This window comes from Mesocricetus auratus, unplaced genomic scaffold, assembly GCF_017639785.1.
Source record: "Mesocricetus auratus isolate SY011 unplaced genomic scaffold, BCM_Maur_2.0 Super-Scaffold_100037, whole genome shotgun sequence".
Lineage (NCBI taxonomy): Eukaryota > Metazoa > Chordata > Mammalia > Rodentia > Cricetidae > Mesocricetus > Mesocricetus auratus.
Window position 1 is genome coordinate 8,642,304 of NW_024429215.1, and position 144,179 is coordinate 8,786,482.

The following is a 144,179-nucleotide window of genomic DNA, read 5'->3' on the forward strand; positions in this document are numbered from 1 at the left end:
AGAGTGTCCCATAAGTTTGGGTATGTTGTGTCTTCGTTCTCATTGAATTCCAGGAAGTCTTTAATTTCTTTTTTCATTTCTTCCTTTACCCAGGGATGGTGCAATTGTGCATTGTTCAATCTCCATGAGTTTGTAGGGTTTTTGTGATTTGTGTTATTGTTGAATTCTAATTTTAATGCATGGTGGTCTGATAAGATACAGGGGATTTTCCATGTTTCCTGTTATGTGGAGAATTTTAGAGAAGGTTTCATGTGGCACTGAGAAGAAGGAATATCTCTTCGTGTTTGGGTGCTATATTCTTTTTTTTTAAATCATGAAGCTGTTGGCCTTGCTTGTTTCTTACTGGCTAGCTCTGACTTAAGTATTTATCCCATAACTGCTAATCTAAGTATTTCTCTTACCAGAGAGGTTTCCAGCCTTCCTACATCTTGACTCCCTGTGTTTCTCCTACCCAGAGTCCTCCTCGACTCCTAGTACCACTTATCTTGGTTCGCTTATGGCCAACCGTGCTTTATTGACATATATACAGGACTTCCCCCATCATCTCCTCTTTTCTGTTTAAACAAAAAGAAAGGTCTTAACTTTAACATAATCAAATTATATACAACAAAACAGCTATCAAGCAAGAATACAGTTAACATTTTGTCTATCAACATTTAGCAAGATTAAAAGAAAATATCATCCATCCCATCCTTGTGAGTCCAAAGTTCTATATGTAGCTTATCTCTTACCATACTAAGGAAAACTATAATTATAACTATCTGCCTCCAACTCTATCAAAGACCACAGAAGGGTAATATATAAACACTAGGATTGACAGAGACATCTTGCTACCTGGACAGTTACCCAAAGTTCCTCTGTAATGTTGGGGCATCCATCTTCAGCCCATAGGCCACAGTGTGTTTGGAAGACTTCTCAGCAAAGCAGGAAATTTTAAAATGTCCATCTGCATCAGCAATCTCTCAGTCATTTCTTTGTGTCCTGCAGAAAGTCTCATAGACTCTTCCAATGAAGCAGGAACCCTTAAGACTGAGTTAAGCAGTCACTTTCCTGTGGGTCCTGCATGTCCAGATTATACAACAACAGTCAAGCAGTCTAGGAAAGAGCAGTTTCTTGCCCAAATGTCTAATCTTGCCATGTTGAAAGCAAACTCCATAACGAGTTTTTCTATGCCTACTTCCTCTCAGACGTAATTGGTGCTGCCAGGAGCAGACATTTTTCATTGTCAAGAAAAACCCTAAACCATTTTAAATGCCATTTTCTGAAAGTCTTTGAAAGGTTTGAAGACTATCTATCTGTCTCAAATACATCTCTATATATCTAGAAAACCTAACTTACCTAATTATAAGTTCTGACTATTATAAGTAACTATCTATAATCTGTATTTAATTACACATTACATTTTAAAAGATCAGTATAAGCACAATACTTAATCAAGAGGAGAAATATACATATCACAAAATTGATCTTGAATTTGTATCAATAAATGAAAAACCATACCCATAACATAATTTCCCTTTTTACCATTAACAAGAGATCGGCTGTGATCATTAACCAATTATAAACAATCCCATGTAAATGAAAACAAAGGTTTATGAACAAGATGGGAATTAGGACATCACTCATTCCAAACTGCTTCATGCTGGAAGTGGGCGCTGTTCATACCGTGGGGATCATGACAAAACTCAGAAACCTGTATAAGTCCTTATTTTCAGGGTCTGTGAAGCTCCATCATCTTAGCTGTCTCAATTGTTGGAACACCTGGCCCACTGCTTCCGGGGTTCTTGGTTCATCAAACCACAGAAGCCTGGAAGGAATCCTCAGCTTTCTCATTTTCTGTAGAAACATAAATAAAAACTCCTTTCCAAAGTAACATATCCTTATACTTAAATTTTGAAGTCAAGGCATTTTCAAAAGATATAAGTTGAATTAATTCAGCAGCTTTTATAATCAAGTGTATTTATCAGTTGTTTCTTCCTGAGCATTCAAAAAACTGAAACACAATAGCATACAGTATCCAGACTCTCTGTTTATTTTCCATCTTTGTGTGGCTTATTTATTTATCTATCATTAGTCTATTTCTTTTACTTTTATTTATTTTTCTCTGAGACAGGGTTTCTCTTTGGAAATCCGCCTGCCTCTGCCTCTGCAGCAATTCCTACCGGTGTGGGCCACCACAGCCGGCTTTTCTATTTATTTACCACTTTGCCGTTTCTTTTTGTCTCTCAATCTTGTGCATATTTTTACACACACTGTAATCCTTTAGAGGCTTTTCTTCATCCAAGTCTGACTTTACTGTAAATCTTTATGTTTTTCTGGCCACCTGTCTTATCTGTGAAAACCGCGGCTGTTTAAACTGCAGTATTTCCAAGATGGCGGGCTTAAGCGTGATTCCAGCTCATCGCCTCAGTCCATGCTGACATCCAGCAAAAGCTGCCGGCTTGGAGATGTGGTCACTGCCACTTCCAGCTGTACGTATAACTTTTCAATTGTTAGCACTGTGTCTCTTAAAAGAACCTTGCTTTTTTTTTGCTTATGCTGAGTCAGGAAGACGCCCTTAAGCAAAACAGAGTCTACCTGAAAAAGTGCTGCTACCAAAAAACCATACTTCTCTCTGTTCTTTTGTTTCTGAAATTCCTTTAAAGATTTTGTCATTCTGCATGGAAATTCAATCCCGCTTCTGATACCATTATGTAAAGGGAAGCCTTCCCGCCAACCTAGTTCCAGAGCCACATCAGTACCAAATAAACACACAGGAGGCTATATTAATTATGAAGCTGTTGGCCTTGCTTGTTTCTTACTGGCTAGTTCTGACATAAATATTTATCCCATAATTGCTAATCTAAGTATTTCTCTTACCGGAGAGGTTTCCGGGCTTCCTACCCCATGGTGTTACATCTTGACTCCTGGGTGCTATATTCTATAGATGTCTGTTAAACCCAGTTGGGTCATAACTTCTATTAGTTCTTTTGTTTCTTTGTTAAGTTTCTGTCTGGAGGTCCTGTGTAGTGGTGAGAACAGAGTGTTGAAGTCTCCATCTATTAGTGTGTGAGATTTTCTGTGTGATTTGAGCTTTAGTAATATTTCTTTCACAAATGTAGGTGCCTTTGAATTTGGGGCATAGATATTTAAAATTAAGACTTCATCTTGATGTTCTTTTCCTTTGATGAATATGAAATGTCCTTCTTCATCTCTTTTGATTGATTTTAATTTGAAGTCTCATTTGTTAGATATTAGGATTGCTACACCCGCTTGTTTCTTAGGTCTGTTTGATTGGAAAATCTTTTCCCAACCCTTTATTCTGAGATAATGTCTGTCTTTGATGTTGAGATGTGTTTCTTGTATGCAGCAGAAGGATGGGTTCTGTCTTCGTATCCATTCTGCTAGTCTGTGTCTTTTTATAGGCAAGTTGAGACTGTTGACATTGAGGGATATTAATGACCATTGATTGATTGTTTTTGCTTGATTTATTGGTAGTGGAGTTATTTTGTGTAGGTTCTCCTCCCATTTTCTTTTGGTGTTCAGTAAAGTGGGATTATCTATTGCCTGTGTCTTTGTGAGTGTAGTTATCTTCGTTGGGACTAGGTTTTCCTTCTAGCACTTTCTGTAGATGTGGATTCATGGATACATAGTGTTTAAATCTGGCTTTGTCATGGAATGTTTTGTTTTCTCCATCTATGGTAATTGAAAGCTTTGCTGGATATAGTAGTCTAGGCTGGCATCCTTGTTCCCTTAGCATTTGTAGGACATCTGTCCAGGATCTTCTGGTTTTCATGGTTTCCATTGAGATGTCAGGTGTATTTCGGGATAGGTCTGCCTTTATATGTTACTTGGCCTTTTTCTTTAGCTGCTCTTAATATTTTCTCTTTATTGTGTAGGTTTGATGTTTTGATTAGTATATGGTGATGTGACTTCTTTTTCTGGTCCAGCGTATTTGGTGTTCTGTAAGATCCTTGTATTTTCATAGGCATATCCTTCTTTAGGTTAGGGAAGTTTTCTTCTATGATTTTGTTGAATATGTTTTCTGTGCCTTTGAGCTGTATTTCTTTGCCTTTTTCTATACCTATTATTCTCAGGTTTGGCTTCTTCATGTTATCCCATATTTCCTGGATATTTTGTGTCAGGGATTTGTTGGTTTTGAGATTTTCTTTGGTTAACGACTGTATATCCTCTAATGAGTCTTCAACACCTGAGATCCTCTCTTCTATCTCTTGTATTCTATTGGTGATACTTGCATCTGTAGTTCCTGATTGTTTACCCAACTTTTCTATTTCAAGCATCCCCTCTTACTGTGTTTTCTTTATTGTTTCTATTTCAGCTTTCAATCCTTCAACTGTTTGAGTTGTTTTCTTCTTTTGTTTGGTTGTTTTTTCTTGGTACTCTTTAGATTCTTTGAGAGATTTGCTTCTTTCTTGAATTTTTCCCCCATTTCATGGATTTTTTTGTTTTTTTTAATGAGACAGAGTTTCTCTGTATTATTTTGGAGGCTGTCAGTCCAGCCTAGCCTGGAACTCACAGAGATCTGCCTGCCTCTGCTTCCTGTGTGCTGGGATAATAGGTGTGCGCGAGTTTCCTCTTTTATGGTCTCTATCATCATCATAAAATAACTTTTATCATCTGTCTCCTCTGCTTTGTCTATGTAGTGGTTTTCAGGTCTTGCTGGTGTTGGGCCTCTACATTCTGGTGGAGTCATGTTGGTCTTTCTATTGCTGAGTGAGCTCTTACTCTCTTCTTCCCATCTCTTTTTCCAGTGGGTGCAGGTGGGGTCTTTCTGTGTCCACTGGTCTCCTTCCTTCCTGAAGCTGAAGCTGGGGATGCTGACACTGAAGCTGAAGCTGGGGTTGCCGCAGGTTGGGGCCTGGAAGGGCTGATGTCTTTTTTTATTTTTATTTTTTTATTTTTTTTGGTTTTTACGAGACAGGGTTTCTCTGTATTGTTTTGGAGGCTGTCAGTCCAGCCTGGCCTCGAACTCACAGAGATCCACCTGCCTCTGCCTCTCGAGTGATGGGGGCTGATGTCTTTGCTGAAGCTGGGATCGCCAGATGTTGGGGCCTGGAAGGGCTGATACTTTTCCTGAAGGTGGGATCGCCGGAGGTTGGAGCCTGGAAAGGCTGATGTGTTCCCTGAAGCTGGGATTGCCAGAGGTTTGGGCCTGGAAGGGCTGAAGTCTTTCCCATGTGGGCGGGTCTTCTGGATGCCAGGAGCAGCCCCCAGAAGATCAAGGGAATGGGTGTTGGGCAGGGGATGTAGAGTGTCACCCAGAGACTCAAACTCACCTGAAGCTGGTATCACTGGACTGTGGTCCACTCTATTTGGGGTTCTGTAAACTTCTTGTACCTTCATTGGCATGTCTTTCTTTAAGTTGGGAAAGTTTTCTTCTATGATTTTGTTAAATATGTTTTCTGCCCCTTGGAGGTGGGTTTCTTCAACCTTCTTCTATACCTATTATCTTAGGTTGGTCTTCTCACGGTGTCCAAAATTTCCTGGATATTTTGTGTTAGGGATTTCTTGAACTTAAGATTTTCTTTGATGGATGAATCTATTTCTCCTAGTGTGTCTTCAGCACCTGAGATTCTTTCTTACATCTCTTGTATTCTGTTGCTTATGCTTGCATCTGCAGTTTTCTCAGGTTTTGTATTTCCAGCATTACTTCAGACTGTGTTTTTTTATTGTCTCCATGTCATCTTTCAACCCTTGCACTGTTTGAATTGTTTCTTGTAATTTTTTTTGGTTTTTTGAGACAGGGTTTCTCTGTATTGTCTTGGAAGCTGTCCTGGAACTCGCTTTGTAGACCAGGCTGGCCTGGAACTCACAGAGATCCACCTTCCTCTGCTTCCCGAGTGCTGGGATTAAAGGCGTGCACCACCAATGCCCGGCTGTTTCTTGTAATTTTTGCTTCATGTTTTCCTTCCTTTCTTGCATTTGTTGGATTTTTTGGTTTGCTTTTTCTTCTATTTCTTGCATTTTTTGGTGTGTTTTTTCTTTTATTTCTTTAAGGGATTTTATCACATCCTCTTTGAGGGCCTCTATCATTTTCATGAAGGTGTTTTAAAAATCATTCCCTAATGCTTCTTCTGCATTGGGGTGTTCAGGTCTTATTGGTGTAGAATCTCTAGACTTTGGTGGTGCCATATTTGTTTTTCTGTTGCTTAGTGTGCTCCTTTTTTAACATTTATTTATTATTCATTATGAATACAACATCCTACCTCCATGTCTGGCTGCAAGTTAGAGAGGACACCAGATCTTATTATAGAAGGCTGTGAGTCACCACGTTGTTGGTGGAAATTGAACTCAGGACCGAGAGAACAGCAGTCAGTGCTCTTAACCTCTGAGACATCTCTCCAGCACCGAGTGTGTTCTTATATCGCCTCTTCCCCATTACTTCATCCAGTGGGTGTAGAAAGAGTCTCTTTCTCTCCTGCTGTGTAGGCAAACAGGGTTCCCTTTCGGTGGGTGTAAGCTAATCCAATATTCTCTGGCCTCTCCACTCTGTCCTCTGCCCTCTGCCCTGAGTGTGAGTGGAAGTGGACAGCTCTCTCTCTCAGGCTCCTGGTCACTTGGTCGTCCTTCTGGGGGCAGGTCAACCTGGCTGCAGTCCCCAAGCCAGGGGGCCCTAGAGAAGGCAAGCAGGAGGAATTTGGGCCTAAGATGGGGACCCGGTGCTCATCTCTGACCTCTGCCCTGAGTGTGAGTGGAAGTGGACCAGCACTCTCTCCCTGCTGGGAAACCATCCTCAGTGAGGTAAACCAGTCACAAAAAGACAAACATTGTATGTACTCACTCATATATGGAGTTTAGACATGGATCAGGGGGAGTACCAGCCTACAATCCCACTGCCAGAGAGTCCGAGAAACAGGAGGGACCCTACGAGAGATATGCATGGTGCCCCAGAGAATGGGAATGAGGCAAGACCTTCTTATTGGAGGGAAAGGGACACAGTATAAGGAGCAGGGGAGAAAAGGAAGGGAGAGGAGGACATGAAGCAGCAGGAAGGTTGAGTTGTTGGAAGAATAGAGGAGAGGAGGATGAGAGATACCATAAAAGAGGGAGTCATTATAGGTTTGAGGAGAGATCTGGCACTCGTGAGATTTCAAGAGATCTACAATAATGATACAAATGGCAATCTAAACAGTAGTGGAGAGGCTACCTTAAATGCCCCTCCATGATAATGAGTTTGATGTCTACTTTATATGCTATCCTAGAACCTTCATCCAGTGACTGATGGAAGCAAAGGCAGACACACACAGTTAAACAAACACTGAACTGAACTCCAGGAATCCAGTGACAGAGAGGGAGGAGTGATGAACAATGGGGTCAAAACTGGGCTGGAGAAACCCACAGAGACAGCTGATCAAGGGGGAACTCCTGGACCCCAGACTGATGGCTGAGAGGCCATCATGGGACTGATCCATGGGACTGCGTGTGGGAGTTAGTGAGGAGGCCTAGGCAATCTATGGGGCCTTGGGTAGTAAATCAGTATTTATCCCTGGCATGCTAATGGATTTCAAGTGCCCATCCCACACTCCCACACTGAGGGATGTTTTCTCTGCCTGGACACATGGGGGAGGGACTAGGCCCTGTCCTGGATGAAATGACAGACTCTGGAGATCCTGCATGGAGGGCCTCACCCTCCCTGGGGAACAGAGTAGGTATTGGGTCGGGAGCAGAGGGCTGGCAAGAGGTAGGGGAGGAGGGGGTATGACCTAGGAGTGACATGTGAAGGAAGCTTGTTTCTAATTTAAACAAAATGGTTTAAAATTTTTAAAAATTATTTAAAAAATGAAAAAAGAAAAAAGTCCACATGTCTAAATATCTTTTTGTGAGACTAATATACCATGCATAATTGTCAATTGGCAACATAAATTTTACAAGTGAGAACACGGATGTGTACTTGTCCTAGACTAGCATAAGTTACCCGAGCAATACATGATATATTATTCATCATTTAGTCTCTTGTTTCCACATATTCATCAAAAACAATGGAATGTTCACCAGGAAAATTTTGCACAATGAATGCTTGCTTCTCACAGAACCAAGTAAATGTTCTTTGTCTAAGACAATCTTCCTGGAGGTCCAAATATTAGTAAATGTTTAGAAGATTCAATTATTGGATTTATCATATGAGTTTTTACTATTGGTCATTAAAGATGTCAAAACTAAGTCTGTTTTCTATTAAACCTAGTGAACTAAAGAATGTGATTAGGGCTGTTTAACTCATAGTCATGGCCTGTATGTTCAGGATTGCTGCCTTACACAACAGATTCGCTAGATACTAGTGCCCATCTATCAGGTCTGTGATAAGGATGAGTGTTTCAGAAAAGAAGTCAGAAGTGAAGTAACCCCCAGGACGCAGGAGAAGAACACTGGCTTCAGTTAATGTATTTGTCAGACTTAAATGTCCTGGGACACACATAGGAACAAATGGAATGAAACAACTTCCTGGAGAATAACAGACTCTGAATAACACGTTATTAGATTTCCAGAAGGACTTGATGTCTGCATGATCATGCAAAAGTGAACAGTGTGGAGAAAAGCACTCTCTGGAAAGACATAACGAATCCCTGGATCTGCCCTTGGGTGCACCAAACCACACCTGACTGCAAGATCAATTCAGAACTTAGATTCTCCCAAAGGAAACATGCAAAACTTTTTCCTAACTTCTGCTCAGCTACTCATTAAGATCTAACAAACTCCTAGACACCGTCGTTAATTGCCAGAAGCTAAAAATGGAGATTTTCCTCTGGGGATAAATGGTTTTATTCTTTATTGTAAGTATCCCAAAGTTTCCATTTACACAATCTGACTGATACCACAGATGACATCATACTGAGCTCTCTGAGGTACATTGTTATTTTATGGGCACTGGAAACCTGGACTCTTCTAGGTCACCTTCACAGCATTACATGGAAAATGAGTAACAGTTAAGTTCCTTGCATTCTTCCTCAGGCCAAGAGCTAAACAGAGAAGGTCTTCAGTGGGCGAGGCACTGTGAGAGACGCTTCAACAGGAACTGTGCTCAGGAGCTGTCTTTCATCCTGTGAGCATCCTCATCCGTGTGAGCCTCAGAGGTGGGATTCTCTACCACAGACTTCTTAAAATTCCCTTCTCCCTTCTTGACTTTACAGTCTCTTGCAAGCCAACACACATCATTGCTCTAGAATTCTGCAGTTGAATCCAAATGGGTAATTTTTTTTGTTTTAATCTCAAAGAAATGTCTCTTTCACAGATTGGTCTTCAACTGAAAATGGCGTTCAGTGTGACATTTGTATGTGGGATGGTAGATTTGAGCTGATGCATGGAGGCTGAGTGTTTCTAGGGAAAACATGTAACCAAGTAAGATGCAGACACAGCATCAGCTTGCAAAGGGTATAGTTGTGATTGTGTTAATGATTTTAAATGTGTCTGAGGAAAGCTGGAGATGGTACAGGTAAGTCTCTGGAACCTGAATGCTTAGAACAACAAATAAGATAGGCAAAATTGTGAATAAATTGGACTCAGTTGGAAATAGGGATTGTTTTCATATGGAGGATGCTTATGAAAACCCAAGTTCACCAGTGTGAAAAGAACACTAGTGGCTTCATCAGAAAGAATTGGTGTTTTGCTATGTAGGTGATCAGTATAAAATTTTCTCAAAAGCCAACAAGTTGATTTCCCACTATTTAATTCAGTTGCACAACTTTGGTGGTAGCATACAAACATTTCTTTTTAACGCAATGCTAATATATAATAAATGTATTAATAGTGATGATGGAGATGCGGTCTCATGCGTCACTTTCCTGCTTTCTTGTGCAAAGTCCATAGTGTATCAAAATGTGTGTCATCCTGTTTCTGACTGATTAAGTTAGAACTGCAACATCCATACAACTTTTATCTGGAGGCAGGAGGAATTCAACAGGCACAAATTTTTATCCCGACCTAACATCCATGTGTTATTTTCCTGGCAAAGCTCCTGTAGTATGAGACAGTAGTGTCTCCCCTCTCAGAAGAAGAAACCGCTCCAAAATTAATTGGTAAGTGAGGAGAGGAGGACAAAGAATTGAGGACAGCACTGTCCCACACGATTGTCACTCCAGTGTCCAAAGAATCCCCCTCCATGTCTGCTGAAACTAAATCACTAAAAACCATTGAGGAAGTGGCTCTTCACATCTCCTTGCTTTTCCTGGTTTGGGTTGGGACTGTGGCCAACATCTTTCTGTTTTTCCACAACTTCTCTCCAGTCTTGACTGGCATCCAGATGAAACCCACACAGGTGATTCTCAACCACATGGCTGTGGCCAATGCCTTGATTCTCCTCATTACTGGGTTTCCAAAACACATGGTGGTTTCTGCCCCACGCAATATTAAGACCGATCTCAGATGCAAACTTGAGTACTTCATGCACCTGGTGGCTCGAAGCACAAACCTGTGCACCACCTCGGTCCTAGGCACCTATCAGTTTGTCACTCTTGTTCCTGGCAACTGGGGTAGAGTCATGCTCAGAGGAAGGGTCCCAAATCTGGTGAGTTATTCTTGTTACAGTTGTTGGGTGTTCAGTGTCGTGAATAATGTCTACATTCCAATGAAAGTCGCCGGTCCACAGGAAACAGACAATGACACTGTTTCTAGAAGCAAGTTGGTCTGTTCCACCTCTGCCTTTGGTGTAGGCATTGTGCTCTTGCGTTTTGCCCACGATGCCACATTCATCAGCATCATGGCCTCCGCCAGCCTCTGCATGGTGCTCCTCCTACATAGACATCACCAGCGGACAAAGCACATCCTCACTCACATCCAGGACCACAGAGTTCACGCTGAGACCAGAGCAGCCCACACCATCCTGATGCTGGTTGTCACGTTTGTTAGCTTTTACCTCCTAAATGTTATTTGTATCATCTTACATACTTTGTTAATGGACTTTCGTCTCTGGATAAGACATGTATGTGAAGTTTTGGCCGTAAGCTTCCCCACTGTCTCTCCCTTTCTGTTGATCCTGAGAGATCCTAAGGATCCTTGTTCTGTGCTCTTCTCCCATTGGAAAAGAAACAGTCATTAAAAATAGCAAAGCATGCTTGTCTTTTGATAGCTGAGAGGCCAGCATGGGACTGATCCAGACCACCTGAATGTGGTTGTCAGTAAGGAAGCCTCAGCCTTCTTTGGGGCTTGGGGCAATAGATCAGCATTTATCCCTGGCATCCAGATGTACTTTGGGAGCCCACTGCACTTGGAGGGATGCTGTCTCTGACTGGACACATGGAGGAAGGCCTAGGACCTGCCCAGGGTGATATGACAGACTCTTGAGATCCCTCATGAAGGGCCTCACCCTCCTTAGTGAGTGGAGCGTTGATTTGGGGAGGATTTGGGGAAGGGTTGAACGGTGGCATGAGAGGAGGGGAGGGAGAGGGAGCTGGGATTGACATATGAAGCAAACTTTAAAAAAATAGCAAACCCATGGATGTGGTGTGCAAGTAATCTGTCTCCCTTACCAGCTGCAGCACTCAGGATAAGTGAGCCCTGTTTCTAAGCTGTGAAGTACGGTAGAGCTTGACCCTATTGACAGGGGTGCTGGTGAACCAGCTCTGAGTGTGTGAACTTGGGAAATCTGGCCCTGCCCATCATCTGCTTTATGTCAGGGGAGAGATGTCCTTTCCCTAACCCCACTCCACCTGAGGCAGGTGGGAACCCTGATCTGGAGATCCAGGAACAGGAGAATTTTCACTGCCTCTCACTTGTGAGAACGACCTCTGAACCTCTCCTGGGCAACACAGTAGTGCTGGCCCTGATTGTGTAGCTGTGGGAGAGCTTATCCTGAGGTCATGAAAGTAGAAGGAAAATCCCCACTCCTAGCTCACTGCTTCAAGGCGGGCACTGGCTGGGCAATGCTGCAGAGCTCACCCTGGTCATGGCAACTAGGGAGACCTTCCAGGCCAATGGACCTTGTTAAATAAATATCCGGGCCTAGAGCCAGGATTAGGAGTAGGTCTACCCTAACACCCACCCCACCTGTAACCTGCTGGAGCATGTGAAGATGCTGCAGGACTTCCATAACCCAGGACAACACCAAGATATCCAATAGGAGTTCCAGTGGGACCCCGTATTGATAGTGTAGCAGAAACCAGAGACCTCAAAGCAGACCAATGACTCTTTGCAATGAACACTTGCAAGTAATGATGTATGCACTAAAGCTAAAACTGGGTGACTCACTGTGTCAAACTACAGCTTCCATGGCGAGATTTTTCATTCTCTTTTCCTCTTAAATTTTATTTTATTTTGTGGGCGAGGTTGCAAGGGCAGAGGGCAAATATGTAGGGACAGAGAGATGAATGGTATCTACATACATGATGTGAAAGTCAAAAATAATAAATGAAAGTTAAAAAAACTAAGGCAGCTTTACAGATGCCACTAAATATTCTATTCCAAAAATATGAGGTGAACAACTTTTTTGAGCCCCACATGGTGCTCACTACTTTTAATTTTTCAAAGTAAGTTGATAATCATTTTGATGATGAGCAATGATTTCTGGTCATGATCTGTTTAACTCAGTGGCTGAGTCATCTATTACCCTCCATTCTCTTGTATATAACTGTGCTCTGCTGCAGGCTGGTCAAAAACCAGACTAAACCCATGTGCCTTAAACGTCAACTTAATGGGCTATAAGGTCTGGTTATTCTAACTCAACACATCATTCTTTGGATAAGCAAAGAGTCCCTCTGTGTTTACCTCCTGAACACAATGGGATCTATTGTCATCACTAAATGATTTTTTTCTTTTCAGTTTTTTCTTTTTAGTTTTCGCATTATGCGTTCCCATGCACATACCTCCCCATCTCCTTGCATTCCCCCTGTGCCCTTGCAATATACCCCCAAGACAAAACCAAGTTAAACAAAACAAAAGAAAGAGACAAAACAAAACAAAGCAGAACCCAAAAAAGTAGAATCTTGTTGTGGACACTCTACTGTGGCCTGTTGTATCACACAATTTACACGTTAGTCTGTTTATCATTACTTGAAAGTTTTCATTGCCATGAGTCTTACGTCTGACTTGATGCCTCTGGTTTCTCCCTACACCCCTGATAATGGTCTATCACTGGGGATCCTTTGGATATGCAGTTGTTGTGTTTGTCATGGAGATCCTGGATTGTATATCACTTTCCAGCACCTGTTAACTGTGGATCCTATGACCATCACTGCACATAAAGAGAACCCACTGTATAATGCTTTCCTAACTGCTCCCATATTCCAGTTGTAACCATACTAGCAAGCCCAAGCAGCGTGATCCCTGGATGTAGGAATCTGTTCTTCGTCTCCCCCAATTTGACAACTAGTCATATTAAATAAATTGAGCTACCCTGTGTAACTATTCCATGTTGGTTTGACTGACAAAGTGTGGAGCCTTTGAAATCCAACCAGGTTGCTGTGAGTCATTCGTCTGCAGTCTTTCTCAGGATGGATTTCTGTCACAGCATCTGTGACATGAGAAACCCCATGAATACCAGTGGTCTTAAGCTGACTGAGTTATCTCTTTATTCCCCAACTGTCCAAGATGAAAACTCCCGGTGCTGACACCATTTACCAACAAATTTCAAAGTACCAGGAAAGGGCAATATGGAGAGACAAAGTATCTTTGATATCAGTATCTTTGATATCGTGTCTACTGGCCTCGAACACAAATCTTTTTGGATGTTCTGTAGTCGATGGCTATGTGAGAGTCCTAAGGATACATAAAACTTTTCATCATCTCTGCTTTAAAACACTGAAAATACAACTGATTCATAGATACACACTTGACACTCCACAGGTTTTCTCAGCAATGTGTGTTTGTGTGTGTGCGTGTGTGTGTGTGTGTGAATGTGTCATTAATATGATCTCTATTCCTGTAGTTCTTGAATGGTCTGCCCTCCTTCATGACTGGGAACTGTTTTTCAAATAGAATCAATGTAGCCTCCTTGGTTCCCTTCAAGAGTTTCATCTGTATTGGCTCCCACTGATAAGCAGGGAAGCCATTTGGGTGTTTTTTCATTGCTGGTTTTTCAGTTATTGATACTGGGAAAGGCCCAGGAGAGGGCATAACAACTGTAGGAAGGTCTTCTTGGCCTCTCAGAGGTGTGAACAACCTTCTTTCCTGACCTGTTGGTATCATCTCTGATTCTGATGTATCAGAGTGAAGGTCATCTAAGTCCTGCAACCTATTCACCATTGTTTCTCTGAGTTCTTGAACTTCTTGGGCCAAAAATATTGTATTAATGCTTCTGTAACAGAAACTGAAGCTACCACTTGGGCAATGTCAGAGAAATTAATGCTTTATATTTATTGTTGGAAGGGGAGGTTGGGATAAACAAAACATGAGCCCCTGAAACTTGGTCAACTTTAGACCCGTGAAGTATTCTCTTTATGCAGCCTGACCAAGCTTCAAGTACCCCCAACTTCTAGGATTGAAAAATACCAAGGGGTGGGCAGAATGATCCCTAATGATCCCACCCATGGTAACAGAGATGTAGCCCTCATATCATCCTCAAAGACCTCTATACCTAGTTTTCAAACCTGCATTGTTAGCAAGGTGTTTATTTTATTTTTCATTTTTTAATTTAAATTAGAAACAAGCTTGCTTCACGTGTCACTCCCAGCTCTCTCTCCCTCCCTTCCTCCTCCACTCCTCCACCATGCCCCCCAGGCCCATTTCCAATCCCCATTCTGATCCCCAGGGAGGGTGAGGCCCTCCATGTTGGATCTCCAGAGTCTGTCATTTCATCCAGGGCAGCGCCTAGTCCCTCCCCCTAGAGTCCAGGCTGAGACAGCATCCCTCATTTTTGGATGGGCACCCAAAGTCCATTTGTTTTTTTCCTTTTTTATTATTTATTTTTAAGTTTAAATTTAGATTAGAAACAAGGTTGCTTCACAAGTCAGTTCCAGGTCCCTCTCCCTTTCCCTCCCCTCCTCCCATGTCCTCCCCCCAACCTTACTCATTATACCCTCATTTCCCCAGGGAGGGTGAGGCCCTCCATAGGGGTGTCCATAGTCTGTCATTTCATCCAGGGCAGGGCCTAGACCCTCCCCCAAGGGTTCAGGGTGAGAGTGCATCTCACATTGTTGTATGGGAGTCCAAAGTCCGTGTGTATACTTGCGATGAGTATTGATCTACTGCCCAAGGCTCAATAGATTACCTAGGCCTCTTCACTGACACCCACATTCAGGGGGTCTTGATCAGTCCCATGCTGGATTCCCAGGCTTATGCCTGGGATTCAAGAGTTAACCTTTGTCAGGTCAGCTGTTTCTGGGGGTTAAACCAGCCCAGTCTTAATCCCTTTGGTCATCAGTCCTCCCTCTCTGTCACTGGATTCCTTGAGTTCAGCTCAGTATTTAACCTAGGGAGTCTGCCTCTTCTTTCATCAGTCACTGAATGAAGTTTCTGTTTCCCAGACTCTCTGGCCATGGGATTGTAGACTGGCACTCCCCAGATCTATGTCTAAAATCCATATATGAGAGAGTACATGCCATGTTTCTCTTTTTGTGACTGTGTTACCTCACTCAGGATGGTTTCTTCTAGTGTCATCCATTTGCCTGCAAATCTCATGATTCCATTATCATCTGCAAACAGTGAACGTTTGACCTCTTCCTTCCCAATTTGTATCCCCTTGCTCCCCATTTGTTGTCGTATGGCAATAGCTAGAACTTCAAGTACCATGTTGAAAAGGTATGGAGAGAGTGGACAGCCTTGTTTTGTTCCTGATTTTAGGGGAATTGCGTTGAGTTTCTGTCCATTTAGTTTGATGTTGGCTGTTGGTTTACTGTATATAGCTTTTATTATGTTTAAGTATGTCCCTGTTATCCCAGCTCTCTCCAAGACCTTTATCTTGAAGGGGTGTTGGATTTTGTCAAAGGCTTTTTCAGCATCTAGTGAGATGATCATGTGATTTTTGTTTTTCAGCTTGTTTATATGGTGGATTACGTTGATGGATTTTCATATGTTGAACCATCCCTGCATCCCTGGGATGAAACCTACTTGATCGTGGTGAATGATTGTTTTGGTGTGTTCTTGGATCCGATTTGCCAGTATTTTATTGAGTATTTTTGCATCAATGTTCATGAGGGATATTGGTCTGAAGTTCTCTTTCTAAGTTGTGTCTTTGTGTGGCTTGGGGATCAAGGTTATTGAAGCCTCATAGAAAGAGTTTGGCAAAGACCCTTCTGCTTCTATTGTGTGGAATACTTTGAGAAGAATTGGTATAAGCTGTTCTTTGAATTTCTGGTAGAATTCTGCACTGAGGCCATCTGGACCTGGACTTTTTTTGGTTGGGAGACTTTTGATGACTGCTTCTATTTCCATAGGGGTTATGGTCTATTTAAATTGCTTATCTGTTCTTGATTTAGTTTTAGCAAGTGATAGCTATCCAGGAAGTCATCCATTTCCTTTAAATTTTCGAATTTTGTGGAGTACAGGTTTTCAAATTATGACCTGATGATTCTCTGGATTTCCTCAGAGTCCCTTGTTATGTCCCCCTTTTCATTTCTGATTTTGTTAATTTGCATGTTCACTCTCTGCTGTTTGGTAAGTTTGGACAAAGGTTTGTCTATCTTGTTGATTTTCTCAAAGAACCAACTCTTCGTTGGTTGATTCTTTGTATTGTTTTCCTAGTTTCTACTTTATTGATTTCAGCCCCCAATTTGATTATTTCCTGGCGTCTACTCCTCCTGGGGGAGTTTGCTTCTTTGTGTTCTAGAGCTTTCAGCTGTCCTGTTAATTCTCTAGTATAACTGTTCTCCGTTTTCTTCATGTGGGCACTTAGTGCTATGAACTTCCCCCGTAGCACTGCTTTCAAAGTTTGCCATAGGTTTGGGTATGTTGTGTCTTCATTCTCATTGAATTTGAGGAAGTCTTTAGTTTCTTTTTTTATCCTCTTTGACCCAGGGATGGTGCAGTTGAGCATTATTCAATATCCAGGAGTTTGTAGGTTTTCTGCAATTTGTGTTGTTGTTGTATTCTAATTTTAAAGCACGGTGGTCTGATAAGATGCATGGAGTTATTCCAATTGTTTTGTAGCCGCTGAGGTTTGATATGTTGCCAAGTATGTGGTCGATTTTTGAGGAGGTTCCATGTGGTGCTGAGAAGAAGGTATATTGTTTTTTATGTGGATGAAATGTTCTATAGATGTCTGTTAATCCCAGTTGGGTCATTACTTCTATTAGACCCTTTGCTTCTTTGTTGAGCAGGATGTTTTTTTCTAGTTCCATCCAAGATAGCTAAAACTGCCTTGTACAATAAAGTAACTTCTGGAGACATCACCATCCTTGTCTTCCATTTCTTTAAGGGAGTTTCTTGTTTCTTCTTTAAGGGCCTCTATCATCTTCATAAAGTTATTTTTAAGATCATTTTCTTCTGCTTCATTTGCACTGGAAAGTTCAGGTCTTGCTAATGTAGAACCCATAGTCTCTGGTAGTATTATAGTACTCTTTATGTTGTTGAATGTGTTTTTTTCCTCAATATCTGTTTTTATTTAAATTAGAAACATGAATGCTTCGCATGTCATTCCCAGCTCCCTCTCCCACTCCTTCTCCCTTGTCCACTCACCAACCCCCCTCCAGTCCCCCACCCAATCCCCATATCATTCCCCATGGAGGCTGAGGCCCTCCTTGGGGGAATCTCCAGAGTCTGTCATTTCATCCAGGGCAGGACCTAGGCCTTTCCCATGTGTCCAGGCTGAGAGAGCATCCCTCTATGTGGAATGGGCCTCCCAAGTTTATTCATACACCATGGTAGACACTGATCTACTACCCAAGGTCCTAGAGATTTATGAGGCCTCCTCACTGACACTACATTCATGGAGTCTGGATCAGTCCCCTGTTGGCCTCTCAGCCATCAGTCTGGGGTTCAAGAGCTCCCCTAATCTGGTCAGCTGTTCTTAAACTGTTGTCTGCACATCTTTCCTCCAGTGGGTGCAGGTGAGCCTTGTGATTCAGGGCATTTCTTTGCCTCCAATTTGTGTAGATGGGACCTGTGGCTTAGGTGACTGATCTTCCTTTCCCAGTGGGGTCAAGGCCAAGTCTCCAGTGGTGGGAGATACAGTGCTGGATGGGTTGGGGTGTGAGGAGGGTGTCCCAGGACTGTGGTTATTCACTCCCAGTGGGGGCGGGGCCAAGCCTCCAATGAGTTCAGATGCAGTGCTGGATGGGTTGGGGCTGCCCCTAGGTCTCTGGGGATTCAGTGGGCATGATGGGGCTAAGTGCCATGGCTAAGTGCTTCCAGCAGTGGGGGGAGGCAAGAGGAGAGGGCATAGGAGAAGGCAAGACACTCATCTCTTCCAGTGTGGGTGGGGCCAAGGATTCCAATGGTGCAAGATGCTGTGCTGGGTGGGTTGGGACTGCCCCCAGGTCTCTGTGAATTGAGAAATGTACCACTTGCTGGTTTTTTATTTGCTCTTTTAAGTTTCTAAATCTAGGGCTGTTCCCAAGAAACATACAGCTTCTCCTTTCCAAAAGCTGGGGATGGGAAATGTCAAAAGTGGGCAGGAGATGAGGTTGACTCAGGGCTCACTGATTGTCAGACACTGACATGGGCAAGGTTTGATTGAGCACTGCTTGATTTCCAATTGGCTCTGCCATTTCTAGGTGTGTGAATTTGAGCACACTCTGTCATCCCTGTGTCAAACAGAGAGTTCTGAAGATCATGGAATTCAATCAAGTTTTTGTGAATAGAAAAATTAATAATATAGAGGGTAAAATGAAATTAATGTGGTTTATGCTATCACAGGGCAGAATCAGAGAGTGAGTCGGGGGGACAACTGATCTCTTTTCATGCAGTCATCTAAGATACAAGATGTCCCATATCCTTTTATGAAGGATGTTAAAAGCATAATATTCAGTCACATAACAAGGAAGTAACCATCTTGATGAGAACCCAAGGGCTCTGTCAGCCTCAGTGCTTCTGTCTAGTTTCCTGATCACTCCTATTTCTCCCGTAGAACCTCAGAGGCAGCATACAAAAAGTGTGTCAATTTTTGGGCACACATCCGAGTCCAGAAACTTGATTCTGTTGTCCAAAACTTTTCCTTTTCAGTCAAGAAGGATAATAGAATGTCCAACAGTGTGATGTTAAGAAATCTGGAGATGACTCCATCTCCAATATACCATTTCTGAGAAAGGGTGAGACAAGATAGAGAATCCATGCTGTATTATAGCAATGGGTAGGTTCTCAATCTTTGCATAAAGTATGAGGCATGAAAATGGATGTGTTTGGAAGTTAGGAACATGTTCTATCATGTTCTTTCAGAAGAGTCTGCCTAAAAGTCCATTATTGAGATCCTTAGAGGAGGAATGAGAAGTACCTGTCCTATGGCTCTGCCTGGGCAATGGATATGTCCTGTCTATACACTAGACCATTCAGTCTCAGTGACATGGTACAAGTCTGTAAGACACCAGAGATATAGTCACAATAACAGGTCTTTACAATTCAGAGGGCTTTGTGGGATTACAACAGACGACACATGTAAACATCCATGTGTCTATATGATGGATAGAATTTGTCAGTGTTGCATTCTATTACATTTGTCAGTAATAGAATATATTGACACATGTAGCAGCTTGGATGGATTCCAGTGACTTTAGGATGACTGACAAAAGACAACGTAAATCTATACAAAGAATATGTAACATTCACAAAATAAAAAAATATCTGTAGATGCAGAGAATATGTTGCTAATGTTCAGGGATGCCGGGTGGTGGGATTTGGTGGTTCATATCAACAAAGTATGGGTAGTATTAGGAAGTGTTTGCGGCAGAGGACTATCTATGTATTTCAGTGGAAATGACTTACAAAAAATGCCACATGGAGAAAAGTGAAGTAGAATGCATTCATTTCTCTAGAGGAGATTTTTTCCTGATCATAGTATTGTGTAAAAATTCCTTTAACTTTAATATAAACTTTCACAGAAAAATAGTTTAAAGACATACTTTTGGTGCCAATTCTATAAACTGATAATCTATCATGTGGTTGACATTTGTTTCTAACTGTGAGTGGTTGAATGGACGTTCAGTTTTGAGAACTTCCTCAGTGTTCCATCAAATTTTCAAGGCTAAGATTTTCCATGTGACATTTCTGGCACTTACTGTGCCAAACAAAATCATCTCAAGTCGCGTCCCTTTGTGCTAGTGTGGCTTTGACAGTTGACAGTCAGCATGGAGTAAAAAGCTGTAGGATGTCTCTGACAGTTGACAGTCAGCATGGGGTAAAAAGCTGTAGGATGACTCTGACAGTTGACAGTCGGTATGGGGTAAAAAGCTGTAGGATGACTCTGACAGTTGACAGTCAGCATGGGGTAAAATCTGTAGGATGACTCATTTTGTTCTTGATTAAATACCAACTTGATTGATGAGGTGAGAGTGAGAAAGGCTTGGATGCAACATGTGGGGTGTTTGGTCATTTTCCTGGTGCTTTTCCTTCTGTGTTAGGCAGACATTTGTGGGAACTGGAAGAATCACTTCACTGTGGCTCAAAGTGAAACCTTTGGCAAAGTCTATCAGGAGAAGATGCCACGCCTGGGTCCTGGTCTCTTTCCCTGGTCAGAAGACTGTTGATTCTCCTTTATCCCGATAGGGTTTTTCACTGTAGCCCTGACTGTCCTGGAACACACTCTGTAGACCAGGCTGGCCTTGAACTCTGAGATCTTCCTGCTACTACCTCCTGAGTGCTGGGACTAAAGGCTCCACCATTGCCCTTCTGTTTGGAAGGTTGTAAGCATTTTAACAACTCTTAGTGTTAGGCAAAGGACACAGTCAAAAAGACAAAAAGGCAGGCCACAGAATGGGAAAAGATATTCACCAACCCTACATCTGACAGAGGGCTAATCTCCAAAATTTACAAAGAACTCAAGAAACAAGTCTCCAAAACACCAAAGGATCCAATTAAAAGGTGGGGTACAGAAATAAATAGAGAATTCTCAATAGAGGAGTCTAAAATGGCCAAGAGACACTTAAGAAAGTGCTCAACATCCTTAGCCATCAGGGAAATGCAAATCAAAACAACTCTGAGATACCATTTTACTCCTGTCAGAATGGCTAAAATCAAAAACACCGAAGACAATTTATTCTGGAGAGGATGTGGAGAGAGGGGAACATTCCTCCACTGCTGGTGGGAATGCCGACTCATACAGCCTCTTTGGAAATCAGTATGGAGATTCCTCAGGAAAATGGGAATTAATCTACCACTAGACCCAGCAATTCCACTCTTAGGCATTTATCCAAATGAGGCAGGTTCATACAACAAGGGCATCTGCTCCACTATGTTCATAGCAGCATTATTTGTAATAGCCAGAACCTGGAAGCAACCTAGATGCCCCTCAACTGAAGAGTGGATAGAGAAAATGTGGTACATTTACACAATGGAGTATTACTCAGCAGAAAAAAAACAATGGAATCTTGAAATTCGTAGGCAAATGGATAGCACTAGAAGAAACCATCCTGAGTGAGGCAACCCAGTCGCAAAAAGACAAACATGGTATGTACTCACTCATATATGGATGTTAGACATGGATCAGGATAGTGCTAGTCTGCACTTCCACTGATAGTCTGGGAAACAGGAAAGAACCTAAAAGATATGCATATATGCATAGTACCCAAGAGAAGAGGATTGAGACAAGATCCTCTGAATGGATGGGGAACACGGTGAGGGGTGGGGGGAGTGGGAACTGGGAAGAAGAGAGGGGGTGAAGAGGATGAGAGTTGGTCATGGGGGAACAGGGGGTAGAATAGGGGGAAGAGGGAATCATAGAAGACACATCAGGCACCAGAGTGACCTTGAGTGATCTAAAGGGATAACACCAATTGGCAAGCTAAGCAATAGTGGAGAGACCACCTCAAATGCCCATTCCTGATAATGAACTTGATGTCTATAACCATCCGGGAGCCTTCATCCTGTGACTGATGGAAGCAGAGGCAAACACACAATTAATCACTGAACTGAACCCAAGGAACCCAGTGACAGAGAGGAGTGATGAGCAAATTGGCAAAGAATGGGCTGGCAAAACCAGCAGAGACAGCTGATCTGAACAGGGGAGAGCTCTTGGACCCCAGAGCGACAGTGGGGAGGCCAGCATGGGACTGATCTGGACCCCCCAAATGTGAGTGTCAGTGAGAAGGCCTGGGCAACCTATGGGTCCCTGAGCTGTGGATCAGTGTCTATCCCTGGAATACAAACAGTCTTCGTGTGCCCATAGCACAAAGAGGGATGCTGTCTCAGCCTGGACTCTTAGGGGAGTGCCTGGACCCTACCCAGAGTGAAATGACAGACTCTAGATATCCCCTATGTGGAAGGATTTGGCAATAGGGTGGGAGGGTGGGGGGGGGAAGGGGAGAGCGGGAGGAGGGGAGGGAGAGGGAACTGGGATTGACATGTAAAACAAGCTATTTAAAATTAAAATAAAAAATGATAAAAAGCAACAGGTCAATAAGTCATAGACTGAAATTTCCAAAACTGTGAACTAAAGAACTTAAAAAAAAGAACTCTTAGTGTTTACTACTCAGTTACTCATACTTCAAAAAAATCTATCTGTGCTTGTTTTTTTTGTTGTTTTTGTCATCTGTATGCAAATTAGTCATCTGGGATCAGGGAATTTCAATTAAGAATATGCCCCCTTCAGATTGGAGTATAGGAGGACCCTGCCTACTCAATGTGGTGTCATGCTTAGGGAAGCATCTCTGGGATGTACAAAGAAAAGAAATATGAACGAGCCATAGGGAGAAGGCCATAGGGAGCAAGCCAGTAAGCATCTATCCTATATTGTCTCCACTTCAGATTTCCCTGATGAATAAACCCTTCCTCTCCCTCACAGCACTGGAATAAAAATGTGAATACTAGCCCTTTAAGTTGCCCTATATCACAAAAGTCATAGCAAAATACTATTTTAAAAACTAGATAGAGTCTGGAGTAGACAACTGTACCTAGCTTCCAAACCTGAATTAAAAACAAGATATTTTTAAAAACGTCAATATATTGTTACTTTTAACCTATTACAATGATGAATTTATTGATATTAAAGGTGGTCAGCACAGAAAAGTGTATGCTTGCCTGAGCTTTAACTCTATAGCTAGAAGAAACACACTCTGAAAATACGTGGGGTTATAGCAGCAGGTGAGCAGTAGAGAGCATCATGGCACGTGCAGAAGATGGGAGCCAGCCTGTACCCACACCCGGTCCTCACAGCTACCTTTAACTCCAACTCCAAGGGACCTAGTGCCCTCTGATGGCCTCCACAGGCAACATTGCTCATGTGCACACACAAAAACTATTTTAAAGAATATTAAAGAGTAGGGATTCCATTAGGATTAGGAAGAAATCTGCACTGCATTACTTGTACTAATTAAGTTGAAGATGAATTATTAGGGTGGGGAAAAGTCGGTCTACTAGGAAGGCTCAACTGAACTAGGAAGAATTTTATTTCTAGTTCTCGAAAAAATATAAGGACAGGAGAAATAGCTCAGAAGTTAAGAGTATTCATCGCTCTTGCAGGGGGCCCGTGTCCAATTCCTAGCACCCACATGGTGGCTCTTAATCACATGTAACTACAGCTCCATAGGATCTGATGCCCTTTGACCTCCAAGTACTTCTGTGTACACACAGACACATACACACACCTGGTACAATCATATCCATGATGCAAATATTTTAATAACAGGAAAAATAATCTAATTACTCAGTGATTCATGACATCCCTAATCTGCAACTCTTTAATGTAGTTCATATTTTTGTGAGCACCCAACAATTAAATTATTACATTGCTAGTTTTAAACTAAGATTGCTACCACTGTGAGTTGTTTTATAAATATCTGATAAGCAGGTTATATGGCATATAATCCCTTTTGGGTCTTGACCCACAAGTACTCTCAGTGTCCTGACCCTTTCCATCTTCATACTTCTCCTTACCACTTTGCAATATTTAGATAACAAACACATTCAATAAACTCTAAGCATTTTTGAAAACATGAATGTTTAATGGCTGTCTCACAACTTGAGAACTTATGATTTAGATCATTAAACTTTAAAATATTGTCTAAAAGGACTCACTTTTTTGTGACTTATAGGAAATGGAATAGTGATTAACAGTTAATGTGTAAAGCCTTAAATTTTAGATATTTATTATGTATGCTTGCATGTACATGTGTATCTGTGTGTGCTTTTGAAGCCTAGAGAGCATGTCAGATGCCATAGAGCTGGAGTCACAGGTAGATTTGAGCCACACAGTGTATGTGCTTTGGTTTGAACTCTGCACTTCTCAAGAGCAGGTAGAATTTTTAACTCTTTTTGAGGGGATAAAGTTGGAATCTTAGGTCTGATTCCTGGAACTTAGAAATAGAATTTTCAGATCACATTTTCGAAAGTATGGATTCCTGATTTTAACTTTGGAGGTTCTAGGTATTATCTTCATGCTCCCAACTATCTGCACTCTGATGATTGTGTTTTTCAGGGTCACAGCATGAACTACAGTTCAGGTGCATGTTGGTTGCACTGAGAATGACACCAAGCGTGGACATGTCACAAACAGCACTCCCAACCAGAACTAAAAGAGTATCAGGATCTCTTCAGTTTCAATCTATAACACTCTGAGACAGCCATTAAAGAATCATTCATATTTTAAACACGCTAGCGTTTCTTAAATGTGTGTGTTATCTAAATTCTTCAAAGTGGTGAGGAGAAGTATGAAGATGGGAGTAGCCAGGACACTGTGAGAGAACAACCCTGGAGTCAACTTCCAGTGTCAGTCATGCAACAGCGAGTGGAGCAGAAATATGATGAAGGAAAAGCCATTGTTTCCAGATCAATTCTTGCTGTTCCACACCAGACGAACACCCCTCTTCTTGTTTTCCTCTTTGATCCAGGGATAATGCAAAATAATCAGGTTATTTTTCTTTTCCACGTCTTGCAGTAGTATCTGTGATTCCTCACAAAATGCAGATTTGTCCAATCTGGAGTGAAAAAAGTTCTGTTTATTTTTATCACATTGATTAATTTGTGTTTATACAGGCACAGGCTACAGTGCACATGTGAGGGTCAGAGGACAGTGCATAGGAGTCCATCCTCCATGCTCTACTGTGTGGGCCCCAGGTTGTCAGGCTCGGGAACAAGTGCCTTCAACCACTGAACTATTTTACCATCCCAGATTTTAGTGGCAATCGTTTGCCTCTATTTACCCCTATAACTACCTCTCTTGGCCCCTTTTCATAGGAATGAATGAGAGGAATGTGTGAAGAGAAGGCCTTAGTCTCCTTTCTGGAGAGCAGGGACATATATAAATATATATATATATATATATATTATATAATGAATATGTCAATACTGCTTCAACCATACCTTCCTCACCACAATTTAAACTATGTCCACACACCCTAGCACTCAACATCTCATTCCTGTTTGTACATTACTCTTTATAGATCCAGTAGAGAATACAAGTCAACAGGGCACAGGTGTGAACCATTTTTTTCTCACAGAATGTTCCTTCAAATCATCTAACCAACCTTCACATATGGAGTAAGTTATCTAGACTGGACCTGAATATTAGTGTGTAAGTGTATGTGGGAAGCAGTATTTGTAAGTAGAGTTGTAGTGCTTGGTTGGGTGATTGTGTTTCCCAGGATATATGAAAATGCCTGATCAAGTTGTCCCCAGTGGAATAAATACTGGTATGGTAGTTGTAAGAGTAGCCAATCACTTTTTGATTGAATTATGATGCCTGTACCACAGTGGAGATCTAAGGTCTGCTTCTGTAAACTCTGTAAAAAATTATCATGAAGAAGGGGCAGATAAACCTTAAGAGCTGGGGGTGGGTGGGAACAAGCACTATGAAGTGCTGTCTTTTGGACATGATGATTTTATACACCAACTCAGTGATGCTGAGGTCGCCAGCACAAGACCTGCATTAAAAATTCCAACATGGATGTTGGAGGGACTCTGAGACCCAACCCCAACTGAAGAACTATTAGTAGTTGATGGCTGATGGGTGAGAATAACTTTTAAGATTTGGCTGCCTCTGCCGGTGTGTGGGAGCTCTGCCCTCTGCTCTCTGCCCAGTGTGGGGGTGGGGGAAGTCTGGCTCTCTCATCAGGCTCCTGGTTTATTGGTCCTCTGGGGCAAGTCGACTTGGCTGCAGTCCCTAGGCCAGGAGATCCCAGAGAGGGCGAGTGGAAGGAAGTGCTTCAGACCCGACTGCACCCATGGTGAGACCCATCAGAGTATTGGACCTGCTTGCACCCATCAGAAGAGAACCTTGAACCCGTAAACCAGAAGGAAAGGAAGAGGCCCCACCTGTATGCACTGAAAGAAGGGATGGGAAGACGACAATATAAAAACACATTCATCAACAGAAAAACCAATTTGATGTTACCAGAGTCTAGGGACTCTATACCAGCAAGATCTGAACATCACAATACAGATAAAGCAGAAGAGATAAACCTTAAAAACAACTTCATGAAGATGATAGAGACCCTAAAAGAAGAAATGAGAAAATGCTTTAAAGAAATGGAAGAATAGACAAACAAAAATTACAAAAAACAATTCACACAGTGCAAGATTTGAAAGCTGAAATAGAAACAATGAAAACACAGTCTGAATGAATGCTAGAATTAGAAAAGTTGAGTAAGTGATCAGGAACTACAGATGCAAGCATAACCAACAGAATACAGGGGTTAGAAGAGAGAATCTCAGGCGCTGAATATTTGCTAGGAGAAATAGATTCATTGGCCAAAGAAAATCTAAAGTCCAAAAAATCTCTAATACAAAATATCCAGGAAATATGGGACACCGTGAAAAGGCCAAATCTAAGAATAATAGGTGTAGAAGAAGGTAAAGAAACCCAACTCAAAGGGACAGAAAACATATTCAACAAAATCATAGAAGAAAACATTCCTAGCCTAAAGAAAGACAAGGCAATGAAAGTACAAGAAGCCTACAGAACACAAAATAGAGTGGACCACAAAAAAGTCCCTTCGACACATAATAATAAAAATCCCAAACATACAGAATAAAAAAGAATATTAAGAGCAGCAAAGAAAAAAGGCCAAGTAACATATAAAAGCAAACCTATCAGAATTACACCTGACTTCTCCATGGAAACTCTGAAAGCCAGAAGGTCCTGGATAGATATTCTACCAACACTAAGAGACCATGGATGCCAGCCCAGACTACTATACCTGGCAAAGCTCTCAATCACTATAGATGGAGAAAACAAGATATTCTGTAACAAAACCAGATTTAAACAATACATATCCACTAACCCAGCCCTACAGAAAATACTGGAAGGAAGACTTCAACCTAAGGAACGTAACTCCCCTCACAAAAACATAGTCGAGCCAGGCATTGGTGGCACATGCCTTTAATCCCAGTACTAGGGAGGCAGAGACAGGCGGATCTCTGTGAGTTTAAGGTCAGCCTGGTATACAAAGCATGTTCTAGGACAACCTCCAAAGCAATACAGAGAAAGCCTAACAAACAAACAAAAAACCCATAGTCAATCGATAATCCAACTTAATCAAAAGCCAAAAGAAAAAGTGGGGTAAATCTATGAACAATAATACCACCACCACCAAATAAAAAAGAAACAAGAAGTAACACTCAATGGTTCTTAATCTCCCTGAATATTAATAGTCTTAATTTGCCTATAAAAAGAAACAGGCTAATAGAATGGATATTAAGGCAGAGCCCATCCTTCTGCTGCATACAAGAAATATACCTCAACTTCAAAGACAGACATTACCTCAGAGTATAGGGTTGGGATCAGATTTTCCAATCAAATGGACCCAAGAAATAAGCTTGTATAGTTATCCTAGTATCAATCAAATTAGACTTCAAGATAAAATCAATTAACAGAGATGAAGAAGGTCATTTCATATATATCACAGGAAAAATCCATTAAGATGAAGTCTCAATTCTGAACATCTATGCTCCAAATACAAAGGCACCACATATGTAAAATAAACATTACTAAAACTCAAATCACATATACCACCTCACACAGAGTGGGAGACTTCAATACCCCACTCTCACCACTAGATAGGACCACCAGACAGAAACTTAAGAAGCAAAGGGTCTAATAGAAGTAATGACCCAATTGGGGTTTAACAGACATCTATAGAACATTTCGTCCAAATACAAAAGAATATACCTTCTTCTCAGCACCACATGGGCCCTTCTCTGAAACTGACCACATACTTGACAACATAGCAAACCTCAACAGGTGCAAAAAACTGGAAAAAAACCCTGCATCTTATCAGACCACCATACTTCAAAGTTAGAATTCAACAACAACTCAAATTGTAGAAACCCTACAAACTCATGGAAATTGAACACGCGTTGGTACCATTCCTGGGTCAAGGAAGAAAGAAGTTAAAGACTTCCTAGAATTCAATGAAAATGAAGACACAACATATCCAAACTTATGGGACACTTTGAAAGCAGTACTAAGAAGAAAGTATACAGCACTAAGTGCTAATATGAAGAAACTGGAGAATAGTTACACTAGAGAATTAACAGCACAACTGAAAGCTCTAGACCAAAAGGAGGCAAACTCACCCTGGAGGAGTAGATGCCAGGAAATAATCAAATTGAGGGTTGAAATCAATAAAGTTGAAACAAAGAAAGCAATACAAAGTATCAATGTAACAAAGAGTTGTTTTTCAAGAAAATCAACAAGGTAGACAAACCTTTATCCAAACTTACCAAAAGGCAGAGAGAGAACATGCTAATTAACAAAACCAGGAATGAAAAGGGGGACATAGCAATAGACACAGTGGAAATCCAGACAATCTTTTGGTCATACTTTGAAAACCTGTATTCCACAAAATTGGAAAATTTAAAGGAAATGGACAATTTCCTCTATAGATATCCCTGACCAAAATTAAATCCATTTTAATTTAAATAAGTAAGATAGATAAGCAACCTAAACAGATCCATAACCTCTAATGAAATTGAAGCAGTCATCAAAAGTGTCCCAACCAAAAAAGCCCTGGCTCAGATGGCTTCAGTGCAGAATTCTACCAGAGATTCAAGGAAGAGCTAATTCCAATACTCCTCAAATTGTTTCACACAATAGATGCAGGAGGTTCAATGACAAACTCTTTTTGGGTTTGGGCTACAATTACCTTAGTACCCACGCCACACAAAAACACAACTGAGAAAGAACTACAGACCAATATCCCTCATGAACATCGATGCAAAAATACTCAATAAAATACTGGCTAATCGGATCCAAGAACACATCAAAACAATCATTCACCACGATCAAGTAGGTTTCATCCCAGGGATGCAGGGATGATTCAACATATGAAAATCCATCAATGTAATCCACCATATAAACAAGCTGAGAAACAAAAATCACATGGTCATCTCACTAGATGCTGAAAAAGCCTTTGACAATGTCCAACACCCATTCATGATAAAGGTCTTGTAGAGATCTGTGATAACAGGGACATACCTAAACATAATAAAAGGTATATACAGCAAACCAACAGCCAACATCAAACTGAATGGAGAAAAACTCAAGGCAATTCCTCTAAAATCAGAAACAAGATAAGACTGTCCCCTCTCCCCATACCTCTTCAGTATTGTACTTGAAGTTCTAGCTAGAGCAATAAGACAACAAAAGGGGATCAAGGGGATACAAGTCTGAAAGGAAGAGGCCAAACTTTCACTATTTGCAGATGATATGATAGTTTACATAAGTGACCCAAAAACCTCTACCAGGGAACCCTTACAGCTGATAAACACCTTCAGCAAAGTGGCAGGATATAAGATCAACTCAAGAAAATCAGTAGCCCTACTATATACAGATGATAAATGGGCTGAGAAAGAAATCAGAGAAGCATCACCCTTTACAATTGCCACAAACAACATAAAATACCTTGGGGTAATGCTAACCAAACAAGTGAAAGACCTGTATGACAAGAACTTTGAGTCTTTAAAGAAAGAAATTAGACACCAGAAAATGGAAAGATCTCCTATGCTCTTGGATAGGTAGGATCAATATAGTGAAAATGGCAATCCTGCCAAAAGCAATCTACAGACTCAATGCAATCCCCATTAAAATCCCAGCACATTTCTTCACAGACCTTGAAAGAACAATTCTCAATTTTATACAGTAAAACAAAAAACCCAGGATAGCCAAGAAAACCCTGCTCAACAAAGCAACGTCTGGAGGCATCACCATTCCTGACTTCAAGCTCTATTATAGAGTTTCAGTCCTGAAAACAGCTTGGTATTGGCACAAAAATAGACAGGTAGACCAATGGAATTGAATTGAACACCCTGAGATTAATCCACAAACCTATGAACACCTGATTTTTGACAAAGAAGCTAAAATTATACAATGGGAAAAAGCATCTTTAATAAATGGTGCTGGCATAACTGGATATGGGCATGCAGAAGACTGCAGATGGACCCATGTCTATTGCTATTCACAAAACTTAAGTCGGATCAAAGACCTCAGCATAAATCCAGCCACATTGAACCGCTTAGAAGAGAAAGTGGGAGGTACTCTTCAGTGAATTGGTATAGGAGACAGCTTCCTGAACATAACACCAGTAGTACAGACATTGAAATTGACAATTGAAGAAATGGGACCTCCTGAAACTGAGAAGCTTCTGTAAGGCAATGTACACAATCAATATTACAGAAAGGCATCACACAGAATGTGAAAAGGCATTCACTAATCCCACATCTGACAGAGGACTGATATCCAATATTAAAAAGAACTCAAGGAGCAAGTCTCCAAATACCAAAGGATCCAGTTAAAAAATGGTGTACAGAACTAAATAGAGCATTCTCAATAGGGGAGTCTAAAATGGCTAAGAGACACATGAGAAAGTGCTCAACATCCTTATCCATCAGGGAAATGCAAATCAAAACATCTCTGAGATACCACCTCACTCCTGTCAGAATGGTTAAAATACAAAAAAACCCACCACTGATAGTTTATGCTGGAGAGGATGTGGAGAGAGGGGAACACTCCTCCACTGCTGGTGGGAGTGCCAACTTGTACAGCCACTTTGGAAATCAGTATGGAGATTCCTCAGGAAAATGGGAATCAGTCTACCACAAGATCCAGCAATTCCACTCAAAAGATACACATTCATACAACAAGGATATCTATTCCACTATGTTCATAGTAGCATTATTTGTAATAGCCAGAACCTGGAAGCAACCTAGATACCCCTCAACTCAAGAATGAATAGAGAAAATGAGGTACATTTACACAATGGAGTACTACTCAGAGGAAAAAACCCACAATGGAATCTTGAAATTTGCAGGCAAATGGATGGCACTGGAAGAAACCATTCTGAGTTAGGCAACCCATTCACAAAAAGACAAACATGGTATGTACTCACTCATAAATGGATTTTAGACATGGATCATGGGAGTGCCAGCATACAACCCTACTGCCAGAGAATCTGGAAAACAGGGAGGACCCTAAGAGAGATATGCATGGTACCCCAGAGAAGGAGAATAGGACAGGATCTCTTGAGGGGATTGGGGGCATTGGGGGAGGGGAGAGGGAGCTGAGAGAAAGAGGGGTAGAAAAGGTGGGGAGAGGAGGACATGTGGGATTAGGAAGGTTGAGCTGGGGAAAGAATAGAGGAGAGCAGGATGAGAGATACCATAATAGAGGGAGCTATTATAGGTTTAAAGAGAGATCTGGCACTAGTACTATTTCCAGAGATTTTTGACGATGACACCAACTGGCAATCTAACCAATACTGGAGAGGTTTAAATGCCCTTCCCCGATAATGAGATTGACGACTGCCTTTTATGCCATCTTAGAGCCTTCATCCAGTGACTGACGGAACCAGAGGCAGACACCCACAGCTAAACACTGAACTGAACTCTTGGAAACCAGTTGCAGAGAGGGAGGATTGATGAGCAAAGGGGTGAAGACTGGACCGGTGAAACCCACAGAAACAGCTGACCTGAACAAGGGGGAGCTCATGGACCCCAGACTGATAGCTGAGAGGCCAGCATGAGACTGATCCAGAACCCCTGAAGGTGGTTGTCAGTGAGGTGACCTTGGCTTTCTTTGGAGCCTTGGCCAATAGATCAGTATTTATCCCTGGCATCCAAACGGACTTTGAGAGCCCATTCCACATGGGGTTGGGCCTAGGCCCTGACCTGGATGATATGACATACGTTAGAGACCCCCATGAAGACCTCACCCTCCCTGGAGAGTGGAGGGGAGACTGGGTGGAGCGTTGGGGGGTTTGGTGGGGGCAGGGGAAGATGGGAGTGAGAGGTAGCTGGGATTGACATATGAAGCAAGCTTGTTTCTAATTTAAATAAAAAATAAAAGAAAAGATTTGGCTGTTGGTAGGTTGCCCATGCCCCAATGGATGACCCCATACCCATAGGTATATCGTCAATAGGAGTTAGAGTCAGGGTGTTAGTAATTGTGATTTGAGGGTATTGGGGGTTATTGTTTGTTAGTGGAGGTTGGAATATAATCAAAACATTATATATATATGAACATTTCAAACAATAAATAAAAAATATTATTAAAATTAACTTCTGGGCTAGAGAGGTGGCTCAGTGGTCAAGAGCACTGGGAGCTTATTTAGATGTCTAGCATTCAGTTATAAAAACTCACATGCTGGCACAGAGCCATTGTAACTCCATCACAAGGGATCTGATGCACTCTTCTGGTCTTTGCAGGCAATGGGCAGCCGTGTCATGCATAAAATTACGTTTTTTTTTCAGAAAACAATATGCAAAAACTAAGATTAGTTTGGTATTGAAAATGTGTTTTTCCTTGAGAGGCCATTTAAATGACTTACACAAAGTATGCTGTGTATGTGAACTGATACTTAAACAATTTTTAACTTTTTATTGCCTTCTCTTGTTTTTTCTAAATGTCATATGATACCCATATATTACATTTGTGTGTGTGTGTGTGTGTGTGTGTGTGTGTGTGTGTGTTATAGACTAGGATCAGTGTATTTGTGTGAACATGTGCTTTTTTCCCATTGTGAGATTAGGTGACTCTTTTTGCTATGCTTCTGAAAATATTATGATTTTATTTTCTTCAGAGCTGAATAATATTTTTAAAAAGCCAAGTGTTTTTAAAAGTTGTCTGATGATGTTTGGATAATCACCATCAGCAGGTGGCACTCAAGAGTGGATATAAATCCATGGATGGTCTTCAATGTCCTACAGCACAAAGGTGGTCCTTTCACAACAGAACTCTCCCACTCAGGGTTAATGGGACTGAGCTTGAGAAAACCATCACATAAGAGCTTGCTCTGAAGTCACTCCCAATCCTGGGAGACAATGAGTACTCACCCCAGCACCTTCAAGTTACAGGCTCTGTGATTCAAAGCCTCACACAGGAGCTCCAGACCATTGTGGCCCAAGGTCATCCAGTCCAGGCTCAGGACGGTCAGTGTTTTGCATGTGGTGAGAGCCAAGGCTAGGTCTGCACAAGAGTCAGTGGTAAATTCACACATGTCCAACCTGTGGCAGGGGAAATACCAGAAAAGAGGTGTAGTAATTGGTCACAGTTCCAGCCTTCAGAGCAAAGAGATCCGTAGCTCCAAATGTCAACAGTAAGCAGAAACACTAAACAAGTCCAGGTCCCATGGAAAAGTATTTATGGTTATTTGAGAATTTCATGAATGTGTACAATGTATCTTAATTATGCCTGTCTACTACGAACACTTCCTCCCAGGGCTCCTTATTCATACCCCAAGCAACTTCATAATCTTTGAAACCCACTAAGTTAGTGATGCTCAACCTGTAGGTTACCATCCCCTTTGGGGTCAACTGACCCTTTCACAGGGGTCCTATGTCAGACATCTGCACATCAGATATGTACATTGTGATTCATAACAGTGGCAAATTTATAGTTCTGAAGGAGCAACCAAAATTGTCTTATGGATAGAGGTCACTGTACTAAGTTCAAATATCATTGCCTTAGGTACTTGAGTTTAGGACAGTCCACTGAGGCACAGGTAACCAGGCCAACCGCTCTGAATAAAACTGACTCTCATTTCCCCAGCAGCCATGAACTGCAGATAGCTGCTCAGTTAGGGCTAGGGTTTCTGCAGAGCCTCTGTCTTCCATTCTCTGATTTTCCCTGGCTTGCCTCATGCCAGGCACTGTAAATTGCTGAACATCCTGTGACTGGGCAAGTCATAGGACCTAAGGGAGAACTCATTACTACTGCTTTGCTTAGTGGACATAACGAATCTACCTTCTAAATCAGTGGTTCTTAACTTTCTTACTACTGTGACCATTTAATATAGGTCCTCATATTGTGGTGACCCCTCAATCACAAAATTATTTTTATTGCTATTTTATAACTGTAGTTTTTCTGATTGTAAGAATCATGATAGAAATATCTGTGTTTTCTGATGGTCTTAGGCGACCCCTGTGAAAGGGTCATTTGACCCCCAAAGAGGTCATGACCCTCAGCCTGAGAACCATTGTTCTAAATGAGTAGCATTAACCCTATGTTATCTCAGTCCTCAACCCTCATTAGAGAAGCATCCTTTTGCAATGGACTGGTCAATATTCCGATAGTGACTACAAACGTCTCAGCCTCAAACGGAACATCTATATCACCCCTTCACCCAAGACCCAGAAACATCACAGAAAGACTAGAAGAACCAGATAATGTGGTGGAAAGAAACATGAAAGAGCCATTATTCTCAAACCCACAGCAACTGTTGTCTGTTCAAGACCTGCGCATTAATATTTTTCTATTAATGAGGAAATAATGTGGCTAGGTGGAGTTCTCCTTAATCCCATTGTCTTATTGGGGTTTCTATTGCCGTGAAGAGACACCATGGCACAGTAATTCTTATGACAGAAAAACATCCAGTTGTGTGGCTTTCGTTCAGCTCAGAGGTTCAGTCTGTCACTGTCACAGCGAGGCATGGTGGCATGCAGGCAGGCAGAAGCAGCTGGAGAAGCAGCTGAGGGCTTTTACATCTTGACCCACAGGCCAAAGGAAGTGGTCTGAACACACTAGATGTGGCTTGAACATACGAGACCTCAAAACCCACCTCCCCAGTGACACTTCCTCCAACAGTACCACACCTACTACAATAAGACCACCCATCCTAATGGTGCCACTCCCTTTGGGGACCGTTTTTTTAGAAACCACGACACCTATTAACCCCCCATGTTTTCCTCATTGATTCGTGAACCTTTCCCGCTGTGAAAGTAGTAACTCACCCAAGACACTGCAATTTACATCCAGGGTTCCTCAGAGCTTCACATAACTGTTTGATGCCTGTGTCTTGTATGTTATTGCTGCCCAGTTTCAGTGTCTTTAGATTTTGATTGCACGAAAGGACAGCAGAAATCGCCTTACAGCAGTCTGAAGTCAGATAGCAACCAGACAACCTGGGAAAACATGCATGCAAACATACTGATTTATTATGAGACCCAATCCTTTTGTTTTGAATTATTATTAATCTGTTAGAAGTTCATATGAGCCTTCAATTCCAGTTCCTCCCAATTTCCCAGAATTGCTTTATATATATACATATATATGCATGCATATATACGTGCATGTGGACACATGCATACATACTTCTGCATGAATATGTAACCTAAGTTCATTTAGATTTGCTTGTATGTGCCATATGTCCAGTGGTTGTATAACCCTCTACAGCTTCTCTGTGTAGGAGATCCATTTTCCCTCTCAGCAGCCATTCCTTGACCATCTTCCATTTTTGATACAGGGTCTCATGTCCTAGTCTGGCACGAGAATCCTTGCATAGCTGAGGATGACCTTGAGCTTCTGACCCTCCTACATCTACCTCCAAGTGCAGAGATCATAGGTTATTAGTTGTCACACCCTTTTTAAAAGCCCTGCGGAGACTCAGTCTCAGGGCTCTGCATATGCTAAGTCAGCATTCTACCAACTGACCTTCATCCCTAGGCCACACGATTCCATCTTAATGGCTTGGTGTATTTCCACTTATTTGTATGAACCAGAAATGCCCAAGACTTCTGAAATATTGAGGATGCTTCTCCATCTGCTGTACTCTGCTCCATGCTGGCTCACTGTAATCTTACCTCGATCGCTGCATCTACTGTTTCTATTTTCACTCCCCCACTGGTGAAATTACAGATGTCCTGATAAGTGGCGCTACCTTATCCCTGATTTCAGATTTTTGTGCAGATGTTATCATGTGGCGAACTTCTGCCAGTATTTTACATAACATGTCCTCAACTCCTCCCTAAGCCACAAGTTCATGGTTCCCCATGCCACTTACAATAATGGTTAAGAGATAGGTTGGGGCAGAGCAGGAAGATAGGTGAGGGAGAATGTGAAGTTGATGCATGCATAGATGTTAAATATTGACATTAGTCAGGTACATGTTAGATGTATAGTGAACATACAATAATGAATATAATATGTTTACACTGATAATGGATAGGTGATATGCAGATTATTATAGGAGGAGATGTATAATATGTAAGTAAAGACAATAAAACTTTAGATGGGAGAAAATGGAAAGATGTTAAATTCATAGATGACAGATAATAGGTGGGAGGTTATAGGATAGGCAGATAGATATGTTAATGAATACGTAAGCATATATGCATAGGTTCATGATTGATGGATTTATATATATGTATGATTTATGCAGGTATAATATGCATGTGTATTAGTGTTTCTCAAGCATGGGTGAATTTTACTCTCCAAGGATGCCTGTAGCCTCTGGGACTCCCTTCATCAGGGTAGTAATTCCACTCCTGGGAAGTCACCTTCATGACCCAATCACCAAGGGCTCCATGTCTTAAGATATTCATCATGGGTGATAAGCGTCAACACACTCTCAGGGGACACTGACATTCAGATAATTCTACCCTCCTTCCTACTGATCACCAACATCAGTAACCACATCTCCAGCAATGGATGAGAACATAGCCCTACCATAACTCCCGCAGGTTACATCGTGGGTCTTTCAAAGCTTCACAGAGAATGTTCACTCCAGTATCTTCCAGGAAATTTGAGCTCAAGTCAAGCAGAGAGAGGTATTTGTTGTGTAAAAGGGCTTCATAGAGATGGCCACAGGCAATGAAGGTGAAACAGCAGTATGACAACCTGCAAAAGAGGAGTCCACACCAGCAGCTCACTTATTCTCACATTACATGCCTCTGCAAAATAATGTTCTCCCTATACTGAATTTCCACTTTGCATGAAAACATTGAATGGGTTTCTGGGAAGGCTTCACAGGCAAAAGCCCTGGGCATCAAGTCTGAGTACCCTAGTTCAATTCCTCATGATGGAAGTAAATAAGCAACCCCATATGTTGTTTTCTGTCCTCCATATGTGTGTGATTACATATACACACACACATGATGGAAACATTTTCAAAGGAAAGTTTTGAAAACCTGAGGTTATACATCAACAGAGATGCTATTAAAACTGATTTGTCAACTTATTTGCAAAACAATTAACAAGTTCTTCCACTTATATGAGAAACTCAACATCTTGCAGACTCCTGCCCTCATGGAATATCTTCCATTAATTTCTTTTTGTTCTCTGTGTGAGTGTGTATATATCTCAGTACAGGTGCCCATGCAGGTGATGTCAGAGGAAAAGCTCAGATGTCACCCGATGGATCACCACCCACATACTTTGAGACAGGGTTTCTCAGTTGCCTCTAACTTATTTGTTAGTCTTGGCTGTAGTCTAGTGAGCCCTGGGGATCCTACTGTCTCCAGATCTTCAGTGTGTTACCATACCTGGCTTTTTCACATGGGCTCTGGGAATGAAACTCAGGTCATCATACAAGATTGACAAGTTTTTACTCACTTATCTCTTACTCCACCCCATTTCCATTATTTTATTTGAAATATAGTTCATAATCCTGTCATCTGTATGCTTGAAAGACTTGAAAGACTAGATGATATTTGAAATAACTCATGCCTAATGTAGTTCTGTATAATTACTAGTCACCAAGTGTAATTTAATTCTATCTATTCTGTAACTAGTACTTAAATAACCAAATTACTTTGCCTTCTAATGTTATTTTTTCCTATCTCTTCTGAAACATCCTTCTTTTTCTATATTGTATTTTTCTGTTTCTTTTACAAGTTTCATTTAAGGATGGGAGAGATGGTGCTGCGTTTAAGATCACTGCTGTTCATTCAGAGAAACCGGGGTTCAGGGCTAAGTACTCACATTAACACCTACATGGTGCACACAAAACTCCTGTAACTAGAATCCCATGCTCTTGGATAGAACTCTCATCCAGTGGCTGATGGAGACGGAGGTAGACACCCACAGCTGTGAACCGAATTGAACTCCATTTGCAAAGAGAAATGATGACCAAGGGAATCGGGATCGGGCTGGTGAGGCCCACAGGGGCAGCTGACGTAAACAAGGGGCATCACATGGACCCCAGACTGATGATTGGGGGGCCAGCATGGGACTGATCCAGACATCCTCCCACCGAACCTGGGTGACAGAGTGGAGGCCTTGACAATCTGTGGGACCTTGGAGAGTGGAGTAGTATTTATTCCTGTCATACAGAGGGACTATGGGAGCCCACGCCACGTGGAGGGATGCTCTCTCAACCTGGACACATGGGGAAGAACCTGGGCCATTCCCGGGATGATGTGATGGACTCTGGAAATCCCTTATGGAGGCCTTTGCCCTCCCTGGGGAGTGGAGGGAGGATGAAGTGGGGGTAAGGGGTTGGGAGGATTGGGGGTGGGGGAGGAGGGGAGGGAGAGGGAACTGAAAGTGACATGTATAAAAAGTTAAAAATATGGAAAAAAGAGGAAAAATATAGGGTCATTTAAAATAACTGGAAGGAAAATATTTGATAAATATCCAACCTTAATGAATGAGGTAAAAAATCTTTCAATGTCAGGAAAAAAATAATATTAATTTAATAAAAATACTGAAAACAAAAAATTCCATGGAACTATTGACTTTTTCTGGCCTCTGCAGGTTTATGCACTCATGTGGTACACAGAAAATTACTCAGGTAATATCCAGCCCAGGTCAAAACACAAAGGCACTGAAAATATTATAAAAAACCACACCCAAGCTGTGTGCACAAATTTTATATACCATGCTAATAAGTTTCATGTTTGGACTTAGCGAACATCTCCAAGACTCATGACCTGCAAATATTCCAAAATATAAGTGCAATATAAAACATTTCTGGTCTAGTCATAAGCAGTTTATGAACAGTACTCAATTTGCAGGTTTTCTTCTTCTGTAAACAGATGTCTCCATAAAGGTCAGTATTCAAAGCTCTTATATTTTATATGTATGTTCATGTCTGTAAGCTGCACATGTATGTATTGCTGTATGAATACATAATCACAGAGGACACAATTAATTTTGTGTCTGGATACTCTTTCTCTTCAACGAACCCAGGTGTCTTTGATCACATTCCCCATTTAAGGTCTTTGGTTGATGGGACGATAAGTTATCTGGTATGGCTTCCTTGAGACAATAGACTGGCAGTCTGCTACTATGAGCAATCAACCTCAACTTCAGGGCAGGAGACAGCACATCGTGTCTTAGGTAATATGTAGGAAGGCCTGCCTAGGAAAGGAATATTTTTTTCTTATTTATATTCTCCTCTGGCCTAGTGGCCAGTCTCTTTCCAGGGGCATCATCTCTTCCCATAATAATCATATCCATCAAGATAAATTTTATATAAGTGATTTCTGAGCTACCCTTGCCTTTTTTGAAGTTGATCTGATGGTATTCTCTGTTTGCATCTGCTCCACTTACTTATATTGCAACTGAGACAGAGTCAAGTGACTGAGTTTAGTGACACATCTAATTTTCTCCTGTATTCCTTACTGGGAATTTGACCCCCCTTTATGATGATTGCACCCATATTCAGTGTTCTGAAATATTTCCATGGCATGCTACCCCAGACCAACTCACATGAGTGTCTCCAGGACACAGCTTGGATGCTTCAGGATTTCACACACTAACATTACTCCTTTGTTCTTCAAGGGATTTTCAACCAATGAGAGATGTTTCACCTTGCATTTGGTTAGGGAAGTAGCAATTACACCACAAGCCTCACTGGAGATGTCACATTTCCCCAATCTGTACGTGAGATATATGTCACAGGTTAGGAGTAGCATCTTTAGGTGATCTATGTACAAACAAATGCCACAGATTATAATACTGTACATACCAGTCCACATCTACATCAAGGCTTATCTTATGCATAAGCACAATTATATAAGTATAATTGTGAATTATAGTGATCTGCTGGTTGAGAAAAAGTCCAACCTAGTGGTTTTCAGCTATGGGTGACTTTTACTTTCAAAGATCCATTTAGAAATGTCTGGTGAGGTTATTGTTGGTCACAAAAACCAACAGAGAGATAGGGTTGGAATGTACTGGGTAGAAACCATGGCCTTTAATGCACAGATAGACTCCATCACTAAAATATGGTCCTTACACATATCAGCGAAACACACACACACACACACACACACACACACACACACCCCACAGAGGCTCATTTTTCACAAGGAGAAACATAACTATCATAATGAAACTCAAAGCTTTCAGAATGAAGTGCAAAGCTTTCAAAGTTATGTCTAAAAAGTAATTTTTAAAATAATCTCAGAAAAGCTACTGGATTTAGGCAATGCCCTGACTTACAGCAGCTCCTCCACTCTGCATGATGGGGATTTCAGCACACAGCACATATTCTCAACCACATCATTGGAGAGATTAGTGCCATAGAGGTTCAAGGATTTCAGGTGAGGTAGTTGGAGAAGTGTGTGAAATAACAAACCACATCCAAAGTTAGTCAGGTAGGAGCACCTGTAGAATAAGGTCAAATGGTACATTACACCAGACGGTGTGGGTACACAGCAAAGCAACTTGTACACACTGCACTTCACCTCAAACACCATGTTTTTTTGGGCACTCTGTTTACCCCACAAGTTCTCAGTGGTTATCTCTAGGTACCAGACAAACACAGAGATACTCACATCTCTCCCCTTCTATTCCCCCCCCCACTTCTGTGTAACATGTAGAATGTTTCGAGGAGACTCACACACACACCCTCATGTTAAACTCTAAACATTGTCTGTAATGGCTAATCAAGGTTTTTCCAATTCAACATTATCTGGGTAAAGGAACCTGAATTCTGGAATTGCCTCCTCCAGATTGGTATGCCTGTGGGCATTTTCTTAACAGGTAATTGGCCTAGAGCTGCCACTGTGAGTAGCATTACACATGGGCAGGTAGATCTGATTCGAATAAGAAAGATTGTTGAGCAGGCCAGGGGGAAACAAGTCAGGGAGCAGCATTTCTCCATGGTCTCTGCTTTGGTTCCAATCTTCAGGTTCCTACCCTGAATTCCCTTGGTGATGGATTATGGATTATGAACCAGGAATGGTAAAACAGAATACGCCCTTTCCTTTACTAGGCTGCTTTTGGTGGTGGTATCTACGACAGAAGCAGGAACCAAAGCAGAATGACACATTATAATACAGATGCTTATGTTTGTATTAATGCTCCCCTCTGTGTGTCCCAAAGGAAGGGTCCATTTCTCCTTAAGGACTAATGCTTTGTTGATGTCTGAGACATGGTTTCTCTGTGCAACCCTGAGTGTCTTGAAACTCACTCTGTAGACCAGGCTGGCCTCAGACTGAGAAGTCTGTCTTCCTCTCCCTCACAAGTGCTGGGATAAAAGGCGTGTACCCCCCACTTTCTGGTTTAGTAAGCCCTAAAACTTTTTCAGGCATCAATATCTATAATATTCTTATACTGGGGTTCAGAGCTCAGGATAATCAGGTGTGCCTGTTTTTGTTTTTATTTGCTCCATTCAAGGTTGGGAAAAGGTAACTAAACTTATGTCTGGTCATGTCGTCTTGATAAGAAATAGATGTCAGCGTGATCACTAAAAAAAATAATCATTGGGCTGGACAGATGGCTCAGTGGTTAAGCACATACTTCTCTTACAGATGATTGGAATTCTGTTCCTAGCACCCATGCTGGGCAGCCAATGACTTAATATAATTCTGAATCCACAACACCCAATTCAGATGCTCACATACGTATGTACAATCAAAATAATCTTTAAATTGAACTTTTCATGAACATTCATTGCAGTCTCTAGAACACAGTCAATAACTTTTGGCTGTGTACATGCATACCCATACAACACACACACACACACACACACACACACACACACACACACTAGATGTATAGATATTTACAAACCACCTATAAATCAGATGTATGTGTGTGTGACATAGAAAACTTCAAACATGTGACTCCTACTGATATTGTATTTGCTACTTTGGATTTTACCTCTGCATTTCTTTATGAATTTGTCTTCAAGTAGAGAAGAAATTTCTTTAATCTGCTTAAAGGATAGGTGACTATCAAACTTACGAGAAGCTTTGGAGCTTAAATGCATTCAGAGGCCCCCTATGGGTTGGAGACATTGATAGATAAAGAAGAAAAATCACTGTTACATTGAATTTACAGCTGTCCAGATCCAACACTTCCAAGTTCTGGAAAACTCTGCATAACATACGCCAATGTTTGATTGCATTGCTGCAATGAGATAACACACCATTATTCTCTTGTGGCTCAATGCAATTCAAGATATTCCTAAGATGGGGAGATCACTCCCAACCCCTTGAAGGGGTATACATGGTACATAGACATACATGCAGACAATGCACTCCTACACTTTAAAGAAAAGAAAATAAATCTCTAGAAAAGAAAGTAAATTAGAGAGAGAGAGAGAGAGAGAGAGAGAGAGAGAGAGAGAGAGAGAGAGAGAGAGAGAGAGAGAGAGAGAGAGAATATACTGTGGCTACAAATGGCATCTTCTGGGCATGGTATATCCATTGCAGTCTTAATACCACAGGAGCTGTGGATGCCTCCACTTCCTGTAATAGACCTGGTCTGTTCCCACTCAATAATAAACTTTGGAGAGACTTACACAGCTCAACCCACCACCACTAGAATATTGACTACAGGTCGATTCTAGGGGAATGAGAAGTCATCTCCAGTTTTATACACACAAGTCAGCCCACCAGGTACTAATAATGCACAGTTCCAAACCCATGAACTTACCAATAGCTCTAGTTAAGCTCAGTGGCTGACTAAAAATAGACATGAATGTGAGAAAGAATCTTTTGAAGAAGTTGGGGTGATGGGGTGGAAGGGAAACAGAACCAAGCGGAAGGTGAGAGCAGCTACAATGCATGATGTATTGGTATGGAATTGCAAATGAATGTATTGAGTAAAAATGATAAAAAAGGTGCATGGATTGAGGTGAGATGAACTAAATTGAGTTTTTGGGAGACTCACTGCTAACAGCTAAGCATAATTGCTGAAGACATCCACCCTTACACTGTTCTCTACTGTCTCTTTCATTGAGAAAACATGATTTCTGTGTGAACTCAGGTAGATATTTGGGACTCTTGAGTGATAGCAACCTAATCCAATAATATAATCATAAAAGGTGTTACATGTTACACATTTGAAAGAGTTAGCAGCCTAAAGGTAATGCAAGGCAAGCCAACCAGAGCAATGTGGTATGAACACAGCCTTAAACCAGACATGAGTTCCCAGAATCCTCTTCAGTGTAGTCACCCGAAAACTAAACATGCTATGGATGAAGGAAAAGAGCCAGACATTGCGACAAAGCTGACACTGGCCTGTAACAACTTTGTTCTTTGTATAAATGGAGGAACTCAAGACATGGCTGTTTAGGGCCACAAAGATCCAAACAGCAATGGCAACGTACAACAGAGAGCCTTTCTGACTATGCCTTCTAAACACTCAAGCATAGACATATGAGAACTTAAGAAATACCATACTGGAGACAGCAATCTGTGGGTAGGAATTTTCTGCACAAGCATGAGGAACTGAGTTCCAATCCACAGACTCACTTAAAAGGCTGGACATGGATGCATGAGAATGTTGTCCTAGCATCAGAAAAGGGAATGCAGGTAGATCCTGATATCTTACTGGGCTGTTAGACTGTTCAAGATGGTGAGCTTCAAGGTTGATAGGAGACTGTCTCAAGGAATAATGATGGAAGACCATAGAGAAGCATCCCACCTCTTCCTCTGACTTCTTCACAAGCTCATATGGACACAAACACACCCATGAAATAATGGACTGGAAACTAAGGCGAAACAAGGTTCAGAGATCCACTCACTTTTTTTCATGTTTAAAGACTTCTAAGTCACCGTCTTCTGGGTTGTAGATTTCTGAAAACACTCTTTGTTGTATATGCAGATGAAGTTTCTTTAAACTTTGAGACTTCAGCAGACAGGTTGTAGCCACTGACAATACATCAGCACTGCTGATGTCAACAGTCATTTCTTCAAACATATCCATTACTTGTGTTATAAATTGTTCCTCTTGGTTTTCGACCAGGCTATCAAACAAACTCTGAGGACTAATCAGTTTCTCACCGCATTCTCCTTGACTCAAACTTCTAAAGCATTTGAAGATTTCCTGTCTCATCTTTTCACATGGTATAAACCCAAAATGTGGTTCCAGAATGGCAGCAATTTTTTCAGTGGCAATTCCAAACACAAACTTCCCTGTGAGGAGCCATTGGTTTTGGCCATGAGCATAAATTTCCCTTAGAAGTTGGGGTAGACTTCCAATGATGGGGTGATGTTTGTCTTTGTCTTGTCTGAGGAAATAGAACAGGGCAGCAAAATACAACTGCAGTGCAGGATGGTAAAACACAAAACAGTCACCTCTTGTATTTAGAAAATACATTTTCATCCACAGTATCTGCTCAGATTCAGATATCCCATTCCTGAGGAGATCCTCATACTTAAACACAAATACAGATTTCCACATTCCCTCCACAGCCAAGGTACACAGGGTCATTAATTTGTTCCTGTTCTGTCTTGATGGATAGCCGGCATACTTTGCTCTGAATGAGCTCACCATAAAGCTTGTGTACAAAACTGAATCTGGTTTAAAAGCTATGTTCAATTTCTCTCCCCTCTTAAACTGACACTTTAAAGTACGGCAGACCATCCAGCGTTTATAAGGATTTTTGCATAAAGTGAGTAATAGTTGAATGGCTTGCAAATAATTAAAGATTTCTGAGCCTTTTTTGAAACTGTGCATGAAAGAACAACAATAGTACTTTACAGACGCCTCAGTGTATCCCCCAATAGTTATTTCCCTTGGTTTCTGTAGCAATGGATAGATTTTTGGTACACTTAGGTTTCCCAATTCAAGAAGCAGAGAGGATTCTTGGAGCATTACTTTCTGTAGCAAACTGCTCAAGACAATCTGTGTTGGTGCCTTCTTTCTCCAGTCATTGCACAAGTTTGTCTGGAGTCCCAAGTCAAATTTCAGGTAGTCAAATCCCTCCAGAATAAACAAGATTCTCCTAGGATCAGATACGATATCCTCCAGTGTCTCTGAAGACTCAGACAACTTACTTAAGATGAGCTGAGCTAAGCTTAACTCTGTGATGTTGTTAAGTGACATGAGAGAGAAGAAGAAAACATAGTGAAATCTGTTCTGCCACAAGTCTCCTGCTGCCCAGTCCAGCATTGCTTTTCTTAAGAAAGTGGTTTTTCCTTCTCCTTTATTACCCAGGATGACTGCAGTGACTGACTCTAGCTGAAGATCAAATATATCTTTCAATGTTCTGTGCTGCATTTCTGTAATGATGTTGTATTCATGACTAGGCACATGAATGTAGTTCTCGAAGTCCCATATGTATTTAAATATAATCTCCATAGTCTCTTTGTATGGTCTTCGTTCATCTGAGTTGGATGAAATCAGACCACAAGGCAGTTAGGAATAGGATACTCTGAGAATGAATATACACACCTGGATGACCATGGGTCCCAAGGGAAGGACAAAAGGAGAGTCACCCACCCCTTCCCCTGTAATAATGTTCCATTTCCCTTCAGCTGATACAGAATTTTCTTTTTGTTACATTACAAAGAATGTTTAGGCCCGACCCTAGCCCCATTCAACCAACCAGTTCTTTCTACCTTCATACCTCAAGATAGAGACCTCTACTGCACGCAAGCCTTTCCATGCTTGTGACCATGTGTGGGAAGAGTTAACTGACTCTTGACTGAGTCAAACCCTGTGCTAAAGTGGGTACATGAGTATTTTAGGGTCAATAGAAGAAAAGGGTGATCTCCAGATAGCAGTGGTACTTAAACCAAAGTAAAAGCTCAGACCCTTCTAGACTCAATAGTCTTCATATATAGGACCACTTCAACATATAAAACCTAAAATTGACAATAAATTTTACTTTCACTTTCCTTGGGACTCTTCCATTAATTTATTTAATTCACAGAGAAAGAACTCACCATGTGGCCAGACTAATCATGGTACACTCATGGCCCTGAAGCCCAGACCCTCAGTTGGTAATTTAACACCATTGAGGATGATAATGTTATTTGAAACATGGCCTGTAAAAGTGTTATGAGCAAACTAGAGACTCACCTCTGAATGACAGCTAATGTAAAGCATGAATTCTGGGTGCTGCATTACAGATTTGCAAAGGTCATGGTACCTTCCCAAGAGTACTTCATTTGTACGTAATTTCATGAGTGAGGACTCAGAGTACTATTATTCATTGTAAAACTTTCATGCCTTCAGTAAGTCATTTACTAGTCATCCTATTTATAACTTTCAGTTAATATACACATTTATAGTGCTATGTTTAGTCAAAGCAAAATTTGACTCTGGTAACAAGACATAGTGAAATGAACTTTGGGCTTACGGTTCAAAGTCCATGGAAAACAAGCCTGAACAGGCTGTCAGATTGTCCTGTGCTCATTCACAAGCATCTCAAAACTTCAGATACATTATTAAAGTATCTAGATCTATGCACACATGCGAACACACACACACACACACACACACACACGAGTTTTGTTCCCCAGTAGGTGGTCATGTTTGTAAGGTTTTAGAGGTGTGGCCTTCCTGGAGAAGGACGTTGCTTGGGGAAGGCACTAAGATTTTATAGTCTCAACCTACTTCCAGTTCATTCTCTTGGCTTCATGCTTTCATTTGTGGTATAATTTCAGCTTCCTGCTCCAGTCACTACGCCTGTATCTTGTCATACTTCTCTCCATCACTTTGGAACCCTAAGCCGTAATAAACTCTTTTCATGATTTGTTTTAGACCACGGTGTTTTGTCACAGCAACAGGAAAGCACCTGATACAATACCCATGTCGTTTTACTGTCCAGGTCTCATATGCATGCATCTACTTGGTTTTGCCAAATTAATGGATTTTATTCCCCAAGAGGAAACAGATTTAGTGACATTGACCATCTTGATGCATCTGACTAGGAAACAAGTCACATGACTAGGGACCACCTAAATGATGCACATGGTTCCAGACTCAAGATAATTTTTTGGTGGGCACTTCTGACACACACACCATCTACTATATCATAGTTGTGCCAAAGGGTTATGAACAACAACGTGGAACAAGAATATAGTTTATATGCATCTGAAATGTGGGATGATGTGTTGGTATACTGTTTTCTCTGGAAGGATTGTGACATTCCTCCCACCTAGAGATAACACAACATTATAAATTTGAGTTCTTCCTCTACTGTCTCAAGAAATTCATAGGAAATAAAGGTAAGGTCTCTAGGAAAGGAGATGAAGGACTATTCTCAGCACCTCATGTCTGCTCTAAAGGATGAGTAAGTGCTAAAATAGGACTCCATCTCAGCTGAGTGTGTCACTGTGCACCTGGAAGCTCAGGACTCAGGAAGCTGAGGCAGGAAATTAAGAGTTCAAGACTAGTCTAGTCTAGAGAGTGACTTGAAGCAAGCTTTGGCTACACAGTAAGACACTTTTTTAAAGACAGTGTTTCCCTATATTTTTTATTGGAGCCTGTCCTGGAACTCGCTCTGTAGACCAGGCTGGTCTCAGACTCACAGAGATCCACCTGCCTCTGCCTCCCGAGTGCTGGGATTAAAGGCATGCGCCACTGATGCCCGGCAGTAACACACTTTTTTAAAGCTAGAAAGAACATGTAAAAGAAGGAAGAGACAGGAAGGGAGGGAAAGAAAGAAGGAGGGAGAGACAGGACCAGGAATTCCACGATAGATGCATTGTTTTGTATTCTTACTTTCAAAAATGCAAAGGTAAGATTAATTTTCTTGATTAGCTGAACAAAACATTAATGTTAGGGTCTGCCTTATTTCTCAACTCTTGGTACAGGTATGACATGACCTTTACATTGTAGTTGTTATCTTGGTGCTTTAAAAAGTGGGTGGGGGGATGTCTCTGACCCTTTCTCCTGCTCTTGGAACCCTTTTCCTATGACTGGGATACCTATGCCAGCCTTGATAAGAAGGTTTGTGCCTAGTCCAAGTTTATCTTGGTACGCCATGCTCAGTTGATATTCCTGGATGCCCTGATCTTCTTTGAAGGGAAATGGAGGAGGAATGGATCTGGGGGAGAAGAGGGTCATAAACTGTGGTCAGGGTACACTGTATGAGACAGTTAAAAAAACCCAGCTCTATGTGGCTAACTTTCCCCTTGTGCTCCCTGTCTCCATGTTTGCTTACCTCTCTTCAGTCTCTCAGCTCTGTCGAAGAGTTTTTTCCATTTGGCCCTTTGAGACAGGCTCAGTACTATATCCCATACCTGCCCTGGATAATGTTTGTTCAATAGCATTGCCAGGCCTCTTCTTGAAGCTGTTGCAATCTTAGTCCGGGGGATAGGCTTGGGTTTAAATCCCAGAACTTTTCTGAGACTATCTTTGAATTCCATGAAGTCTTCATCACTGAGCTTCAGCAGGCAAAGAGTCAAGTTATAACCGTGTGTTTCTTCCATCTTGGACGATGAGGCTGGACTTGAGAGGTTAATAAACCTTCAAAACAAAGAAATAAGTGAAACCTGATTAAGAATGACATGAGAAGTCTCAGATTAAAAAGGCTTAAAACTGGAGGGTGGAAAAATGGCTAAGAGGCTAAGAACATTGTCTTATCTTCCAAAGGTACTGAGTTCAATTCCCAGTAGCTACTTGGTGTCTCACGACCATCTATTATGAGATCTGGTGGTCTCTTCTCTCCTTCAGGCAAACTCATAAGCAGAGCACTGTATACATAATAAACAAAAAATGAATAAATTCTGTTTAAAAAGGTTCATAACTATTGATATCATATATTCCTTCAGATGTAGGTGACTCATGCTTCACAATTTCCCAATAGTGCATTTGAATTTAATGATAACCCCTTAAAGTATGTAAAGCAGCCAAGTTTACCATTAGAACTAAAGAAGGAGTGTTGGCACTGCCATTGTGCCTACTACCATATACTACTAGGGACATGTCTTAGAACCAATTATAAACCGGAGTCCTTATGAGAATCTCTCTACACATTATAGCACACTGAAACCAGATATTTTTAAACAATACCTTGTCTAGCTCAAATAAGTGAAAATAAATCCCCCCATCACACCCACCACAGACACGGTGTTTTCTCTGTGCAAGTGTTCTGGCTGTCCTGGAACTGGCTTTGTAGGCCAGCTTGGCCTCAAACCCACAGAGGTCTACCTGACTCTACCTCCAGAGTGCTGGGATTAAAGGCAAGCTCCATGATGCTTGGCTCCAAAAGTTTTTAATTAAAAAGATTTTTTATGTGTTTTGCCTGCATTTATGCTTATGCAACAAGTGCATGCATGCAGTACCCATGGAGGTCAGAAGAGGGCATCAGATCCTATATGATTGGATTTCCAGTTGGCTGTGAGCCCTCAGGGGGTGCTAGGAATTGATCCTCTGAAGAGCAGCCAGTGCTCTCCATTGTGGAACCTTCTCTCCAGCCCTTTAAAGATTGTCTGGAAGTAAAAGAAACAAAGATTCTTTGGTGCATTAAAATGTTCATGGAACACTGAAAGATAGCTCCCATCAGTTACTGTATATAAAAACTGTTGACTCCCCAAGGAGGGCATTACTCCCTCTGAGGAGTAGATGGTGGTTAGGTAGTGGGAGAAGTGAAGAGGTCAGTAGAAGGGGAGCAAGTGGGGAGGGGGGGACTGGGTTTGTTTTTTTTAATGAAAAGTTTTTAAATTAAAAATTTACATTAATTAAAATTAAAATGCAACCCATTCTTTCTAAATGCTTCGTAACTATATGGATTAGTGGATACTCTTTTATCAGGTCCTGACTTTCAAAAATTAATGTAGTTTTTACAGCCAAGAAAAATGTCATTCAATCATCAGCTGCCAAAGCTCACATTAAAGTTGAACATTGTATATTATGCTTTGCATCCAAAGAGGCTGGGCATCAATCTACATACAAAATCTTTCATGAAAGTGCTAAATATAAATTGACAATTCAGAGCAAAATTATGTGCAAATAATTTATAATAAAAATATTAACCTAGACTCAAATACCATGTGGTATCTTCCTTTCCAGTACAAGGGGGGCTTAGTAAGATATGAGAATTCTAGAGTATGTAATATGGATTTGAGCCCCAGCCATTTGGAGAAGGAGGGAATAGAAGCAAGAGACAGGGAGGTATGAGAAGGGGGAGAGGAAGAGGAAGAGGAAGAGGAAGAAATAATTAAAATCTTAATATTAACTGCACTCACCATCTAGTACTGGACTAGCAGATTATGTTCAGATGTAATAACAAGAGCCTTGAAAGGGTTCACTTGGAACTCAGAAATGGTTAGAACACCTCCTAGTTAACACACGGCTGTGAGGATCACATGTAAAATGGATTTTGTTAATTGAATTTAAAACAAATCCAGTGCAGCCACAACCAGACCAAGACAGACATTGAAATCATATTTCCCTCTCTCCATGGCAGGTCTGTCCATATTTAATTGCATGATTCAGACCATTAACACTTCTGTCTCCATTATCTTTTTTATCTTATAAAACTTTCATTCTATCCATTAAAAAAGAAGCCTACATTGTCTACTAATCATTAGTCACATAATCTATAAGGAGGACTTTATTTCTATTCTAATGTTTGTTTTATTTGAGGAATTTCCATTTATTTGTTTATTTATTTGCAACAGGGTTTCACTTTGTAGGCCTGGCTGGTCTAGTGCTTGCTGTACGAACCAGGTTGACCTGAAACTGATACTTGCCTGCTTAACTTCCAATCTCTGCTGAGATTAAAGCTGTGTGAAATCACACCCAGTCATTTCATTCTTTAAAACTGGTACATACTTTTGCTTGTAATAATGAGTTTCAGGGTGAATATTTTCATGTTAGCATATATTGTACTTTAAACTGTTCCACATTGCTCTATATTCTTTTTATCCTAGTGTCTCTCTACTGTTAGGCACCCATATTACCCAAGGCATTTTGCTTCTACTTTTACATCATATTTATAGATTATGGCATAAATATATTACCTATTTACAATGTAAATATACCACATCCATAAAATATACATCGGTAAAAATATGATTTTACATATCTATAAAGAAAGCCATGGTCCACAAGTTAGAGAAAGCATGCCCTATTTTCTTTCTTGGTCTCAATTCCCACTTGCATCCATTTTCCGGCAAACGATACAGTTTCAATCATTTTTGTTGCTGGATTAAATTAGACTGTATTAGAGAGGATTTTCTATTTTAATTGATACATGGAAATCATACTCATCAATAGGCAACTTTGCAAATATTCAATTCATTTGTATTCTGGGTAATGTTCAAATCACAGAAACACACATCTGCTTTTAGCACAAACATCAAAAATCTTTCCAATGCTTTGAAACACATGCTACTTATTGCTGTCTATAGTCACACAACTGCAGGCTAGAACTGCAGACCAATTTAGAAGTTTAATTTTATTCTAAGTTTTCTTTAAATAAAACACTCTGGCATAGCAACGCAAATGACATATCAAGTTAAGACTATAATAAGAGTGACTTAATGTATTTCTTATTGTTTTTACTTTTTTCGAAGTTTTATTTTGGTTCCATTGGCGCCTTGCCTGCATGATGTCTGTGTGAGAGTGTCAGATCCCCTGGAACTGGTGTAACAGGCATCGGTGAGCTGCCTTATGGGTGTTGGGAAATGAATTCAAATCCTTGGAAGAACAGCCTTGCTGTGTGGGTATGAATGGTTTGACCACATACATGTCTATACAACTGTGTCTGTGCCTGGTATTCTCAGAGGGCACTGAAACTGGAGTTACAGATGGTTTTGTGTCACCTTGTGGGTGTTGGGAACAAAGCCCAGGCCCTCTGAAAGAGCAGCAAGTGCTCTTAACTGCTGAGCCTTGTCTCCAGACCCAGCAGGGAAACCTTGCCCTTAGGATATTATAGGTGAGGACCATCAGGAAGGAAAACATGCTGTCATTGTTTGTATGTTTGTATGTTTGTTTGAATTATTTCACTCAATCTTATAATTCTATATCTATCAAATTTCAAACCAATTTTATGATTTCTTGTTCCATTATACTGAAATATTGCATTATTTATGTATACCATGTTTTCATTATTAGAACTAATTTTCCTTGTGACCAAATCCCTAGTGCACAAAGGGACTTTGGGAGCCCATTCCCATGGAGGGATACTCTCTTAGCCTAGATATACAGGGAAGGGCCTATGCCCTGCCCCAAATGACTTGATAGATTATGATGATCCCTCATGGAAGGCCTCATCCTCCCTGGGGAGTGGATGGGAGATAGGATGGGGGGATTGGTAGGGGCCATGGGATGAAGGGAGGGAGAATTGGAATTGATATGTAAAATATGATAGTTTCTAATTTAAATAAAAATTATAAATAAAAAATAAAAATGGGAAGTGAGTGTGGGCTGATCTTCTTGGGCCTGCTCCGACATAAAGGACCATCCTGGGACCACTCTGAGTCTGACCACACCTCAGTCTTGGTGCCCCTCCACCCCTGGCCCTCTGTCTGAGGTGAGTGTGGGCTCTTCTGGGGTCCCCAACTCCCTATATCACCTGCTTGCATCTACCTGGGTCTGCCCCTTTCCTAGAGTGTCTCAGACATACCTGTATCCATCCTGAGACTCATCGGAGTATTGGACCTGCTGGAACCCACATAAGAGATCCCTAGACAATACCCACCAGGAGAGGAAGAGACCCTACAGCTCCCATTGGAAGAAGGGATGGGAAGACTACAATATAAAAACAGTCAACAACAGAAAAACCAATATAACCACACCAGAATCTAGGGACTCTACACCAGCAAGACCTGAACATCCCAACACAACCTCATGAAAATGATAGAGGCCCTTAGAGAAGTTATGAGAAAATCCCTTAAAGAAATAGAAGAAAAAATAAAATATTGCAAGAAATGAAGAAATTTCTTAAAGAAAGCCAAGAAAAAGCAAACATATGCAGGAAACAATTCAAACAGTTCAAGACCTGAAAACTGAAATATAGAAAATAAAGAAAACACAAACCGAGGGAAGGCTTCAAATAGAAAAGCTGGGTAAACAATCAGGAACTACAGATGCAAGCATAAACAGAATACAAGAGATGGAAGAGAGAATCTCAGGCGCTGAAGATAAATTAAAGGAAATAGATTCATCAACCAAAGAAAATCTTAAATACAACAAATCCTTAACCCAAAATATCCAGGAAATATGAGATACCGTGAAAAGATCAAACCTAAGAATAACAGGTAAGGACGAAGAATCGCAGCTCTATGGTGCAGAAACATATTCAACAAAATCACAGAAGAAAACTTTTCCAATGTGAAGGACATACTTATGAAGGTACAAGAAGCTTACCAAACACCAAATAGACTGGACCAAAAAAAATTCCATTGCCACATAATCAAAACACAAATCATATAGAATAAAGAAAGAAATTAAGAGCAGCAAAGAAAAAAGGCCAAGTAACATATAAAGGCAAGGCTATCAGAATTACACCTGACTTCTCCATGGAAACTCTGAAAGCCAGAAGGTCCTGGATAGATGTCCTATCAACACTAAGAGACCAGATTCCAGTCTAGACTAATATACACAGCAAAACTCTCAGTCACTGTAGATGGAGACACCAAGATATTCCATGATAAAACCAGAGTTACACAATACATATTCACCAATCCAGCCCTCCAGAAAGTTCTAAAAGGAAAACCCCAACCAAAGGAAATTACACTCACAAAAACATAGGCAATATATAATCTCACTTTATCAAAAGCCAGAAATAGGGGGAAAAGTCACATACAATCACACCACCAAAAATGAATCCAAAACAAACAAGAATCAACAATCAATGGTCATTAATATCCCTCAGTATCAATGGTCTTAACTCACCCATAAAAAGACACAGGCTAACAGAATGGATATGAAGACAGAATCCATCTTTTCTGCTGGAAACAAGAAACACATCTCACTTTCAAAGACAGGCGTTACCTCAGAGCTAAGGGTTGGGAAATGATTTTCCAATAAAATGGACCTAAGAAGCAAATGGGTGTGTCTGTCCTAATATCTAACAAATTAGACATCAAACTAAAACTAACCAAAAGAGATGAAGAAGGGCATTCCATATTCATCACAGGAAAAAATCTATCAGGATGAAGTCTCAGTTCTGAACATGTATGCACCAAATACAAAGGCACCCACATTCATAAAAGAAACACTACTAAAACTCAAATCACACATTAAACTCAACACACTTATAGTGGGAGACTTCACTTGACACTCAACATTGGAGAGGACTACTAGACAGAAACATAGCAAAGAAACAAAGGAACTAACAGAAGTTATAGCCCAATAGGATTTAACATACATCAATAGAACATTTCATCCAAACACAAAAGAATATACCTTCTTCTCAGTGCCACATGGAACCTTCTCTAAAATTGACCACATACTTGGCAATAAAGCAAACTTCAACAGATTATAACTATTGAAACGAACCCCTGCATCTTATCAGACCACCATGACCTAAAATTAGAATTAAATGACAACACAAATTGCAGAAACTACACAAACTTATGGAAATTGAAAATGCCCAATTGTATCACTCTTGGGTAAAGGAAGAAATAAAGAAACAAATCAAAGACTTCCTGGAATTCAATGAAAATGAAGGCACAACATACCCATGCCTGTGGGACACTCTGAAAGCAGTTTTAAGAGGAAAGTTCATAGCACTAAGTGACCACATGAAGAAACTGGAGAGTAGTCATACTGGAGAATTAACAGAACACCTGAAAGTTATAGGACATCCAGAAGCAAACTCACCCAGGAGGAGTAGATGCCCGGAAATAATCACATTGAGAGCTGAAATCAATAAAGTAGAAACAAAGAAAACAATACAAAGAATCAATGAAACAAAGAGTTGGTTCTTTGAAAAAATTCAACAAGATAGACAAACCTTTATCCAAACTCATCAGAAGGCAGACAGAAAACATGCAAATTAACAAAATTAGAAATGAAAAGGTGGACATAGCAAGAGGCACTGGGGAAATCCAGAAAATCATCAGGTCATAATTGAAAACCTGTACTCCTCAAAATTGGAAAATTTAAAGAAAATGGACAATTTTCTGGATAGATATCACCTACCAAAATTAAATCAAGAACATATAAACAATCTAAATAAACCTATAATTCCTAATGAAATAGAAGTAGTCATCAACAGTCTTCCAACCAAAAAAGTCCAGGGCCAGATGCTTTCAGTGCAGAAGTCTACCAGAAATTCAAAAAGAGCTAATTCAATACCCTTCAAATTGTTCCACACAATAGAAGCAGGAGTTTCATTGCCAAACTCTTTTTATGTGGCTACAATTACCTTGATACACAAATCACACAAAGACACAACTAAGATAGGGGACTACAGAACAATCTCCCTCATGAACATTGATGCAAAAATACTTAATAAAATTCTGGCACATTTAATCAAAGAACACATCAGAAAAATCATACACAATGATCAACTAGGCTTCATCCCAGGGATGCAGGGATGGTTCAACATACGAAAACCCATCAATGTAATCCACCATATAAACAATCTGAAAAAGAAAAACCACATGATCATCTCACTAGATGCTGAAAAAGTCTTTGCCAAAATCCAGCACCCCTTCATGATAAAGGTCTTGTAGAGATCAGTGATAACAGGAACCTACCTAAACATAATGAAAACAATATACAGTAAACCGACAGCCAACATCAAACTATATGGAAAGAAACTCAATGCAATTTCTCTAAACTTAGGAACAAGACCAGGCTGTCCCCTCTCTCCATACCTCTTCAATATTGTACTCGAAGTTCTTGCTAGAGCAGTAAGACAACAAAAGGAGATCAAGGGGATACAAATTGGAAAGAAAGAAGTCAAACTTTCACTATTTCAGATGATATGATAGTCTATGTAAATGACCCAAAGAATTCTACCAGGGAACTCCTACAGCTGATAAACACTTTCAGCAAAGTAGCAAGATACAGGTTAAGTCAAAAAACAAAGCCCATATATAGACAATAAATTTGCCGAGAAAGAAACCAGAAAATATCTCCCTTTACAATAACCACAAAAAACATAAAATATCTTGGGATAACTCTAACCCAACAGGTGAAAGACCTGTATGATGCGAACTCTGACTCAGTAAAAAAAGACATTAAAGAAGATACCGGAAATTGGAAAGATCTTCCATGCTCTTGAATAGGTAGAATCAACATAGTGAACATGGCAATCTTACCAAAAGCAATCTACAAATTCAATGCAATCCCTATCAGAATCCCAGCACAATTTTTCACAGATCTTGAAAGGGCAATTCTCAACTTTATACAGAAAAATGAAAGACCCAGGATAGCCAAAATATCCCAGTACAATAAAGGAACTTCTGGAGACATTACCACCCCTGACTTCAAGCTCTACTATAGAGCTATAGTCTGAAAAAACTTGGTATTGGCACAAAAATAGACCAATGGAATCTAATTGAAGACCCTGATATTAACCCACACACCTATGAACACCTGATCTTTGACAAAGAAGCTAAAACTATACAATGAAAAAAGAAAGTATCTTCAACAAATGGTGCTGACACAACTGGACACTGGCCTGTATAAAATTGCAGATAAATCTTTCACAATGCTTAAAACTTAAGTCCAAATGGATCAAAGACCTCAGCATAAATCCAGCCACACTGTACCTCTTAGAAGAGAAAGTGGGAGGTACCCTGGAATTAATTGGTACAGGAGACAGCTTCCTGAACATAACACCAGACACTGAGATCAACAATTAATAAATAGGACTTCCTGAAACTGAGAAGCTTCTGTAAGGTAAAGGATACAGTCAACAAAACAAACAAAAAGGCAGCCCACAGAATGGGAAAATATTCACAAACTCCAATCCGAGAGAGGGCTGATCTCTAAAACTTACAAAGAAGTCAAGAAGCTATTCTTCAAAACACCAAATAACCCAATTAAAAAATGGGGTACAGAACTAAATAGAGAATTCTCAATAGAGGAGTCTAAAATGGCTGATAGACACTTAAGAAAGAGCTCAACATCTTTAGTCATCAGGGAAATGCAAATCAAAACAACTCAGATACCATATCACTCCCATCAGAATTGCTAAAATAAAAAAAACCAATTACAGTTTATGCTGGAGAGGATGGGGAAAAAGGGGAACACTCCTCCACTGCTGGTGAAAATGCCAACTTGTACAGACACTCTGAACATCAGGATGGAGGTTCCTAAGTAAAATGGCAATCAATTTACAACAAGATCCAGCAATTCTACTCTTAGGCATATACCCAATGGTGCACATTCATACAATAAGGGCATTTGTTTAACTATGATCATAGCTGCATTTGTAATAGCTGAACCTGGAAGCAATCTAGATGCCCTTCAGCTGAAGAATGGATAGAGAAAATGTGGTACATTTACCCAATGAAGTAGTACTCGGTGTAAGAAAACAATGGAATCTTGATATTCGCATGAAAATGGATGTCATTGGAAGAAACCATCCTGAGTGAGGTAATCCAGTACCAAAAAGGAAACATGGTATGTACTCACTCATATATGGATTTTACACATGGAGCAGGAGATTGCCATCCTACAATCCCACTGCCAGTGAGTCTGGGAAACAGGGAGGACCCTAAGAGAGATATGCATGGTACCTCGGAGAAGGGGATTGGGTCAGAATCTCCTGCGCAGATTGGGAGCATGAGGGGAGGGGACAGGGAGTGGGGAGACAGCGAGGGAGAGACGACAAAGGGAGCAAAGGACATGGGGGAGCAGGAAGGTTGAGGTGGGGGAAGAATAGAGGAGATCAGGATGAATGATACTGTAATAGAGGGAGCCATTATGGGTTTGAGGAGAGATCTGGCCCTATGGAGGTTTCCAGAGATCTGCCAGTATGACACCAATTGGCAAACTAAGCAATAGTGGAGAGGCTACTTTAAATGCTCTTGCCCGATCATGAGATTGATGTCTACCTTATATGCCATCCTATGCCTACTTTCATCCAGTGCCTGATGGAAGCAGAGGCAGACATCCACAGCTAAATACTGAAGTGAACTCCTGGAACCTAATTGCAGAGAGGGAGAAGTGATGAGCAAAGGGGTCAAGACCTGGCATGTGAAACCCACAGAGACAGATGGACCTGAAAAAGGGTGAGCTCATGTACCACAGACTGAGGGCTGAGAGGCTAGCATGGGACTGATCCAGAACCCCCGAATGTGGGTGTCAGTGAGGAGGCCTTGGCAATTCATGGGACCTCAGGTAGTAGATCAATATTTATCCCTGACATAAGAATGGACATTGGGAGCTCATTCCTCATGGAGGGATGGCCTCTTAGCCTGGACACATGAGAGACAGCCTACCTAGGCCTTGCCCCGGATGATGTGACAGACTTTGGAGATCCCCATGGATAGCCTCACCCTCCCTGGGGGACAGAGGGGGCATGGCGTGGGGGTTTGGGTGGGTTGGTGGGTATGGGGGAGGTGGGGAGGGAGAGGGAGCTGGGATTGACATGTGAAGAAAATTGTTTCTAATTTAAATAAAAAAAGGGAAGGAAAAGAAAAGTGGCCTATAGTGCTAAACAGAATTTTTACAGAAGAATCTAAAATAGCCAAAAAGACACATAAGGAAGTGCTCACCATCCTTAATCATCAGTGGAATGCAAACCAAAATGACTTGAGATAACATGTTAACGCTTGTCGGAATTGCTAAGATCAAAAATACTGAGGACTGCTTATGTCAGAGAGGATGTGGAATCAGTGGAACACCCTGTCACTGCTGGTGGGAGTGCATGCTTGTGCAGCTACTTTGGAAATAAGTATGTTGTTTTCTAAGAAAATTGGTAATCCATCCACCTCAAGACCCAGTGATAGCACTCTTGGGCACATACTCAAAGGATGCTCAATCATACCACAAGGACACTTGCTCCACAATGTTTAGAGCCATATCTTTTCTAATAGCCATAACCTGTTAACAACCAAGATGCACCTCAGCCAAAGACTGGGTAAGGAAAGTGTGGTATATTTATGCAATGGAGTACTATTCAGCTCTGAAAAATGATGACCTCATAAAATTTGCAGGTAACAGGGCAGATTTATAAAACTCATCCTGAGAAACATGACATGTATTCATTCATAAGTGGATATTAGTATTAGATATTATGTAAAGAAAAGGAAAAGCAGACTACGATCCACAGAGCCAGGGAAGCTTGGTAACAAGAAGGATCCTAAAAGGGACAAATGTATTGCACTGGGAAGGGAAGTTTGATGAGATCAGTGGTTAAACTGATGTGTGGTAAGGAAAACAGGAGGGAAGATGAGAACATGGGAGGGTGGGTTGTTAGAAGGGGGATGGATGTACTGGAAGAGCAATGATAGATACATCTTAGCAGAGACAGATATTATGGGCTTAGAGAGAAACCTGGTGCTGGCCTAATTCTCAAGAGTCCACAAAGGATGATCCCAGATAAGACTCCTAGCAATAGGAAAGAGGATATGTGAACTGGCATACCCCTGTAAGCAGATTGGTGAATACCCCAACTATCATCGTAGAGTCTTTGGACAGTAATTGATGGAACCAGACACGAGACTGACAACCAAGCAGCAGGCCAAGCTCTGGGAATCCAGTTCAAGTGAGGGAGGACGGACTATATGAGCAAGGGAGGATCATGATGGAGAAATCTACAGAGACAGCTGAACCATCCCCGTGGAAACTCAAAAACTCTAAAACAGCTAGGAAGACTCCAGGGGACGCAACTAGACCCTCCTTATGCCAAAGATAGTTGTGAAGCTTGAAATATCAGAGGGACCCCTGGCAGTATGACCACAATAAAAATGTGGTATATGACATAGGTTATTGAAGCCCATTCCTTATGGTTCAATGCCATGCTCGGCCTTAATGTATGGGGGAAGCACTTGACCCTGTATCAACCTATTGTGCAGAATTTGTTGAGTCTTTAAGGGAACCCTTATCCTTGAGGATGAGTGGACTCGGGGTGGGCTGGGAAGGAGGGGGCAGGGTTTGGAAGAGGGGTGAGAGAATGAGTTGGGGGAGAACTGTGTTTAGAATATAAAATTACATCTAAACATGAATTAAAACAAAAAGGAAACACTGTCTTTATTTCACAATTACATCATATACAATCTATTCCCATGTAACAACTTGCACACATGCTCAAAGATGTACACCTGAATAAATGAATATTCTACAATTTCAAATATTTTAAAATATCCAATCTTAAATACCCCAAACTATGAGAATAGTCAAATAGCGATTGACTGAATTTGTGCAATTAAATAGACCAGAAATTAAAAGTTTACTAGCACCCAAATGGGAATATTTCCTGGTAAAGAAAAAGTCTTCACAGTCTTTACAGTGACCACAGGATACTCCTCAATGTACTAGACCATCAACTTTATGAATAACACAATCTCTGGTAGTAGAGCTAATACTCTACAAGTTCAATTGTTTAGTAAAATTTTTCATTGCATACCAATATTCACAAAAGCTGAGGGCTTGGAGAGGCTGTACCCATCAGAGAGCCAGTTAGTCAGCACATTATATCCCATCACAAGGGTAATGTTTGTCCTCCACAAAGAAGGAAAGGTGGGTATGTGCCAAAGTATACCAGACCTATAGAGAGGATGGTAAGTGAAAATCTCCTCCACTCCTCCACTGCTAGTGGAGTGTCAACTCATACAGCCACTTTGGAAATCAGTATGGAGATTCCTCAGGAAAATGGGAATAAACCTGCCACAAGACCCAGCAATTCCACTCTTAGGCAAATATCCAAAAGATGCAAATTCATACAACAAGGCTTCTGCTCCACTATGCACATAGCAGCATTATTTGTAATAGCCAGAACCTGGAAGCAACCTAGATGCCTCTCAACTGAAGAGTGGATAGAGAAAATGTAGTACATTTACACAATGGAGTATTACTCAGCAGATAAAAACAATGGAATCCTGAGATTTGCAGGCAAATGGATGACTCTAGAAGAAACCATCCTGAGTGAGGTAACCCAGTCACAAAAAGATAAACATGGTATGTACTCACTCAAATGGATTTTAGACATGGATCATGATAGTGCCAGTCTGCACTTCCACTTACAGAGAGTCTGGGAAACAGGAAAGAACCTAAGAGATATGCGTAGTACCCCATAGAAGAGGAATGAAGCAGGATCTTCTGAACAGATTGGGAACACGGTGAGGGGTGGGGGGGAGTGGGAGCTGGGAAGAAGAGAGGGGGAGAAGAGGAAGAGAGAGTAGGTCATGGGGGAACAGGAAGGTTGAGTGGGGGGTAGGATAGGGGGAAGAGGGAATCATAGGTTAGAAGACAGATATGGCACCACTGAGACCTCTAGTGATCTAAAGGGATGACACCAACTGGCAAGCTAAGCAATAGTGGAGAGACCGCCTTAAATGCCCATTCCTGATAATGAACTTGATGTCTATAACCATCCTAGAACCTCCATCCAGTGACTGAGTCACAACCCCTGAGTGTGAGAGTCAGTGAGGAGGCCTGGGCAACCTATAGGGCCCTGGGCAGTGGATCAGTGTTTATCCCTGGCATACAAACAGACATTGTGTGCCCATAACACAAAGAGGGATGCTCTCTCAGCCTGGAGTCTTAGGGGAGTGCCTGGACCCTACCCTGAGTGAAATGACAGACTCTAGATATCCCCTATGTGGAAGGAAGTGGCGATATGGTGGGAGGCTGGGGGGAATGGTGGGCAGGGTGCGGGAGGAGGGGAGGGAGAGGGAACTGGGTTTGACATGTAAAACAAGCTATTTAAAATAAAAAATAAAAGAAAATCTCCTATTTGTAAGTTATTATATTGTTCTCATTGGAGTTACTCAAATTCAAATCTTATGCCTGGAAGGTAGAATTTAGGGATTGGAGGAAGAGAAGGAGAAAGGCAAGGTAGTTTCTAAGTAGAATATTGACCACTTTCTGGAAATACATGGTAGTGGTGGGTAGCCAAAAAAGGAAGTATATTAAAACCAGTGAAAAATGGCTCCACATTCATAACAGTGGTTAAGGTAATGGGTGCCTTGCCGTTGTACTTTACAACAAGCTTTTCAAACGCTCCCATGCCCAAGAGCTCTCTCAAATCACCTTTTCCTATTAGGCTTGAAATCTTGCCCTAAGTTTGAGAATCTCCCACAGATGCCTCAAATACCTGAGGCTCAATCAGCTTTACCCTCATGCTGCATGCTACAACCCCAATGGAGGCTCTTGGAACTACAGAGTTCCCTCATGCTGTCTTTAGAGTCACACAAGACTTGTCATTGATTCCATCACACTGAAATCAAGCTCTAGCTCATTATCCTTCAAGCCACGGACCTCAGTGGTCCTGCCACGACCTCAGTGGTCCTGCCACCACTGCCTCAATGCTCATTGAGCGCAACACCTGGCTCACTCCACCTGTTATCACTACCTTGGGGCCAAGAGAAAGAAAGGTTGAGGATGAAATGAAATTCCTATCAGTGAACATGAAGCTAGGATTTCCAAGACCTTCTGAACTACAAAAATTAAAGCCAACCAGCCAAGCCATCACAGGAATCGTGTTTCGTACTTAACTCACTTTCTGCCTGTGCAGTTGCATTGCTTTCATTCCTCTGCTAGGTTTCCTTCATGGCACAATCAGAACCTGTTTAGCTACTAAGTCTGAGAAACAGACCTTTGAGTTTCATGGTCTCTTCTCCCACCCTCAATTCAACAGTATCCACAGCTTCCAGATCTCTATGCCTTCAGTTAGTTTCTTTTCCAGTCATGGTCTCACGGAACCCAGACAGATCTCAGACTCACCATGCAGGATCTGAGGATAGCCCTAGACTTCTGGTCTCACAGTGTCCACCTCCCAAGTGCTAGGATTGCAGTATTGCCAGCTTGATGCAATGTTGACGAAGGAAGCCCAGACTTCACGCCTTCAAGGCAAGCACCTACAAAGCTTCATTCTCAGCCATCAATAGTTTAGAAAATATAATCACCTCTGTCTCCTGTCAGATGACTTCTTTTCTTTCCCTCAGAGTTCAAAAACTTAGAAGTTTAACATTTTCCTGAAAGTAATTCGATTTTGTGTTCCGTCTCTTTAAACCTGTTCGTCAGACCTACATTATCATTTTTAATATCCTGAATATTTTCTACCAACCCTTTCTTACTCTCCTGCAATGGATTTTGCATTTCCTGAATCCTTTGTATTAAGATTTCAAAACTATCCTGCGATGACTGTATGTTATTGTGCAATTAACTCTAAGTATTTACATAAACCATGAGACAGATCAAAGTCAATACTGAATGAGGGTCAAAGAAGCTTATTATGAAAACCTTCAGTAAAAGACTGAGTGGAGAAAACAAAGTAAAGAAATTTCACAAGAGGAAATGAGTTCCTTACTCAGTCTGGAAAGTATCCTGTTGGCTGGTACTCACCAAAGACCACCTTGGAAACTCGGAATAAGAAACCATACTAGCCTTTTGATTGGTGGTAGAATCTCTCTCCTTGCATTGGCTGCAGGCTTTGTAAAAAGTTTTCACCTGAGCTATAAGGTTCCAGTTGTAAATCATCACCCTCAGGTGGCCATCTGTAAATGTCCATGATGCTATTAATATGATTACTATTATTATAATATCACGCAGTGTTGTTAGTATAATACTAGAACTTCTCTGGACAACCTTCTGCTCCTCATGAGTGAGACTATTTATAGCCTCCATTCCGAATATAATCTGAATATCTGACTTGCTTTTTTGCTATTCTCCCAGGCAATGCACTTTATGGTTCTGAATTTTTACAGCAAGATCTTAAAACTGCCTGTGGGGAAATGCATGATGTTTCTGAAATGACTGGTTACATTTACAAACGACAGAATCTATCACTGTAGGGTTCTGTCTGCACCCCAAATTCCTCTTGCAGCTCTAGCATCAGATAAAAGCTGATGGTATGAGTAATATACTTTATCATTAAGGCAACACACCACCTAACTGGCCTGTGTGAGAGGTACCATTACTATCCCTGTTTTCCCAAGTATTTGAAGGCATCAGAGAGGAGGCTAGAGTTGAGAAGACTGCTCCTTGGTCAGCACGTATTTTAACTGTTTACCTACATTGTCTTACAGCAGGGGTTTTCAAGCTTCCTAATGTTGAGGCCCTTTAATATTGGTCCTCAGGGTGTAGTGACTGCCCAAGCATAAAAGTATTTTTGTTGCTGTTTCATAAATGTATTTTTTACAGTTATTAATTACAATGTAATTATCTTTCTTTTCCAAGCTCTTAGGTCATTTGGCTCTCAAGGGGGTCAGGACCAATAGGTTAAGAATCCTTGCCCAATGGCAAGGAACCCCTACTTTCCCAAGATACCAAGTTCTAAAAGGACACAAAACTTCAGGAAGCCTATCCACAAATGAAGGCAGTCTGGCTACCTGAGATCTATCTCTGGAACCCTGTTGGTGGAAGGAGAGACGAGACTCTCATAGCTTGTACTGACCTTCACATGTGCAATGTAGCAGATACATGACCCCACCACCAAATAAATCTGCAGTAGGCTGGACATGGTGGCACACACCTTTAGTCTCAGTAGAGAGGCAGAGGCCCGCAGATCTGTCTGAGTCTCAGACAACCTTGGTGTACATATGAAGTTTAGGCCAGCTAGGGCTACAAGGTGAGGCCCTGCCTCAAAATAACTGTAGAAAAAATTAAACTTCTAAGTTTTTGAACTCTGAGTTGGGTGAAAGAAAAGAGGTCATCGTAAAGGAGTCCTGGCTGATTATATATTCTAAACTATTGATGGCTGAGAAAGAAGCTTTGTAGGTGCTTGCCTTGAAGGCGTGAAGTCTGGGCTTCCTTCGTCAACATTGCATCAAGCTGGCAATACTGCAATCCTAGCACTTGGGAAGTGGACACTGTGAGACCAGAAGTCTAGGGCTATCCTGAGATCCTGCATGGTGAGTCTGAGGCCTGTCTGGGTTCCGTGAGACCATGACTGGAAAAGAAACTATCTGAAGGCATAGAGATCTGGAAGCTGTGGATATTGTTGAATTGAGGGTGGAAGAGGGGACCATGAAACTCAAGGGTCTGTTTCTCAGACTTAGCAGCTAAGCAGGTTCTGATTGTGCCATGAAGGAAACCTAGCAGAGGAATGAAAGCAATGCAACTGCACAGGCAGAAAGTGAGTTAAGTACAAAACACGATTCCTGTGATGGCTTGGCTGGTTGGCTTTAATTTTTGTAGTTCAGAAGGTCTTGGAAATCCTAGCTTCATGTTCACTGATAGGAATTTCATTTCATCCTCAACCTTTCTTTCTCTTGGCCCCAAGGTAGTGATAATAAGTGGAGTGAGCCAGGTGTTGCGCTCAATGAGCATTGAGGCAGTGGTGGCAGGACCACTGAGGTCGTGGCATGATCCCTGAGGTCCGTGGCTTGAAGGATAATGAGCTAGAGCTTGATTTCAGTGTGATGGAATCAATGACAACTCTTATGTGACTCTAAAGACAGCATGAGGGGACTCTATAGTTCCAAGAGCCTCCATTGGGGTTGTAGCATGCAGCGTGAGGGTAAAGCTGATTGAACCTCAGGTATTTGAGGCATCTGTGGGAGATTCTCAAACTTAGGGCAAGATTTCAAGCCTAATAGGAAAAGGTGATTTGAGAGAGCTCTTGGGCATGGGAGCGTTTGAAAAGCTTGTTGTAAAGTACAACGGCAAGGCACCCATTACCTTAACCACTGTTATGAATGTGGAGCCATTTTTCACTGGTTTTAATATATTTCCTTTTTTGGCTACCCATCAGTACCATCTGTATCCAGAAAGTGGTCAATATTCTAGTCAGAAACTACCTTGCTTTTCTCCTTCTCTACCTTCAATCCCTACTTTCCAGACATAAGAATTTAATTTGAGTAACTCCAATGAGTGCAATATAATAACTTATACATAGGAGATTTTCAATTACCATCCCCTTCATAGGTCTGGTCATGCACCTCCTTTCCTTTCTTGTGGAGGACAACATTACCCATGTGTTGGGACATTATGTGATAATTAACTGGCTCTCTGGTGGGTATTTAACAACTCCAAGCTCTTTGCTATTGTGAATGTTGGTATGCAATGGAAAGTTTTACTAAACAATTGAGCTTGTACAATATTAACGTTACTGCAAGTGATTGTAATATTCGCAAAGATGATGATCTAGCACACTTATGAGTCTCCTGTGGTCTCTGTCAAGGGTATGAAGACCTTTTCTTTAGCAGAAAAGATTCCTCTTTAGGTCCCAGTAAACTTTTAATTTCTGGTCTATTTAATTACACAAATTCAGTCAACCAATCATTTACAGGCAATATATCTAATATATTGTTACCCTGGATGTGATGAAAGTACCAAATGAGGGCCTGAGCTTCAGGCCCATGGGTGTATGCCATGATTAGGCCTCCCACATGGTGAGTTCTTTTTGTCTGTGAATTAAAGAAATTAAGGTAAGAGTCCCAGGGGAAGTGAAAGTAAATTTATTTTCATTTTAGCTTTTTATATACTTAGAAGGGACCCTATATATGAAGACTGTTGACTATAGAGGGGTATGAGTTTTACTACGGTTTGAGTACCACTGCTATCTGGAGATCTCCCTTTTCTTATATTGGCCCTAAAATATTCATATACCCCTTTTAGCACAGGGATTTCAGTCAGTCATGAGTCAGTTAACTCTTCCCACACATGGTCACAAGCATGAAAAGACTTTCATGCAATAGTTGTCTTTATCTAGAGGTATAGGTATAGAAAGAACTGATTGGTTTGGTGGTGTTAGGGTGGGGCCTAAAACTCTTTGTAATGTAATGGAAAGAAAAATCCATATCATCTGAAGGGAAATGTAACCTTGATATAGGGGAAGAGCTGATAAACAAAGACTATACAAAGAGATTATGAAAACTATATTTACATGCATATGGACACATGAGAAGTACATTTATGTTCCTAATGAGGAATACTACATAATTACAGAAATGCAGCACATTGCATTGCAAGGAGTATTTGATCCTCAGTTAGAGCCCTTACTGCAGTCATACTGGGTAGTAAAGGAGAAGAAAAAACATGTTCTTAAAACAAAGCAATGTCGGACTAGGCATCAGGAGACTTATGCCAGAACAGATTTCAGTATGCTTTCTTCTTCTCTCTCACATCACCTAACAACATCACAGAGGCTCCCAAAACAAATCGTCTTGAGCAGTTTGCTCACAACACCACCCACCCTCTGTTCCCCAGGGAGGGTGAGGCCCTCTATGGGCATCTGCAAAGCCTGTCATATCACCTAGGGAAGGGCCAAGGCCATCCCATATGTGTCCAGGCTGAGAGAGCATCCCTCCATGTGTAATGGGCTCCAAAAGTCCATTTGTATGCCAGGGATAAATACTGATCTAGTACCAGAGGACCCATAGATTGCCCGAGGCCTCCTCACTGACACCAATGCACAGGGGGTCTGGATCAGCCCCATGCTGGCCTCTCAGCCCTTAATCTGGGGTCCATGAACTCCCCCTTGTTCAGGTTAGCTGTCTCTGTGGTTTTACCTGCCAGGTCTTGACCCCTTTGCTCATCACTATTCCCTCTCAGCCACTGGGTTCCAGGAGTTCAGTTCAGTGTTTGGCTGTGGGTGTCTGTCTCTGCTTCCATCATCCACTGGATGAAAGCTTTAGCATAGCATATAAGGTAGTCCTCAGTCTCATTATCCAGGAAGGGCATTTAAGGTAGACTCTCCACTATTGCTTAGATTGCCAGTTGGTATCATACTTGTAGATCTCTGGAAATCTCCCTGGTGCCAGATCTCTCCTCAAATGTATAATGACTCCCTCTATTATGGTATCTCTCATCCTGCTCACCTCTATTCTTCCCCCGACTCAATCTTCCTGCTCCCTCTTGTTCCCCTCTCCCTTCCTCTTCTCCCCTCTCTTTCTCAGAGCTTCCTTTCCCCTCCTTCAATGCTCCCAATCTGCTGAGGAGATCCTGTCCCATTCCCCTTCTCCAGGGTACCATGCACATCTCTCTTAGGGTCCTCCCTGTTTCCCAGACTCTCTGGCAGTGGGATTGTAGGCTGGCAGTCCTCTGCTCCATGTGTAAAATCCATATATGAGTGAGTATATAACATGTTTGTCTTTTTGTGATTGGGTTACTTCACTCAGGGTTGTTTCTTCCAGTTCCATCCATTTGCCTGTGAATTTTAAGATTTCATTTTTTTCTCCATTGCATGAATGTACCACATTTTCTCTATCTACTCATCAGTTGAGGGACATCTAGGTTGCTTCCAGGTTCAGGCTATTACAAATAATTCTGTTATGAACATAGATGAACAGATGTCCCTATTGTATAAATGTGCATCATTTGGGTATATGCCTAAGAGTGGAATTGCTGGATCTTGTGGTAGACTGATTTCCATTTTCCTGAGGAATCACCATACTGATTTCCAAAGTGATTGTAGAAGTTGTCACTCCCATGAGCAGTAGAGGAGTGTTCCCCTTTTCCACATCATCTCCAGCATAAACTGTCACTGGTGTTTTTGATGTTAGCCATTCTGACAGGAGTAAGATGGTATCTCAGAGTCATTTTGATTTGCATTTTGCTGATCGCTAAGGATGTTGAGCACTTTCTTAAGTGTCTATCAGTCATTTCAGACTCCTGTGTTGAGAATTCTCTATTTAGTTCTGTACCACATTTTAAATTGAATTATTTGGTGTTTTGGAGAGTAGCTTCTTGAGTTCTTTGTAAATTTTGGAGATCAGCCCTCTGTCAAATGTGAGATTGGGGATTATCTTTTCACAAATATGTGGGCTGTCATTTTGTCTTGTTGACTGTGTCCTTTGCCTTACAGAAGCTTCTCAGTTTCAGGAGGTCCCATTTATTAATTGGCTATTTCGTGTCTGTGCTACTGGTGTTATGTTCAGGAAGCTGTCTCCTGTACCAATTCACTCAAGGGTACTTCCCACTTTCTCTTCTAAGTGGTTCAGTATGGTTGGATTTATGTCGAGGTCTTTGATTCATTTGAACTTAAGTTTTGAGCATGGTAATAGATATGGATCTATTCACAGTATTCTACATGCCAACATTCATTTATGCCAGCACCATTCATATAAGATACTTTCTTTTTTCCTTTGAGAGTTTTAGCTTCTTTGTCAAAGTTCAGGTTTCATAGGTTTGTGGGTTAATCAGGGTCTTCAATTTGATTCCATTGTTCTACCTGTCTATTTTTGTGCCAATACCAAGCTGTTTTCTTTTTTTTCTTATTTATTTATTTATTTATTTATTTATTTTTATGTTTAAATTTAGATTAGAAACATGGTTGGTTCGCAAATCAGTTCCAGGTCCCTCTCCCTTTCCCTCCCCTCCTTCCATGCCCTCCCCCCAACTCCCCCATTATCCCCTCATTTCCCCAGGGAGGGTAGGGCCTACCCTGGATGAAATGACAGACTATGGGCACCCCCATGGAGGAGAAATGAGGGGATTTTGGGGGGAGGTTGGTGGGAGGGCATGGGAGGAGGGGAGGGAAAGTGAGAGGGACCTGGAATTGACATGTGAAGCAACCTTGTTTCTAATTTAAATTTAAATTTAAAAATAAAAAAGAAAGAAAAAAGAAGCGTCCCAAGTTCAGCCCTAAGCTCTTGACACCTCCCCCTCCACCACCCACACCAGAAAGAGTTGTTACTTCTTCAACTGATACACTCCAAAGCAGAAACTGGCTAAAACATTCTTGGAACTTCAGATTTCCTAACATCAAAGACACAGTACATCTTTAGACGGATAGAGCGTGGTGCATATACAGTTGCTGTCAGACCTGTGTAGCCCAGAGTTTAGAAGTGTTGAAAGATGCCATCTTCCCTTCCTGAGTCTACCACAGAGAACTTCACAGTCTAAAACAACAGTTTTGTGCTTTGAAAAGTGAATTATGCAAGCTCCAGGAAACACTGAAGACCATCTCAGAAAAAAGCCTCTTATTCAAGCTCTTGTCATATGTGTGGTGAGAGCAATAAGCTTACAAAGGTGCCAGCCTGTGCTCCAACAACCCATGGAGAATCCCCAATCGTACTTCTTCCCACGCTGCCACAGCCATCCCCTCCCCCTCCCCCTCCCCCCTCCTCTTCCTCCACCACCACCACCACCTCCAGCACCATTGCTGCTCAGAAAATCTGGTTCTACTAAAGCACTTCAGACTGAACCATTAAAGAAAGATGGACCCATGCATATAACAGTTAAAGATCTACTCACTGTAAAATTTAAAAAGGCACAGAATATTGAAGAAAAGAAGAAGCATATGCCATCACCACCAGAGAAACTGAATCCACTAGTTACTATCTCTGACCTGCAGCGAGTTACTCTGAAACCCAACTCCAGGATGTTAAAAACACGAGTTAAAATGTCCTAATTACTCTGGGTAAAAGCCAACTAGATCTTCGGAAGCTGCTGAGAAACGTCAGTGTAGACACGAGCCCAGGTGGGACCCCTCTCACCAATAAAGAAAATATGGAAACAGGAACTGGACTGACTGCAGTCATGACCCAGGCCTTTAGGAGAAAGTTTCAGCTGGCTCACCCTCAAAGCCCTACTCAGTCTCCACCACTTCCTACAAGCAGCTTTGATGAACAAAACGGAGGCCAATTTTGCCTGTCTCTGCGAAGGGATCCATACGATGACAGATCAAACCCCTAAATTTTAATGTACTCAAATATGTATAGCTCTACGAATGTAATTCTACTTGAAGAATCAGAGTGAGAGTGTATGGAATCTACACAACTGTGGCATAATAAGAGCATTTAGATATTTTCTGATGGTTGTGATGGTAAGGGAACCAGATGGGAAGATGCAATCTGCAAAGAAATGTTTATCCTGGAATTACCCAATTTCGGGTACAGTGACTGTTCAGATTTAATTCCATAGAGGCTGATGAAATGCTTCAATGGTTAAAGGCACTTGCCACCAAGACTCATGACCCAAGTTCAATGCCCAGGACACAAATGGAGGGAAGAAAGAACTATCTCCCACTGGTTGTCCTCTGACCTCCACATGTGCACTATGATATATTTCCCCCTTCCACACACAAAATAATAAATATGTTAAAAAAAGGCTTGTTTCTAATTTAAATAAGAAAAATTTAAAAATACTAATAGTATAACTAGCTTATATAAATAGAGTTATGACATTAAGAAAATAGTCTGGATACTAGAAAGAATGGCTCATCAGTTAAGAGCACGTGCTTCTTTTGCAGAGACCCAAGTTCAGATCCTAGCATTCACTTTAAGTGGCTTGCAGATCTAGGAAATTCAGTGCCCTCTTCTGGCCTAGCTGGGCACCTGCATTCATATGTACACAGGTACAGAAACACGCAACTAAAAATACAAATTTTTTGTTGTTGTTTTTTAAAAAATTTTTATTACTTTAATTTTAAATAGCTTGCTTCACATGTCATTCCCAGTTCCCTCTCCCTCACCTCCTCCCGCATCCCTCCTCCATCCCCCCTAGCCTCCCACCCTATCGCCACTTCCTTCCACACAGGAGATATCTAGAGTCTGTCATTTCACTCAGGGCAGGGTCCAGGCACTCCCCTAAGAGTTCAGGCTGAGAGATCATCCCTCTTTGTGTTATGGACACACGAAGTCCATTTGTATGCCAGTGATAAATACTGATCTACTGCCCAGGGCCCCATAGGTTGCCCAGGCCTCCTCACTGACTATCACATTCATGGGTTCTGGATCAGTCCCATGCTGGCCTCCCAGCTGTCTGTCTGGGGTTCAAGAGCTTCCCATTGTTCATATTAGCTGTCTCTGCTGGTTTTGCCAGCCCACTGTTTGTCAATTTGCTCATCACTCCACACTTTCTGTCACTGGGTTCCATGGGTTCAGTTCAGTGTTTAATTGTGGGTGTTTGCCTCTGAAAAAAACAAAATTTTAAAAAGAAGGTAAAGAACATAGCCTGGTTCCTGTTTCTCTCAGGCTGATTCATCCATTGCTACAAACTTGATGCATAAAATAAGACTCTCTAGCTGGGCATGGTGACACATGCATTCAATCCCAGCACTTAGAAGGCAGAAGCCCAAAGATCTCTCTGGGAGTTTGAGGCCAATCTGGTCAATATCGCAAGTTCCAGATCAGCCAGAACTATACAGGAGAGATCCTGTCTTAAAATAAAGAATTAATTTAGAGAAAAACAAAACAAAACTCAATGTGACCTGAAAAATTTGAACCAACACTGTGTTTGCTTGAAATTAAGTCTTACATTATAGGCCAGGATGGACATTCTGGGACTACAGGTGTGAGCCACCACATCTGGTTAGAAGGTAATGGCACATTGCTAAAATAACTTAGCAACTTTGGTAGGTTGTTTTTTCTTGCTACTGAGGCAACTTCTTCTTCTTCTTCTTCTTCTTCTTCTTCTTCTTCTTCTTCTTCTTCTTCTTCTTCTTCTTCTTCTTCTTCTTCTTCTTCTCCTCCTCCTCCTCCCTCCTCCTCCTTCTCCTCCTCCTCCTCCTTCTTCTTCTTCTTTTCCTCCTCCTTCTTCCTCATCCTCCTGTTTCTCCTCCTCCTCCCTCCTTCTTCCTTCTTTTTTTTGGGCTGAACCCAGGGCTTCACATGTGCTAAGTACATGTACCCTGAGTTACACCCTCAGCCTGGTATTCCTTACTTTTTATGTCTGCTGTCCATTTTCCTCTATCAAATACAATTGTCATGATTTAAGCACGAAGCGTCTGTTTTCCAGAATTCATTGCCAAGGATTCTCTGTGGTCCATGGCAGTTTTTTAGAGAAGCCAGGTTTCTGTTCTTTATCAGCCTGTGTATTCTCTGGAAGTAGTGTTATAGCTCTCATTGGACTTCATTCATTCTTGCCAGTCTTGCGTTGTCAGATTTAGCAAATAAGAATATAAGATACTCAGCCGGGCGTTGGTGGTACACGCCTTTAATCCCAGCACTCGGGAGGCAAAGGCAGGTGGATCTCTGTGAGTTCGAGGCCAGCCTGGTCTACCAAGTAAGTTCCAGGACAGCCTCTATAAACAATACAGAGAAACCCTGTCTCGAAAAAACAAACAAACAAAAAGAATATAAGATACTCTATTAAATTTGAATTGCAGGTAAACCACAAATAACCTTTAAGTATAAATCTGTCCTACTAGGAACAGATATTTGAGAGTTACAGAGTACACTCAAGGCCATGTGCATGCTAAGCTAGTAGAAATATCTCCTTTATAGTGAACTTGGAGCACTTAAACATTAAAAATTGTATTTAGGTTTTTGCAGGAAGTTCAGGAATATAGTACTTGTTGTCTAGAATGTTCATAGGCCTGGGTTCAATCCCTAGTACTAACTCTCTCTCTCTCTCTCTCTCTCTCTCTCTCTCTCTCTCCTCTCTCCCCCCTCTCTCTCTCTGTCTGTCTCTCTCATATGATGGTTAATCTCAGTTGTCTATTTCCAATTGTCTGTAATCACCTGGGAGATAGGCTTTCTCAGACATTATCTGCATTAGGTAAATTGAGATGGGCTGACCTACCCTCTGTGGGTAGCACCATCTCCTAAGTTGAAACCTTCTTCACTGTGGATTCAATGTGACCTGCTGCTTCAGGCTCCTGCTATCTTGTTCCCCTCTCTCCATGTACAGTGAATGGTAGAACTGTAAACCAAACAAACCCTTCCTCCCTTAAATTGATATTCTCAGCATCACAGCACAGCAACTAGAACATCACAGCAACTAGAAGAGTAACTCATAATTATATAAATAATAAATCTAAATATAAACCTAAAAATAAAGGTAATGGCCCCCTTGTCCATTAAAAACAAAACAAAAGAAAACAAAACAAAAATCCCAAAGACTTCAGATATTCACTGAACTTTCTAGTCAGATAGGAAGCAGCCACATAGATAACAGCCTTAAAATTTTAATCTTCCAGTTCACTGTACCTCAAAAGGTAATTTAATGGTGCCCTAAAAATTCCTGGAGGGTTTGTTTAAATTTTTTTGGTTCTGAGTTTTGAACCAGGGCCTTTCACACTGTAGGTAAGAAACCCTACCACTGAGTTATAGCTCCAGGTCAAATACCTGTATTACCATTGAATGATAGAGAACAGTGAGGAGGCATCAGCAAATATTTTGTTCTTTAAGACAGTATTTGTAAAACTTACCAAGGCAAGATCAATACTTTGGGAGCATCCAGTTTAATTCAGGGTATTCAACTTTGACCTTACAAGGTAATGGACATCTCATCTTTCACATTCAATTCATAACTTACTCAGACCTTGGTAACTTGGCAAGGCTTGCACACTTTCTTCCTGATGCTGGGGAGGCATCCAGCTGTATTAATCTTTATACACATTTTTTTGCTAGAAATATTTTCATTCTCATACTTTTCCAAGAATATATTTTTTCCTATATCCTGACCCTCTTGTTTTCATCTCCTTTGGTCTTACGAATAAACACTTTGTGAGTTATGTTTAACGAGAAGGTTGGCTCCAACAACACGAGTAACGCAGTACTAATCAATCAATATCTGCAGCATACATAGAGTTAAAGCATGAAGTTTTGTACATTCCCCTACAGACACCATACGGAGCGTGTCGCTCAACAACATTTTCTGCATCGTGCAGCCCAGGAAATGCACTCACATAGGCATGCTTGTCGTCTCCATTAAGGATAAACAGAAGATCAAAGCAAAACATCAACAGATTGAAGTTGCCAGCATCCAACAGAAGAAACAAGGAAAAGCCCTGATGAATGTCATCTTGAGGCAATGGCTGAGGAGTTGTAGATGGATGTTCCCCTCTATCCTATTTCTATTGTAGACATCATTATATATAGAGTTAAAACTATAGCATCCCCTGGTTTAAATATTGTCCCTCAGTTTTCTGAAGGGCACAATGCCTTTCTACTTGACTGCTTGGCTGTCCACACTGGTGCTTGTCATAGAGTTCAGTCCATCTTGACTCAGGAAAGGGATGTTATAGGACTGTTGAAACCAAAGTGGTTGTGCCTCAACCGAGTAGAACAAACCCCATTTCCAGAGCCTCCTTCCTGTGTAAGCTCAAAGAGCTCCTTGCAATAGTCAACCAAGAGTGTTTAGATTCTCTGTGAAACTGCAGGCTGAAAATGATGACTTTTTCTAGATTGCTGGTGATTATAGAAGGAACCAGCTGTGTATGCTGGACATGTGTATTTTGAAAAGAAGATTTACATTACAATAATAACAAGCTGGACCTTAGGCACCTGAAACTCTCCCATTTTCCTCATGCTGCACCAAAAGTGTGCTCATACACACACACACACACACACACACACACACACACACACACATCTATACATTATCACTATGTACACAAGAGATTAATTGACACCATTCAGTGCATATCATCTTCAGATTTGACTTGGGTATGGAGATGTACTCTATCTTGTCTATTCATGGTCACTACTGCTGAGAGCATCCTATAGCATTATATGGCATATTGGTGTCAATGTAGATTTATCACATAGTCCTTAAATATCCAACGAAGGGGTCCACAGTTGTTCTAACCAGAATGTGAACATTGTCTGACTCTCCTTCTATTTCCAAATAAATACCAAGCATTAATTAAAAACTGTAATAGTAGAAATTATAAACTGTGCCTAAATCAGGAAATAGAATCGCGTATGGTAAGGAGAAAGGCCAGATAAACAGGAAAAAAAAACCAAACGGGTCTACTAGGAAACTGAGACTTTGTCTGAATTTTCAATGATGGGAAGTAAAACCTCATGTGATGAATCTCAGAAATAAAGCTGCTATACGTTTACTGACATTTGTACTTCTGACATAATTTCTTTAAGAAGAAAAAAGAATGTTTACCTGGATGTGTGAGCAGCAATCTGTCATTGCACAATATTTTCCCTATTCAAAATGCTAGCATTTAACATAATGTATATTCAATAAAGACACAAAATTGAAACAGGGTATATTAATATTGTTTGGGTACCTCATATGGGTTTACATCCCAGACTCTATGACAAACTCACATCTCTTTTTATCAACCGTAAAATACATGTCTGCCAATTAACAAATATGTTATTTCATATAGATGAGGACAATAACACAAATGTAATGGCACATATTTTTAAGCTGTTCAAACAACAAATATAAATGCACTTGCACATCTGACTGACAAGACAAAATGGTCAAGAATAAGGATATATAGGAAGCAGTTTGGATTGTTGTGATCTCATACATGAAAAGTAACACATTGATTTTAAGGAGGTTGTGATTATTTATGCGAGGACTGGTAGTTCTTTATCTTTCTGCCTCCTCTCATCTATTTATTTAACTTGTTTCTTTCTTAGGCTGCAGGAATGGAGATGTGATACTGGATCTACTCATCACAAGCTGGCCTGGAGTCCACTCTGTAGCCTGACATACGATTGATTACATTGCAATCCTCCTGGATCAGCATCCTCAGTGCTGGGTTAAGTTTAGTAAGTCACCACATCTGGTTTATGAGAAAGGATTTTCAAATAACTTTTACTTCATAGAGTGTTACAGCTGCTAGTAAAGCTGTTTTCTATGTTTGTCACATTGATTGTGGGTATCAGCAGTGAAGAGTGCAGGACAAGGATCTTCAAAGTCTCTGAAAATCAACACTAAAGGAGAAATAATGGGGAATCCTGCAGTCAAAGCTTCACCTACATGCCTCAACCACAGAGGAGAGTCCATAAAAGAAATGTGAAACAAATTGCAATCTAGTCTAGAACATAAAAGTTCACAAAGATGACCACCAGCATCAGGATGGTGTGGACTGCTCTGGTCTACGGTCCCGATTTGGAGTTTGAAGGTGCTGCACTCTCTTTGGTGTCTATGTAGGAGGAGGACCGTGGAAACACTAGTTCAGACCATGATACTTATGAACACAGCATAATGGGTAAATGCCTACACTGAAACCAGATGTGGAGCAGACCCACTTGTTTTATCATCAGTGCCATTGGCTGTGCTCTGTAGACCACTGACTTTTAATGGAATGTAGACATTATTTGAGACACCAAAAAACCCAACAGCTGTAACAAGAATAACGCAGGATACTAGGGGCTCTCCCTCGGAGCATGACCCTACCACAAGGACAAGGACCAAGAGTGAGAACCTGATAGGTACTCAGGACACAGGTGGAGCACATGTTTGTGCTACGAGCCACCTGGCGGATGAAGTACTCGATTTTGCATTTCAGGTTAGTTTGAGGCTTCCTTGGGACAAAATCCATCACTTTGTTTGGAAATGCAGTGATGAGGAGGATGAAGGCATTGGCCACAGCCACATGAGTGACAATTGCCTCTGTGGGTCTCATTTGAGAGCCAGGAATGATGGAAGAGAAATTACAGACCATCAAGAGAATGTTGGCCAGAGTCCCAACCCCAACGTGGGAAAGCAGGAGTGTTTGGAGAGTCACTTCCTCAGTGGTTTGTAGAGCCTTACTCTGGGAAGACATGGAGAGGACTTCAGGGCAGACTGGAGCAATGACCAGAAGGGATGCTGCTGTCTTCAAGACACCTCTCAATTGTCTGAGCATTATGAATGATTTGAGCCATCTTCTGTGAAGGAAGACGCTACTATTTAACAATATGGTAGCTCGTCCTGGAGGACACTGCATAGACAGTTCAGAATATTACTTTGTTCTCCATGTACTTCCTCTTGCCTCATGAAGGATGTGCATTAGCGATACAACTGCTTTTTCTTGGTCTCCATGGCAACTACTGTAACGTAGTATGGCATATAACCATATGAGTGGAACCCAGTTGCAAAGAGGCGTGATGAGCAAAGGGATCGAGACCAGGCTGGCAAAACCCACAGAGGCAGCTGACCTAAACAAGGGGGAACACAAGGTCCCCAGACTGATGACTGAGAGACCAGCATAAGATTGATACAGACACCCCGCCCCCAACCTGGGTGTCGAAGATCAGGCCTCGGCAATCTCTGGGACCTTGGAGAGTAGATCAGTATTTATTCCTGGCATACAAACGGATTCTGGGAGCCCATTCCACATGGAGGGATGCTCTCTCAGCCTGGACACATGGGGGAGGACTTAGTCACTGCCTGGGATTATATGACAGACTCTGAAAATCCCTCATGGAAGGCCTTATCCTGCCTGGGGACAGAAGGGAGATGGATTGGGATTTGGGTGCTGGGGGAGGAGGGGAGGGAAAGGGAACTGAGAGTAATATGTGTAAAAAGTTAAATAACATAGAAAATAAACATATGAGCATTCCTGCGCCTCCGCTCCGGCCCCGCGGGTCTGCTCTGTGTGCCATGGACGGCATCGTCCCAGACAAAGCAGTCGGTACAAAGCGGGGATCCCACGAGCTCTCTACATGTGTCAGCAATGGCCCCTTCGACATGAGCAGCTCGGCTTCAGCAGCCAATGGAAATGATAGCAAGAAGTTCAACGGCAACAACAGGAACACAGAGGTCCCGTCCAGAGTCATCCATGTCCGCAAGCTACCCACTAATGTCACTGAGGGCGAGGTCATCTCTCTGGGGCTGCCCTTTGGGAAGGTCACCAACCTCCTCATGCTGAAGGGGAAAAACCAGGCCTTCATTGAAATGAACACAGAGGAGGCTGTCAACACCATGGTCAACTACTATACGTCAGTGGCACCCGTGCTGCGAGGACAGCCCACCTGCATTCAGTTCTCCAACCACAAGGAGCTCAAAACTGACAGCTCACCCAACCAGGCACAGGCCCAGGCAGCCCTGCAGGCAGTGAACTCTGTGCAGTCCGGAAACCTGGCTTTGGCAGCCTCTGCTGCTGCCGTGGATGCAGGGATGGCAATGGTAGGCCAGGGCCCAGTGCTCAGAATCAATGTGGAAAACCTCTTTTACCCAGTGACCCTGGATGTTCTGCATGGGATCTTCTCTAAGTTTGGGACAGTCCTGAAGATCATCACATTCACCAAGAATTACCAGGTCCAGGCGCTGCTGCAGTATGCTGACCCTGTGAGTGCCCAGCATGCCAAGCTGTCGCTGGACGGCCAGAACATCTACAACGCCTGCTGCAACTTCTCCAAGCTCACTAGTCTCAATGTCAAATACAGCAATGACAAGAGCAGAGATTACACTCGGCCTGACTTGCCCACTGGGGACAGCCAGCCCTCACTGGACCAGACCATGGCTGCAGCCTTTGGCCTCTCTGTTCCTAATGTCCACAGAGCATTGGTCCCTCTGGCCATACCGTCTGCTGCTGCAGCTGGCTGCATTGCCATTCCAAGCCTGGCAGGCGCCGGAAATTCTGTCCTTCTGGTCAGCAACCTGAACTCTGAGAGAGTCACACCCCAAAGCCTCTTTATTCTCTTCGGAGTCTATGGTGATGTGCAGCGGGTGAAGATTCTGTTCAACAAGAAGGAAAATGCACTTGTCCAGATGGTGGACGGCAGCCAGGCCCAGCTGGCCACGAATGGGCACAAGCTCCATGGGAAGTCAGTGCGTATCACACTGTCAAAGCATCAGAGTGTGCAGCTGCCTCGTGAGAGGCAGGAGGACCAGGGCCTGCCCTAGGACTATGGTAGCTCACCATTGCATAGCTTCAAGAAGCCAGGCTCCAAGAACTTCCAGAACATCTTCCCGCCCTCAGCTACTCTCCACCTCTCCAATATCCCGCCCTCTGTGTCGGAGGATGACCTCAAGAGCCTCTTCTCCAGCAATGGTGGTGTGATCCAAGGCTTCAAGTTCTTCCAGAAGGACAGAAGGATGGCCTTGATCCAGATGGGCTCTGTGGAGGAGGCGGTGCAGCCTCTGACTGAACTACACAACCACGACCTGGGTGAGAACCACCATCTGGGGCGTGTCCTTCTCTAAGGCCACCATCTAGGTGCCTGTGGGTCTGCAGCAGCTTCCACCATTCCAGAAAAGCCACTTTAAAAGCAGCTTAAGTGACCTTAGAGACCAGAGATTTTATTTTTTTAAAGAGATCAGTTTACCTGTTTAAAAAAAATATATCTAACCCACCTTGCCATGGCAGGAAGTGGCTTGGGCCACAGAGGTTCAGTCAGGCCAGGCACCATGCCTTGAGGGGCTCAGGCATAAGGCCACAGCGGTGTCCCGGACACAGTCGCGTTCGTGCCTTACAAAACCAGCCTGGTGGGCCACCTGTCAGTCTCTAGACCTGCAGGTGAGCCAGTGGCCCGCACCACGGGCTCCCTACGCCGTGCATGAGCTGGGGCCACTGCCCCCACCCTTATAATCAAGTGACATGATTCTCCCATGTCCCTGGCGAGCCTGGGGGGGCCCAGGTCATCCTCAGCTGCTGAGCCTCCTGTGACCTTGTATTCTATTCTGTGCAGTCGCAGACACCCGTGCTTAGCAATATTTCCACTTGACCAAATACCTGAATCTTTTCCCATTTATATGCAAGCGATGGAGTTTTAAGTAACTTTTTATATCAATGATACAATGGTATGTGTGTACTCTCAGCTTCTGTGTCCCTGTGCTTGTCCCCTCCCTTCCCGGTGACCAACTTGCAGGTGGGACCCAGGCCAGTGCTGCCTCTGCCTGGAGAAAAACAGCTCTGAGACCTGTGGGTTCCTACCTTCAAATTTTGGACCAAAGTTTTGTTTTCTGCCCGTCTCTGACTAGGCCCAGGTGAGAGGCTGAACTCTAGGTCTTAATGCCCCTACCAAATGCCCATATCATACCCAGCCTGTCTGCTTCGGATTCCCGCGCTGCGCGCACCCGCGTGCACATCCAGCCATCAGCGACCCAAAAAACCTGTGTTTACCCATTTCTCCCCTCCACTGGCTTAGCGGCTACTAAAGCCACCGCGAGCTCCGCTGCAGAGCAGCGTGTCTCCCAACCTTCCCAACCCCCCCTTTGTCCCCAAATCTGTTTGCTAAGTTTCCACAGGTTCCTTGGGAAACATTCGATTTTCCGTGGAGAAGCCATGTTTGGCGGTGCACCTCCGCCACCTTCTGGCCAATCGCAGTAACTACAGGTATTTTTATTTATTTTTTTTATTTATTATTATTATTATTTTTATTTTCCATTTTAAATTTAGATAAGAAACAAGGTTGCTTCACAAGTCAGTTCGAGGTCCCTCTCCCTTTCCCTCCCCTCCTCCCGTGTCCTCCCCCCATCCCCCCCGTTATCCCTTCATTCCCCCAGGGAGGGTGAGGCCCTCCATGGGGGTGTCCATAGTCTGTCATTTCATATAGGGCAGGGCCTAGACCCTCCCCCCAAGAGTTCAGGGTGAGAGTGCACCTCACATTGTTCTATGGGAGTCCAGAGTCCGTGTGTATACTTGGGATGGGTACTGATCTGCTGTCCAAGGCTCAATAGATTATTTTAATCTAGGACAAAACAAGAGGTGATTGTTTCCAATTCAAGAATTACTAATTGGTGGTAAGAACATCTAATTATAACATGGCAGGTAATTTAACACTGCAGGATTTTAGAGATTTCATTACCAATGTCATTGGTTATGCAGTAAAGGACAATTATGATATTTTTCGTATGTATGTGTGTATCATGCTCGTGATTAGCGAGTGTGTTAATACATGTAATCACATGGAAGAAGCATGTACAAATGATTAAAAAATTAGGGTAAAAATTCAGGAAAAAGGGGATTAAATTACCAAAACGGATAATTTGGAATTTAATCAGAACAACCTTCCAGACACATTTAATTCAATGTCCACTGCTTTCATGGCTAAGATGGAGTCTAATCAGGGGGAATTTTCCAAATTAGCAGGGTCAATTCAATCTGTGTTTGACAATAATGACCATCTGGCAGACAGAATAATTTTTCTGGAAGGGAAAATAGATGCCTTTGAAGTTTTTAGGGAGGATGGTATGAAAAGCTTGGAATCACGCTTAACTGAACAGTCCAAGGACTTGGAACAATTTTTTAATGCAGGTAATCCAAGACCTCAGAGATGACATGGTCACAAAATTTCAATCTTTAGAAGATACATCGTCTGAAACATCAGACGCTGAGGCAACAGATGCTAGGCTACCAGGAAATAAACAAAGCATAGCTAGTAGACGTCCAAGAGACCTTCCTAGTGGCCTTTCCAGTACCTATGACACAAAGGTCAGCATCGCGGAGGAGCCAAATCAGTTCCACTGCACGTGAATGGGAATCTATTCCCATGAAAGAAATGAAGGGGATAAAGCAAGCGATAATGTCTTATGGGGTCCACAGCCCTTATGTGAAATTGTTACTAAGCACATGGGTGGATAACATTTGGGGTTCACTCCTATGATTATAATTATTTTTTCTTTTGTATTACTTTAATTTTAAATAGCTTGCTTCACATGTCAATCCCAGTTCCTCTCCCTCCCCTCCTCCTGCACCCCACTACACCATTCCCCCAGCCTCCCACCCTATCCCCATTTCCTTCCACATAGGGGATATCTAGAGTCTGTCATTTCACTCAGGGCAGGGTCCAGGCACTCCCCTAAGAGTCCAGGCTGAGAGAGCATCCCTGTTTGTGTTACGGACACACAAAGTCCGTTTGTATGCCAGGGATAAACACTGATCTACTTCCCAGGGCCCCATAGGTTGCCCAGGCCTCCTCACTGACACTCACATTCGGGGGTCTGGATTGGTCCCATGCTGGCCTCCCAGCTGTCGGTCTGGGGTCCAAGAGCTCTCCCCTGTTCGGATCAGCTATCTCTGCTGGTTTTGCCAGCCCATTCTTTGCCAATTTGTTCATCACTCCTCTCTCTCTGTCACTGGGTTTCATGGGTTCAGTTCAGTGTTTAACTGTGTGTGTTTGCCTCTGCTTCCATCAGTCACTGGATGAAGGTTCTAGGATAGGGTAGACATAAAGTTCATGATCAAGAATGGACTTTTAAGGTGGTGTCTCCACTATTGCTTAGCTTGCCAATTGGTGTCATTCCTTTAGATCACTAGAGGTCTCACTGGTGCCAGATCTGTCTTCTAACCTATGACTCCCTCTTCACCCTATTCTAACCCCACTCAACCTTCCTGTTACCCCATAACCTACTCTCTCTTCCTCTTTTCCCCCTCTCTTCTTCCCAGCACCGCCCCCACTCCTCACCATGTTCCCAGTCTGTTCTGAAGATCTTGCCTCATTCCTCTTCTCTGGGGTACCATGCATATCTCTCTTAGTTTCTTTCCTGTTTTCCAGACTCTCTGTCAGTGGAAGTGCAGACTGGCACTATCCTGATACATGTCTAAAATCCATATATAAGTGAGTACATACCATGTTTGTCTTTTTGTGACTGGGTTATCTCACTCAGGATGGTTTCTTCCAGTGCTATCCATTTACCTGGGAATTTCAAGATTCCATTGTTTTTTCTGCTGAATAGTACTCCATTGTGTAAATGTACCACATTTTCTCTATCCACTCTTCAGTTGAGGGGCATCTAGGTTGCTTCCAGGTTCTGGCTATTACAAATAATGCTGCTATGAACATAGTGGAGCAGATGTCCTTGTATGAATTTGCATCTTTTGGATATATGCCTAAGAGTGGAATTGCTGGGTCTTGTGGTAGGTTGATTCCCATTTTCCTGAGGAATCTCCATACTGATTTCCAAAGTGGCTGTATGAGTTGGCACTCCCACCAGCAGTGGAGGAGTGTTCCCCTCTCTTCACATCCTCTCCAGCATAAATTGTCTTCGGTGTTTTTGATTTTAGCCATTCTGACAGGAGTAAGATGGTATCTCAAAGTTGTTTTGATTTGCATTTCCCTGATGGCTAAGGATGTTGAGCACTTTCTTAAGTGTCTCTTGGCCATTTTAGCCTCCTCTATTGAGAATTCTCTATTTAGTTCTGTACCCCACCTTTTAATTGGATCCTTTGGTGTTTTGGAGAGTAGCTTCTTGAGTTCTTTGTAAATTTTGGAGATCAGCCCTCTGTCAGATGTGGAATTAGTGAATATCTTTTCCCATTCTGTGGACTGCCTTTTTGTCTTGTTGACTGTGTCCTTTGCCTTACAGAAGCTTCTTAGTTTCATGAGGTCCCATTTGTTAATTGTCGATCTCAGTGTCTGTGCTACTGGTGTTATGTTCAGGAAGTGGTCTTCTGTATCAACTCATTGAAGAGTATCTCCTACTTTCTCTTCTAAGAGTTTCAGTGTGGTTGGATTTATGTTGAGGTCTTTGATCCATTTGGACTTAAGTTTTGTGCAAGGTAATAGACATGATCTATCTGCAGTCTTCTGCGTACCAATACCCAGTTATGCCAGCACCATTTGTTGAAGATGCTTTCTTTTTTCCATTGTATAGTTTTAGCTTTGTCAAAAATTAAGTGTTCATAGGTGTGTGGGTTAAAATCAGGGTTTTCAATTTGGTTCCATTGGTCTACCTGTCTGTTTTTGTGCCAACATCAAGCTATTTTCAGGCCTATAGCTCTATAATAGAGCTTGAAGTCAGGTATGGCGATGCCTCCTGAAGTTCCTTTATTGTATAGGGATGTTTTGGCTATCCTGGGCCTTTTGTTTTTCCATATAAAGTTGATTATTGTTCTTTCAAGGTCTGTGAAGAATTGTGCCAGAATTTTAATAGGGATTGCATTGAATCTGTAGACTGCTTTTGGCAAGATTGCCATTTTATTATGTTGATCCTACCAATCCAAGAGCATGGGAGATCTTTCCATTTTCTGGTATCCTCTTTGATTTCTTTCTTTAAAGACTCAAAGTTATTGATATACAGGTCTTTCACTTCCTTGGTTAACATTATCCCAAGATATTTGATGCTGTTTATGGCTATTGTAAAGGGTGATGTTTCTCTGATTTCTTTCTCAGCCACTTCATCATCTGTAATTAATAGGGCCACTGATTTTCTTTGAGTTTACCTTGTATTCTGCCACTTTGTTGAAGTTGTTTAACAGCTCTAGGAGTTCCCTTGTGGAGTTTTGTGGGTCCTATGTTGACTCATGTCTGGGTTTAAACAGACCCTCCAGAAGTGCATCCACTCTGAGAGTCAATCAGGAAACTATTTGGCTAAAAGCTGGAGGGAAATGGTCTGGAAATTTTGAGTCAGACAGTTCTCTAACATAGCAGACAGACTCCTGACTCAATAACCATAATTCCTGACCAAATGTCATAGGCCAATCATGAAATTATTTGTGTATTAATAAGAGTCTATACCTAATCCCTTCAAAGTACACTTAACCACAACTGCATTTCCCCTAAGCAGGCTTAAGAGAGGGTGATTTACCCTCCCTTGTGATTAAAGCCAGCATGTTGGTTTTTCTTGAGAATAAGGATGCCTTCTGTAATTGCATATGGTCATTTGGAGTGATCCAAGGCCTCTACAACATTATTAGGCTTTGGTTCAAGTACCTTTATGTACTTTCATTAGTTCTTGGTATTTTATTCATGATGACATATTATTTAATAAATATATGATTTCTATGTAAAACAGATGCTGTAGGCATTTGGATTTTATTCTGCTGTTTTTAGATACTTTTCTAGTTAGAAGTTCAAAGAGGCAGGGTTGGAAATGTAGCTCAGTGGTTAAGCTCATTTTCTGTCTTTTCAGAAGAACCATGCTCAGCTCCCAGAACCCAAGGGATGGCTTACAACCATATAAAATTCCAATTCAAAAAGATCCTATGCACTCTTCCTGTCTCTGAAAACACTGCACTGTGTGATGCATTTACATACCAGCAAACATTCATACATGTAGAATAAAGTTTAAAAGTGTTTAAGAACTGTAGGTAGTAAGCATGTATAGGGGAGATCTCATGTACATGAGGTACTGACCACACACATTTGGAGCATGGATAGAGGGACATGGAAAGGCGAGAGATAAAAGGGGAAAAGAAAGGAAAGTTCTCTCTCTTGGATCCCAGCTGAGGTTTGGAGACCATAGAGCACAGACCCGGTTCTCATGTGAGTTACTTATTTCTGTCTTAATAAATATCCAACTACCTTTTCCCGGCATCCTTGATGTGACTTGTTTCCCGTCACAAGCATGCAAGGTTTTTCCTCTATGAAACCAAATGTGAGATATCTTAGCCCATGTCATAATTGTTTTATAGACATCTAGAGGTAGCAACTTGACATCCCTTACCTTCCTCAGAATAAAAAGTAACATAGTCAGGAATAAGAATGAATGTTCAGTAGTTACTTTCCTTTTCTCTCCTGTCTCCATAGTGTCTTACGGATCTTGGTTTGATCACACCCTTGTATGTTTAACAAGAAGAGACAACGGGAATTTCCTACTCATGTCCTGTGAGGAGCTACAGAGGGTAATTCTCTTTTGCTGGGCTTCCTATATTCCATATATCTGTCTTTGTTCATTTTCTTTCTAGTTATCTAGGGTTAAACAAACAAGTAACTAAGCGGGAGACTGTCATGGTGAGTATCCATTGTCAACTTGACACACCTGGGAGACACTGTGAATGGAGAATATGCCTCCACTGTATTTCTGTGCAAGCATGTTCTTGATTAATGATTAATGTATGGGACCCTAGGCACTCTGGGGAACCAGATCCATCAGCAGGTGCATTTGGGTTGTTTAACAACTTAGCTGAGTAAGCCAGAAGTAAAAAAGTATTAGGTAGCATTCCGCTGTGATCCCTGCTTCGGATCCTCCTTCAAAATCCTGCCCTGGCTTCCCTCAAGTATAAGCACATGCACAATACAATCAACAAGAACAAAACCCAAAATAATAGGAACTAACAATCACTGGTCATTAATATCTCATGGACTCATTTCATCAGTAAAAAGATACAGGCTAACAGAATGGATTTGAAAATAGGATCCATTCTTCTGCTGCACACAAGAAACATGCCGTTACTTCATAAGCTCAGAGTAAAGGGTTGGGAAATTTTTCCAATCAAACGGACCTAATAAACAAGGTGGTGCAGCGATTCTACCATCTCACAAAATAGAATTCAAACTAAATTTGTTCATAAGAGATGATGAAAGACATTGCAAATGTGTTCCAGGAAAAATCCGTCAAGATGAAGTCTCAATAACTCATGTCCCAAATGAAAGGGCACACTGATTTGTAAAAGAAACATGACTGAAGCTCAAATCACACATCTATTCTCACATACTCAGAGTGGGAGACTCCAACACCTGACTCTTACTACTGGACAGGACTGCCAGAAAGAAACTTAACAAAAATAAAGGAACTCACAGATGTTATGACTCAAATGATCTTAACAGACATCTATGGAATGTTCTACCCAAACACAAAAGAATATGCCTTCTTCTCAGCATCTCATGGAACATTTTCAAAAACTGACCCTATATTCAGTAGCAAAGAAAGCCTCAACCAATACAAAAAATTGCAATTACCCGCTCTATCTATCAAATCATCATAGCTCAAAGTTAGAATTCAATAACAGCACTACTTGCAGAAAGCCCACAAACTAATGGAAAGTGAGGAAGCTCAAGTGAGTCACCACTGGGTCAAGGAAGAAATAAAGAAAAAAAATTAAAGACTTCATAGAATTTAATGAAAATGAATGCAAAACATTCCCAAACTTGTGGGACACTATAAAAGCAGGGCTAAGAGGAAAGGTCATAAGACTAAGTGCCTACATAAAAAACCTGCAGAGCTCTGAGCTGTGGATCAGTGTCTATCCCTGGTATACAATCTGTCTTCATGTGCCTATGGCACAAAGAGAGATGCTCTCTCAGCCTGGACTCTTAGGGGAGTGCCTTGACCCTACCAAGAGTGAAATGATAGACTTTAGACATCCCCTATGTGGAGGGATTTGGCAATAGGGTGGGAGGGAGGGTGGAAGGGGAGTGCGGGAGGAGGGGAGGGAGAGGGAACTGGGATTGACATGTGAAACAAGCTATTTAAAATTAAAATAAAAAATGATTAAAAAAAAACCTGCAGAAATCTCACACTATTGCTAACAGCACAGATGAAAGATCTAGAACAAAAAGAAGCAAACTCAAAAAGGATAAGTAGATGACAGGAAATAATCAAACTGAGGGCTGAAATCAATAAAATAGAAGCAAAGAAAACAATACAAAGAATCAATGAGATTTGGTACTTCAAGAAAATCACCAAGATAGACAAACCCTTATCCATAGTAACCAAAAGGCAGAGAGAAAATATCCAAATTATCAAAATCACAAGTGACAAGACAGACAAACCCTTATCCATAGTAACCAAAAGGCAGAGAGAAAATATCCAAATTATCAAAATCACAAGTGAAAATGGGGACATAATAAAAGACACTGAGGAAATCCAGAGAATCATCAGTTCATACTTCAAAAAATTAAACTCCACGAAATTGGAAATTTAAAGGAAATGGATAATTTTATGAATAGGCATCACTTACCCAAATTAAATCAAAACCAGCTAAACAATGTAAGTTGACCTATTGCACATAAGGAAACAAAAGCATTCATCAAAAATCTCCCAAACAAAACTAAATATGTAAATAAAATAAAACAAACACCAGATGTCTTCCTGAATTTTAAAGAACAACTAATACCAACACTCCTCAAATTGTTCCACACAATAGAAACAGAAAGAACACTGCCAAACTATTTTTATGAGGCTACAGATACTCTGATAGCCAAATCACACAAAGACCCAACTAATAAAGAGAATTATAGAAAAATCTCCCTCATGAACATTGATGCATAAATACTCAATAAAGTAAAAGCTGGCACACTGAGCACATCCAGAAAAATCATCCACCATTGTCAAGTAGACTTCATCCCAGTCATGAGGAGATGGTGTACATACACCAATCTGTCAATGAAATCCACCATATAAACAATTTGAAAGATAAGAAAACATGGTAATCACATTAGATGCTGAAACAATCCTTAACAAAAATTCAGCATCCCTTCATAATAAAAGTCCTGAAGACATCATAGATGCAAGGAAGATCCCCAAACATAATAAAGGCCATATAGAGCAAGCCAACAGCCAACATCAAACCAAATGGAGAGAAACCCAAATAGATTCCCCTAAACTCAGGAACAAGGCAAGTCTGTCCACTCTCTCCATACCTATTTGATGTTCTAGTTAGATCAATAAGACAACAGAAGGAGAATAAGTGGATACATGCTGGAAAGGAAAATCCCAAATTTCCACTATTCCCAGATGATATGATAGTATATATTAGGGACCCTAAAAATTCTACCATGGAAATCCTACAGCTGATAAACACCTTTAATGAAGTGGCAGTATCGAGGATTAACTCAAAAAATCAGTTACCCTTCTATATACAAATGATAAATGGGTTGATAAGGAAATCAGAAAACCATCCCCTTTCATAGTTTTACAAATCAAAGAATTTCTATTAGGACCAATGAGCACTACTTGCTAGTGGTAACAAATGGAACTATCTTCTATGCCGACTGTTTTACATACTCTTTGCTTATGTATTTGTGCCTTGGCAGGTGTGGCTTCCCAGGCACCTACTTTGCTTTAGTCTATGAGATACAGAGTCAAAATATATTAAATATGGAGAAGAGTTCATTATAAGATGAAATTCAAAATAATTCATTATAGAAATAGTTCATGTATGATTTTTTTGTTCTAGAGATTTCAATGGTGTTGTTAATTCTCTAGTGTGACTATTCTCCAGTTTCTTCATATGGTCAATTAGTGATGACTACATTATATGCCATCCTAGAGCCTTCCTACAGTAACTGATGGAAGCAGAAGCAGACACCCACAGCTAAGCACTGAGCTGACCTCTGGAATCCAGTTGCAGAGAGGGAGGAGTGATGAGTAATGGGGTCACGACCAGGCTGGAGGAACCCACAGAAACAGCTGACCTGAAGAAGGGGGAGCTCATGAACCCCAGACTGATAACTGGGAAACCAGCATAGAACTGTTCCAGAACTCCTGAGTGAGGATTTCAGTTTGGAAGTCTGGACAGTCTATGGGACCTCTGGTAGTGGATCAGTACTTATCCCTAGTGCATGAATGAACTTTGGGTGCCCACTCCACATAGAGAGATACTCTTTCAGCCTAGATACAGAGGAGAGGGTCTAGACAGACTTTGAAGATCCCCCATGGAGGCCTCACCCTCCCTGGGAGTAGAAAGGGGATAGGATAGGGGGATAGTGAGAGGCAGGGGAGGAGGGGAGGGAGAAGGAATTGGGATTGACATGTAAAACAAGCTTGTTTCTAATTTAAATAAAAAGGGAAAAATAGTTCATGTTCATAAATGCACTGTTTTGTATAGTATGTTTTTAATAAGCTGTCTTTAGAAAAGTCTATTTAACAAATTCACAACAGCTTGAGTGATTACCATGGTCCTCAGAACTCTCAATCTGACACAGGGATGAGGGAGTGTGCTCAAGTTCACACACCTAGAAATGGCAGAGCCAAGTGGAATTCAAGCAGTGCTCAACCAAACCTTGCCCATCTCAGTGTCTGACAATCAGTGAGCCCTGAGTCAACCTCATCTCCTGCCCACTTTCACCACTTCCCTTTCCCAGGTTTTGGAAAGGAGAAATTGTGTTTATTGAGAACATCCCTAGATTTAGAAACTGGCAAGAACAAATGGAAACCTGTAAGAGATACCTTTCCCTGGGAGACATAACCATGAAATAGGATTGCTAAACTAATTATTAATGACAAATAGCGATGTGTATTTTCATTTACACATTTACTTGATGTAGGGATCTGTGTCCCAGGAGCAGTCCTATATGCGATGCATAGAGATATATGTACATGGGTTGGTAGATGACAGATATACTAATACATAGGTAGATACATAGAGATAGATGATATGTAAATAGATAGATAGATGATAGGTAGATAGACAGATAAGTAATAGATGGATAATAGAGTCCGTATCTTAGTTTCCTAGCAGATGACTTCTAATACCATGTAATCTCTGAAGATGTAGAGGTTTCCTGATTAAAAAATTGCCTGTGTCCATTAAGCAGCCTGAGGATGTAAGCTGGTCACCTGAATCCATACATCAGAATTCGAGGACAGGTTTTTTCAGCCCTCTCCTCAACCTGTGGACAGGGGAGGCATGAATAGGGTTAATTTGACCACAACCGATCAATATTTATTTAAACTATATGATTTTTCTTTCTTTATTTCATAATTTAAAACATATGACTTGTACTGAGCAATATTTTAATCAGTCACCAGATTTGTGTCCCCTAAGAGCCCCAAAGGACAGAGTTTGGGGAACTAAATGTGTTGAATATTTCATGAGCATTTTCTGTGAAAATACAAAATGATGCAACTGACATGGGAAAAACATACACATACACATACTGGTAATTAGGATGAGAATGGTCCCCATAGGGTCATATGTTTGAATGTCTGAAAGGATTTGGTCACAATTGCAGTCCACATTTCCATTTTATACTGTAAAACCACAAGCTGGGGCAGTCAAGCAAATGAGATTTCACAGAGCTACCTGACAGTCACCAGTCATTAGGTACAATCAGGCAATTTTTTTCAGCTATATTTTGTGGTCCTTTTGTTGAACTTGTAGTCATTCTTTGAAAATAGGCAGTACAGGTAGAGCTTTAGTAAGTAACAGAACTGCTAATAGATCAACATTTAATAATTTGTCTTTTCTACTTTATTCTACTTCATTCCCTCCTCTTTATCCTTCATAACAACTTATGAATCTTTCTTGAAGAAATGGAATGATAGTACCTGGTATATCATATACAGCTTTATTGTTTTTATTCTTGCTTTGATGAACTGGGACAGGTTGTTCAAGACACACGGTCCTAACAGAAGTCCTGTAACTCTCATCATAAGAGATCCCATTAGCAGTGCCAGCCAGGGTCCCTATAGTGTCTATAATGTACTTTATTGACTCTGTTATGTCTCTGCCATTAATCTTTTCTATAACATTTTAGTATCTTTTCCTATTAATTCTGATTGGTCAGGTGAAAATGGCATTCTTCATTTAAAACCATGGCTATTCCTGCCTTTTAAGCAGTCATCAAATCCTCAATGGTTCTGGAGGAACATTGCTGACAATGACTCTGGTTTTGAAAAGTGACTATGCTTTCTTGAAAAGTCAATTCCCTTAAAATTGCTATTTTGTCCTCTGGCCACTTGTCCATAAAATGTCACTAGCTGAGGCCAACTGCAAAATGAATCACATTGTATTTTATTGGTGAGGGCAGTTCCATCATATTATGATGAGGTCTAAGGGATGATCCATGGCTGCTGAATTCCCAAGTAGCACTACCTGCAGGAAAAGACAGAAGTCCTCTAGGGAGCAATATGTTATACTGATAACTGCCCAGAAATTGGAGAAGCCCTGGGAAAAGGTTAGTTGTTCTCCTGACTAATTTATGTAACGTGGTTGGATACATTTAGTGGGGAATGCACAGGTGTGCATCCAAAGGTGCATGAGGACATCCGGTGGCAGAGTGGGTACTGAGCCATTGTCCCCATTCTGAGGTTGTTTTGAGATGGACAGTTTCAGAGGTTGCTCTGTGACATCTCTCACAGTCTACTAATGGTTCAGGTTTACAGAAACCTTGGCATGGGAGTTCTGTGTCCATATGTTGATACTTGCAAGTTAAGAGCTAAGAGAGTGCAGAGGATTTGGCAACTTTTGTGCAGTGTCAACAAAGTGTTTCAAGAACTGTTGGAGTTGCATGTGTCCATACTCTCATGATTCCTTTGAGTTGTTTGAGAGCAGTGGAGGTGGGTAGCTGGACATGATCTCAAAAGGAGACTAAGCACATTTACAGGGCATTTCATATACCCTAAACAGTAAAAGTGGTGGAATTTCTGCCCAAGGGAGTTGTGTTTCTTGATAATGTTTGATTGGTGTCATTTCAAAGTTCTACTTAATGTCTCAACACAAATTAATGATTGGTAACATGAGCACAAGCTCCAAGTTAATCATCTGTGTGAATAGAAAAGGCTTCTAGTCAAAAGTTCACACCACAACCAACAAGGACATCTTGGGTCCTTGCTTGTGTTGGTTCTAAACACAGTGCAGACAGGCTTTATAAACTTGCTTGGTCAACGTTGGCAATGTTGGAGAAGATACCAAATAACTTCACAATTCTTGGAAAGTACTTTTTCCAGATACTTGTTTCAAGAGCTTGCCAGACTAGGGTGTGAGTGGTCATCTCAGGAATTATTATTTTCCTGTCTATAGTAACCAGTCAGTCCTCCTGGTTTTCAGTAGCCCCTTATTTGGTTGTTCTTTTTCTTTCCTCTGGCTTTCTTCTGGAGCATAATGGAGGGAATTGTGGTGATACGTCTCCTTGGACTCCAACTCGGCTCTTTGTGTGAACCTAACAGTGAACTTGTGCCAAATCCCAAGGTTTTTGTGTTGTGGGTAGACAGGCCCTAGGAGCTGTAGGATTTTGTCTCTGTTTTAAATTTTGATGTCCTCTGAGGAAAGTAGTCCCTTTCATCAATATGTTGCAGCTTTAACTATTTTGATGGAAAGGGCTATTCCTCCTTGTAGGCTCTAGTTCCATTAGTAAAAAATTTGAAGTGTGAATTTGAGAGCCGTTTGTCATTCACATCCAGCCATGAGGAGAAAATCTCTTCTATTATTTATACACAGTCATGGAAGAGTTCTCATTCTCTTCAGCCAAGCTTATGGCTAGTTAACATAGTTGTCCTCTTCTTGGATGAAGTAATGGCCTTGTGTTCTCCACAGTGTCAGGACAGATATCTGTGATAGTAGGTGGTATTTTGACTTCCTGTAACCCTATAACAGTGACAATTGTAACTGCTATACCTGTGTGCAGAATACCCCAGGAAAAATCATGGATCCCAGAGTTCAATGCAAACGCACAATTGTCCATTTATTGCAGAAACTAATTCCTGTCAGAATCCCCACACTGTGACTCAGCAGATGAAGAGAATGTTGGTCTAAAACTCAATTTTGGTTGAGAGATTAAGTAGAACTTTGAAATGACACCAATAAAATATTATCAAGGGATTGTTTTTTAAAGGAAAATAGATCATATGAAGGGAGTTTCTTGCTTTTGGAGGTGGGTCATGGAGTAAAAAGGGCAAGTTAATTTTTATAATTATAGGTCAGATCATTGATGGCAAAACATAAACAGCTAAGAGGATGTCTGTAAGTACAACTGGAAATCATTAACTGCTGAAAGGATGCTTGTAGTACATCTAGAACTTGTAAAGTTCATAGCCCTGTGTGTTGATGTTTAATGTACAAATAAAGCATGTCTGATGATCAGAAAATGGATCTTGCCCTAGCTAACCACAGAGGTCTGGAGCTTCGTTGCCTGCATATAGGGTACTTGCTCAAATTTCTGGTGCCATAGCACATTTTGGGATATTGATGAAAAATACGCGATAAAATACTGGCAAACCAAATCCAAGAATACATGCAAAATCATCCACCTTGATCATGTACTTTTCATCATAGAGATGCATGGATGGTTCAATATGTGAGAATCCATCAATATAATCTATCATATAAACAATATGAAAAAGAAAAACCACATGATCGTCTCACCAGATGCTGAAAAGGCCTTTGACAAAATCTAACACCATTTCATGATAAAGGTCTTGAAGAGATCAAGGATAACAGAAACATATGGAACCATGATGAAGGCAGTGTACAGCGAGCCAACAGCCAACATCAAACGAAATGGAAAGAAGCTCAAAGCCATTACTCTAAAATCAGGAACAAGTCACGTTTGTCTACTCTCTACATATATATTCAATATTGTACTTCAAGTTCTAGCTAGAACAATATGATTACAAAAGGAGATCAAGGATACAAATTTGGAAGGAAGAAGTAAAACATTCACTATTGCAGATGATATGATAGTTTGCATAAGTGACCTGAAAAACTCTACCAGGGAACTCCTACAGTTGACAAACACCTTCAGCAAAGAGGCAGTATAGAAGATTAACTGAAATAAGTTAAGTAGTCCTACTATATATATATAGATGATAAATGCACTGAAAAAGAAATCAGAAAAATATCACCCCTTACAATAGCCACAAAATACATAAAATATCTTGGGGGTAATTCTAACCAAACAAGTGAATGACCTATATAACAAGAACTTTGAGTCTTTAAAGAAGATACGAGAAAATGGAAAGGTCTCTTGGATAGGTAGAATCAACATGGTAAAAATTGAAATCTTGCCAAAAGCAATCTACAGATTCAATGCAATCCCAATCAAAATACCAGAACTTGAAAGAACAATACTCATTTTGGAGGATGGGGGAGGGGAGAGGTAGTTAGGAGAAAGAGAAGGGGAGAAGAGGACATGAGGGAGCAAGAAGATAAACTCAGGGGAAGAATAGAGGAGAGCAAAAAAGAGAGTCATTATAGGTTTAAAGAAAAATCTATCACTAGGGAAATTTCCAAAGATCTACAAGGATGACCCCAAGTAACATTCTAAGCAATAGTGGAGGGGCTACCCTAAATGCCATTCTCCAATAATGAGATTGATGACTACCTTATATGACATCCTAGAACCTTCATACAGTAGCTGATGGAAGCAGAAGCAGACACCCACAGCTAAACACTGAGCTATCTCCTGGAATCCAGTTGCAGAGAGGGATGAGTGATGAACAAAGGGATCAGGTCCAAAGAAAGAGCTGACCTGAACAAGTGGGAGCTCATAGACCCCAGACTCATAGCTGGGAAAACAAGCATAGGAGTGTTTAAGAACCCCTGAACATGCGTGTCAGTTTGGAAGTCTGGGCAGTCTATAGGACCTCTGGTAATGGATCAGTATTTATCCCTAGTACACGACTGGACTTTGGGAGCCTGATCCACATAGAGGAATACTCTCTCAGCCTAGATACAGAGGGGAGGGCCTAGGCCTTGCTCCAAATGATATGACTTACTTTGAAGATCCCCCATGGAAGGCCTCACCCTCCTTGGGAGCACAAAGGGGATAGGATAGGGGGTCAATGGATGGGAGGGGAGGAGGGGAGGAGAGCAAACTGGGATTGACAAGTAAAACAAGCTTGTTTCTAATTAAAATAAAAAAGAAAGAAAAGGACAATACTCAACCTTACATGGGAAAAAACTAAGATATCCAAAACAACCCTGTGCAATAAAGGAACTTACAAAGGCCTCACCTTTCTGGACTTCAAACTCTACTTTTTTGCTATAGTAATAAAAAACAGCTTGATATTGGCACAAACCATACAGGGAGACAAATGGAATTCAATCCAAAGCACTGATATTAATTCACACACCTGCAAACGTTTTTTGACAAAGAAGTTAAAATTATACAATGGAAAAAATCAAGCGTCTTCAACAAATGGTGCTGCCATTACTGGATTCTGACATATAAAGGATTGTAGATAGATCCATATCTATTGCCAAGCACAAAACTTAATCTCAAATGGATAAAAGAACTCAACATAAATCCAGCCATACTGAACACTTAGAAGAGAAAGTAGGAGGTATCCTTGAATGAATTGGTACAGGAGATCACTTCTTGAACATAATGCTGGTAGCACAGACACTGAGATTGACAATTAATAAATAGGACCTCCTGAAACGTGGAAGCTTCTGTAAGGCAAAGGGCACAGTCAACAAGACAAAATGGCAGCCCACAGAATGGGAAAAATCTTCAACAACCCCACATCAGACAGAGGGCTGATTTCCAAATATACAAAGAACTCAAGAAGTTAGTCAACAAAACAGCAAATAATTCAATTAAAATGGGTACAGAAGTAAATAGAGAATTCTCAATAGAAGAATCTAAAATGTCTAAAAGACACTTAAGAAATTGCTCAACATCCTTAACCATCAGGGAAATGCAAATCAAAATAACTCTGAGATACCATCTTACACCTGTCAGAATGGCTAAAATAAAAAACACCAATGACAGTTTATGCTGAAGATGATGGGAACAAAGGGGAACACGCCTCCATTTCTGGTTGGAATGCAAACTTGTACAGCCACTTTGTAAATCAGTATTGAGCTTTCTCAGGAAAATTGTAATTAATCTATCTGAAGATCCAACAATTCAATTCTTAGGCATATAACCAAAAGATGCACATTTATACAACACGGACATCTGCAGTCTATGGGACCCCTTGTGGTGGAACCAGTATTTACCCCTAGTACAAGATTGAAATTTGGAAGCACATTCCCCATGGAGAGATAATCTCTCTGCTTAGATACACGGGGGAGGGTCTGGGCCCTGCCTCAAATGATGTGGCAGACTTTGATGATACCACATTGAAGGCCTTATTCTCTCTGTGGATTGGATGGGGTGGGGCTGGGGGTGTGGTTGGGTGCATGGGAGGATGCGAGGAAGTGGGAACTGGGATTGATATGTAAATAAAATCGTTTCTAATTCAAACAAAAATAATAAATAAGAGAAAGAATGAATAAAAAGTATTAAATAGGGAGTATGTATGAAAAAGTAAAAAGACAAAAGAAAAAACCATGCACACCAAACAAACCACAGAACTTATTATCAACCATGATGATCTTCAAAATGTGCCAGAGCAATGGTGGCACATATATGGCGGGAGCAAACAACCAATATCTGATTTGACTTGAGCCACACTGCTACACCTGACACTGGTGTGTGACCAATGACCTGAGACTAGATAGGTCTGGATGTCATGGTAAGCCCAAACACTACTGCTCTATTAAAGACCGTAGCAATACAATTACTCCCAATTACCTTTTCCTATACTCATCGATAAGTGTGTTGTCTAGCCATCATCAGAGAAGCTTCCTCCTACAGCAGATGGGAGCAAACACAGAGACCCACAGGCATACATTGTGCAGAGCATGCGAGATCTTGGAACACTCAGCAGTAAGTCTCCAATAAAGCCCTCCCCTTAGGCCTCAGGTTACCCTGAAGTAGAGGAGGAAGAAGGAAGATAAGAGCCAGGGGCGGGCAGAGGATGCAAAAAAAACCCCACAGCCATCTGCATCAACAGGATCAACACCCACATGAACTCACGGAGACTGAGGCCATATGCACATGGTCTACATGGTCTGCACCACATGGCATCCCAGACTGAAAGGGGAAGTGGACTCAGGCTCTCATCCAGAATACAGAAGTTATCGCTGATTGATTACCATTTGCAAATGAAAATTTAGCTTTTGAGACTCACTAGGAAAGAAAACTAATCTTAAAGGTAGATAGGCCACATGACCAGCAGTAGATGGACAACAGAAAACTATTTCAACTTCATCGTTGGGAATTTCCTGTCTCATAATGTCACATCAGGACCTTTATCTTATTTTTATTTTTATTTTTATTTATGATCTGTTAACCTCTGCTAGTCTCTATGAGTATTGCACACATATGTTTGCAGACATATATGTAGGCAAAGCACCCACAAACATAAAGTATGATGAAAAAATAACTCTCTAATGTATGAGGCTAATAACCAGTATGAAACTGTCAATTGGCACACATAACTTTACAATTGTAATAACAGATGTATGTGTATCCTATACAGCATGAGGTGCCTGAATAATAAGTGATATTTTACACTCATTTTTATGTTTAATTTCCACACATTTCTCCTGAATGCTGGCATACTGACCCTGAAACATACTATGCAATCATAGACTGATTGCCTCTCATACATCAATTGAAATGTCCTTTGACTTTGCCTAAGGAAATCTTGCTGCATCTTAGAATAAACAAATGTGTAAAGCTTCACTGAGTTAATTTGCTACATAAGTTTTTACATTTAATTGTCAAATGTTAAAACTAAGTTTTTAGTTTTCTATTGGAGCTACTTGTCATTCCATGATTATTCTGCCTTTCTCCTGGAGGTATTTTCTGTTGTCTTATTTTGACACAAATTTGGATTTTAATACTAAAGTGTTTAATTTTTTCTTTTTTATTATTTTCTTTTTAAATTAGAAACAAGCTTAGTTTACATGTCAATCCATGTTTCCCCTCCCTCTCCTTCTTCTCCTCCCCTACCCCTTACCAACCCCCTATCCCATCCCTTTTATGCTCCCCAGGGAGGGTGAGGCCTTCCATGGGGGATCTTCAAAGTCTGTCATATCATTCGCAGCATGGCCTAGGCCCTCCCCCATGTGTCTAGGCTGAGAGAGTACCCCTCCATATGGAATGGGCTCCCCAAGTCAATTTGGATACTAGGGCTAAAGACTGATCCACTACTGGAGGCCCCATAGATTGCCCCGACCTCCTAACTGACACCCAGGTTCATGGCATCTGAGTCAGTCCTATGTTGGTTTCCCAGCTATCAGTCTGGGGTCCATGAGCACCCTCTTGTTCAAGTCAGTCCCAGCAGGACGGACCACCCTGATTCTGGCCACACCTCAGTCTGCCCCCCCACATCATCCACCCTCTGCTCAGCCGAACTCCTCAATCCCTCCCTTGAAAATTCCTGGGTTTGTTCTACGTGTAATAGACACATCCACCCCTGGCAGGACATACCACCCTAAAGTTTTTAATTTGTGTTGGGCTTTTCTAGGTACTTAGTATAAATCACAAAACAATAATATTCTAGTTAGAATGATAGTGGGACACTTCACAGAATATTTAATTATATACTGATGGGTCCTTGTGACTTATAACATGCCGTACACTGCTGTAGGATTCTCACATCAGCAGCAACCATGAACAAAGAACAGTGTTTCCCCATACCGAAGTCTTAACAAAATATGCACTGTATGGTGTCACTTCTACTGACTGCATAGTGATTATACATAAAAACACATGTATATGCATATGTATGCATGTGTGAATGTGTATATGTGTGTATTCAAATGTGTGTATGTATGTGCACGAATGTGTGTATGTGTATATGTGTATGCATGTATGTATGCATAAGTGAATATCTTATGCATGTGCATGCATATATGTTCATATGTATATGTTTGTATGTATGCATATGTATATATATATATATGTATATGTGTATGTGTATATGTGTATATATGTATCTGTATACATATGGGCATATGTATAAACTTAATATACAAACCTAATTTTATAGTTCAATAATCTCTGACCATTTAGGAAAATTCATCATTTACAGTCTACATTTTACAAATAATCTAAAACCTCTTCTGATGAGCAGCTAAGTGGTAAACTTTCCAACAGAGATGACTAGTCTTTGCCCCAACCCGGGGGACATTAAACGTTGGTATGTAGGACACCTAGGAGAAAGATGGGGGACAGAAGATACAAAGAAGGAAGACGAGACAGGATTCTGATCAAGTTGACAAACTTTATTTCACCCCAAAGGGATTTATATAGAGAAGGGAGGAGGGGAAGGAATGGGGGTGTGCTGCAGCTGCAATGAGCCTGGTGGAGCAAAGGTCAGTGGGATGGGTAGGTCATGCTGTGTCCTCTGGTAACCTAACTGCAGACTCTAACTTTATCTTTCACATTCTTCCTTCTATCATACAAGCCTATGCCCTAGTGACTAGGCAGATAAGCCGCAAGTCTGTTTTCTCGGAACTTGCTTCCTATCTTAAGAGGTGGTATTTCTGGAGTCACACCTTCTCTGTGAGGAGGGCGTGATAATGCTATGGCTAAATTAAGACAGAAGCTCCCAGCAGTCTTCATCTCAAAATAAAAATAATTCTATTTATGGTCAGTAGTAAGGAATGCTTTTAATCCCAGCACTTGGGAGGCAGGTGGATCTCTGTAGAATGAAAAGTAAAAGATGCAGAGACTGACACTGGGGTTCACACTTCAAGAGGAATATCAAAAAAGCAAAGCACCAGGGCACTAGCTTTTCCCCTCTACCTCATGCCAAATGGGCTGATCATGTCTCCACAAGCTCTCACCACACCTTGAACTGTAATTTTTCGTAGCATGGCTAGAGAGTGAATGCCTCCACTAACTACATGCTTCTGTCTTTTAAACTCCTTTACAGCTGGGATTGAAGCTGTGAGCTGTATTTCTCTTTTAGACTGATACAATATTGTGTAGATCTGGGTGGCATTGGACTCACAGAGATCCATCTACTTCTTAATCCTGAGTCCTAGCGTTAAAGGTGTGTACTACCACCTCCTAGCTTCTGGCTTCTGGGATTAAAGGTGTGTGCCACCACTGCCTAATCTCTATAGCTTGAGGCAGACTGCTTTTTTGAATCCTCAGCCAGGCTTTAATAAATCATAAATAATAAATCACTACAGATCTCTGTGAGTTTGAGACCGACCTGGTCTACAGAGTTAGTTTCAGGCCATCCAGGACTACACAGTGAATCCCTGTCTCAAAAATCCACAGGGGAAAAAGGGAGTTGTGTAGTAGAACCTGCTGGTGGGATGCTCACTTATCAAAGAATGCAGCAGCACGTTTACCCAAGTCCTTCATTCACTACCTGAAGATGGGGGTTTGATCATGACTTTTCTTTTTCTCTATTGGATGTTATTGGATGATATTTCCCTGTGTGTTTGCTGCTTCACTCCAGGTGCTAGTCACACTCGGGAACCCCAAGCAGAGCTACAGGGATATTACCTGTACTATACAAAGAAGAGAAGATAATTGATAGTCTTGTGGAACTTGTCACACAGAACCTACTGGATTTGGTGTGGCACCCTTTGCTTCTTCCCTTTATACCTCAAAAAATCCCGGGATTAAGTCGTGGGTTCCAAAGTGCTAAGACCTCCTTTGTGCGAGATGGTTCTCTTTCAGACAGGATCAGTTTCATGTGTCTCTGTGTAGCCTTGAACTAACAGAGATCCATCTACCTCTGTCTCTTGAGTCCTGGCATTAAAGGTGTATAACCCCCACTGCCTAGCTTCTATAGCTAACTGGTCTGGCTGGTTTTGCATTTTGATATCTCAGGCAAGTTTTATTAAATCATAAATAATATATAAACACAAACATATCTTTAAAAACCAATAAGAGATTGTAATAAAAACCAAATTTTATTAAAAAACAGCCATTGTTTTCCTTACAGATGTCCTAGCACCTACATGGTGGCTCACATCCATTGGTGCCTCCAATGCCAGGGTAGCCAATGCCATTTTCTGACCTCGAAAAATGGCAGACATGCATGAATTCATAGGTTTATTTTTATATGGAGAACTACATATGAATAAACAGTATAAAATATCAGGATAGAGAATGGAGGGACAAGGGAAATTCTGATATTAGCTGAGGGACTATTGATAATGTGGAGGTCTAGTCACCATTCTTCATATTATAATTAGTGGCAGTCTGCCCATGCCTAAGTTACTCACTCCAAACCCATAAGCCTACTGGAGACAAAGGGTAATTTTTTAAAAGAGGATATGAAGTTATAAACTAACAGGGGTGGGGGCAGCATGCACAGGTCATGCATGGCTCTGCACCAGGCCCTCTGTGTGCTCATTATGGATTCTGCTTTAGTTTATTTAGTGAAATTCATGAGTGTCTACCAGTGAGTCGCTGATTCTAGTCCCTCAGTTTGGGCTCTTTTGCTTGTTAGTTTTGTCCAAATTTAATCTGTTAAGTTTTTGTTTCATTATTATTGTTTTGCTCTATTATATTACATTTTTGTTTTATTATACCCTCTTAGAAACATGCTTGATTCCTAATGAGAAACAGAAAAAGAGTGGAACGGGATGTAAGAGAGACGGGAAGGAACTTGGAGGAAAAGAGGGAGGGGAAAGTGTAATCAGGATATCTTACACAAGAAAAAAACTCAACTTTAATTAAAAAAGGTTTTTAAAAAAGAGGACATTAATCAAAAGCTGAGATATATTGGAGAGGGCAGAGAAATGCCAGGACATGGGTTGTGTACATAATTTAGAATCATTGTTTAGATAAGTAACCTTTCCCAAGAATAGAAAAAAAGTTTGCACATTACCTCTACAACTTTTTGAAGCAGGCTCTTGCTTTGCAGCAGTGATTGGAATCATAATTTTTACATAAAAGGGGTTGGCTTCAAACTTGTGATGACCTTTAGCCTTTCTTTCAAACGCTAGGATAACAGGCAGGTTCCCATGACTGATTGTCTATACCTCTCAGTATTTTTAACTCTTCATGAATTTCTTTCAATGTTTTTGGCCATATTCAGCTTCCTCACCAAAATCTCCTCATGCCCAATCTCTCAGCTCTGCCTAACACGTCCATTCTGTGTTTCTTCCTCTTCAGAGCAGGATCTTCTCCAAATTGTGGCTGACCTGGCAGGGATCAAATCATTAAACACCTGAATCTCTCTTCCACCACTAATGCCTCAGCTAGTGGCGGGATTTTATGCCCACCTTCATCACTCCATGCTGGGATATTATCAGTATCTTCATTCATTTTCGTTTATCACAGCAATTAAAACAACCAAGGACAAAAGTGTTTATTGGTTTACACAATCAGGAGAGGAAACCAAGACACGGGCTGAGTGCAGCAGCGTGGACTCAGCAACTGAATTAGAGACGACAGCGGAGCACTGCTTACTGGCTTGCTCCCCTGGACTTTTTCAGCCTATTTTCTTATTGTTGTTATTTTGCTACAGTGATCAGCAATGAAACATGAAACAGTCAACAGTCCCATGTGGAGCCTTTTGGTAGAGAAGAGAAGAGGGGGGATTAGAAAGGGCCAACCAGAGCAGAGAGGGGTGGGGGATAGCGTGGAGCTTTAAGAGGGGAAGCTTGCACATGCGCACTGAGTTCCGTAAGGAGTGATGAGGCGGGCTCTTCACTGTGCGTGCCCCACCCGTTTTCAGGTGGGTGGGGTCAACATGATGCCAGAAGTTCCAACACTTATGCCACCCAGACCGCTTTCCCAGGCTGAGCACTTCCCCGTCGCCATAGCAACTGCCATATCTCATATCAAGAAAATGTTCTACAGACTTGACTATGCACAATCTGATGTGATGGCATTTTCCCAGTCCAGGTTCAATTCTCCAGAAAACTCTAGCTTCTGTCCTATTGACAAGAAACTATCCAGAATAGTTGGCTTAAGCTTGCACAGGTCTTGTCTATTTGGGGGCAACTGCCTCTGTTAATATCTGTAACTTCCTTCTTGTGCTTTTTGTATACAGACAGCACTGCTTCCTTGATGCTGTCAACTACCTGTGGCCCTAAAACTCTGTTCACCCTATATTCTAGGAAGAGCCTGAACCCATAGTGGGAGATGTATAATATGCACACCATAGTTCTGATTGAGCAAACCAGGTTCTTATCCTCTTCATATTAACCAGTTGCCAACTCATGTGTTAGTTGACATCTACTCCAAGAAGCCTCACTAGGGAGGGCTGAGAGATGCACTGATCTACAAGTATAGCAGTAAGGAATTAAGAAACGTTTCAATACTCTATCCATTAAACAGAATGTTAGTGTTGGGGTCTCTGCTAAGACTTAAAGATCCTTAGGTTCTTAGTCTTGTAAACAGTGCCACTTTTGAGTTTTAGCTATTTGACCCAACCTTAGAGTAACAAAGTGGTTGGTTTCTCCCATTACATCCTTGGCACTATTGCACCAATGGGATATCTCACCATACCAGTCTTTGTTGTAGCTTGCAGGGTTCACAATAGGATGGGATTTCTGACAGCCTTTTTCCTCTAATATTTTGCAAATCACCTTCAAAGACTATGCACTCTGAGTGTCTCATGTGACATTCTCATGCTCATTTCTTTTTTTAATCATTTTTTATTTTAATTTTAAATAGCTTGTTTTACATGTCAATCCCAGTTCCCTCTCCCTCCCCTCCTCCCGCACTCCCCTTCCTCCCTCCCTTCACCCTATTGCCAAATCCTTCCACATACGGGATATCTAGAGTCTGTCATTTTACTCTTGGTAGGGTCAAGGCACTCCCCTAAGAGTCCAGGCTGAGAGAGCATCTCTCTTTGTGCTATAGGCACATGAAGACAGTTTGTATACCAGGGATAGACACTGATCCACAGCTCAGGGCCCCATAGGTTGCCCAGGCCTTCTCACTGACACTCACATTTGGGGGGGTCCAGATCAGTCCCATGCTGGCCTCCCCACTGTCGGTCTGGGGTCCAAGAGCTCTCCCCTGTTCAGATCAGCTGTCTCTGCTGGTTTTGCCAGCCCATTCTTTGCCAGTTTGCTCATCACTCCTCTCTCTCTGTCACTGGGTTCCTTGGGTTCAGTTCAGTGATTAGTTGCGTGTTTGCCTCTGCTTCCATCAGTCACAGGATGAAGGCTCCCGGATGGTTATAGACATCAAGTTCATTATCAGGAATGGGCATTCAAGGTGGTCCCTCCACTATTGCTTAGCTTGCCTTTGGATCACTCGAGGTCACTCTGGTGCCTGATCTGTCTTCGATCCTATGATTCCCTCTTCCCCCTATTCTACCCCCACCCCCTCAACTTCCTGTTCCCCCATGACCAACTCCCTTCCTCTTTACCCCCTCTATTCTTCCCGGGTCCCACTCCCCCCCCATCCCTTGCCGTGTTCCCCATCCATTCAGAGGATCTTGTCTCCATCCTCTTCTCTTGGGTACTATGCATATATGCATATCTTTTAGGTTCTTTCCTGTTTCCCAGACTCTCTATCTGTGGAAGTGCAGACTGGCACTATCCTGATCCATATCTAAAATCCATGTATGAGTGAGTACATACCATGTTTGTCTTTTTGCGACTGGGTTACCTCACTCAGGATGGTTTCTTCCAGTGCTATCCATTTCCCTGCGACTTTCAAGATTCCATTGTTTTTTTCTGCTGAGTAATACTCCATTGTGTAAATGTACCACATTTTCTCTATCCACTCTTCAGTTGAGGGGCATCTAGGTTGCTTCCAGGTTCTGGCTATTACAAACAATGCTGCTATGAACATAGTGGAGCAGATGCCCTTGTTGTATGAACCTGCCTCATTTGGATAAATGCCTAAGAGTGGAATTGCTGGGTCTAGTGGTAGATTAATTCCCATTTTCCTGAGGAATCTCCATACTGATTTCCAAAGAGGCTGTATGAGTCGGCATTCCCACCAGCAGTGGAGGAGTGTTCCTCTCTCTCCACATCCTCTCCGGCATAAATTGTCTTCCGTATTTTTGATTCTAGCCATTCTGACAGGAGTAAGATGGTATCTCAGAGTTGTTTTGATTTGCATTTCCCTGATGGCTAAGGATGTTGAGCACTTTCTTAAGTGTCTCTTGGCCATTTTAGCCTCCTCTACTGAGAATTCTCTATTTAGCTCTGTACCCCACCTTTCAAGTGGATCCTTTGGTGTTTTGGAGACTTGTTTCTTGAGTTCTTTGTAAATTTTGGAGATTAGCCCTCTGTCAGATGTAGGGTTAGTGAATATCTTTTCCCATTCTGTGGCCTGCCTTTTTGTCTTTTTGACTGTGTCCTTTGCCTTACAGAACCTTTTTAGTTTCAGAAGGTCCCATTTGTTAATTGTCAATCTCAGTGCCTGTGCCACTGGTGTTATGTTTAGGAAGTGGTCTCCTGTACCAACTCGTTGAAGAGTATCTCCCACTTTCTCTTCTAAAAGTTTCAGTGTGGCTGGATGTATGTTGAGATCTTTGATCCATTTGGACTTAAGTTTTGTACAAGGCGATAAACATGGATCTATCTGCAGTCTTCTGCATACCAGTACCCAGTTATGCCAGCACCATTTGTTGAAGATGCTTTCTTTTTTCCACTGTACAGTTTTAGCTTCTTTGTCAAAAATCAGGTGTTCATAGGTGTGTGGGTTAAAATTAGGGCTTTCGATTCGGTTCCATTGGTCTACCTGCCTATTTTTGTGCCAATACCAAGCTGTTTTCAGGACTATAGCTCTATAATAGAGCTTGAAGTCAGGTATGGTGATGCCTCCTGAAGTTCCTTTATTGTATAGGGATGTTTTGGCTATCCTGGGCCTTTTGTTTTTCCATATAAAGTTGATTAATGTTCTTTCCAGGTCCTTGAAGAATTGTGATGGAATTTTGATAGGGATTGCATTGAATCTATAGACTTCTTTTGGCAAGATTGCCATTTTATTATGTTGATCCTACCAATCCAAGAGCATGGGAGATCTTTCCATTTTCTGGTATCTTCTTTGATTTCTTTCTTCAAAGACACAAAGTTCTTGATATACAGGTCTTTCAATTCCTTGGTTAGCATTATCCCCAGATATTTGATGCTGTTTATGGCTATTGTAAAGGGTGATGTTTCTCTGATTTCTTTCTCAGTCACTTCATCATCTGTATATAATAGGGCCACTGATTTTTTTTGAGTTTACCTTGTATCCTGCCACATTGCTGAAGGTGTTTATCAGCTCTAGGAGTAACCTTGCGGAGTTTTTTGGGTCACTTATGTAAACTATCTTATCATCTGCAAATAGTGAAAGTTTGACTTCTTCTTTTCCTATTTGTATCCCCTTTATCTCCTTTTGTTGTCTTATTGCTGTAGCTAGAACTTCAAGTACAATATTGAAGAGATATGGAGAGACTGGACAGCCTTGTCTTGTTCCTGATTTTAGAGGAATTGCTTTGAGTTTCTCTCCATTTAGTTTGATGTTAGCTGTTGGTTTACTGTATATTGCTTTTATTATATTCAGGTACGTTCCTGTTATCCCTGATCTCTCTAGGACCTTTATCATGAAGGGGTGCTGGATTTTGTCAAAGGCTTTTTCAGCATCTAGTGAGATGATCATGTGGTTTTTCTTTCGCAGATTGTTAATATGGTGGATTACATTGATAGATTTTCTAATGTTGAACCATCCCTGCATTCCTGGAATGAAGCCTACTTGATCATGGTGGATGATTTTTCTGATGTGTTCTTGAATCCGGTTTGCAAGTATTTTATTGAGTATTTTTTGCATCAATGTTCATGAGGGAAATTGGTCTATAGTTCTCTTTCTTAGTTGTGTCTTTGTGTGGCTTGGGTATCAAGGTAATTGTAGCCTCGTAGAAAGAGTTTGGCAGTGAGCCTCCTGCTTCTATTGTGTGGAATACTTTTACGAGTATTGGAATGAGCTCTTTGAATTTCTGGTAGAATTCTGCACTGAAGCCATCTGGGCCTGGGCTTTTTTTGTATGGGAGACTTTTGATGACTGCTTCTATTTCATTAGGGGTTATAGGTCTGTTTAGATTATTTATCTGTTCTTGATTTAGTTTTGGCAAGTGATATCTATCCAGGAAATTGTCCATTTCCTTTAAATTTTCAAATTTTGTGGAGTACAGATTTTCAAAGTATGCCCTGATGATTCTCCTGATTTCCTCAGAGTCCGTTATTATGTCCCCTTTTTCATCCCTGATTTTGTTAATTAGCATGTTCTCTCTCTGTCTTTTGGTTAGTTTGGACAGAGGTTTGTCTATTTTGTTGATTTTCTCAAAGAACCAACTCTTTGTTTCATTGATTCTTCTCAGTGTTTTCCTGGTTTCTACTTGATTGATTTCAGCCCTCAATTTGATTATTTCCTGGCGTCTGCTCCTCCTGGGGAGTTTGCTTCTTTTTGTTCTAGAACATTCAGCTGTGCTATTAATTCTCTAGTATGACTGTTCTCCAGTTTTTTCATGTGGGCACTTAGTGCTATAAACTTTCCTCTCAGCACTGCTTTCAAAGTGTCCCATAAGTTTGTGCATGTTGTGTCTTCATTCTCATTGAAATCAAGGAAGTCTTTAATTTCTTTTTTTATTTGTTCCTTTACCCAGGGATGGTGCAATTGTGCATTGTTCAATCTCCATGAGTTTGTAGGGTTTCTGCGATTTGTGTTATTGTTGAATTCTAATGTTAATGCATGGTGGTCTGATAAGATGCAGGGGGTTATTCCAATTTTTTTGTATCTGTGGAGATTTGCTATGTTTCCTATTATGTGGTCAATTTTAGAGAAGGTTCCATGTGGTGCCGAGAAGAAGGTATATGGCTTTGTATTTGGGTGGAGTGTTCTATAGATGTCTGGTAAACCCAGTTGGGTCATAACTTCTATTAATTCTTTTGTTTCTTTGTTAAGTTTGTGTCTGGAGGTCTTGTCTAGCGGTGAGAGCGGAGTGTTGAAGTCTCCTACTATTAGTGTGTGAGATTTTATGTGCATTTTGAGCTTTAGTAATGTTTCTTTCACGAATGTAGGTGCCTTTGTATTTGGGGCGTAGATGTTTAAAATCGAGACTTCGTCTTGATGTATTTTTCCTTTGATGAATATGCAGTGCCCTTCTTCATCTCTTTTGATTGATTTTAATTTGAAGTCTAATTTGTTAGATATTAGGATTGCTACGCCCGCTTGTTTCTTGGGGCCGTTTGATTGGAAGATCTTTTCCCAGCCCTTTACTCTGAGATAACGTCTGTCTTTGGTGTTGAGATGTGTTTCTTGTATGCAGCAGAAGGAAGGGTTCTGTCTTCATATCCATTCTGCTAGTCTGTGTCTTTTTATAGGCAAGTTGAGGCCGTTGACATTGAGGGATATTAATGACCATTGATTGGTGATTCTTGATTGCGCTTGATTTATTGTTAGTGAAATTATTTTGTGTAGTTTCTCCTCCCTTTTTCTTTTGGTGTTTTGTAAAGTATGATTATATATTGCCTGTCTTTGTGAATGTAGTTATCTTCCTTGGCTCTAGGTTTTCCTTCTAGCATTTTCTGTAGAGCTGGATTCATGGATACGTATTGTTTAAATCTGACTTTGTCATGGAATATTTTGTTTTCTCCATCTATGGTAATTGAGAGCTTTGCTGGATATAGTAGTAGTATCCTTGTTCCCTTAGCGTTTGTAGGACATCTGACCAGGATCTTCTGGCTTTCATCGTTTCCATTGAGAAGTCAGGTGTAATTCGGATAGGTCTGCCTTTGTATGTTACTTGGCCTTTTTCTTTAGCTGCTCTTAATATTTTCTCTTTACTCTGTAGGTTTGATGTTTTGATTATTATATGGCGAGGTGACTTCTTTTTCTGGTCCAGCCTATTTGGTGTTCTGTAAGATTCTTGTACTTTCATAGGCATATCTTTCTTTAGGTTAGGGAAGTTTTCTTCTATGATTTTGTTGAATATGTTTTCTGTACCTTTATGTTGAAGTTCTTCACTTTCTTCTATACCTATTATTCTCAGGTTTGGCTTCTTCACGGTGTCCCATATTTCCTGGATATTTTGTGTTAAGGATTTGTTGGTTTTGAGATTTTCTTTGGTTGACGACTCTATATCCTCTAATGAGTCTTCAACACCTGAGATTCTCTCTTCTATCTCTTGTATTCTATTGGTGATACTTGCATCTGTAGTTCCAGACCGTTTACCGAGCTTTTCTATTTCCAGCATCCCTTCATTCTGTGTTTTCTTTATCGTTTCTATTTCAGCTTTCAATCCTTCAACTGTTTGAGCTGTTTCCTTAATTTTCTTGGTTGTTTTTTCTTGGTGCTCTTTAGATTCTTTGAGAGATTTGTTTATTTCTTGAATTTTTCCCCCATTTCATGGATTTTTTTGTTTGTTTTTTTCTTCTACTTCTTTAAGGGATTTCCTCGTTTCTTCTTTGAGGGTCTCCATCATCTTCATGAAATAATTTTTAAGGTCTGTCTCCTCTTCTTCATCTATGTAGTGCTTTTCGGGTCTTGCTGGTGTTGGATCCCTGGATTCTGGTGCGGTCATGTTGGTGTTTCTACTGTTGGGTGATCTCTTATTCTGTCTTCTTCCCATCTCTTCTTCCAGTGGGTGCTGGTGGGGTCTTTCTGTCTCCACTGGTCTCCTTCCTTACTGCAGCTGAAGCTGGGGATGCTGAAGCTGGACTCGCTGGGTTTGGGGTCTTGGGGGGGCTGATCTCTTTCCTGAAGCTGGACTCCCTGGGGTTGGGGTCTTGGAGGGGCTGATGTCTTTCCTGTGTGGGCGGCTCTTCTGGAAGCCGGGAGCGGACCCGAAGATGGAGGGGGATGGGTGATGGGCGGGCGGTCCCCGCTGGAGACCCAATCTCACCTGAAGCTGGGCTCCCTAGGGTTGGGGTCTTGGAGGGGCTGATCTCTTTCCTGTGTGGGCGGGTCTTCTGGATGCCGGGAGCAGCCCAGAAGATCGCGGGGGATGGGTGATGGGTGGGCGGTCCTCCCCGCCTGTTCTTGATTTAGGAGCAGGTCCCTGGAAGATTGAGGGAGTGTGTGATGGACAGGGGATGGGGGTATCCCCAGGGATACCCAAGCTCACCTGAAGCTGGGATTGCTGGAGATTGGGGTCTGGAAGGACTGATGCCTTTCCTGTGTTTGTGGGTCCTCTAGATTCCAGGAGCGGGGCCCCGGAAGTTTTAGGGGGTGGGTGATGGGTGGGGGCTGGTGGTCCCATGTGGACCCAAACTCACCTGAAGCTGGGGACACCAGTGGGTGGGGCCTGGAAGGGCTGATGCCGTTCCTGTGTGGGCCGGTCCCTGGATACCAGGAGCAGGCCACCAGAACATTGAGGGGTTGGTTGATGGGCAGGGGATGGGGAGTGGCCCCAGGGAGACCCAAGCTCACCTGAAGTTGGGATGTTCATGTTTCTTAATCCACCAGAATGCAACCTGTTGCTCTTCATTATTGGCTGCTTTCATAGAGTCAGTCACAGTTCTTGTTAACATTTGGCATTTAATGCTCCACTTTCATTTAGAGGTCATGCTAGTAAGGTCTTAGATTTCAAGAACCAGCAGCTAAGTGGCTGGGTACAGGTGATTTTCTTGCTGATCATATTGGTCAGAGCTCCACCAGGTCTACACACATGAGCTTCCTCAGGTGGTCAGTGTTGTGTCACTAAGAACTGGAGTTTTATAGTTTGTTAATTGCTAAATCTTATCCTGGTTCATTTTTATTGTGTTGTATATTTTGTTGAAATTTGTTAATCATTGACATGTGCCATTAAATTCAGTTGTTTCTTTATATATGTGTTATATATTTATTGAGCTGTACCCTCCAAGGTTCCTTCTTCAAAAAAATGGCTACATACTTTGTGTGTATAAGGATTTAGAATCAGTTAGGGATTCTACTGGTTTAGAAAATGGCAACAGTAGGTTCTCCTAAGATCTATAAACTCAGCAGCTCTTGTTAATGATCAAGTTTACTGAACCCAGGCATCAATTCCCTCCTATCGCCCAGACCTAAAGTCTAGTTAGACTTCTGTTTGGTTCTCTCAAGAATTAAGAGTCACAATTATCTCCTTTGGGATGTCTTGCCATGACTGTGTTATGACTCTCTTCCTGGGGAGATGTGCACCAATGTCTCCTCACTCCAGATTGTGAGAGATGACCAAAGTACAGATATCACCCAAGGCTATCTTAATTTGCCAATGATTTCTCTTGGAGATACTTTCAGGAATATGAGTGAAGCATTTTGTTACAAAGGCAGAAATCCCTCAAAACTCAAGGACAGTTTGTGTTGCCAAAGCCTATCCTAGCAAGGATGACTTCTTGTGAATGCTGAAAACCTAGAGTGCACTGTATAGCCCTCTTGTTGAAGAGTGTCCTCTAATTGCCTTTTTCTTTGGGCCACTAATAAGCTCTCAAATAAAGACATGGAGACTTATTATTAATTATGAATACTTGATTTTGCTTTAGGCTTATCCCAATATCTGTTTTCATTTAACCTGTTTCTATTCATCTGTGTTTTGCCTTGGGACTTTGTACTCCTCTTTCATTCTGTATGTCCTACTTTCCTGTTTCCTACATGTCTAGCTGGATGGCCTCTGGAATCTGATTTTCTTCCTTCACCAGAATATCAATTCTTTCCCCTAATTACTCTCCTTGCCAGAAATGTCTGCCTATACCTCTGCCCTTACTAAAGGTCATTGAGACTTCCAAGTCAATCCTGGCTCCATCCTTTAAATTCTTTGTGCAAGTATGTGGAAGAGAATGACAGTTAACCTAGGGTCAGACTGTCCTGCCTGCAGGATGAGAGATGCAAGATCTATCCTCCCCATATAGTAAGTTTGACATGGGGCTACATGAGACTGTCTCACAGACCCAACTAAGACGTTATTTTTTTAAATACATACTTGAAGAACCTATTCTTGTGTTAGGTGAGATGAGTGAAAGCATTTTTTGGACAAAAGAATAAATAAAAAGAAAAAAGTAACTAACAAAAAGAATAAACACAAGTTTATTGTCATGAGATCTTATATTATTGTTATAGACTATTTGGTTTTTCCTTTAATTTTTTTCCATTTTCTTCTTACAGAAAAGCTCTCATGCAGCCCAGACTCACTGTAAAATCACACTGAAGCTGAGGATGACTTGACCTCTTATATTCTTGTTTTCACCCGCCTCTATTTCAAAAGTATCCGAAAGGAAACCATATTTTGTTTTACAGTGTTTTTTCTGTAATTGATTTCACATACCCATTTATATTCTTACACTTCCCTGACTATTTTATTTTATTTTTAATCTTTGTGCTTAATAATTTAGTTTCCACCATTACTGTACACACAGCACTATTTGCCCTGATGAGTTAACTGAAAAATAAAGGATCTGGGTGTGGTCATGCATTCTTTTAATTTCAGCATCTGTGAAGCAGATGGTTATCTATGAGTTCAAGAACAACCTGGTCTACATTGTCCATTCCAGGCAAGTCAGGAGTATGTAATGAGAGATTGTTTCAATATAAGAGAACCAAAGATTACGAAGTAATATTTCCATTATGGTATTTTCATTTTCTTTCTTTTTTATTTCCTTAAATTTCTTTTATGTGCATTGTTATGAATATGTGAATGTTTCATATCCCTTGATATTGGAGTTTTATACAGTTTTGTGCCATGTGGTTTCCTGGAATTGAACTCAGGTCCTACAGAAGAGCAATCAGTTCTCTTAACCATTGAACTATCTCTATAAGCCCTCATTATATTATTTTCATACTTAGTCCCTACTGACACCTCCCCTGTACCCCTCCTCCTGCTTCTTTCCTCCCCATAGCCCATTTTTCTGTGTGCCATGCACACATCTTTCTGCAGTCATTTCTAATACTTCACTTTCATTATCATCCCCTCCAGATACCATTTTATTGATATATTTCAGCTATCTGAGGACTGAACACTGTGTCTTATGTACTTGACCCAAATGTCTTACTACTGAGATATAGCTGCAATCCTGGATCTTTTCTCTTTCTGTGTAGATTTTAATATAATACCATCATTCTCCTGTTTCCTTTTCTTCATCAAATATACCACTACATAATCTTTTTAAAATACATAGCTTTTTGTTTAATTTTCATTGCATGGATTATATATATAATACATACAGGTCCACCTGCCTACCCCTCCCTGGTCCTAGGATTAAAGCTGTGTGTCACTATCCCTGTTAGGGATCCTTGCTCCTGCAATTCATTTAAGTTTTCATTATGTATCTAAATATTACCCCACTGTCAGATGTTATTCTGGAGCAAAAGTTTTTCTGTAGAGATGCAACACACAAATGCCTATTCACCCCAGATTGGAACCAGTGCCAAAATAAATCACATAAACAACCAAAGTCCAAATTGGTGAACCATGATTTTTATTTGGGCTCTTTACCAGTTTTTTAAAAAATCTTTTTAATGATTACTTTTATGTTCACTGGTGTTTTGCTTGTGTATATGTCTGGGCAAAGGTGACTGATTCTGTGGGCCTAGATTTGCTGACAGTTTTGAGGTGCATTTTGTATGCTGGGAATTGAGTCCAGGTGCTCTGGAAGAGCAGGTGGGGGTCTTTGCAGCCCCAGTAATGTTTTCCCCCGTCTGACACAAAGTTTCTCTGTGTAACCTGGCTGTCATGCAACTTACTCTGAAGTCTAGGCTGGCCTTGACATCAGAGATCTGCCTACCTCTGCCTCTGTTGTGCTGGGATTAAATACAAGCACTACTACTAGCCAGCCTTCAGAGTTTGTTAAAACTGGATAAAAACTCACTAAGAGTGTATGATTATTCTTCTCATTTGAACATGTAGAGACTCACATGGTTTTTGTCTGTTATTTATTAACTTTTTTCTTCTGTGGTAGGTTCTACTGTAACCCAGGCAGTCTTTGGAACTGTTGTGTAGTTTGGGATGTCCTTCAAGACCTGATCCTCCTGTCTCCACTTCCAAGGCAACACAGACATTCTGTACCAACCTCGTGTATAGAGGCATTAAATTTGCCTAACCACAGAAAGGTTTCAAAGATTTGGCTACTAATTTTAAAGAATTTCTATTTGGAGGTTCCTACAGGCCATACATGTTTTAAGATTGTGGATCAAATAAGAAACCTGGTGTCAACCTCTATTCTTACTGGAAACATAACCCATTAAGAGACTGAAGCCTGGGTGATGGCACAATAAAAACCATTGTCATCAAGCCTGAGGACCTGAATTTTATTTTCATAGTTCACATGATGGAAGGAGAAAATCAGTTCACACATGTGATCTTTCACCTTCATATGTGGGATCTGGCAGACTTGTAACAAAACAAAACACAACAAAAGACATGTAGTAATTTTTTCAATCCATTTCCTATCTTTTTCTTCTTTATCACCCAATGTTGGGGGTTGATTCCAGGATCTAACATAAACTGGATAAATTCTCTATCAATGATACTCACCTGGTCCTAATTGGATAAATTTGTATTTGACTTAGTAATTAATTTAAATCACCATTCTATGGCAAGAATGCTTCCTTGGTCCAATAAACAGAGATATTCCATGAAACAGACTTCCTGAACAAGTAAAAAGGCCTGTTGGAGATTCTGTATATCTCCATATCAGAGAGCTGGACCCTGGGAAGCAAACTGAAGTTTACTTGGTACTTATTGAAAGGAGGTCAGTTCTTTACAAAAGACACCAGCCCTGTCTACTGAATACCCATTTAGCCTAGGGAATATTTGTGAACAGAAAGTAAGTCCCCATCAGACCTATGCTTTTAATCTTTGCGGAAGATTGGGGTCAAATCTTGGTAGCTGAGAATCCATTGGGTACCAGAATGAGGCTCTATATGACCTATGTAGATGGAATGTGTGGGGTCACCATTGCTGGATGAGTGACAGACAGGAAAGTCTAAAGATGAGCATATCCTTTGACATCAAGATGAGGTAGCCAATCTTAACATCAAGAAGGCAGAGGCAGTGGGATCTCTATGTGCTGGAGTTCAGTCATATCTATAGAGTGAGATATAGGACAACACTGGCTATATAGAGAAACTCTTTCTTAATTAAACAAAGAAAAAAAGAGGAAACAAATAAGTAAGAGAAGCAAGAGACCCAGCATGCGATGAGGCAATAAAGAAAGAACCAAACAAAGAAACAAGGAAAATAAGGAAGCAAACAAGATAGAAAAAATGACTGAATGACATCAAGAGGAAGAGAGTGGAATACCCCTGGGCAATAACCTGAGTTGAGTCACATTTTATGAAAATGACAGCAGTAACTGAAGGCCAATTTATGTCTGGGCAGGAGAACCAAGAGTACAGGAGTCCCATGCTTTGCTAAAGGCCCTGTTAGCTTATATGCTCCCTAGGTAACTAGCATTCATACTTCTGTTTAATAAAGATAATGGGACAATTGGGAAGATGGAAAGAAGAGGAAACTGGGATTCTTATGTAAAATCAGAATATTTTTAATTTAAATAAAAACTAAATTAACAATGTCAATTAATTGCTCAACATCCTTGACCATCAGGGAAATTCAAATCAAAAGTACTTTGAGATACCATTTTACAACTGTCAGAATGGCTAAAATCAAAAACACCAAAGACAGTTTATGTTGGAGAGGATGTGGAGAAATGGGAACTCTCCTCCACTGCTATTGGGACTACAAATTGGTATAGCCACTTTGGAAATCAGTATGGCAGTTTCTCAGGAGTGAGAATCACCTTACCCAAAGATCCAGCAATTCCACTCTTAGGCATATACCAAAAGGATGCACATTCATACCACAAGGACATCTGTTCAATGATCTTCATAGCAGCATTGTTTGTGACAGCCTGAACCTGAAAACAACCTAGATGCCACTAAACTGAAGAATGAATGAAGAAAATGTAGTACATTTACACTTCTGAGTACTACTCTGCAGCCAAATCCAATGACATCTTTAAATTTGTAGGCAAATGGATGGGGCTAGAAGAAGAAACCATCCTGAGTGAGGTAACCCAGACCCAGAAAGAAAATCATGGTATGTTCTCATTCATAAATGGATATTAGACATGGAGGTCAGGATAACCAGCCTGCAATCCACAACCCCCAGAGAAGCTATGAAACAAACAGGACCTTAAGAGAGACATACATGGACCTCCCAAGAAGGGGAAAAGGCCAAGATCTCCTGAGCAAAGTGGGAGCATAGGGGTGGTGGAGAAAGGTAGGAGAAAGAGGATCTGAGAAGGGAGGGGTAATAGAAAACCCTCCATTACCAAAAGCCAAAGCTAGAGAAACACACACAATTTCACCAACAAACCCCAAACAAGTAAGAATCAATAATAAAGGGTCATCAATATCCTCAATATCAATGGTCTTAACTGGTCTATAAAAGACATAGGGTAATAGAATGGATGTGAAGAAAAAATATACCCTTTTCCTGCATACGAGAAACACACCTCAACTTCAAAGACAGATGCTACCTCAGAATAAAAGGTTTGGAAAAGATTTTCAAATCAAGTGGACCTAAGAAACAAGTTGGTGAAGCTATACTAATATCTAGCAAATTAGACTTCAAAATACAATTATCCAAAGACATGAAGAAGGTCATTTTCAAAAGGCACCTACATTCATAAAAGAAACATCACTAAAACTCAAAGCACATATAAAATCCCACACACTTATAGTGGGAGACTTCAAACACCACTTTAACTACTGGACAGGACTACCAGTCATAAACATAACAAAGGAACAATGGAACTAACAGTTTTGACCCAATTGGGTTTAACTGATGTCTATAGAACATTCCATCCAAACACAAAAGAATTTACCTTCTCACCTAAACATGGAAACTTCTTAGGTGAAGAAATACTGCTCAAAGGTACAGAAAAAATATTCAACAAAATCATAGAAGAAAACTGTCATCCTAGAGCCTTCATCCATTAGCTGATGGAAGCTGAAGCAGACACCAATTGAACTGAAATCCTGGAATCCAGTATTAGAGAGGAAGAAATGGTGAGCAAAGGGGTCAAGACCAGGCGGGCGAATCCACAAAAACAGATGACCTGAACAAGAGGGAGTTCATGGACCCCAGACTGATAGCTGGGAAACCAGCATAGGACTGATCCAGCCCGCTGAATGTGGGTGTCAGTGAGGAGGCCTCGGCAATGTATCGGGCGTCTGGTAGAACAGTACTTATCCCTAGAAAAATAATGGACTTTGGGAGCCCATTCCAATTAGAGGGATACTCTGTCAGCCTAGACACACAGTGGAGGGCCTAGGCCCTTCCACAAATGATATGACAGACTTTGAATACCCCCAATGGAATGTTTCACCCTCCCTGATGAACAGAAAGGGGAAGGTATATGAGGTTAGTGGGGGGCACTGGAGGGAGAGGGAACTGGTATTGACATGAAAAACAAGTTGTTCCTAATTAAAAATAAAAATAAAATCACAGTAATACAAATAGAGTAGGAAAAATTGACTAAAGTGTGTGCTGCACTGTACAAAGATCTGAAAAAAGAGAAAGAGTACTTAGTCTTCTTAACCACTGAGCCATCTCTGCAGCCCCCGCTTTGCTGGATCTTTTAAGAGATCTCTTTGCACTGGGGGACATGGAAGCGAACTGCAGAACCTAAGAGGTGGAAATTAGTAGAATATCTCCACAATCGCCAGGTTTTAGTCATCAAGGATTACCAGCTTTAGCAATGTTGTTCCTGATTTCCTAGGCAGTAGGGATGATAGTAGTACCTCATTTTTCTATGTCATTCTGTGTCCTGAGGCTCTAAGTTTTATAAACAGTGGAGTGAATATACTAACAGCTCCTGTCTTAATACAAGACTGCCAGCCTAGAAAGGCTGTCAGTGAGAGGAAGATCACCAAGAGTGTACAAATCCCAGGTTTTCTGTTCATTTTCTATAGTTTCTGTCTCCAACTGAAGATTGAAGGGAACCTGAGGTAGGTAGTCCATGAGGCCCCACCTAAGCCTCATCATTAACAGGAGCATTGTGGCCAACTCCCACTGAGGATCATTAGGCTCTCCCATATGGACCAGATCACTCCTGGTTTTCAAACTCTACAATTACTGACTTTTAATATCTTCTTCCATGGACCTCCCAGGCTCTCCACCTTCTAGGGCCTAACATCTAGCAGACACTCACACAGTGTGGTTTAACACTTTGGTTCCAATTGTGGACAACATTATTTTTTAATATTTTTATTTTTAAATTTGAATTAGAAACAAGATTGCTTCACATGTCAATTTCCAGGTCCCTCTCCATTTCGCTCCTCTCCACCCGTGCCCTCCCATCAACCCCCCAATATACCCTCATTTCCCCAGGGAGGGTGAGGCCATCCATGGGGGTGTCCATAGTCTGTCATTTCATCCAGGGCAAAGCCTAGATCATCTCCCAAGAGTTCAGAGTGACAGTGCTACTCTCATTGTTGGATGGGAATCCTAAATTGGTTTGTATATCTGGGGTAAATACTAATACCAAGCCTCCTCACAGACACCCACATTCAGGGGGTCTTGATCAGTCCCATGCTGGATTCCTAGGCATCAGTCTGGGATTAAAGAGCTAACCTTGTCAGGTCAGCTGTTTCTGGGGGTTAAACCAGCCCAGTCTTAATCCCTTTGGTCATCAGTCCTCCCTCTCTGTCACTGGATTTCTTGAGTTCAGCTCAGTGCTTAGACATGAGAGTCTGCCTCTTTTTCCATCAGCCACTGAATGAAGGTTCTGTTTCCCAGACTCTCTGGCCATGGGATTGTAGGATGGCATTCCCCAGAACTATGTCTAATATCCATATATGAGAGAGTACATGCCATGTCTGTCTTCTAGTGACTGGGTTACCTCGCTCAGGATGGTTTCTTCTAGTGCCTTCCATTTGCCTGCAAATCTCAAGATTCCATTTTTTTCTGCTGAATAGTACTCCATTGTGTAAATGTACCAAATTTTCTCTATCCACTCTTCGGTTGAGGGGCATCTAGGTTGCTTTCAAGTTCTGGATATTATAGATAATGCTGCTATGAACATAGTGGAACAGACATCCTTGTATGAATGGGCATCTTTTGGATATATGCCTACGAGTGGAATTGCTGGGTCTTGTAGTAGATTGATTCCCATTTTCCTGGGGAATCTCCATACTGATTTCCAAAGTGGCTATAACCGAGTTGGCACTCCCAAAGCACTGGAAGAGTGTTCCCCTCTCTCCACATCCTCTCCAGCATAAATTGTCTTTGGTGTTTTTGATTTTAGCAATTCTGACAGGAGTAAGATGGTATCTCAAAGTTCTTTTGCTTTGCAATTCCCTGATGGCCAAGGATGTTGAGCACTTTCTTTTTTTCTTTTATTTTCCAGTTTAAATTTAGATAAGAAACAAGGTTGCTTCACAAGCTTTGTAGACGGTGATAAACATGGATCTATCTGCAGTCTTATGCATACCAATATCCAGTTATGCCAGTACCATTTGTTGAAGATGCTGTCTTTTTTCCATTGTATAGTTTCAGCTTCTTTGTCATAAATCAAGTGTTCATAGGTATGTGGGTTAAAATTAGGGTTTTAAATTTGGTTCAATTGGTCTACCTGTCTATTTTTGTGCCAATACAAAGCTGTTTTCAGAACTATAGCTCTATAATAGAGCTTGAAGTCAGGTATGGTGATGCCTCCTGAAGTTCCTTTATTGTATAGGGTTGTTTTGGACATCCTGGGCCTTTTGTTTTTCCATATAAAGTTGATAATTGTTCTTTCCAGGTCTGTGAAGAATTGTGATGGAATTTTTATAGGGATTGCATTGAATCTGTAGACTGCTTTTGGCAAGATTGCCATTTTATTATGTTGATCCTACCATTACAAAATCATGGGAAATCTTTCCATTTTCTGGTATCCTCTTTGATTTCTTTCTTTAAAGACCCAAAGTTATTGATATACAGGTCTTTCACTTCCTTGGTTAACATTATCCCCAGATATTTGATGCTGTTTATGGCTATTGTAAAGGGTGATGCTTCTCTGATTTCTTTCTCAGTCACTTCCTTGTCTGTATATAATAGGGCCACTGATTTTTATTGAGTTAACCTTGTATCCTGCTACTTTGCTGAAGGTATTCATCAGTTCTAGGAGTTCCCTTGCAGAGGTTTTCAGGTCACTTATGTAAACTATCATATCATCTGTAAATAGTGAAAGCTTGACTTCTTCTTTCACTATTTCTATACCCTTGATCTCCTTTTGTTGTCTTATTGCTGTAGCTAGAACTTCAAGTACAATATTGAAGAGGTATGGAGAGAGTGGACAGCCTTGTCTTGTTCCTGATTTTAGAGGAATTGCTTTGAGTTTCTCTCCATTTAGTTTGATGTTAGCTGTTGGTTTACTGTATATTGCTTTTCTTACGGTCAGTTATGTTCCTTTTATCCCTGTTCTCTCTAGGACTTTTATCATGAAGGGGTGCTGGATTTTGTCAAATGCTTTTTCAGCATCTAGTGAGATGATCATGTGTTTTTTTCCGCAGTTTGTTTATATGGTGGATTACATTGATAGATTTTCTAATGTTGAACCATACCTGCATTCCTGGGAGGAAGCCTACTTGATCATAGTGGATGATTTTTCTGATGTGTTCTTGAATCCGATTCAAGAGTATTTTTGCATCGATGTTCATGAGCGAAATTGGTCTATAGTTCTCGTTCTTATTTGTGTCTTTGTGTTGCTTGGGTATCGAGGTTATTGTAGTCTCGTAAAAAGAGTTTGGCAGTGAGCCTCCTGCTCCTATTTTGTGTGGACTACTTTGAGGAGTATTGGAATTAGCTTTTCTTTGAATTTCTGGTAGAATTCTGCACTGAAGCCATCTGTGCCTGGGCTGTTTTTCGTTGGGAGACTTTTGATGACTGCTTCTAATTCATTAAGGGTTATAGTTTTGTTTTGATTGTTTATATGTTCTTGATTTAGTTTTGACAATTGATATCTATCTAGGAAATTGTCCTTTTACTTTAAATTTTCGAATTTTTTGTAGTACTATGATAATTGAAAGATTTGCTGGATATAGTAGTCTGGGCTGGCATCCTTGTTCCTTTAGCGTTTGTAGGACATCTGTCCAGGATCTTCTGGCTTTCATAGTTTCCATTGAGAAGTCAGGTGTAATTCGGATAGGTCTGCTTTTATATGTTAGTTGGCCTTTTTCTTTAGCTGCTCTTAATATTTTCTCTTTATTCTGTAGGTTTGATGTTTTGATTATTATATGGTGAGGTGACTTCTTTTTCTGGTCCAGCCTATTTGGTGTTCTGTAAGATTCTTGTATTTTCATAGGCATATCCTTCTTTAGGTTAGGGAAGTTTTCTTCTATGATTTTTTAAATATGTTTTCTGTACCTTTGACCTGTATTTCTTCGCCTTCTTCTATACCTATTATTCTCAGGTTTGGCTTCTTCATGGTGTCCCATATTTCCTGGATATTTTGTGTTAGGGATTTGTTGGTTTTGAGATTTTCTTTGGTTGACATCTCTATATCCTCTAATGAGTGTTCAATACCTGAGATACTCTCTTCTATCTCTTGTATTCTTTTTTTTGGTATTTACAAGACAGGGTTTCTCTGTATTGTTTTGGAGGCTGTAGGTCCAGCCTGGTCTCAAACTCACAGAGATCTGCCTGCCTCTGCCTCCCAAGTGCTGGGATGAAAGACGTGTGCCACCACCGCCTGGCCTATTTCTTGTATTCTATTGGTGATACTTGTATCTGTAGTTCCTGATTGTTTACCCAGCTTTTCTATTTCCAGCATCCCCTTGTTCTGTGTTTCCTTTATCGTTTCTATTTCAGCTTTCAATCCTTCAACTGTTTTAGTTGTTTGGTTGTCTTTTCTTGGTACTATTTAGATTCTTTGGAGATTTGTTTATTTCTTGAAAATTTTCTCCTATTTCATGGATTTTTTTGTTTGTTTGCTTCTATTTCTTTAAGGGATTTCCTCATTTCCTCTTTGAGAGTCTCTATCATTAATCTAAAATAATTTTTAAGTTCTGTCTCCTCTGCTTTGTCTACGTAGTGCTTTTCAGGTCTTGCTGGCATTGGTTCTCTAGATTCTGGTGGAGTCATATTGGTCTTTCTAATGCTGAGTGAGCTCTTTTTCTGTCTTCTTCACATTTTTTCTTTCAGTGTGTGCAGGTGGGTTCTTTCCATCTCCACTGGTCTCCTTTCTTTCTGAAGCTGAAGGTGGGGATGCTGATGCTGATGTTGAATCTGAAGTTGAAGCTGGGGTCACCAGATGTTGGGGACTGGAAGGGCTGATGTCTTTCCTGAAATTGGGATCTCCAGAGGTTGGGGCCTCGAAGGGCTGAAGCTGGTATCTCCCGAGGTTAGGGCCTGGAACTGCTGAAATCTTTCCTGTGTGGTTGGGTCTTCTGGATGTCAGAAGTGGCCCCTGGAAGGTCAAGGGGATGAGTGTTGGGTGCGGGATGGGGAGTGTCCCCCAGTAGACCCAAGCTCACCTGAAACTGAGATTGCCGGAGTTTGGGTCCTGGCACATTCTAATTTTTATGTCAATGATTATGATGAATACAGGTATAAAACATACTTTCTGTCAGCTGTGGCCCCTCCTTCACCTGGAGGAGATGAGTGTCTGGGTTTCTGTCTGGAAAGCACTGCCCAACAACACATAGAGCAATATGGCACCAAAAAAACCTACTTGTTCCACACCAAAAATACCTGAACAGCCCAGTGCCGATGGAGCAGATAAAAAGTATTAAAAAATAACATTATGAAGATGATAGACGTCCTTAAAGTCGAAATGAAAAATTCCCTTGAATAAGTTGAGAATAGACAAACAAAAATTGGAAGATATCAATAAATCCCTTAAAGAAAGCATACAAAGACCAGAATAAAACTGTCAAACAGGTGAAGAAAATGTTTCAAGACTTGAAACCTGAAATAGAGGCAATAAAAAAACACAAACTGACATTTACACAATGGAACACTACTCAGCTAAAAAATACAATGGGATCTAGAAATGGCACTAGAAGAAACCAACCCAGTCACAAAATGACAAGCATGGTATGTACTCACTTATATATGGATTTTAGGCTTGAAACAGGGGAGTGCCAGTCTACAATCCCCAGCTAGAAAGTCTGGGAAACAGAGAGGACCCTAAGAGAGATATGCATCTTAACCCAGAGAAGGGGAACAGTAAATAATTTTCTGAGAGGATTGGGAGCATGGGGGAAGGGTTGAGAAAGCTGGGACAAAGAGAGGGGTGAAGAGGAGTAGAGAGAAGGACACGGGGGAGTAGGAAATTTGAGTAGGGAGAAGAATAGGGGAAAGAAGGATGAGAGATACAATAATAGAGGCAGCCATTATAAGTTTGAAAAGAGATCTGGTATTAGTAAGATGTCCAGAGGCCTACAAGGATGATACCAACTGGCAATCTAACCAATAGTGGAGACGCTACCTTAAATGCCCTTCACAATAATGAGATTGATGACTTCTTTGTGTGCCATCCTAGAGCCTTCATCCAGTGGCTGAAGGAAGCAGAGGCAGACATCCACAGTTAAACACTGAACTGAACTCCTGAAACCCAGTTGCAGAGAGGGAGGAGTGATGAAGAAAGAGGTCAAGTCTGGGCTTGTGAAACCCACAGAATCAGCTGACCTGAACAAATGGTAGCTAATAGACCCCATACTGATAGCTGACAGGCCAGCATGGGATTGATCCAGACCCTAATATGAGTGTCAGTGAGGAGACCTCAGCATCCTTTGAGGCCACAGGCAATAAATCAGCATTTAGCCCTGTCATCCAGATGGACTTTAGGAGCCCATTCCATATGGAGGGATTCTGTCTCTGCCTAGATACATGGGGGAGGGCCTAGGCCCTGCCCTAGATCATATGACAGACTTTTGAGATCCCCCAAGAAAGGACTCACCCTCCTTGGAGAGTGGAGTGGGGAGTCAGGGAGGGGTTGGGGTATGTTGAAGTGGGGCAGGAGAGGAGGGGAAGGAGAGAGAGTTAGGATTGACATGTGAAGCAAACTTGTTTCTAATTTATATTAAATTTAAAAAATAAATGAAAAAACACAAACTGAGGGAATTCTGAAAATGATAAATATGGGTAAATGATCAGAACTATACATGCAGGCAAACAAACAGAATTACAGGGAAAGAAGAGAGATTCTCAGGCATTAAAGATAAAGTAGAGAAAATAGATTCATCAGTGAAAGAAAATGTTAAATCCAAAATATTCTGAACACAATATATGCAAGAAATCTTGGACACTGTGAAAAGACCCAACCTGAGAATAGTATGTAGAAAATGAAAGAAGTCCATCTCAAAGTCACAGAAAACATATTCAATAGGTTCATAGAAGATAACTTTTTCAACCTTAAGGATATTACTATGAAAGTACAAGAAACTTACATAACACAAATAGACTGGACCAAAAAACAGTCTTCTTGCCACATAATATTCAAAACAGTAAATATACCAAGTAAAGAGAAAAGCCCAAGTAACATATAAAGAACAAACAGATGTTCTATACATATAATCTATATAGAACATTTCACCCAAACACAAATGAATATAACTTCTCATCTTCCCATAGAACGTTTTCAAATATTGATATTTGAAACATATGAAACACATATTCAGGAACAAGGAAATCCTCATCCAATGCAAAAAAATTGGAATATCCTTCTATAAGTGGCTATCAGACCACCATAGCTTAAAGGTAGAATTCAATAATATCACTGATTGCAGACAGTCCTCAAACTCATGGAAATTGAGCATTGCTCAAATGAATCATCACTGGGTCTAGGAAGGAGGAAAGAAACTATAAACTTCCTAGAATTCAATGAAAATTAATGCACACCATATCCAAACATGTGGGACTCCATAAAGCAATGCTAATCAGAAAGTTCATACCTAGAACTGCCTACCTAAAATACCTAGAGAAATATCACATCGCTTAGTTAACAGCACAGTTGAAAACTATACAACAAAGAGAAACAAACAGAACCAGGAGGAGTAGATGACAGGAAAAAAATCAAATTGGTGACTGAAATAAAAAGATAGAAACAAGACAATATAAAGAATAAATGAGACAAAGAATGGTTTCTTCAAGAAAATCACCAAATGGCAAGAAAACATCAAAATTAAAAAAAATCAGAAATAAGAGGGGGACCTAACAACAGACACTTAGGAAATCCAGAGAAACATTAGTTCATACTTCCCAATCATCAGTTCATCAGTTCATACTGCACATTTATCACATACCAAAGTTAAATCAAGTTTAGATAAACAAGGGAATAGAAGCAGTCATAAAAAACTCCAAAAAACAAACAAACAAACAAAAAATCCAAGGGCAAGTTCATTTCTGTGAATAATTTCCCAGAAGAGATAATACCAATACTCTGCAAATTCTTCCACACTATAGAAACAGAAGGAATATGCCAAACTCTTTTAAAAAGGTTACAGTTACCATGATTCCCAAACTACACAAAGACCCCACTGTGAAAGAGAATTACAGACCAAACTCACTCTTGAATACTGATGTAAAAAATACTCAGTAAAATAAATACTCAATCCAGAACAAATAAAAAAAAATCTTCCTCCTTTGTTAAGTAGGCTTCATCCCTGAGATGCAGAGATGGTTTAACATATGAAAACTTGTCAATGTAATCCACAATATATACAAACTGAAGAAAAAACACATTATCATCTCATTAAATGCTGAAAATACAACACCCCTTCAAGGTAATGATCTCAGAGAGATCAGGAATATAAGGAACATACATAAATGATGGGGAATGATCTTCTCTGTATATGTTCATCTCATTGGTTGATAAATAAAACACTGATTGTCCAGACAGGATGATAGGTAGGACTAAGAGAAAAGGAGGATTATAGGAACTGTAGGCAGAGAGTAGTTATCCTTAGATCCCAGGAAATGACATAGCTGGGCAGAATCAGAATATAAGCAGGGACAAACGGGAAATTGCTCTCTCCTCGCCTCTCCTCTCCTCTCCTCTCCTCTCCTCTTCTCTTTTCTTCTCTTCTCTTCTCTTTTCTGTAGAGATGCTGAACAGATGCATTGTAGATTCCAATGGAGTAAGTGGTCTAGATGTTTTCTCCAGTAAAATAAGTGCACATGGAAATACTTAGACTTACAGAAATGGGTTAATAATTAATACACAGCTAGCCAATAAGATGCCATAGTTACTGGCCAACAGATTCATAATTAATGTAGCAACTGTGTGTTCAGTTGGGACTGAGGCAATGGTATGGCCTACTCGGGACTGAAAACCTCACATTACACCTAGACATGATAAAGGCAATATACAGCAAGATAAAAGCCAACATCAAACTAAATGGAGAGAAAATCTAAAAGATTCCACTAAAATCATGAACAAGACAAGGCTGTGCACTCTCTCAATGTCTATTCAATATAGTACTCAAAATTCTAGCTACAGCAATAAGAAACAGAAGGAGATCAAGTGGATACAATGTGTAAATGAAGGAGCCAAACATTCAGTAATTGTAGATGATACCATAGTATACATAAGTGACCTTGAAATACCTACACCTGCAAAACACTGTTATTAATGTGGCAGGATACAAGACAAACTCAAAAAATTCAGTATCCCTTCTATATACAAATGATAAACAGGCTGAGAAAAAAATTTCAGAAAATAACATTATCCTTCACAATAGCCACAAGCATCATAAAATATCTTGGGATAACTCTATAACCAAATTAGTGAAAGACACATATGTCCACAACTTTGAAAAAAGAAATTGAAGATGTGCTCAGAAAAAGGAAAGATTAAAGATCTTCTTAGATAGTTAGAATCAACACAAAAAATTGAAATCACCAAAAGCAAACAACAGATTCAATGCAATCCCCCTAAAAATCGCAGCACAATTCTTCACAGAATTTAAAGAAAAATACCAAATTTATATGAAAAAACAATAAAAATATAGCCAAAACTAACCTGTAAAATAAAGGGACTTCTGGAAGCATCACCATCCTTGATTTCAAACTCTACTATAGAGTTTTAGTAGTATAAACAGCTTCATATTGACACAAAACAGCAAGGTAGAACAATGATATCTAATTAAATACCCTGATATTAATCCACCTACCTATGAATACATGATTTGCTTTTTTTCAATTGTTGTTAATAACCAGTCATATTTTTCAGATATTTATAAGGTATTTATTGATATACCCAGGTCTATGGTATCTAGCCTTGTTAACATTATAAAACATTTTAAATTAATAATATTTTGAAGCTTTCAGCTTATTTTCTTCTGGCACTGCTTATGGCTCAGTTGCTACTTCCTTAAAGCACAAAGTAAGACAATGTGGTGACAGTAATCATAGATATATTACCTCTATATGCCTTTCAGTCCCTGCTGACTGTAATATTAAGCCTGCTTCTTCTCTATTTCCTCTGCTGGAAAACATCCTGATTATCATATGAAAAGACACCAACTCAAGCAAGGAGTATTATTATAGTTTAATGGGCTCTCTGCTTCACAGAATTTCCTTTCTAATGAAGTCATGAGACTGTGGTTTCTACTTTAAAGAAAACTCACAGTATGATAACTCTACCATTAGACACTACCACAGATTATATAACTTTCACAAAATAAATTTATCATCTCAGAACTCATTCTAGAGACAAGCTGCCAGAGGTTAAGGTGATGAGTACAACATAACTTCTATCTCCATTGTGTTGTGAAACTCAACAGATGTAAATGAGAGGGGAGGACTTGCATGGGTTCATGGTTTTGGAAGCTTCAATTCGTGGATTCACATCATAGGAGGAACTTGTGAAAAGTCCTCTTCATGTTGTGATCTAAGAACAGGACAGAACTGAGACCAGGTACAGTTTTCAAAGTTACAACTCTAGTGACATACTGAATCTAACTATCTTCAATCCCTAAGGCTTTCCAGACGTCCCCTAAAAAATCTGCCATCTACAGACCAAGATAGTCACCATGTGACCATTAAGGACACTGGAGGGTCTTCTGTGGCATCTTTCTGTGGCTTGCAGATCATTGTTTTCTCATAGTTCTTGGTCTATATATGCCTGTGTCCTGATTTCCCCCTTATTTTTTTTAATTTTATTTTCCAGTTTAAATTTGGATAAGAAACAAGGTTGCTTCACAAGTCAGTTCCAGGTCCCTCTCCCATTCCCTCCCTTCCTCCCAAGCCCTTCCCCCCCCCGTTATCCCCTCATTTCCCCAGGGAGGGTGAGGCCCTCCATGGGGTGTGCATAGTCTGTCATTTCATATAGGGCAGGGCCTAGACCCTTCCCCAAGAGTTCGGGTGAGAGTGCATCTCACATTGTTCTATGGGAGTCCAAAGTCCGTGTGTATACTTGGGATGGGTACTGATCTGCTGCCCAAGGCTCAATAGATTTCCTAGGCCTCCTCACTGACACCCAGATTCAGGGGGTCTTGATCAGTCCCATGCTGGCTTCCCAGGCTGATGCCTGGGATTCAAGAGTTAACATTTGTCTGGTCAGCTGTTTCTGGGGGTTAAACCAGCCCAGTCTTAATCCCTTTGATCATCACTCCTCCCTCTCTGTTACTGGCTTTCTTGAGTTCAGCTCAGTACTTAACCAAGGGAGTCTGCCTCTTCTTCGATCAGCCACTAAATAAAGTTTCTGTTTCCCAGACTCTCTGGCCATAGGATTTAAGGCTGGCACTCCCCAGATCTATGTCTAAAATCCATATATGAGAGAGTACATGCCATGTTTCTCTTTTTGTGACTGGGTTACCTCACTCAGGATGGTTTCTTCTAGTGTCGTCCATTTGCCTGCGAATCTCATGATTCCATTATTTTTTTTTCTGCTGAATAGTACTCCATTGTGTACATGTACCACATTTTCTCTATCCACTCTTCAGGTGAGGGACATCTAGGTTGCTTCCAAGTTCTGGCAATTACAAATAAAGCTGCTATGAACATAGTGGAACAGACATCTTTGTTGTATGAATGGGCATCTTTTGGATATATGCCTAAGAGTGGAGTTGCTGGGTCTTGTGGTAGGTTTATTCCCATTTTTCTGAGGAATCTCCATACTGATTTCCAAAGTGGCTGAACCAGTTGGCACTCCCACCAGCAATGGAGGAGTGTCCCCCTTTCACCACATCCTTTAAAACTATACAATAGAAAAGGAAGCATCTACAAGAAACAGTACTAGTAAACTGGAAGGTGACATGTAGAAGAATGCAGATAGATCAGTATCTGTTCTAATGCCCAAATCTCAGGTCCAAGTGGATCAAATATATCAACATAAATCAAGCCACACTGCACCTCATAGAAGAGAAATGAGAAGTAGCATTGAACACATTTGCACATGAAAGCACCAGTAGCACAGACACTGAGAGCAATAATGAATAATTGAGACCTCCCAAAACCCTGAAGCTTCTGTAAGGCAAAGGATATGGTCAACAAGGCAAAATGACAGCCTACACAATGAGGAAAGATCTTCAATGACAGCATAACTCACTGGGGGCTGGTCTATATATACAGAGAACTCAAGAAACTAGACATCAAAAGAAAAAATTATCCAATTATAAATGATGCACAAATTTAAACAAAGATTCTCAACTTAGGAATCTCAAATGGTAGACAGATCCTTAAGGAATTGCTCAACATCTTTAACCATTAGGGAAATGGAAATCAAAACAATTCTGAGATATACTTTTTTACCTGTCAGAATGGCTAAGATAAAAAATCCTGATGACATCTTACACTGGAGAGAATACCAGTAAGTGGCATACTCCTCCATTGCTGGTGGGAGTGAAAACATGTACAACTGCTTTGCAAATCATAATGGTGGTTTCTCAGAAACGTGTGGATCAATCTACCTCAAGACCCACCAATACTACTCGGGAATATACCCAAAGGATACAATGTCATACCAAAAGGATATCTGTTTAACTATGTTTGTAGCAGCATTATATGTACTAGCCAAAACGTGAAAAAAATTTAGATGCTGCTCAATAGATGAACAGATAAAGAAAATTTGGTAGATTTACACAAGAAATATTATTCATTGGAAAAAATGATATCTTGATATTTTTAGACAACTGGATATAATTATTCTCTAGAGTATCTGCTTTACCAGAAACGGTCAATATATTATCAATAGTTTCTGCCCATCTTATTTTTTAGGTTTAATTTTATTTTTTAATTTAAATTAGAAACGAACATGCATTCACATGTCAATCCCAGCTCCCTCTCCCTCTCCTCCTCCCCTGCTCCCCTTCAATCCTACCCCTACCCCCACCTAATTCGCACTCCACTCTTCTTGGAGGGTGAGGCACTTCATGGGGAATCTCCAAAGTCTGTCATATCATCCAAGGCAGGGCCAGGCACTCCCCCATGTGTCTAGGATGAGACACCATCCCTCCACTTGGAATGGGCACCCAAAGTCCATCTGGATGCCAGGGATAAATGCTGATCTATTGCCCAAGACCCCAAAGAATGCCGAATCCTTCTCACTGATACCCACGTTCAGGGGGTCTGGATCAGTCCCATTCTGGCCTCTTAGTTCTCAGTCTGGGATCCATGAACCCCCCCTTGTTCAAGTCAGCTGTTTCTCTGGGTTTCACCTGCCAAGTCATAACCCCTTTGCTCATCACTCATCCGTCTCTGCAACTGGTTTCCAGGAGTTCAGTTCAGTGTTTATGTGTGGGTGTCTGCCTCTGCTTCCATCAGCCACTGAATGCAGCCTCTAGGATGTTATACAAAGAAGTTGTCAATCACATTATTGGGGAAGGGCATTTAGGGTAGCCTCTCCACTATTGGTTAGATTACAGTTTATACCCAAATAGGATCCCCTTTGGAGGCAATTAGACTGATTATCTCAATCATCCAGGGTGTTCCTGGTTGTGGGACAAAGGAAAAATAAAATTTGCATTATCTTATCATAGTAAAAGAAGATGCTTCCTATGCTGAAGGATGAAGGCATTTTTATTTGGTTTTATTATTAAGTTTATCTTTTTGTGTTTCTGTGTATGTATAAGGAGCAGACTTCCACATGACTTCATTATACTTTTTAATCCTGGTGAATCCTTCCTTCATTCCTACACTCTCATCACTCTCATAACCCTTATCCTAACATCCACATCCCTGATTAAAACTTTCGCCCACAGCATCAACCTCTCTAATTTACTTTGCCTTTGTTATACTCTGGCCTCCACATTTAACCCTCTCATTGCTGATTACCTGTTTTTGTTTGTTTCTTTGTTTTTTTCAACTTGACACAAGATAGATATCCGGGTAAATAAAGCCTGGGGGGAATAGTATTGATTTATGATTGATATAGGGGGCACCAGGACACTGTGCACGGTACCATCCTGGAATAGTGGTCTTAGAATGAATCCGAAAGGAATGCAGGATGAGTAAGCAAAAAGTGCTCTTAACAGTGTAACCTTCTCTTTAAGCCTGCCCCTGCTTGGTTCATATTTTCTCCTTTCACACTAAAAGTAACAGACATATTAACAAATGTATAAATGCTGTAGCAGAATGTGATGTAGATATTGCACACTTTTACATCCTTTTAAACATATCTACAAATTCAAATGAATGTCATATCTTCATGTTGATTGTTGTGATCATGCCTTTTTTCATTTTTGAAATAGCAATCAAACTCTACCATGCAGTGAGTGGCAAGCCAGAGCATCTGACGACTCTTAAACTATAACTTTTTATTTATTGTACAAAGTTTCCTCTACCTACCTATTCTCTCCAGGTCTATGTATCTATCTAATCAGATCTGAACAGCATAATCAAAATTCAAGGAACACACTTGGTTTATTTAAGTTAAGACTGCACAAGCTATCTGATTGCTCTCTATCATTTCACCTCATACAGCGTAAAATGGGGTATCTTAGACTTATCAGGGTTTTGTGACAACATTATTAGAAAAAAAGAGATGGGATATCCTTTTCTTAGATTACTGCATGAAAAGAGGACAGTCATTCCTCCTGACATACACTCTGGTTCTGCCCTCTAATACCATAAACCACATTAATTTCATTTTAATCTCTAAATTTTTAATGTGTCTTTTCACAGCATCTTGATTGAATACCACGGTCCTCAGAACACTCAATTTGAAACAGGGATGAAGTACTGTGCTCATGTTCACACTCCTGGGAACAGCAAAGTTAATTGGAAGTCAAGTAGTGCTCAAATCTTGACCATCTCAGTGTCTGACAATTAGTGAGCCCTGAGTCAACCTCATCTCCTGCCCAGTTTCAACATTTCCCTGCCCCAGTGTTTGTAAAGGAGATGCTGTGTGTTTCTTGAGGGCAGCCCTAGATTTAGAAACTGACAAGAACAAATGAAAATCTGCAAGAGGTATTTTCCTTGGAAGACACAGTCTTAAAATAGGATTGGCTGAACTAATTATTAATGACAGAATAGTGATGTGTTCGTTTCTTTTCACTTATTTACTGTTATAGGGATCTATACCTCAGGAGCAGTCTTAGACAGGATAGATACAGAACTTGGTACATAGGTTGGTAGATGATAGAAATACCAATCCATAGACAGATAGATAGATACATAGATAGATACATAGATACACATGACATTCTATCTCTGAGTTGGCTAGCATAGGAATCCTAATATGTAATCTCTGAAGATGTAGATGCTTTCTGAGTAAAAAATGACATGTGCATTGTAAGTAGCCTGAGTATGTAGGCTGGTCATCTGAATCTCTATGGTATAATTTGAGGATTTGGATTTTTCAACCCCTCCCTATCCTGTGGACAGGGCAGTCAGGTCATGGGCTAAGTTAACCATAAATAGTCAATATTTTTATGCTGTATGTTTTTATATTTTCTTCTTTCACACTTTCAAACATATAACTTACTTTGAGCAATATTTTAATGCATTATACCTATTTGTTACTTGTAAGATAACAAAATGACAGGGTCTGGTATACTGAATGTGTTGCAAATTTCATAAGAATTTTTTGGTAAAAATATAAATATATGTTTTAGTGCTTTATCTCTAGCTAGTGGAGCTGTTTTGAAATAATTAGGAAGCTTGCTCTCTTTGGAAGTGATGTTGCTCTTTTTGGAGGAACTGTTTCACTGTGGATGGTATTTGAATTTCAAAAGCCCATCCAGCCCCCCTTTTTTATGCCTGTATTTGTGAATCAGATGTGAGCTCTAAGCTACTACTATACAGAAATTCCTGCAGTACTGGCACTATGTTTTCTACCATGAAGATTGAGTACTAAAACACTGAAACTATAAGCAAGATACCAAATATTTATAAGTTGTGTTAGCCTTGATGAGTATTCACAACAATAGAAAAGTACCTAAGATATAGGTTAACCACCAAACAACAACAAATAACTCTCTCTCTCTCTCTCTCTCTCTCTCTCTCTCCTCTTCTCGTCTCTTCTCTTCTCTGATCTAGGATAGGTCACTAAAATGACATAATAATCTTTCACCAAAAAATTCTGATCAAAAGACAAAGACTCCACACTATGAATGGCAGGCAGCATCGGAATACCCTCAAATAAGAAGATATCGTCAGTCATCTTGACACAGTCATGGGATTCAATAAAGATCCCTGAGATGACTGACTTACTCAAGAATTGAATATAAATGAACTGTATATTCTTCTCTTAAGAGCCCAACAGCCAACTGTGTTGTGGTAGCACATGCCTGTAATCACAGCACTCTGGAACCAAATGCAGGTTGATCTATGTGAGATCAGGACTTATCTGGTCTACAAGAACTAGTGCAAGGACTGATAGGGCTACACAGAAAAATGCTGTATGGAGCTACTTCCTTCCAAATAAGAACCCACAGTCAATATACAGCATAGTTCAATGCAGAGTACTCTGGAGTTCCTAGAAGAAAAGAACTTACACAAGTGTGAGAAGTAAGATGGATGGGATATGGCAGAGTGAAAGAATTAAATGTGATAACCACTTCAGAGTTTTGAAACAGGTTTGCAGAAATCTTTTAGGAATAAGGAAGTCATTCATCAGACATGACAGTGGAACAGAGGAGTGTCACTGGTGTACTGAAGCCAGAATAACTCCTGAAATCTTTGTTCCCAAGTCCAGTCTGCATTCCCATTTTATATTCTAAAACCACAAACTAGGGCATTCAAGCAAGCAAGATTCCATAGAAGCTATCTGGCAGTCAGCAGGTCATTATGGGAAGTGACCCATTTTTCAGCTACATTTCCTGGTCTTTTCTTCCACTTGAAGTCATTCTTGGAAAATTGCCAATGTAAGTAGAGTTTTAAGTAATTAACAAAATCTGCCAATGCATCTATATTTGATTATTGGTATTTTTCTCCTTAGTCTACTTCATTTCCTCCTCTCCATTCTTCATAACAACTTATGAATCTTTCTTGAAAATACAGATTGATACCATCTGTAGTATTGTCTAAACTTTACTTTTTTATTCTAGTTTTGATGAACCTGGACAGGGTGTTTAAGAATCATAATACTAACAGAAGTCCTATAATTATTGTCATAAGTGGTTCCATTAGCAGGGCCAGACATGTCCCCATGGTGTTTATACTGTACTTCATTGCTTGTCAGTTGGACCTCTACACTTAATCTTTTCAAGACCTTGTTAGCATTTTCTCCTATTATATCTGACTGATAAGCATAAAAATGGCATTCTTCATTTAAAATCATGGACATGTCTCCCTTTTCAGTTGTAAAAATCCTCTTTGGATTGGAGGAACATTGCTGCCAGTGAATCCATCTGATTCTGAAGGGTGACTATGATTTCTTGTAAATCAGTTACTACAAAAATTCCTCTTATGTCCTCTGGCCACATGACCATAAACTGTAACTAGCTGAGGCCAACTGAAAAAATGAATTACATTCTGTTTTATTGGTGTGGGCAGTTCCATCATAGCATGATAAGGTCTGAGGGATGATCCATGGCTGGTACATTCCCAAGTAGCACTACCTGGAGGGGATAATACAGAAGCCCTCTAGGGGCCATTAAGTTATCCTGATGGCTGTACAGGTATTGGAGACACTCTGGGACAAGGTTGCTCTCAAGAGTAATTTATATAACAGGGTCAGAGACACTTCATGCAGACTGCATAGGTTAACATCCACAGGCTGAGTAGGGCTTCAGGAGGTAGAATGTGCACTGAGGCTGGTTTTAGATGGCCAGTTTCAGAGGCTGCTCTGGGACATCTCTCACACTCCATTCCTGGTTCAGGTCTACAGGCTCCTTGTCATGGGTGTGGTGTGTCCATGGCTTCATACCAGCAACCTAAGAGTTAAGGGATGGCTTAAGTTTAAGAAAAGTGTTGTCTGGTATCAATCAAGTTTTTCAAGAACTATGAGAGGTGTCCAAACTCTCATGGGTCTTCTGAGGTGTTTGACAGAAATGGACATGGGTGGCCAGACACAATCTCAAATGAGAGTAACCACATTTACAGGGCATCCAATACACTCTAAACAGTAAAAGTGGCAGAATTTCAGCCCAAGAGAAATGTTTCTTTATAATGATTGGGTAGTGTGTTTCAAAGTTCTGCTTAATCTCTCAACCCAACACGATGATTCATTGCTCCAAGTTAATCCTCTGTGTGGTTAGGAAAGGCTTCTACTTAAAAGTGAACATCACAACCAGCAAGAATTTATGCACTCTTCTTGGTGGAATGTCATTGAAGACCACTTCTAGATGTTGAAATGGGTGTGAAGGATCCCTGTTTTTGTAACAGCTTTGGGGTCCTGGGTCCCTGCTTGATAATGTTCCAAGCATACTGAAGAGAGGCTTTGCCAACTTGTTTGGTCATTGTTCGCAACCTACATGCCACCAAATATCTTTGCAACAATTCTTGTAGTGTAGTTTTCCAGACAGGTTGTTCCAAAAGCTTGCCAAACTAGGCTGGGAGTGATCATCTCAGGGATTACAATTTTCCTGTCTGTGGTAGCCACCCAGTCCTCCTGATTTTAAGTAGCCCTTTCTTCAGTTGTTCTATTTCTTTGTTATGTCTTTCTTCTGGGACATAATGGGAACTATGGTGATATGTCTCCATGGACTCCAACATGGATCTTTGTGTGACCCTGGCAGTGAACTGGTGCCATATTTCAAGGGGTTTTGGGAGTGGGCAGACAGCCTCTAGGAGCTATAGGATTTTGTTTCTGTTTTAAATTTCATTGTCCTCCGAGGAAAGCAGTCAGCTTTCTCAATATGTTGAAGCTTTAATTATTTTGATGTAGATTAACCAGACCTCCAAACTGATATACACATTAAGGGGTTCTGGAACAGTCCTATGCTGGTTTCCCAGCTATCAGCCTTGATTCCATGAGCTCCTCCTTGTTCTATTAAGCCCTTTCTGTGGGTTTCACCAGCCTGGTCTTGATCCCTTTGCTCACCACTCCTCCCTATCTCGAACTGAATTCCAAGAGTTCAGCTCATTGTTTAACTGTGGGTGTCTGTTTCTGCTTCCATCAGCTACTGGATGAATGTTCTAGGATGCCATAAAAGGTAGGCATCAATTTCATTATTGGAGAAGGGAATTTAAGGTAGCCTCATAGCTACTGCTTAGATTATTATTTGGGGTCATCCTTGTAGATCTCTGGACATTTCCCTAGTGCCAGATTTCCCTTTAAACCTATAATGGCTCCCTCAATTATGGTATCTCTTTTCTTGCTCTCCTCTATTCTTCCCCTGACTCAATCTTCCTGATCCTTTGTGAGGGGGTAGGGAAGGAGGAGAAGGAGAGGGAACTGGGATTGTCATGTAAAACAAGTTTGTTTCTAATTTAAATTTTAAAAAAGGAAAAAAAACAGCAGGGAAAATTGAAAAAAGTAAAGTCAAATATCCCTTGATCTTTTGTTGTCAGTTATCTATATTAGCATATTTATATATATATTTTATGCATGTTATGTTATGTAAATGCTTTATGTGCTCAAAAATTATTTTGCTGTAAAGGACTATTCCTCCTCCTGTAGTATTTGAGTCTCATTAGTAAAAATGTTCCATGTATGAATTGGGTTTTTTATTGTTATTACATTTTTAAAAATTAGAAACAAGCTTGCTTCATGTGTCAATCACAGCTCCCTCTCTCTCCCCCTCCTCCAGAACCCCCCATTAGCCCCCCCTCAGCTTCCCATCCTATCCCAAGTCCCTTCCACATGACACAGCAATTCCACTCTTAGGCATATACCCAAAAGATGGCCATTCATACAACAAGGATGTCTGTTCCACTATGTTCATAGCAGCATTATTTGTAATAGATAAATCCTGGAAGCAACCTACATGCCCCACAACAGAAGAGTGGATAGAGAAAATGTGGTATATTTGCACAATGGAGTACTACTCAGCGGGAAATAAACAGAATCTTGAAATTTGTAGACAAATAGATGGCACTAGAAGAAACCATCCTGAGTCAGGTAACCCAGTCCCAAAAAGACAAGCATGGTATGTACTCACTCATATATGGATTTTAGAAATGGATCAGGGGAGTGTCAGCCTACAATCCCAGGGCCAGTGAGTCTGGGAAACAGGGTGGTTCCCAAGAGATATGCATTATACCCCAGAGAAGGGGAATGAGGCAAGATCTCCTGAGCAGATTGGGAACATGGGGGGAGAAGAGATGGAACCAGGAAAAAGAGAGGAATAATAGCAGGGTAGAAGAAAACATGGGGGAGCAGGAAGGCTGAGTCGAGGTAAGAATAGAGAGACCAGGATGAGAGCTACTATAATAGTTGGAGTCATTATAGCTTTGAGGAGAGAGCTGACACTAGTGAGATTCCCAGAGATGTACAAGGATAACACTATCTGGAAAATGAAGTAATAGTGGAGAGACTACATTAATATCCCTTACCTGATGATAAAGTTGGTGATTACCTTATGTGCCATCCTAGAACCCTCATCCTGTGACTGATAGAAGCACAGACAGATACTCACAACTAAACACTGAACTGATCCCCTGGAACCCAGTAACAGGGATGGAGGAGTGATGAGCAATGTGGTTAAGACCGTGCTGGTGAAACCCACAAAGACAGCTGAGTGGACAAGGGGGAGCTCTTGAAACCCAGACTGGTGACTTAGAGGCCAACAGGGGACTGGTCCAGATTCCATGAATGTAGTGTCAGTGAGGAGGCCACAGAAATCTCTGGGGCTTTGTTTAGTAGACTAGTGTTCACCATGGCATACAAATGAACTTTGGGAGCCCATTCCACATGGAGGGATGCTCTCTGCCTGGACACATGGGGAAGGGCCTAGGTCCTGCCCTGGCTGAAATGACAGGCTCTGGAGATCTCCCCAAGGAGGGTCTCACTCTCCCTGGGGAATGATGTGGGGATTGGACTGGGGATGGGTGGATGTTAGGTTGGACTGGTGGAGGGAGAATCGAGGAGCCGGGATAGACATTTGAAGCATGCATGTTTCTAATTTAAATAAAAAACATACAAAAAATAAAATAAAATAAATTTAAAAATATTTTCACTTCAAATTTTAAGTCAAACCCAGGTTACTTTGGAAAAGAGGTTTTGGTTTTGTTTCCACAGAAAAATAAAAGCTGTGAATTCCTTCCAGACTAATATGGTTTGATCAAGCAAGAATCCGCCAAGCTTTGGCAAAGGTGATCCAACATCTAAAAAAGCCGGGGTTACACAGCCTTGAAGATTACTACATGTTACAGCCAGGTTTCTGGGTTTTCTCAGGACCACATGGTATTGACAGTGCCCACAAACAGCAGGAAGCATTTTGGAAAGAAAATGACACCCAAATTCTTTAATATTGTTTATAAATGTTTTCATTTAAGTGGTGTTGGTTACAAATGGTTAATGATCACAGCCAATCTCTTTCTACGGAAAAAGGAGAATATGATATAGAAATGAACACTTTGCATTGGTGTATATTTTGGTTTATAGATACAAGTTTAAGGTCAATTTCGTTATGTGGATATTTTTCCTCATGTTGAGGCATTGTGTTTATACAACTCTTTAACAAATGTAATGTATAATTAATTGCAAATTGTAGTAACCTATAATAGTAAAAACTTATAGTTATGTTAGTTAGGTTTTCTATATATACAGAGATATACTGGAGATGGATAGTTATTCTTCAAACCTTTCAAAGTCCTTCGGAATATGGTGTTTAAAGTGGTTTAGGATTTTTCATGACGGTGAGACACAACTACTCCTGGTAGCACCAATTATTTCATGGAGGAAGATGGGTGTCAAAGAAACTCATTATTGAGTGTGCCTTTGACATGACAGAAATAGCCATTTGGTTAAGAAACTGCACTTGTCTGGACTGTTTGACAGTGTGCTATATAAAATGGACACAAAGGACCCATAGAAAAGTTACTACTGAATTTAAAACACTGTATGAATTTAAAACACTGTCCTGCAGGGTTCCTGCTTCATGGAAGTCAGCCAAACATTCTGCATGACACAGAGAAAAAAATATTGACTGAAAATGTCCCAATACATGCAGACATTTTCAAATTTCCTGCTTCACTGAGAAGTCTATCAGACACATTAGGCCTATAGGCTGAAGATGGATGCCCCGACCTTACAGGTGAACGTTGGGTGACTGTCTAGGCAGCTAAATATCTCTTTCAATTATCCTTCCGAAGTCTTTGATGGAGTTCCAGAGAGATAGTAATGGTTAGGATTTTCCTTAGTTATGATAAAAGAGAAGTTACATATGAGATTTTAGACCCACAAAGACAGGATAGATGACAGGATAATTTATATAAAATTTTCCAAATATTAATAGTCAAAATAGTGTTAAGCATAGTTCTTGCTTGATAGCTGTTTTGCTATATGTAATTTTGCCATGTTAAAGATAAAACTCTTGTTTTTATTTAGACAAAAGAGAAGATGGTGTGGGACATACTTCTGTACATATGCTTCTATTGTTGGTTGATGAATAAAACACTGTTTGGCCAATAGAGGAAAGAAAATAGGCAGGACTAGGAGATGAGGAGAATTATGGTTAAGGTAGCTAGAAAGAGACTGCAAAGAGATACCATATATCGAAGGAATGAGTAAAAGGTCACCACATTCTCCAGTAAGCCAAGACCACATGTGAATATATTTATTAATATAAATGGGTTGCAAATTAAGAGAGGTAGCCAATAAGAAACCCTAGATATTTGTCAACAGTTTAATAAATTAATATAAGATTTCTATGTGTTCACTTGGGGCTGAAATGGTGGGACCTGGAAGGACAAGAAAAATCAGTAATACTGACCTTAATACACACACATATGATCAAACACCTGATTCTTGATGAATAAGGCAATTTATACAATGGAAAAATAATCTTCAACAAATGGTGCCATTATAACTGCTTGCTGACATGTAGAAGATTGCAGATGAATCCATATCTATCAACAAGAACAGAACCAAATTAGAAATGAACCAAAGACCTCAATGTAAATGCAGCCACACTGAATGTCTTAGAAGAGAAAATGGCAAGTACCCTGAACATAGCACCAAAAGCACAGACACTGACATCAACTATTAATAAATGAGAACTCCTGAAGCTGAGAAGTTTCTGTAAGGCAAAGGACACAGTCGATAAAGGAAAACAGCATCCTACAGAATGGGAAAAGATGAGGAGCAAAGGTTTCAAGACCATGCTGGAGGAAATCCTCAGAAACTGAGTAAGTGCGAGGTCACAGACCACATTCTGACATCTGGGGGACAGCATAAGACCAAACCAGGCCCCCTGAATGTGGGTGTCAGTTGGAGAGCTTGGGCAGTCTATGGGTCCTCTGGCAGTGGATCGTATTTATCCCTAGTCTATGAATTACCTTTTGAAGCCCATACCCTATGTAAGGATGCTCTCTCAGCCTAGATAAATGGGGGTGTAGGTCCTGCCACAAAGCGGGTGTAAGTCCTGCTCCAAAGGATTTGACAGACTTTGCTTATTCCCCATGAGAATCCTCACCCTTCGTTAGGCTGGATGGGGGTGGGTTGGGGAGATGGTGGGGGGGATGGAATGATGGAAGAGTGAGGAAACTGGGATTGGAATGTAAAATAAGATGATCAATCATCCTGTGAGCAGTGAAAGTAAACTTTTCCCTACTGCCTTACTCTAAAAATTGTGGTGTGGTGTCAGAAAATAAACTTATAAACATGTGACCCAAGAACAGTTCCTAGTTTAATCTAGCATGTTCAACACAGTGAGACTGGAATGCAGAGGCAACTTATATAATGTTAAAAGTTCCAGGTGCACTTTCATTCCTCTTGTTCCCTGTCTCCCATCAAGCAGTATAGGGACACTGCCACAGGAAAAATCCACTTACTCATTCCTACCCACACTTCACTCACAAGTACCTTTGTATCAATCTCACTCTGGATATCAGCAGGCTATCCCATCTGATTCAGATACACACTGGTATTGAAGTTCTGATCCAATGCACTGGCCTTAAACGTATCTCTATGGAGGACCTACCCAGAACCTCCACCTTTTATTCCCTAAACATCCATCAGAAACTCCCACTGAGTAGCCTCACTCAGTCTATAGTCCCACCCTATACAACCCTAGCCCTAGTTCAAGATATCCTTCTATGCTAAGAAGATGACAGTGCTGCTTTTCTTCGAGGCTGAAAAACTAACACTGGCTTGGACCCATCGTTGTGGGTCTCTGGTCCACCTGGGGCTTCTTTACAGAACAAATGCAACATTCATTCATCAATGACCATCTCAGGAAATAGGCCTCTAATCATTTGCTGTCAATTTGTCCTCCTATTTCCTTCCCACTCACATGATCCTTTCATTCATTCATTCTCCTTTTCTCTTTTTACATAGGCCTCACTATCCTGGATCTTACTACATAAACAAGGCAGGCTTACAAGTCAGAGTTCTGCTGCTCTCACCCTGAGTCCTCTCATGGAAAGTGTAGTTCACATATGCAACATTACTACTCCTTTTGAAAGGGAAGGATCTCTTCAGCCTTAGAAATTTCTGATTATTCCTCTTTTTAACCATGGTACCACCACACTGCCCTGTCTATTTGGGCTCTCAGGATCCTTCCCCAGGTCTCCAATTCACTGGAGAAGCCATGGGGACCTTAAAAATACCATCATGGTGATGACAGATATCATTAACGAGGAAATTAAGATTCCCCTTAAAGAAAACAAGGAAGATTCCGGTGGGGTCCAACCCACCCAGACACTGCCAGCATCCTAGTCCCTTTCTTCACCCACGGGGTGAGGTAAGCATGGGCCTGTTTCTGTCCCACCTTCCCCTACCCTGTTGGGGGCTACCTGAGGCCTGAGGACTGTGCACTACAGATCCAATCACAGCAGGGTCCAACAACCCAGAGACTGCCAAAGCCTGCTGAACATTCCCACCTTCATCCACAGTAAGAGGGGAGCCATCAGAGTATTGGACCTGATTGCGCCTACCAGAAGGGAACATTAGTTCTGTACCCATCAGGAGAAGAAGAGACTCATCATCCACCCACTGAAAGAAGGGATGGGAAGAAGACAATATGAAAACACATTAAAAAACAGAAAAACCAACATGATACCACCAGAGTCTAGAGACTCCACACCAGTAAGACCTGAGCATCCCAGGGCAGAAGAAACAGAAGAGAATGACCTTAACAACTATTTCATGAAAATGTAAGAGGCCAACGAAGAGGACATGAGAAAATCCCTTAAAGAAATGGAAGAAAAAGCAAACCAAAAAATCAACAAATCAACAAATCTCTTAAAATACGCCAAGAAATAAACAACTAAACAGGTGAAGGACACCTGAAGAAACGAAAACTGAAATAGAGACAATAAAGAAAACAAAAATGGAGAGAATACTGGAAAAAGAAAAGCCTTCCAAGAGCTGAGATGACAGATATTCCATACAGGACATGCACATTTGCATGCCCACAGTTCTACAATAGGAAATGTGTTACTATAAGTATTAAGGCACATTATCTCTACACACTGAGATGGTGGCTTTCACAAACCTAACATTCAAATCACATAACCTCTATAACTCTCATGTTTGCTCAGTCTCCAGGCAGTCACTACTGATGAACACTTGGAACCAGCTCATGTCATACTGGATGTGTTTTATGAGGAATCTCTGTACACTTGTTATCTCTCCAAACATCATTTTAGGGAATGCCACATGAAAGCAGTGAATTGTATAACCTTCTGCTCTATTTGATAAGAAAAACATCAAGTGTGCATTTGATAGCTAGAGAGA

At 40.9% G+C, this 144,179-nt stretch overlaps 2 protein-coding genes and 3 pseudogenes across 5 annotated transcripts; 3 read left to right on the top strand and 2 right to left on the bottom strand.

The window, feature by feature from the left end:
- Positions 1-10,093: 10,093 nt before the first annotated feature.
- On the top strand, positions 10,094-10,980 carry LOC121135381 (annotated as a pseudogene).
- A 12,630-nt stretch (positions 10,981-23,610) lies between these two features.
- Nlrp9 (NLR family pyrin domain containing 9) lies at positions 23,611-63,781 on the bottom strand. 4 transcript variants are annotated; one of them, XM_040734154.1, is made up of 10 exons: positions 63,732-63,781; positions 48,510-48,814; positions 44,139-45,723; positions 42,353-42,517; positions 40,604-40,768; positions 39,869-40,036; positions 36,884-37,054; positions 35,170-35,340; positions 33,274-33,444; positions 23,611-24,923 (listed from the first exon to the last, which is right to left on the bottom strand). In XM_040734154.1, the coding sequence occupies exons 2-10, from the start codon at positions 48,775-48,777 to the stop codon at positions 24,776-24,778; spliced, it is 3,012 nt and encodes a 1,003-aa protein (XP_040590088.1). In that variant the 5' UTR covers positions 48,778-48,814; positions 63,732-63,781; the 3' UTR covers positions 23,611-24,775. The 4 variants fall into 4 exon arrangements, with proteins under 4 accessions (XP_040590088.1, XP_040590089.1, XP_040590090.1 ...); XM_040734155.1 differs by lacking the exon at positions 42,353-42,517; XM_040734156.1 differs by lacking the exon at positions 40,604-40,768.
- A 2,088-nt stretch (positions 63,782-65,869) lies between these two features.
- Positions 65,870-71,002, top strand: LOC121135319 (annotated as a pseudogene).
- Positions 71,003-76,840: 5,838 nt separating this feature from the next.
- LOC101836934 lies at positions 76,841-77,798 on the bottom strand (annotated as a pseudogene).
- A 752-nt stretch (positions 77,799-78,550) lies between these two features.
- On the top strand, positions 78,551-80,147 carry LOC101824742 (polypyrimidine tract-binding protein 1-like). The gene is given in 2 exon segments (XM_040734067.1): positions 78,551-80,116; positions 80,118-80,147. Coding segments are annotated over 2 exon segments (1,557 nt in total). The 5' UTR covers positions 78,551-78,589.
- Positions 80,148-144,179: the final 64,032 nt, after the last annotated feature.

What these genes read in the sequence shown, in the direction of transcription:
- Nlrp9 (XM_040734154.1), bottom strand. Translation starts at nt 48,777, where the DNA reads ATGGAAGAAACACACGGTTATAACTTGACTCTTTGCCTGCTGAAGCTC. An exon ending in TGTAACCTGCGGGAGTTATG is followed by an intron (nt 35,341 to 36,883) that starts GTAGGGCTATGT and finishes ATGTTTTCCCAG; the next exon opens with GTTGTCTGGTTGCTATCTGA. An exon ending in TGTAACTTGAAGGTGCTGGG is followed by an intron (nt 24,924 to 33,273) that starts GTGAGTACTCAT and finishes TTTTCACTCCAG; the next exon opens with ATTGGACAAATCTGCATTTT.